General features: G+C 38.8%; 2 protein-coding genes, 1 non-coding gene and 1 pseudogene across 8 annotated transcripts; 2 read left to right on the forward strand and 2 right to left on the reverse strand.

Moving 5' to 3' along the window:
• Window positions 1–2,023: 2,023 nt before the first annotated feature.
• Ro60 (Ro60, Y RNA binding protein) lies at window positions 2,024–23,778 on the reverse strand. The gene is made up of 9 exons (XM_051147525.1): window positions 23,655–23,778; window positions 15,732–16,332; window positions 11,669–11,889; window positions 11,111–11,257; window positions 10,768–10,905; window positions 6,579–6,695; window positions 5,610–5,723; window positions 4,632–4,778; window positions 2,024–2,903 (listed from the first exon to the last, which is right to left on the reverse strand). Exons 2-9 carry the CDS (start codon window positions 16,309–16,311, stop codon window positions 2,751–2,753), a joined length of 1,617 nt encoding a protein of 538 aa, XP_051003482.1. The 5' UTR covers window positions 16,312–16,332; window positions 23,655–23,778; the 3' UTR covers window positions 2,024–2,750.
• A 291-nt stretch (window positions 23,779–24,069) lies between these two features.
• Uchl5 (ubiquitin C-terminal hydrolase L5) lies at window positions 24,070–59,935 on the forward strand. 6 transcript variants are annotated; one of them, XR_007830778.1, is made up of 12 exons: window positions 24,070–24,204; window positions 30,636–30,699; window positions 32,527–32,632; window positions 42,890–43,015; window positions 43,096–43,157; window positions 43,314–43,444; window positions 45,817–45,880; window positions 51,725–51,842; window positions 52,868–52,981; window positions 55,121–55,219; window positions 55,882–56,031; window positions 59,559–59,935. XR_007830778.1 is itself a non-coding variant. In XM_051147526.1 (11 exons), exons 1-11 carry the CDS (start codon window positions 24,129–24,131, stop codon window positions 59,601–59,603), a joined length of 1,005 nt encoding a protein of 334 aa, XP_051003483.1. In that variant the 5' UTR covers window positions 24,070–24,128; the 3' UTR covers window positions 59,604–59,935. The 6 variants fall into 6 exon arrangements, 4 of the variants coding, with proteins under 4 accessions (XP_051003483.1, XP_051003484.1, XP_051003486.1 ...); XR_007830779.1 differs by having other exon boundaries at window positions 51,725–51,827; XM_051147526.1 differs by lacking the exon at window positions 55,882–56,031.
• On the forward strand, window positions 25,649–25,786 carry LOC127191239 (small nucleolar RNA U109). The gene has a single exon (XR_007830857.1). It is a non-coding gene; the product is annotated as a small nucleolar RNA U109 (small nucleolar RNA).
• Window positions 59,936–78,777: 18,842 nt separating the features above from the next.
• Window positions 78,778–79,580, reverse strand: LOC127190992 (60S ribosomal protein L7a-like; annotated as a pseudogene).
• Window positions 79,581–144,179: the final 64,599 nt, after the last annotated feature.

Here is a 144,179-nt window from a genome sequence, read left to right on the forward strand (position 1 = left end):
AGTTTTGTTAAGATTGTTTTTTAAAAGCAGTATTTTCCATACTATTTACTTAAGAATAACCATAGTGTTGATTTGGAAAATAAAACTTTACCACTGAGTGTATCTTATGCTTAATGAGGCAAAGCATTTCTGTAGGGCTACATTACATAACAACATAGGCTATAGAGACATAATTGTGTTTGAGAATTATTCCAAACAACAACAAAAAAAATCAAACATGTTCACAAGTTCCTAAAGTAATCATGCATACCATCAATTCCTAATGTCTAAACTAGGGGATGTCTAAACTACCTCTTACTAAAGCAATGTGCTCCCATGTATGAAAAAGTGAAAGCTAGAATGGTGACTGGAGAGGCAGAGCCTTCCAGGCCACCCTCTCCAAAACCATCCAGCATTATGCTGGGCACAGTGGCACATACCTTTCTTTGTCTGCAATACTTGGGAGGCAGAGGCAGGGAGACCTCTGTAAGTTCAAGACTAGCTTCCTCTACATAGTGAGCCCTACGACAGTCACGACAATGTAGGAAGACCCTGTCTCAAAAATAATGTAAAATAAAACAAAACAATATCTGGACTGGTTGCTGGTTGTCAAACAAATAAAGCAATTTCTATGGATTCTTTCCAGTCTGAACTTTTCTGATTTGAGAACAAAATTACTTTCTATGGAGCCTTCTTTTGTTTATGTTTATTTATTTATTTATTTATTTTTTGAGGCAGGGTCTCACTAGGTAGCCCTGACTGGCTGGGAACTAGCTCTGTAGATCAGGCTAGCCTCTAACTTAGAGATCTGCCTGTGTCTGCCTCCCTAGTACTAGGAATAAAGGCTTGTGCCATCGCATTCAACTTCTGTCTTCAATCTTCATCTAACTAATTAGGCCTACCTAAAGACTGTCAAAGGGTCACCTCTAATCTTATTTTCCTGGTGGATTAAATATTAGCTCCTAGATATGTTCTGCTTGTCTAAAAGCACTAAGTAACATAGAAATAGGCTTTTATATAAAGCTTCACATAAATTTCATATTAAGCTAGATCATAGTAAAACTTAGATCCTGGGCTTAAAGAATTCAATAGCTCTCATATAATTATTAAGGGCTTTAACCTTAAATTCAATTTGAATACGAAACTTTAAAATATCAGAATTAGTTAAGATGTGAAATTCTATACATGACAGAGGTTAAAGCCAGATCAACATCAGAAGCAATGATGTTTAGAATGGAAGAGGATACTATCTTTGCTAATAATGTTGAAAATTTGTTACTGTTTTGAAAAAAAAAAAGGCTATGTATCAAACCTCATTAATATGTCAAATCTATCTGAAGGGATCATTTTCTTACTCTCAGAGCCTAAACTTATTAGGAAATAGAAGAAAATATGTACACAGATCCTCACACTAGCATAAAGCCCCTTTCCCTCCCAAATAAAAACTTCAAGTGTTTAGACACTTGTAAGGTTATGTAACCTACACTTACTAGTTTTAGAAGGGCTTTATATGCCCTCAGTAAACCTTTAATAATTAAAGGACTGCACAAAATTAAAGCTCTAGTATAAACTACCTTAAATACCATTACAAAATCAAGAGAAAAGCTACTAGTGTTTCAGTAGGCCATTTTCATGCTAAGCTTTCCAATGAAAACATGTAATTGCTCAAGAGAAGAATGTATGTTAGTATGGTGAAAAAAGTCTAATTTGTACAAAATATGTTTTTAAATTTCCTACATGGACTGATTGGTTGATATGGCTGCTCTAAAGCTGCCTTTGAACTTGAAGGAGCTAGCTTGCTTTATTATTTCTATACTCTATCAAAAAGAAATCAGACAAGGACTACAAAGTTAGTATGGGAAAACATAAAAAATAGTTAAAGAGATTTTAGGGGTACAGAAAAACTATGTCTTTATGTTTGAGATTTTAATTATTATACTATCAGGATTATGGATAGGGAATTTAAATATGTGAAATTCCTAGGAAAGCATAAGTACAGGAGACACTGTTGTTGCTCAAAGGAGTTATTAAGAACATATCCACTTAGGGCAGTAAATGTTAGGCTACAAAGCAAATTCTTCAGCCTACACAAACTCAACAAGTCCCTTAGCGATTTCCACCATGTTCCGGCCAAACAGTAACAAATTCTAACAAGTACAAATAAAACACCTAAAATGAAACAACTTTTTCATTGAATAAGAGAGCTGTTGTTCATATGACCTTAGAAAATTCTGAATTTGTAAAAGTCATTCATAATTTAGTTTTACCAAATGTCTTTTTTCTAAACTCCTTGGTATAAAAATTTACGTCATGAGGTTTATTTCCATCACAGTCACATGGTCTAGTGCACTTCAGAGTATGTGGAGATTATCAAAACTGTCTTTTTCCAATGAAAACATTGAAGAAACCAAGCACTTCTCAAACATATGACATGTGAGAGTACTTACACTTTTTAAAAATCTCACCTAAGTACAAATGTGTGATTCAGTGGAGCGGAACACGACTATTTTACAGTGTCTATTAAAAAGTTATCTACAGAGAAAGCTGCTACAGTATCCTGAAGACGTCTCAAGAGCTAGCTGAGTACATGCACTTTGGGCTCAACATGTTTGTCCTTCCTTCCTTCCCTCTTTTCTGTTCTTGGCAAAGTACATTTCCAATATGCAGACACTGATGACATTTCTCACTACTGCTTTTAGCTGTGAAGTAGCTGTGTCTTTCAATGAAATCCACAACAGTAGTGAACCTCTCAGATCTTTCCGGTACTTATGCTAAATGACATCCAGTGTGAAATTTCGAATCACATCCAGAGCTGCAGTATCAAAGCCGCACATATCCAACATGCCTCTATCGTCTGGATCTGCAATGGTAAAGCCATTTGATGTCATCCCACAAACAATCAATTTAGCAGGAATTTCCATTTTCTGTAGGGAAAATACAGGAAAAAGTAAACACATATAAAATTATATGCAAGAAAAACAAACAAAAAACCCTTCAAAATTAAGACTAGAACTCACAGCCATGGTTCATGCCACCAAATGCTGAGATTACAAATGTATACCACCAAGTCCAGCTTTCAGGTTTGACGTATGCAATGGATCATGCGCCCCAGGACTGTAACTCTGTCCCCCGTCTCTCCATGACTTTCTGCTTCACTTCTCATCTCTGTTTCTCTTTCTTCTTCCTATCCATCCTTTTTGCCATGAACCATACCAGGACAATGAGTATACTAGATAAGCTCTCTACCATTGAATTCATATCCCCAGTCTCTCTATATGTATTTAAGATCACAAAAGCTAAATATTAAAGAAGGAACAATCGATGAAAGCACATTTTTCCAGGTACTGTAATAAACCCAGTTTATTCATGTTTATGTTTTTGTTTTGATAAACTTTCCTTGAGACAGGATTTCCTGTAGACCAGGCTGGCCCGCCCCAAAGTTGGTATGTAGCTGCGCTTGACCTGAACTTCTTATCCTTCTGCTCCTATCTTCCAAATGCTGAAATTATAGCTATGTTCCACCATGCTTAGTTTTATGCAGTATTGGGGACTGAGTCCTTTTACCTCAGACTCTTTTGTTTAAAGATTTTATTTTTCGTGTGTGTGTATGTATGTGCGCGCACACTTTAGTGCAGGTGATTGCAGAGGCTAGATGCATCAGATTTCCTGGACCTGGAGTTATAGGCAGCTGTGAACCACCCAACATAGGTGATGGGAAATGAACTCTGGTCCTCAGTGTGTGCTCTTAGCCACTGAGCCGTCTCTCTAACCCCGACTCAATCAATATCTTGAATGCTTGGATTATATGATAAAGCTACCATGCCCAGTTCTAGTGGCTAATTTGTTTTTGAGACAGAGTATAACTGTTGTACCAACTCTAAAAGGTGTGTATCATTATCTACTAGGACATTTGCCAGTTCAGATCCACAATCAGCAGAGGAGTCTCAGGACTAACATGCACACTGCTTTTATTCCAAATTCTATTCCCTCCTGTATGGTGTTCAAAAATAAGCATTCATGAGAAACCTGAATCCTACCCAGAGTTTGATTCAGCAGACATCTGATGGGGTCTGCGATTTACATTTCTGACCTGAACACCAAATGACGCTAGGGTTGATAAGAAAATCATGGTGTGAGACTCACTGTTCTCCACAGCAAGGTCTGCTTATACTTCTAGTCACAGGAGCCATGTGTTAATTCTCAACAGCCTAGTGACCAGTCTCTACCATAATGGACAGAATAGTAACAGAACATTTCTGTCATCTGAGAAAAGCCAAGGGAGAAGGGAGAATGATCAGAACAGACATATCCATATAGTGTAGGATGAGACCGAAAAACTTGCTGTAACTTTATGTAGTTCTTTAGTTAAACTCACAAATGTTAATTCAAAATTTCAAGGAATGCAATGTATCATTAAACATTATAGATGAGGTCAAATATGAATTTGGTCATTATAAAAAACTACTGACAAAGGGCATTCTTATTAATATTTAGCACTGGAACTGGGTGATGGGTGTATGTGTAGTCCTTTTTATTTCAAGTACTGCTGAGCCCACCCGACACTGGGTTTCCAAAACAAACGAAGAGAAGGTCCTCAAAGCAAAGGGAATATTGTCTGGAGGGGAACAGTAGCTGAGAGGTTTGTGTCTTACCTTTCGGTACTCCCTCAGGGCAACAGCAGGATGCACTTGTCCAGCAAAGGTCTCATTATCAGTGAATACGATGAATACATCAGCAGCTGTACCTGTTTTCTGGGCCCAGATCATTGGAAGAGAGCAATCGGTGCTGCCTGCTGGGACCTATCTCAGAAGAAAGAGAATAGCAGTAAAATCAAATCACTTCCGTGTCCATCAGATATCTGAAATGAATACATAAAAACTCTCGTTCTTAGAGCTCCACTTTATATAAAGCCAATATCCAGGCCTCACCATGCCTGCGCACATGTTTTTCATTGTGCTTGCTATAAGAAGTGTTGGAAGGACCCTGCTGTTTGAGGTTGCAGTCCTTCCTGTCTGGATAGCCATTCTGAGCTCCGTGTTAGGTATAGGTCTCCATCTCCCCAGCAGGTTCTCTGGCTCTCTGCATGGCTCCATATGGAGAGTGTCTTTAGACATAGATGCCCTAACTACATTTGATATATGGCTCTTGACACAGCTCCCTGCTAGCTCTCCTTGCCCTGCCTGTGCCTGTAGGATAATTAGGTACAGTGTTCCTGCTCATGTTAGGAGCGTGCTGCCAAATGTAAAATAAGCATTCTTTTTTGTTTGTTTGTTTTTTTCGAGACAGGGTTTCTCTGTGTAGTCTTGACTGTCCTGGACTGGTTTCAGGCAAATTTGAACACTTTTCCTGGGAGGCCCGCACCCACTCCCCAAGGGCTACACAGCCTTTGTTCTCCTTGAGTAAGGTTGAACTAGCTCCTGAAGTGGTTCCTGGAGTGTTTGGTTTTCGTTTTGCCTACAGCCTTCCAGGCCCTGCATCTCGCCTTCTGCTCCTCTTGCCTGGTGGGCTGGTGGCCATCAGCCCCCAGGGAAGAGGAGACCCACAAGAAGTGAGAAACAATTCCTTCCTGCAGATACTAATGCATGCCACAAGCACAAACTATAGGACATGGTAATAAAGCAGTGACTCACTTTATTCATAGCTGTTAAAACCTGCTCTAAGGTCATGTCTGTAGTCACAGGAAATGGAACCATATCACATGCAAATGCAACCACTGAAGACTCTTTTTCTGTTCGTGTGACCACCTGTAAAACACAACAGTAACACTGAAATAATTAGTCTCTTAAAGGCTTATATAACTTTATCTCAGAAAGAAACACTATGGTGTTTATTACTCCTAAACTGTATTTTTGTGTTTCACAATAAAGAGTCGCAGCACTGTTCAAGGGCTGGTGAGATGGCACATCTGAATTCAGTCCCTGGAATGCACATGGTAGAAGGGCAGATGACTCCTGTAGTTAGCCTGTGAGGGCCCCCCTCCTCAGGGGCCAACGAAATCAATCAATAAAAACAGACTAACAAACAGCATGACTCAAAAACCTCTGAGAAACTGGTATCTATAGCACTCTCTAAGGCAAATAAGCAAACACACACTTATTTTACTAAATTAGGAATAAAGGCACAGAAGTGAAGAAGCACTTCCTTGCTATGTGGTGATGGGACCATGTGAGAACTGAACCTCCATCACTTGTTTCTTGAGCTTTTAACCATGCTTTTTTTTCTCACTGTCATGTTTTTGCAAATATTAGTAATATTTAATCTTGGTAAAAATGTGGCAGCTCATTTCTGTTCATTCCTTACACATGCTTTTTCAGGGTAACTAAGACTGCATTGTAAACTTGCTCTTACATATAAAAATATCACATACGTGAAATTACAAAATAGGTGAAATACTAATCCCCCACACCGAAACAGGGTTTCTCTGTGTAGACCAGGCTGGCCTCAAACTCAGAGATCCACCTGCCTCTGCCTCCTGAGTGCTGGGATTAAGTGTGCGCCACCACTGCTGGGATAAACTAATTCTTGATGATGTGTACCTTTACAGTTTTCTCTAAATACATTTTAGGGGGTGGAACATTGAATTGTCTGAGGGGTCTTACCATACACATTGCAGCAGCAACAGTACTAGCGTTGAGCACACTACCCAAAACTTTCTGGTTCATAGAGGCGCTGACGTCAACAGCGAGCAAGAACCGCTTCCCAGTTGGCTCAACTGTCTAGAAAGAAAGCAGAAAATGTAGTCATGAAAATGTCAGAGCGAGTGTAAGCAGATTAGACTGTGAGAGAAAAATGTTTCTTTATTGTTCATTTGAAAAAGTCCCAGAGGAAACACCTGTTTCTTGTTATTGGTTTTTATTTTATTATATGTAAGCTAAATGACTATATTTTATTTTATTTTATTTTTTTTTTATTTTTATTTTTTATTAATTTATTCTTGTTACATCTCAATGTTTATCCCATCCCTTGTATCCTCCCATTCCTCCCCCCCGCCCATTTTCCCATTATTCCCCTCCCCTATGACTGTTACTGAGGGGGATTACGTCCCCCTATATATTCTCATAGGGTATCAAGTCTCTTCTTGGCTACTTGCTGAATGACTATATTTTAAAATTCTAGCTCTTATTAACTGTTAAAATGAAGAGAACAATGTAATCCATTTAATTTTACTTAATGAAGTTACGGTACAAGTTTAAAAAAAATCTTTTCTCAATGAACTAAGATGGGAAGTAAGATTGTTTTTTACTGTGATGAAATAAATCACAAAATGAAAGAAATACTCTTTAGTCATTTTTTAAGAGTACAATTCACCAGCAGTTGAGTATACCCACTGTGCGTAAGCACTGCTTATTTCTACACTTTCACTGTCACACCAGAAACGTCATCCACCTAGGCAGCAACCTTGAGCAGTCTTGCCCCGTCCAGGCCGTGGTCTGGCACTGTAGTGTGTGCACTAGACAAAGTGCAGTCAGAGAACACATCTGGGGACCTTCTGGCTACTGGGCGCAATGCTGGCACAGACATGAATGTCCCAGAACAAGGTCAAGCACCTCCTGTTAATTCTCTGGGGCATATAGGAGGCTGAATTCTCCACGGGACCATGAATTTTTGCTCTCCCCGAGACAGGGTTTTCTCTATGAAGCTCTGGCTGTCCTGGAACTTGCTATGCAGACCAGGCTGGCCTTGATCTCAGAGATTCCTCCCTGCGTCTGTCTGCCTCCTGCTGGTGTGTTTTTTTTTCTTCCCTTTCATTTTGTTTGGATGCTTGTTTTGGAGACAGGGCATAAGGCGTTGTTACGGAGCCTGGTTGGCTGGACTCTGAGCTCATGGCGACCTGCCTGCTTTAGTCTCCCCCTCCCATGGCCAGCGTGGGGATTTACAGACACATGCATACACTGAACACTCCATGTTTAACATTTTGATCCTGATTTTCACAGGCTACAACATTTTACACTATTACAGATAATACACAAGGGTTTTAATTTTGCCACCTTCCCAATATATTTTTTTTTTTTGCTAACACGTATTCACTTAGGTACAAAGTGGCACCTCATTTTTGACTTTGATCTGGCTAATCATATTGAGTGTCTTTCATGTACTTTTATACAATTCTGAAAAACTATTCAAATACTTTGTCCATTTTTAAACTGGCTGTACTTGTACTACTGAGCTGCTTATGTTATGACTGTTTGTGTTATGTATGTTATGACTGTTTGTGTTATGTATATTACGCCCTTTTCAGATACATAATCTGCAAATATTTCCCCCACTATGTAAGCTTTTCTCACTTTCTTCTAATACTGTGACGCACATGTTTCAATTTTCATTTCTATTTTTCTTTCTTTCAAGACAGGGTTTCTCTGCGTCCCTCCAGCTGTCCTGGACTCCCTTTATAGATCAGGCTGGCCTTGAACTCATGGCTGGCTCTTTATTTCTATTTTTTTTTTTTTTTACCTTTAGCTCTTAACTTGAGGTCACTGATCTCTTTTGAATTTTTTTTTTTTGGTATATGCTGTACAATAGTGATGCACCTTGTCCCTTCTGCATGTGAATGTGCAGTTTTACAGCACGATTTGCTGAATACTGTCGTTTCTGAATTCACCCTTAAGCATCAGCTGTCATATGTGTCAGTTTGTATTCAGACTCTGTTTTATCCCTTCAGTCATTATGTCTTTCCTTGTAACAGCTTGGTGCTTTGGTTACTGTTGTGTTGGGGTTTTGAAATCTGGGCATGAATCCTGCAAATTTGCTCTTCAAGATTGTTCTCGTTATTTGGAGTCACTTGGAATTTTATGTGGATTTTTAATTTTCTGCAAAACATGCCACTGGGACTTTGAAATCTGTAGATTGCTTCAAATTGCTCTATCCTCTTCACACTGTCTCCTAATGTAGAAGCATGGATGTCTTTCCATTTGTCCTTATTTTGGAGATATTTTATAGTTTACAGTGTATAACTCTTGCACACCAGTATATTATTCCTGTCTTTCTTTTAATGATATTTTAATGTAAGTATTTCCTTTCCAATTTGCTTATCACTACTGTATGCAACAGATTTATTTATTTACTTTTTCTCCCCTAGTTTTTTAAGACAGAGTCTCAGGCAGCCGAGGATGGTCTTGAGCTTGTGTTATTGAAGGTGGATTTAGTCAGGTGGAGAGAAGGCTCAGCAGCTAAGAGCACTGGCTGCTCTTTCAAAGGTCCCAAGCTCAACTCCCAGCAACCACATGGTGGCTCAAACTTCTATAATGATATCTAGTGCTCTCTTCTGGTTTGCAGGCATACATGCAGGCAGAACACTATACATAATAAATAAATAAATATTTAAAAAGGACTGCAGAGATGGCTCAGCAGCTAAGAGCACTGTCTGCTCTTCTAGAGGTCCTGAGTTTAATTCCCAGCAACCACAAAGTGGCTCACAACCATCCTCTATACTGGGATCTGATGCCCTTTTCTGGCATGCAGGTGTATATGCAGATAGGGCACTCATATATGTAAATATTAAAAAAAAAAAAAACCAAACAGCTGGGCGGGGTGACACACACCTTTAATCCCAGCATTCGGGAGGCAGAAGCAGGTGGATCTTCATGAGTTCGAGGATAGTCTGGTCTACAAAGTGAGTCCAGGACTTGCCAAGGCTATGTAGTCAAGGCAACCCCCCCCCCCCCCCAAAGAAGAAGAAGAAGAAGAAGAAGAAGAAGAAGAAGAAGAAGAGGAGGAGGAAGAGGAGGAGGAGGAGGAGGAGGAGGAGGAGGAGGAGGAGGAGGAGGAAGAAGAAGAGGAGGAGGAGGGGGAGGAGGAGGTAGCTTTGCCTTTTCTTTGCTACTTCCAACCCAAGTAGGATTACATATCTGTACTGCCATGCTTGGCCTAACTAAAGATTGTGTGTGTGTCTGTGTGTTCTGTTGTTTTGTTAATGTACTGCTATTTAACCCACAGTTCTACTGAACTTATTTTAACTCTAACACAGTTTGTGTGTAAGTTCTTTAGGGTTTACTATATAGAATAATGAGCATGCTATGTGAGGCTTTTTTCTTAAATAATTAGCACAACTCTTTGTACTATGTGGCAGTGAAGTGGGAAAAGTAGCTACGCTTATTTTTGGTCTTAAGGAAAAAACTTTTGTTGTTTTATCCAATTATGATGATTCCTGTGATTTTTTGAAAAAAAAAATTATAAGCTTAGTCATGGTCAGGGGGTTTTAATATTAAGTAATTTCTTGATTTTTATTTTGTTTTTTAATGTCAAATTTTGCCAAATGCTTCCTCTGCATCAATGATACTGAGATTACACTTAAAGGTGCTCTAATGTTGAAATGGATAAATGTTACTTGGTAATTATGAATTAAAAGGGTGACCGACCTTTTTAATTTGTTACTCAACTTGAATATTAGATTTCTGTGGTAGATCCAGAAAGTTTTGAAATAAAAAATTTTAATTTATAGCCCTGATTTCCATTTTGAAAAACTGATTATCAAGCTCCCAGTTAACAACAAAACTAAAAAAGAGCACTATGTCAAAGGAATCCCCAGAAATGCCAATCTCCAAATTCAGTAACGTATCAATATGACTTTAAAATAATTAAAATGATCTGGGGATAGGGAGCTGCTACTCAGTGTAATGAGAATTACTCATAAACTTACAAAGTCAATTCTGTAGCCAGCTTCCTATCAATTATAGAAAAACAGTGGATACACACACACACACACACACAAACTATTAATATGACCACTAAAATGTGTTTTTATAAAATACATTAACCTCTGAGCCTTTTTTAAATAAACAAAACTATTACCTTAAATGTTTTATAAAAAGCAGCATCCAATGCTTGCAAAATTTCTTTATCAGGAGTCCATTTCAGTTTTCCTCTGAGCCCATGGCCTATTCGGTAGGTTTCTAATGCAATTAGAACATGAAATGGGTGTATACGAGCCTAGAAACGAGGGAGACAGAAGGTAGTGTCCAGCTTCAAATAACAATTATGAGTGTTCAGAATTTTATATCATTATAGGTAAAAACACAATAAAGAACAATTCTAAACTCAGATTTAAGAATTAAAATGCAACTCGTCATAAGAAGTCTTAGACTGCGTGAGTGCTAACTTCAGTTTGTTAGGTAACCAAGCCACGGGCACATACCTTTTTGAGCAGTTTTTCATTGCACAGTTTTTCACATACTAAAGATACTTCGGAATTTCCTGGTTCAAGCACTGAGTTAGCAGTCATCTTTCCCAGATTCCTCAGTAGTGCAGTGAGGGGCATTTCTTGTAACAAAGCCTTCCATACCTACAGGGGAAAAAAGATCAACAGAAGGGAAATAGCATAGCTAGAAATGCAAATAATTAAGGGCAAATGAATCAGTGTAACAGTTAAATCAACTGTATTAGGGATATATTCTGTAAAGTTTTTACTTAGGGTTTAAAGTACTTCCAGAGTGAAAATCATTGATCAAAAGCTTATCAAATAAGAAACTGAAGATTTTCAAGATAGCTTTGTGTGTGTGCGTGAGTGTGTGTATGTGTGCGTGTGTGTATGTTTGTGTATGTGCTCACAGACGCTGGTTGGTTCTGTTGCCTGTTTCTCAAGTGCTATAAACAAGAAGCCATCTCCCTGGCTGCTTCTCTTGTATGGTAAGATTTGGGACTGAACCCAGGGTCTGGGACCTGAGGTTTCTCTTTTTTAAAGAAACTTGCTTACCTCTTTAGATTTTAAGTGATTTGTCAGCAGATGTTCCCTAACTAAATGATATTCTTCAATCAGATGAATGACTTCCAGCTCATCTTTTGTACGCTTCACTTTCTCCACAGCCTCCAGATACTTTAATAGTTTTTCAGTCTCCACAGAAAGCGCTTTTTCTTTATACTGTTCACGAACTTCTTTCCAGCCCTTTGTAATGTATTTGGTCACGATAGCAAGCCCTTTAACAAGATAAGGAGTTGAAAAGGCAAGTAGGATTAGTGAAAATAGAACAGGTTTCCTGAGCATGCATTGTGATCAGCTTAACTAAATAGGGGCATAACATCCCTTACAGTGGGATGCCAAGTTCTGTCAGATGACAAACACATTCAGGCAAATGAAGTTAGTTTGTTTATTTAACACACCATTGCTGCCTAAATATGTGGTGGTAGAGAATCCATCTATAGTTTAAGATAATTGTATTACAGAGGCGCTTTTGAGATACTGAGACTAGAAACTTTGTAGACTGTGCTTATTTTAGATGCATAACCTCTCAGAATTTTCATATCCCAATGACTATCATACTGATTTGTCCAATGCTTCTGAAAAAAAAAAAAAATAAACTAATAAACGACAGTGATTAAGTGGAGAAAGGCTATTTTACTAGAAACCTAATATGCTAAAAAAATAACTTATGCATTCTTTTTTTAACAGTAAAAAGAAGTTTAGAGTGAGGAAATCTATATTGTTGCCTATACTTTGCTTATGGTATTATCTTTTGCTGAAAACACCTTTTGCCTTTGAAGAGATTGAACAAATTGCTTTTGTCAGACCTAGAAACAGTTAAAATGCCTTGAGATTATTTAAAAGAATGTATCCAACCTATCCTACTGTGTACTTAGTTTTAAGTTCAACCCCTTAAGAAAACAATGTAACCAATCTTCAGCCAAGATTACACAAAGGCATGCCTTGAAAAACCAAAAGAAACACAAAACAAAACAAAAATAACAATGTAACCAACCTTACTATGCTTTGTATTTCTTATGTTATCAGCCTAAACTAAATCTTAATCTCGAAGTATGCATTCCCCATGGCCCTGTCCCCAGACTAATGTATTTATGTCGGTATTGTAGTAATCACATAGGTTAAAAGCAACTTAATACAACAAATATGCAAAAAAAAAAAAAAAAAAAAAAAAAATGTTGGAAGCACCATATGGGAATAGGTTGGTAACATCCATGCTTGGCTTTGAGAGGTATTTTGGCCAGTGTGGGTGAGTAAAGTAACTTCTTCCCTTGAAAACTTTGTTAAAGATTTTTACAGAAAAGTACTCCTCATGCCTTTCCCAGACCATGTCTTCTGTGCTGTTCAACAAATACAGAGCAAAGCCCTTTGTCAGGACAGATAACAGGAATGGATGGGACACAAACTACAGAAGACAGACAACAGACAGGCCACAAACTACAAACTACAGACCAAAGGAAGACAGGTTGAGAAGCAGAGAATTCAAATTTGGGCTCACTTTTAGTCTAAACGACTTTAAGATTATTTTTCATTCCTTAATGCACATTTTCTGATAAACTGTCATCTTTTTACCTCTTAATCTCCAAATCTGTAGAGGGTGTAGAGATGAACAAGTTCAGATGTTCATTAAGAGAACAGCAGGTTAAATACAGAATCAAGCTTTGGAGATCTAAAACCCACTAAGACTGTGGTGTCCAGAGAGCATGGTTTAGTTCCCCCACCCCAAAGGACTTTCCAGATAAGTCCGCGGCCAGGTCTAGAGGCACAGGCCTCTGATTTCAGCTGCTTAGGGGCTGGGGCATGAAGATGGGGTTCAAGGCCAGCCTGGGCAATTTGGAATTGCCTTACTTCAGAATATAAAGTTGAAAGGCTGGAAGATATAGCTCAGTGATAGAGAATTTGCCTCCCATGTGTATACCTCAGGTTTAATCTTCGAAGCGCAAAATGAATGAATGATAAAAAAAAGAAAATGGTTGGGTATAGCCCAGTGCTTTATAGAATACTTGCTTAGCATGCATGAGGCCTTAGGGTCAACCCTACTACCACGGTCACCTATCCGAAGGCAGGTCAGAATGTAGTTTTTTGTTTTTATATGACGTCTTCTTATTTTTTTAATATACTGAAAACTTGATTATTTTTCCTTAAGATAATTAATTTATAGGCCAAATGAGACACATATTTAAGTAAAACTGAGCCAGCTTACGTGCTACTTTTGAACTCTATATAATCCAGTCAGAAGTTAATACTGACATGCAAGAATTTCTACAGTATTGTATCTCTTGCTTTCTTACAGATTTAAGCCAAAGCTATCTTAATAATCACATGCTTCATGTAAAAATATCCTCTGTGTTGTTTTACCAATAAAAATTAAAATTCCTTAATCCTACAGGTACCTAATAAATACCTGATTAAAAGAATTATAGTGTGACTTATTTTGTGTGTTATAAATGCACATTTTAGTTAACACATTAACATATTACTATTCAGTTGTTTAGAGTTGGTACAAACTACTTTTACCAAGAGAAGCCTAGGGATCATCTACGATGTTGCTGCTATCAACAAAACTTCAGTGTGAGCTTTGCCCTCAGCAACTTAGGTTGAAAATTTCATGCAGAAGTAAGTTTAGGGAACATCTATCTATAAAGCTCTCACTTTATAGGCCATGAAGAGAAAGCCCAGACAGTATTTAGAGACTAATCTGTTCATTATCACTACTTACCGGGGGTCTTTCTTTTCTTTTTAAAGATTTATTCATTTATTATGTACACAGCATTTTGACTGCATGCATGCTTGCAAGCCAGAAGAGGGCACCAGATCTCATTATACATGGTTGTGAGCCACCATGTGGCTGCTGGGAACTGAACTCAGGACCTTTGGAAGAACAGAGAGTGCTCTCAATCTCTAAGCCATCTCTCCAGGCCCAGGCGTCTTTCTATACTCAAGTACTCGTTCCAAACTATCATTCAGTGTCAAAATGCAGAGTAAAATACTGTTCATTGTATACTGGATCAGATTTAAAAGCGAAAAAGTGTATGTTTAAGAAAAAAAAAACATTAAAAAAATGATTTTAGGATAGAAATGGTTTTGTTAAACTTAGAAAATACTGAGGGAGTGGCTGTGGAGATGGCTCAGTGGCTAAGAGCACTTGATGCTCTTACAAAGGACCTGAGTTTGGGTCACAGTACCCATACCAGAACAAGCAGCTGCCGGACAGCTACTTTCATTCATAAAATGTCATGTTGACTAATTAATTCAGATATATTTAAAGCCAGCCGGAAACGAAATACTTGCTAAAGTAATCCAGTCACTAACGACCAAGAGTCATGACCCACTGACAAGTAAGTTGTTTATATTCTAAAATGTGACATTATCTAGAGGGCTCCCCAAGTGACTATCTCCTGTGAGTGCAGGATAGGCAAGGTTCAAGTTTTAGTAAGCACATACCTTCCTGAGAGCAAGAGGCAGACAGCAAAACTGTACTGCTCTAGACTGCTTATTTTTCCTATCTTGCTAGAAGCTGCCTATCATGAATCTTGAGGGCCATGCTGAACTAGACATTTGAGACATTAATGTATGAAAGTTCCTGTGGGAAGGGACTTGAGAAGTTAGTTGAAGATGTTATTACTAATCTTTTTTAAAAGGAAATTAAAACCTAAGCATTAATAACTCAAAGTATAAAAATCAGCATGTTCAAGCTTTGATTATCAGTGTTTGGATTATCTGTGTCAGGTGTTTAGTTTCAAGCTGGCTTTATCATCATCATCGTTTTGTTTTGCCTTTTGAGACAGGGTTTATCTGTGTAGGTCTGGCTGTCCTCAAACTTATTCTGTAGACCAGGCTGGTCTCGCACTCATAGAGATCTACCTGCCTCTGCCTCCCAAGTGCTGGGATTAAAGGCATGTACCACCACTGCCTGGCTCAGGTTGGCTTTAAATATGTCTCCATTAATTAAACAGCATTATGTTTTGTGAGTAAAAGTTAATTCTAGAAAATCAAGCAAAATTTTGCTATTTACTGATCACCTGTGTCTTACTACCTGTTAGGAAAATCTTATGCTTACCTTCACTGGAAGGCTTAAGATGTGACAGTCTTAAGAGATCTTTGTGAGACCAGCCATTTCTTTGTTTGTACTTTGTAACTGCCAGAGCTACAGCCATGCCACCTTTTTCATTATACCAGTCTGCAACGGCCTTCCGGAGGGCACGACCCCACATACCACATTTCATGCTTTCCTTCAGATCTTTCTTAAACTGGATGAACGTGAAAAGATGCGTCGGGATGCGACAAACTTCAGGGACAGCTTTAAATGCGGCTTGTTTTGTTTTCTTGTCCGAACACTGGGAACAAATGGCGAGTGCAAACAGCAAGGGCTCTTGTTTTGCAGTCCTGCCCTCCTGACTAAATGACTTGATTTCCTGTATCACTTCACATCCTCTGCCGTCCTCAACCAATCTAATCAGGGCTTCAGCATTTTCAAGGCCCAGCTTCTGTTCTTTAATATAGTAGGTGCCACCTTCCGAGCCGAAACACAGGAAGCGGTGTAGCCGATTCATGTCGGTGACCTGCCACACATGTCCACCCGCAGAGTTGGCTACCTGATTCTCACTCAGTGGCTGTAACTGGCTTACAGACTCTTCCATGTTCCTGGTCCTTTGGGAAACCTATCAGAACGGCAAAATGTTATTACAATTAAGTGGAGGCAATACAATTTTATAAAAGCAAACAATAAAAAAAAACCCTGCTTATTGAAATGTTATGAATCTGTTTAATTGAAAACTATCTTTTGAACTCAGTAAGTTTTTCTCAATAAAATGTTACATAAGTGTCCTTAAGAAAGATTACAAAAGGCAGAAATTATAAGCACATGATGCGCGCGCGCGTGCACACATACACACACGAGATTCTAATAGTGACTTAGACAAAGACTCTGCTTATGATTTTAAAGCTTTTATTATACATTCATTTATTTTTATAATATAGAGATGTCAATTCTTAAAAAGAACTAATAAGTGGTATAATAATTACAAATAACCAATTTTTAAGGTATAGTACATTACGTCCAATTAATCAAGTATGTCAGTGTGAGATCTGAGGTCCAGACAAGGACAAAAAGGGAACAACTATCACTAATACTAAGAAAGGTGAGCTCCCTAAAGAACTGGGAATTTCTGGTCATTATTTCAACATTTGCCCTCAAAAAGGATCACAGGAGAGAGGATTTCAGATAAATAATTGGTACTATCAAATGGTTGGAGGTCATAATGCAAGAAAACAATGATGGGAAATGACTATGGCTCAGAAAGTAGGAGTAACATTATATTATTCTTCCATGTCTGCCTTCCTCCCCCAAACTTCAAATGGTAGAGTCTAGAGATCTGAGCCCAAGCATTTACACAGATCTTTCTCCTTCTTTCCCTTCTGTTATTTGCCTCCAGCCTACCTATCTATGCATCACTGGGTCCCAGGACAGTAAGAATTGAGTTTTAGTTAAAATCTTTCGTCTACATCTAGAGCATCGTAGCTAATACATATTAAAGCAGAGCTAAACATCATCAAATATGATTTTCTGAATTATTTGCTTAAGAATTATGACAATAGATTTTCTCTTCTGTAATTCATTCCTTCAGAAAAGCCTCAATATGCATGATGAAAAATTTACTACAAACAATTCTTTATGATAAATTCTGCCAATAAAATAATAAATGTATTATGTAGGAAACACAATCAAGAAGAAAAGGTAACTGGGCAAAATATCTGAAGAGAACAGTATTTCTCTGCCAAGTTCTCCTGTGGTCGCACTGACGAGGCTGGCCTATTTACACACAATTCTCTTGCTTTGGCCTCCCATGTACAGAGACTACAGGTGTCAGTCACGAGACTCACTTCTATTACTTTAAATGTAAGCAACATATGGGAGGGCATTATCTCATTCTACCGTTGGCACAAGTCTCACCAGACTAGACTGGCCCAAAACCTAGTGATCACATTGTGATTACATGCGAGATGCTACAGGATCAAAGTGAAATTTTAAGGAACTAGACATATTCTCCAAAAGACTAACTTTTCCCTTTTCTTTCGGAAACAGGAAAGGCTAGTTTATCCAAGTCAACAAGGTTCAATTAAATTCTTATAAAAAGTAACTGATGCTAACCAGGCAGTTGCTTTCTATTATTTTCTCTTCACCTCCAAAGATTACTGCTTTGCTAGTGTGCAACAGGACTACACATACTATTTTATAGAATAAGGTACCCCTAAATTCTAGAATTATAAGTAAAATAGAATTAAGTAAAAGACAAGTAATATGCTTCAAGTCATTGCAATTTTATCTTTTGACACAAGAAGTGATGGCTTTTCCTTTTGCTAATTTTATCAAACACAATCCAAAAGTCCTCTTTATTTCTTCAGCGTAAGCTCCTTAGCTTTTCATATGCTTCTCTGACTATACTCTCCAGGGTACAACATACACAGTGGAGCAGACCAAGGCAACTCAGAAAGACATGGAAGGAAAAATTACAGTCACAGTAAAGGAAAAGAGTCCTCAACTCCTCTGAACCTGGCTTATGTCTCTCACTGAGAGTCAAGAACTTTTATGACTGACCAAAACATTTCAAGACTCCCTTCAAAGAGCTCTACTTTGCTTGCTGAGACCCACCATAAACAAGAGTACTAAACAGCGAATGGGCAACCCTTAAAGGTCAAGACATGTATCTTACACATTTATAACCTTTGATTTTAACGTAATGGGTACTGTAGCCGGGCGTGGTGGCGCATGCCTTTAATCCCAGCACTTGGGAGGCAGAGGCAGGCGGATCGCTGTGAGTTCGAGGCCAGCCTGGTCTACAAAGTGAGTCCAGGATGGCCAAGGCTACAGAGAAACCCTGTCTCGAAAAACCAAAAAAAAAAAACCCCAAAAAACAAAAAACAAAAAAAACTGAACAATGCGTTCCATCAACCACTCCACAGGTGTATTTACAAAAGTAGTATCTCTAAAAGAAATGAGCAAACCAGCTTGTTTTATGTCATTTTAAACTTCATTTACTTATTTATTTATAGATTTTTATTTACTTATTATATATACAGTATTTTGCTGCATGCCAGATGAGGGCACCAGATCTCATTATAGATGGTTGTGAGTCACCTTGTGGTTGTTGGGAATTGAACTCATGACTTTTCGAAGAACAGTCAGTGCTCTTAACCTCTGAGTCATCTCTCTGGCTATCTTACTTAATCTTTAAATCTAATTGTAAATTATTTCTTCCAAGTAATAAAAGTTTAAAAGCTACAACAATCATGCACACAGTTACTATTACAAACCCCCAAAAGAATTTTGTTAATGCCCACATTCTAACCTGTCTTCTGTGTGTGTGTGTACGTGCACTCTCATGCCTTACGTGTTGGGAAAAGAAAGAAAATTACTTAAAGAAGCTGTCTGTATAAAAGCTGATTGATTGAATAAGACCCTTCAATCCTGAACAATGTTGAAGGGTTTACCATTAGAGGCTTTAAGATACATTACAGAGCCAAGTCATAACAACAAAAAAAGGTACCAGCACAAAAACATACCTAAATATGAGTATGTGTAATTACAGCCATCTAATAGTTGACAAAGATGTCAAAATCATACTTTTGAGAAAAGACAGCGTCTTCAACAAATGGTGCTATGAAAACTAGATGTTCACATGCACAAGAATGAAATTAGTCCTGTATCATGTTGCACAACTAAACCAAAACAAATCAAAGATTTAAATGTGAAACCTGAAACACTGAAGCTGCCAGAAGAAAACATGGGCACTACGCTACAGCATATAAAGTATGAGAAAGGACTTTCTGAATAGGAGCCTCATTTGCCCAGATATTAAAGCCAACAGCTGACAATGGGAACTTAGAAAACCTCAGAGTTTCTGACCAGATAAAGAAATAATCAACTCGCTAGATGTGATGGCACACACCTTTAATCCCAGCACTCTGGAGGCAGAGGCAAGTGGATCTCTGTGAGTTCAAGGCCAGCCTGGTCTACAAAGGGAGTCTAGGACAGCCAGGGCTGTAACACAGAGAAACTCTGTATCAAAAACAAACAAACAAACACCAAACCAAAACAAACAACAACAAAAATCAACTGAGTGATAAGGAAGCCCACAGAATAGGAGAGAACCTTTGACAGCTATACATTTGACAGCTTTATATATAGTTAGAATATACAAATTAAAGAGATCCTCGCCGCCCCCACCCCCCCACAAAAGACCCATTCAAAAATGGGCTGGAAATCTAAACAGAGAGTTCTTAAAGAAAGAAGTAAAAATGGCTAGGAAGTATCTCAAAACCTATTCATGGTCACTAGCTATTAGGAAAATGCAAATCAAAACAATTTTGAGATTCCATTTTACCCTGGTTGAGAAGGGCAAAGATCAACAAAACAACCAACAACAAATGCTGGAGGGAATCTGGGAAAAAGAGAGTCCTCATTCACTGTCCTTGGGATTGAAAACTGACCCAGCCCCTCTTGAAACAAGTTTGGAGAATCTTCAAAACCTAAAAATAAATCTCCCATATGACCCAACTACCCAGCTTTACCATTCCATAACACATGCCCAAAGACCTCAACATCCTGCCCCACATACATTTATTTGCTCAGCCATGTTCACTGCCACTTAATTCACACTAGTTAGAAAAAGGAAACAACCTAAAAACATCCTTAAACTTATGGATAATGAAAATGTGGCTCATGTAGACTGTGGAATACTCTTTAATTATAAAGAAAAATAAAATCATGAAATCTGGAGGTAAATGGATAGTACTGGCAAAAATGATATTGAGCCAGGTAACTCAGACCCAGAAAGATAAATGTCAGCCTTTTTTCTTGTCTAAATCATGTAGCTCCAAATCCTCAGATATGAGTACACAATCCACAAAAAATGAAGTGGGGGATGGAAAAATAATGAGGGTGTTCAGACTCTGATTAGAAGCAGGGTGGGGGGTCAACACAGGAGAGGAAGGAAAGAGGGCAAAATAGGAGTATGGATCTATGAAAAGTCATAAAGAATCATATTCTTATCTATTTACTTAAAATTTCATAAAATACATGTAAGCCTGTGCATACATACATACATAGTTTAAATGAAATTTATCCACACGGGCTGACAATGCGTCCCCCAAGATCCAGGCATCATCTAACTAAAATCCCAACATTAGATATGAGAAGTTCCCTTTTGAGTTGTTGGTCAAGGTTATCTAAGAGATTCCCCCCAAATTATAGGCTATTGCTGTCACCCATACTTGCCACCAAGAGGTGGACGGTAAGTCCTTATTGCTGAAAACACATGACCAAGAGGGCCCAAACTGGATCTGACCTGAAAGCCCTCCTCCCTGAAGACTATGATACCAGAAGACACCATGCAAGCTTCTAAGAGAGGGACAACCAACAGTGCTACACAGCTTTGATGCCTATGAACTACAAGGTCCAGCATGGCTTCAGAATGGCTCATCTAGGAATTATCCTCTGCGGGGTAAGTCAGGGTCCTAGCTACACCTGAGTAGAGGTCCCTGGAGGGAACTCCTGTTAGGAGAAGGTCTGGTGCATTTTGATGCTAATTACTGCTTGCTGTCTGTATGACCCACCTTTTTGCATAATAAAAAGCCATCCCACCTGGGCTAGGCAAAGATAGGTGGGGCTTAGAGAGAGAGAAATTCTGGTAAGAGGAAAGACTACCACAAGGAGAAAGGAGAGAGACCTGGAGGGAAGATAGGAGGCCCCCATGGGTTAGATGGAAGAGATGCATCTTGCTGCCTTGGGTGGAGAATCCAGCCCAGATGAACATTAGCAAGTATTTGACATTATGGATGGGAGGTAGCTTGATAGAAGTTATTAGAAGCAGATGGCATGGGATTGAGGCAGGGATCCCATACCTGCCCCACCATGGGAGGTAGTTTAGAGGATTGATAATCTGCCCTGTCCCAGGTTAACTAAGGCTATTTTTAAAATATAACAAGTGTCTGTGTCTTGATTGATTGCTAGCGGGGCCTATAGATAATACATGCAATTTAAAAACAATAAACTCCTTCAGGCTATCGATGGGCATCTTGGAGTTATATCTTGTCCTGCTGGTGACTAGGTCACCTATAGTACTTTTTTACACACACACATCAGGACAAAAAATTTAAATACAGACAATCAAATGGTAGTTTATTTCAAGCTATTTATTCTCCTTTTTGTTACTAAGTGGCGAAATACAAATTACTTTAAAACTGGCAACATTATATGACATGATGATACAAATGGTTCCTAATAGTTTCAAGATCTCTTGGACTATACCAAGTGCTAAGTGTATCTTAGTAACACTAAAGAAGTGACTCATCCTGAGCCCCAGGATAGCTTTAAGGTATCCATCAACTAGCAGTAGCTTAGTTTCTTCTTTCTTCCACGGCCAGTGTCACTTTTGTCACTTTTCTCAAAAGCTTAAGCTCTAGTCCAGTGGTGAGAAGGCAGCTGGGCAGTGAGGCAAACCAAAGTTTGGTACTCTACTCCTGTGTGAAAATGTTGTAAATCTACATGAACAACAGTAAAGTTAATTCTTTCAGCTGTTCTGACCTCTTTAAGCACAGCAGTCTCAACTACGCTGGTCGAAGTTTTATTAAATCTCTACAAAGTAAAGCTTTAGGAAACATTAACTGTCAAAAATGTGACATCTTGAGAGTTTTACCCTTGATCTTAGCCATAATACCAAGCATGATGTGTTTGTTCTATGTGTTGTCCATTTTCTTCTTGGTTTAGAATGTAAAATAGGTAGGCAATAGTAAAATACCGGTATAATAACATTACTGCTTCAAATTCATCTGAACTACAATGTATATCTTTGCCATTATTAACATAACGATTCCCGTACTCTCCTTCAACCTACACATCTATTAAACCAATATCTCGTAATCATGTTATTTGAAAGTAACTTTCTTTTTATTCTGAGAAGTAAAGCAAATACGCAGTTTCTTTTAAAATGGAAGGCATGGCTAATTTAGTTATGAGGTTATACTACAATTCAAAAACTAGGGCCACTAGATCAAATGGGCACACCACACACAAAGGTAAGGAAAATAAGGGCGTCAAGTGCGATGCAACTAAAAGTGTTGAGGGACTGTGGCAAGATGTCACCATGGTAGTATGCTCTGAGCAGTACTTTTTCCCTTGGAAGACAAAAGCCTTCCTTGGAACATCCTTTTAAGAAATGATGAATAAGCCGGGCGTGGTGGCGCACGCACGCCTATATTCCCAGCACTCAGGAGCAGGAGGCAGGCAGTTTTCTGTGAGTTCAAGGCTAGTCTGGTCTACAAAGAGAGTTCCACGATAGCCAGGGCTATTACACAGAGAACCCCTGTCTCCAAAAACAAAACAAAACAACAAAAAAAGAAATGATGAATAAACACATTTTCTGTTCTAATTCATCAGAACCATTTCAAGTGTATTTAAAGTAAGGCACTATATTAAGGGGAGGGGGGCGCATTACACCAGAAGGCACTGCATCCCAATACATGAGTCTCATATCCCTTGGACTTTTAGGACAAATCTCTCTCCCTTCATTGTTTATTATTCCTCTAAGATAAATTGGCTTTCGGTTTTCTGAAGCTTCCTACAAAGCTCCTTCCCAGACCCTTATTTCAGAAAACGCCTCTAAGCCAAAGCCGTAGGAGGAAGAGGAGAAAGAGGGGCCTTGGCACGCCCGCCTGCCAGGAGCTTTGCAAGCAGCAGAGACCTCCTGGGTTTCCCCAAGACTCCACCCTCCGGAGCAACTGGGCCAGGCCTGAATTGTCCTGCTGCGAAATCGGTCCTGCCTCCTGGAGGGCGCCGGAGCAAAGGCGGCGACGGCTTTGCCCGGCCTCTGCCGCTGGGATGCCGGTGGAAGAGAGTGCGCACCGGCCAGACCCCGAGTGCCCAGGATTGCTCCAACTGCACACAACCCGGCTCCCGCCTTGCACCAGGCCCGTGGCGACCCACCTGTGCCTGGAAGCCGACGCTCAGGACCCGCAGCGTCCACCGAAGTCCTGCGCAGCACCTGGAAGAGGCGGCGGTCCGATAAGGGGAGAACAGCTCCAGGTCCAGGTCGGAGCGAGCCCCGCCCCTTCCCTGGCCCCGCCCCTCCCACGCTCCGCCCCAGCTCCGGGATGCCTAGGGTCCCGGATGTGCCGTCCTTCGGCGCTCCCAGGCCCCGCCCCTTCGTCGGCCCAGGCGGAGGGCGCTACGGATCCTGAGAGGCTGAAGAGCCGTTTCCACGTCTCCTGGGTGGCTAGAGCGTCCTTCCGTGCTCCGTCGCGCTGCAGGTGACGGCGCCCGGAGGCTGTCGGGAAGTAGGCGGGGTGACGTGGGGTTGACGCTCAGCGGCGGGTTTTGCTGAGGTCCGAGGCCAGTGGCAGCTGGTGCAGGGGGTTTCGCCGAGCGCGAGGTGGAGCGGGGAGGCGTGTGGCCGGGGCCATGACGAGCAATGCCGGGGAGTGGTGTCTCATGGAGAGCGACCCCGGGGTCTTCACCGAGCTCATTAAAGGATTCGGTGAGCACCAAGGGGACCGTCCTGGGCCGGGGGTTCCGGGAGGAGGCTCACACTTTGGGCCAGGTGGTCACCTGCCGCCGCCACCGGCGCCCGGCGTCGGAGAAGTGACTTCAGGGACTGGAGTCGGCGAGTGTGGAAAATAGGGCTTCGGCCGCATCCTCGGCCCGGGGCAGCAGCGTCTCTGCAGTGATCTTGGGAGCCACACCACGAGGGCAAGGATCCCCCCTCTCTGCCTTATGCACTGTTGTATTCTCCGGACATGGGACTCGGATACCTGAATGGACTCGAGCGTCTTCCTTCCCTGTCTCCCTCCCTCAAGATCTCCTACGCGCTTAATCTTGTCCTTTCCACTGTCCCTTTCCCCGCGGAGCCTCCCTGTCCCCGGTGTGGTCAGGTGCATCGCTCAGGCCGTCGGTCCTGCGGAGCAGCTGGTCTAGGGCGTGTGTTTCCAGGGTGGTGTCTAAGGCTCCAGCCGCCCGGGAACTCGAGATTCTAGTTTCTCAAAGCACAACTTTCATCTTTCATGTGTGGGCACCTCTTCCGGACCTCACAGATGCCGTCTACGCGGGCCTGCATACTACCGCCCTTGTTCTTTTACTCCCTCCTTTTTTTTTTTTTTTTTAAACTTCCGGTGAAGTTGAGTTTTTCTTGAGGTAGTGCTCAAGCCTAGAGCTTACCTCTGAATTCTCTCTGACTTCCTTTAGTGCTAGCCAACCAATTGGACATTTTATCCTTTCTCATGTTCCCAGCCTCTTTTGGGGAGGTTTTTTTTTTTTTTTTTTCCTTTTTCTTCTTTTACCTCCCCCTCCCATTTTAATTTTTCCTCATTGCTTTTTAACGGTTTTGTTACAGTTTGTACCCAAGCACAGCAAACGTCAGTATAGAACTTGTCTATTGTACATGGCTGAAGAGCATATGTTCAACTGTACTCGGGCATACAGTTATGGATTTGAAATTTTAATGTGAACTGGAGAACTGAGTCAAACTATAGTAATAATGTTGTTCTTAGTTTAGTAGTATACAGAAGTTGCCTTAAGCACATAGATCTTGGAGGAGCTGAGCAAAAGGAAGCATCATCTGTAGTGTGTTTACCTGAATGTAGCTGGTGGAGCAGCTACTAGATTAACTAAACATCAGGTATAATGAATGGGCAGGCAGAGTATAGGTTTTAGGTGAAAAGGTAAGTCATGCCAAATTATGTACCACATTGTGTAGATTGGGTTGCCGTGTAGTCACTGGAGACTTAACAATGAAAAGGAGTTGAATGAAGTTCAAAAATATTGAAATAAAATTAGTTTGGGATTAAGATTGACTGCGCTTACAGTGTTCAGAGTTATGATAGAATAAAACGAGAATCTTTTTGAAAATGGTAAGTGTGTGGGTGATTGGCGTGACATTAAGTCATGGGCTACAGAGAAACCGTATGTAATAGTTCAGTCTCAAGTTGCATGTGGAAATACCTCCTCCTCCTCATTCTCTTTGGAGCAGGAATAGATCCAGAACATGCTACATTAAAAGAGGAGTTCTCAGGGCTGTCAACCTTACAGTGGAGGTTGAGTGGTAGTATATTTCTCCTACATAAAAAGAGAGAGAGAGAGAGAGAGAGAGAGAGAGAGAGAGAGAGAGAGAGAGAAGCAGGAGTTGACTGAGTATAGGAAAAAAGAGACAAAAGTATTTTTAGTTTCTGGCTTGAGTGGTTAATAAACTACACGGAGAAGAATTGAGTTGATGGGCAAGAAAATCAATTTTGAACCCTACTGAGTTTGAAGTGTTCTCAGATTAAGTGATAAATTTTACCTTCACAGTCTTAGATGTCATTTAAAAAGTTGATTTTCAGAGATAGTGGTCCATAAGTTTATTTTTAAATTAATGCAGTCCAGGGCTGCCTGATTACCTGAGCTCCTTCCCCAGAACCCATGGTAAAAGGAGTGATCCCTCCTGAAAGCCCTCACTGTGGCCCATGTACTCTGCCACACACACACATACACAGTACAAAGACAGAAATTAATGTAGTTCATAAAAGCTGTCTTCAGTTTTACATACAGAAAACTTGGAATTTGAAAATTATTTAGGTAAAATGAGACATTAAAGTAGTAATATGAGCACATCTGTACATGTTAAAGGTAAAGCAGTAGTTGTTAATGATTTGGCTCCTAACGTAGAAGAATTTTGGAAAATCTTAAATGAAGGTAGTTTATGTCATCAGCTGCTTCAAAGGGAAAAAAAAAAATTACTTTATTCCAACTATTTTCATTTTTTACCCCTTGCCTAGTTTTTCTATGTACAATAGAGTTTGGAAGTTAATTCTTTTATAAGTGAAACCTCTGTTTTATGAATACTAGTTCAGATTCCGCCCCCACCCCCTCCGAGACAGGGTTTCTCTGTGTAGCCTTGACTGTCCTGGACTCACTTTGTAGACTAGGCTGGCCTCGAACTTACAAAGATCCTCTTGCCTCTGCCTCCCAAGTTCTGGGGCTACAGGTATGTGTCACTGTACCCGGCTATGTGTACATGCTTTTAATTCACTGTGAATTATGCTGTGAGAAGTCAAGCATAGCTCCTCATCTGTAACTACTGACCCATGGATCCAACATGGAGTTTTCTTGAGATTAGGACTCTTATGATCACATCTAAGATGTATTTTACTTTATTTTGAGGAAAGAGACAAGTTAATACTTGCCTACAAAAAAGTCTTGGGAAGTTCATAAGTAGCGTTCAAACAGTACTAATTCATTTAAAGGGTGCCATTTTCATTTAGGGCTCTCAGTTAAGTTCCCATTGTAAAGTCTTTATTTTATTTTATTTTATTTTTTAAGAGAGGTTGCCTACTTGCTCACATCACCAACAACATGGTGCATAGATACATGTGTATCATTATCTTTATATAATAGGATGGCTGAGAATGGAGTTGAGGAAAATTTATGGAGTGTTTTTTGTTGGGGGCTGCAGATGCTGGAGTCATCCCTACTGCATTTGGTAGACTTGGTGATGGCGTTAAGAGAGTAAAAATTGTTGTGACGCCATCTGTTGGAAGATAGCTTTTCTAACAGTCGTTAAAGGCACTATCAACATTTTGAGAGGAAACTACCAACATATTTTTTGTAGGGAAGGGGGCTCCAGGTATATTTTAAAGAAAGTATTGTTCTAAATGGTTTGGACAATCATCCTTGATAACTATACTCTTGTTTTGGAAAAAGTGAGTTTATTAAGTATATAGTAAATTAAAAGGACATATAGATGAACAAAACATGACAAACGGGGACTGGGGAGATGGCTCAGTGGGTAAGCGCATGTATGCTTCTAATGGCTTTGTAATTCCAGCTCCATGGGATCCTTTGGGGCCCAAGGACACCTGAATTCAATCACATGCACACACAGTTTAAAAACTAAAAAATTAAACACTTATAAAGCATCACCATAGGCTGGAGAGTTAACTGAGCAGTTAAGAGCACTGGTTGCTCATCCAGAGGAACTAATTCAATTCCTATCATCCACATGGTAACTCACAACTGTCTGTTATTTGTCCCAGGGGATCCAGTACTCTGTTTTGACTTCTATAAACATCAGGTCTGCATGTGGTGCACATACCCACAGGCAGGCAAAACACTCATATACTAAATAATTATATCTAAAGAAAAAAAAAACCCAAACAAAAAACATCAAATCAGATACTCAAAACATCCAGCAGAAATCCACTGGGGAAGTCTCTTTGAGGTAGTTGGCTGGAGTTTCCCAGAGATTTCTGGGTAGAACAGAATGCCACCTCCAGCGAGCCTTTCAGGTACAAGAACAAACCACAACATCCACAGCATTCAGCAGAAACTAACTGGAGAAGTTGAGGCCAATTCAGTAATGTTTTGCTATCTACCTGTAAATTACTGATTGCTTGTTTACTTTGACTTGCTATATATTTAATAAAGTCATTCATTCAAAACCAAAGGTATGACTACTGTAAATCATTCTTCAGACCATACAGGATTACTACTACTACTATTATCATCATCATCATAATCATTATCATTTATTATTGGTCAGGCATGGGAGGCTGATGCAGAAGAATCACAAGTTCAAGGTCAACTTCAGTTGATAGTGAAACTCTTAAAAGTGGAAGAAAGAAAAGGAAAATGTTTTTAAAATTAGTTTCAGAGTTTTATACTTGTATAAGAAAGAACATTAGGATCAATAAAATATGTTACTGCATAAATATTTCAAAAGTTGTCATTTTAATTTTACAGCCTTCTTGGAAAAGTGTTCTGGTTTGAATGACAGCTTATATGATCATATGGTATAGGATTTAGCTCAATTACTCATGAAAATGTTCTTATGAACATCAGTACTAATGAATGATCTGTCCAGCCCTGAACTTGTATGTACTATGTATCCTTCATATGTAATTTATGTATCCTTTACTGTCTTTGATTTGAATGTATTAGATCATTGGGCTTCTAAGTGTTACAATTGTTTTTTTAATGTCTGTCCTTGCCAGGGTCTGCTACTGTATATAGCACAAAAAGTATTTGATAAATAATAGTATTTCATTAACTTTGAAAACCCTTTCCTCATCTTGTGTGTGTGTGTGTGTGTGTGTGTGTGTGTGTGTATTTGTGTGTAGTATACAGTATGCATGTGTTTGTGGTGTTTAGAGGTTGATGGTATATATTTTCAGTTACTCTCCACTTTAGTTTCTGCAATAGGGTCTCATTGAACCTGGATCTAACCTGTTAGCTATGTCAGCTATCCAATAAGCTCCAGAAATCTACCTGTCTCTTGTAACCCCCCTCCCTCCCATGGAAGCTTTTCTCTAGTTTCTCCCCTGCCTCTCATGGAAGCTGTTTCTGGTTTTTATGTAGGAGCTGAGGGTCAAAATCCTCATGCTTGTGGCCAGGCACTTCTCAACTTTTTACTTAATATGTATTAGGAAAGTTTGCATTTAGTTTTTTGTGTTTTATTCATGTTCTCCCCCTTCTCTTTGTGTATTACAGGAAAACTTTTTTGTTGTTGTTTTCTTTTTCTTCTTTAGAAAAAATAGATACTAACTTTGATTTGTATTTATATGAGGAAAGCAAAGCTGAAATTTGCTTTCTCTTTTCTCAAGGATGAGCTTCAAGACAGCCAGATGTGGTAGCTCATACCTATAAATTCAGCACTTGGGAGACTGAAGCAAGAGACATGGGATGATACAAACTAGCATGTACACGTTGTTTCGTGCTAGGGATTGAATCTAAGTACTCTGCCAGTGAACTAAAAGAAAAGTTTCTACAGGAGGTCTGAAGGTTTCTTGAGTACTCACTTGAAAATAATCAAGAATGTTAGGTTTCAAGACAGCTGCAAGCAAATGTGGGCTTTAATTAGTGATGTAGTGATTTCTAGCAGACAACTTAATATCCTAAATATTCTTATGTTAAAGTCGTATTCTTAGGTATTTCAGAAATACTATCCAAAACTCTACACACAAGAGACGTTGGTGAACATCATCATTTTTATGTATTGTAATAATCCTAGCTACCATCTAGTAGCCTTCAGTGTAGGCAGCATATTAAATATGCCTTATTTATTCTCATTGGCATCTCCCAACAACTGTACGGAGATCAGGATGTGGTCATAGGTAGTAAATGGTTGAGCCATGACTCAAATTTAGCGTTGAAGAGGCCGAGTGCTTACTATGTCACTACTACAATACTTCTAGAGTGGGGTTTCGTAGCTGGAGCTGACACTAGTGGTTAGATGATCCTGGAAGCTCTGAACTCCTGTATTCAAATCCTTCTCCTCTTTTAGCTTTTCTAGTACCTGGAACAACAGATGTGTTGTCTTACCCAGCCAGATAATTTGTTTCCTGTGTAATGTAGGATTTGTCATTTCTTATCTCTTCTTACTAGATGCCAGTGGTAAGGCACCTGTATTCTCCACACCAGTGACCAAAAAAAAAAAAAAAAAAAAAAAAAAAAATGTCTATAGCTATTGCTGTATATTCCCAGGGGTACAAAATAACCATGATTGGAAAAAGTGGTTTAGAAGAGTGTGCTTGGGTTAGGGAAAGAGGCTAGCAGAAATATATACTCAGAATATATCAAAACTAAAGATTGAAAGTCGCTGCTAAGTGCTGTTCTTTAATATGAAAAGAAAAGGTATATAATGATTTAAAAAGAGTTAAGGATAGAGTAAGAAACAAAGCCAAGCATTGTTATACTTACAAGACAGATCACAGGGTTCTGATTTGACGCAAGAAACCCTTGAAACTTAATATTATGCTCTCACAATAAGTCACTGGAAACAATAAAGGCAGTAGTGGAACTTGGCTGAGAGTGTTGGCAGTTTTACCATTTTAATTTGTCATGTCTTGTCCTGGAATGTGCCTTTCTTTTACTTAATTATATTTTTTATTAAGGAGGAAATAATTTGATTTCTAAAGAAAAAAATTTTTTTTGTTTTAGGTTGCCGAGGAGCTCAAGTAGAAGAAATATGGAGCTTAGAGCCTGAGAGTTTTGAAAAGTTAAAGTAAGTGAAGTTTTACTTGTATTTATCTATCTTTCAGCACTTAGATGTGTCTATTCATTTTACTTGAATTATTGTAGGCTGAATACATTTAGGTTTTGCTTTGTTTTTCAATTCTGTGTTAAGTATTATCCTGAGTTTATAACTAAGAACCTGAGATTCATAAGTTATATGTAAGAGATTAAAAGCATTTTTATAGCTGTAAATTCATAGAATTAACTTACTGTTTAATAGAGTTAAATCCTAGAATGCATTTTATTGTTAGAATAATAAGTAATAGGCTATATAAGCATAGATACTGTTCATACACTACTGCATTGCTTCTTGGAAAGGCTAAAAGTTCAAGTTCCAAATGTTGATGCTAAAAACACTCTTTTACCATCTTCCTAATGAGAATCTCCTTCCAGAGCTGAAATAAGAGGTAAGATTGAGGCAGGAGGAACGATAACTTCTGGCAAGTTATGGATGTATAGATAGTTCTAGGCCAGGTCAGCAAGCACTACGTAGTGACATTCTGCCTTTACAAACAAGCAAAAAACATAACTGTAACTGCAAACGGAAGACCAGATGAGTTTTCATTTTGGGAGAGTTCTTAGAATCTTATAATGGGGATAAGAAATAGGCTTTTTAAGGGGGAAATGGCAGCCAGGACCAATGCTTCATTATTTGAAATCTCAGTGTTTAACAGGCTGAGGCAAAAGAGCAGTCATGACTTTGAGGCCAGCTTGGCTGTATAGTGAGTCTTACCTGGGCTACAGAGTGAGCTTTTGTCACAAAAAGCCTATAAAGTAAATAAAATAAAGGGCAGATGGGTACTTATAGCTACTGTACTGTTTTTAGTAGTAAGAAAAAGATGACTTTTTTTTCTCCCACTTTTATTTCCCCATAGAAAGAGCAGTGGTTAGAGACAAAATGAGAGACTAATTCTGATTGAAATCAGGAAAGGTAAAGGTGTGTCATTTGAACTGTATTTTAAAATACAAGATTTTTTTTTTTAAAGAAAGCTGTCAAAAGTAAGAAATCTTAAATAGTGGCTTAATGATTCCTATAATTCCATTAAGAATGAGTAACTTCATTATGTATGAAATGGCAGTAGCCATTCAAACTGTAGTTTGAAGATTATACATAAATTGAGTAATTATGCAAAAGTGACTGCCTAGAGTTATTAATGTGTATGCTGTCAGCTGCTTTTATATAAACACCCTACACACTGGAATTTGACGTAAGTGAATAGCTTCCAGTCTTACTTGGTACTTTATTTTTAATTTCTCTTGTTTTAAGACAGGGCCACTAGCTGGGCACTGTGGTGCATGCTTTAAGCCCAGCACTTGAGATTAAAGAGACAGGCAGATCTCGGAGTTTGAGGTCTCTGTAGAGAGTGAGTTCCAGGAGAGCCAAGGCTACACAGAGAAACTCTATCTATAAAATGAAAAAAAATACAGGGTCACATGTAGCCCACACTGACCTCAAATTCCTGTTCTTTTTGCCTCTGTCTCCCAAGTGCTAGGTTTGTAGGCCTATGCTACCACACTCACTTGGTTATTTTTCTAATTTTTAAAAAGTGAGTTGATAAAAGATAGAAATGAATTGTTTACAGATTTGAAAATAAGCTTTTTATATAATTCTGTTCCAACTGATCTAGCTTTTAGTTTTATTAACTTTTAAGCCAACATTCTAATGAATATAAATGGCTGTCTTAGTTATAAAATTTTTCTTAATGTAGTTAATTTGCATTCTCTGTGTTAAATGGCTGACTATGACTCAGTATATTGATGATATATATAAAAGAATCTGGTTTTGGTATTGCTAATTTAGTTTTTTATTTTGTAGGCCAGTTCATGGCTTAATTTTTCTTTTCAAGTGGCAGCCAGGAGAAGAACCTGCAGGCTCCGTGGTTCAGGACTCCAGGCTTGAAACAATATTTTTTGCCAAGCAGGTATGGTCTGTAGATTCTTGGGAAAATTGCAAGAGCCAAGGGACTCTAGTTTCTTATTTTTTATATTATTTTATATTTATCCAGTCTCTTATTAGGCCAATTATTTTTTAAATTTTATTTTATTATGTTTCTTTTTTTTAACATATGTTTATTTTATTACAATGAGTAAAATAAACTACATACAGCAGGAAGAACCATGAGACAATCGTGAGTTAAATAAATGTTACATTCATAGTGATTTGACAGCCTTGAAGTAAACATCTTTCCTATCTTGTTGGGTCTAAATTTCTGAATGAAAAATCAGTATCTATCATATCTCATCTCTATTAACTTAAATCATCTATCTTGATCTAAAAAGATCTTATCCCCTAACCAACTAAACTTAATTGTAAGACTAAACTATCTGGTCTTCGACCCTTCATCAGAGACTTGAGAAGGAGTAAAACTTAAATACCTGAGTGAACCGGTAGTGCAGGTTATCAGCTTCCAAAATGAAAACAGTGGCTCGGACAGTTTACTGCCTGTACACTCACCCAACACTCTTTATAACGTTGGAGCATCATCTTCGGCCTTCTGGCCCAATGTCTCTGCCAGACTTATTCGTGAGGCAGGAACTATTGAGGACTTACTTAGCCTGTCTTGGAAGAGTATGGCCATCTTTTGACTCTGCCTGCATCTAAGCTTGCCCATTTTTAGGCAGAATATTAGACCAAAATTTAATGAAAAAAATTTCACTGCTTTGTAAGTGATATTTTCGAGAGAAGCTGCTGTATTAAAGAAAAGAATTTAACTATTTGTGTGTAGTTTGCTACTTTCTTTCATTGTGGGGTTCCTTTAAAATTTATTGCTAGAAACAACTTTTGCTTATATGATTATCTACTAGTATTTAATGTATTAGACAATAAAACTGAGACATTTAAGAAGTGATTAGTTGATGAAACGTAAACATGATTGATATTGTATTTTTCAGACCATAAGATGGCACTTCCCCTCAAAAGTGTGGGGGAAATTAGGGTGTGCCTTATGGTCCGATTGCTATATTTACCGTTTTTCTTGTTTTACTGCTCTAAAAACTGGGTGTGTCTTATGGTTAGGTGCATCTTATAGTCCGAAAAATATGGTATATGTTAAAATAAGTAGCTTGTGGACAAATTTAGGGCCTCTAGCATGACAAGCAACCACTCTATAACAAAGTAAAGTTTAAACCTAAATAACATTTTAAATGAAAACAACTATTTACCATACTCAAAAAGTTAAAAAAAACAATTGTTTTAAATAATTTCAAATGTGTATAATACCTGGGTTAATGGAACCAACAAAAATTGTCTCTTATGTTTCTTCAGTTAGTCTCTCTTTGTTTTTGTTTGCTTTCGGTTGAAGTAAGTGAAGAAAATCTATACTTTAATATTATGTAATTAGAAGGAGAGGAATAAAAATAAATTTTAGGTAACTCTAATATCCTTTCACACTGTATGGAAGCTTCAGAAATGTTATTTTAAAAGTTATGCTGTACTAGGGATTGGTGATGCAGGCCTTAATCTCAAAACTCAAAGGCAGAGGCAGGTGGACTTTGTGAGTTGGAAATCAGACTAGTCAGTTAGTGAGTTCAGGCTTATCTAGGACTACACAGTAAGACTTTGTTTCAAAAGTAACAACAACAACAACAAAACAGTAGCTTCATTGTGAAATGTGCCTTGTGCTCTGTTAAATATTTTTGGATTATTTTACCCTTTGTCATTTTTCATTCTACATAATTGTATAGCAACATTAGTCGTTTGGAAAACTCACTGTCTATATACTTCATTCAAATGCTTATGAATTTGATTGAACTAAGGTTTATAGCAAGTCACAGTTGTTAAAATCATTTCTTATATTATTAGAAAAATTGTGTTGTGAAATTTATAAACTTAGGGTTTGTTCAGAGTTTTATAAAATTCCAATTTTTATGTGAAAGCTCAAATTGATGATAAACACCGGTCAGATTTCCTTAGAGCCAGAGGCTGATATTACTGTATTTTCCAGCAAATAACACACCTTTTTAACCCCGAAAAATCCAAGCCAAAGTTGAGGGTTGGCTTATATGCTAGGTACTTACCTGCAGCTTGCTTCGTATGCCCGGTGCATATAGTGGGGGGTGCCATGGTCGATTCCCTGCTCTGTGCAGGGAGTAGGAAGCAGGGAGGAGCAAGCTGCACACATCTTCCTGTACCTTGAGGAGGAGAACATGAGCATGGATTGGCTCTTCACCAGAACCCACCTACTTGAACCCGAGGGTTTTTGGGGTTGAGTGTGTAGCATGCCTTAAAGGGTCAGTGTAGGCTGGCACTGCTGTCTGGCAGCATTTAATAAAGTGCCTGGCTGTCTGTGCCCTGCCTGCAAATAGACACATGCCCGAGTCTGCTGCACAGGGTGTGCATTGGAAGAGGCGGAGTCTCATCCCGCGAGTATATGCCAAACTACATTTTAACTGGAAAAGTTAAGCCCAGTCATTTTATATGTTGGAAAATATTTGTCAGATATTCTTGATTGGAAGTCATGTTGGTCAGTCATTTTTTTCAGGTAACAATGAAGTTCCAGAAAAAAGGCATCGACTTAGCTGACAACACAAACTATCACAAAAATACTATTTCTCAAATAGCTAGCATTTCTTGGTATTATGCTCTGCACAAGTAATTTGCATATCATATTTCATTGTACAAAATAGTAAAGGTGTGCACTAAGATAAAAATGTAATAAAAACAGTTTTCACTGTTTTGTAAATGATACTTTTCAGTGAAGCTGCTTCAATTAAAATTTTTAACTATATAAGTTAAATGCTATTGTTTGGGTTTGTTTGTTTTTAAATACATCATTGCTTTTATGCTACTAGAAAGGAAAAAGCAAGGAAAGGCAAAAATTGTTTTAGTTAGAATTATGATAGAAATAATTGATCTTGGGAAGAATCTTTCCTTTTCCTAGTGATTGGCTTAAAACATCGCTTCTTTCTAATAGTACAGAAGTAGAATTATGAACATTAATATCTTTATAATCCCACACTGACTGCTACTAACCCCTTTTAATAGTGTGACTCATTTAATCAATAAGTAGACTGTATCTCTTACACAAACTGTAAGCATTTAAAAATACGATAATGAAAAAAAAATACGATAATGAAAATGAAAAAGTTCTAATATATCTCTTGCTTCAGAGATGGCTACTGTTAAATTCTTGTATTTTCCTTTATGTGTTTCTCTCTGTGTGTGCTTGTCTATGTTTGTTATTTCTTCCATTTTAGCCTGTACCTCTGAGAGTTGGGAATTTAGCTTTTATATATAGTACATGACATACAGTATGTATCTAGTAAATGGAGACTGAACTGTTTGTATATAAACTATCATGATTAAAGAACTTTGCCCCATTAAGACCACAACATTAAAATTGTGTGGTTCAGCCAAGCCTACCTATGCTTCTGTTGTTGCAGCAGTAGGTTTTATTGTTGGTGTGATTTTGGGGTGAGGAAGGATGGCTCACTGTCTATCATAGACTGGTCTGAAACTTGGCATGTGTCTCCGCCTCCCAAGTGTTAGGATTACAGATTTATGCCACCATACCTGGCCAGGAACTTTGCTGTTGGTAAGGTTAAAAAGAATACTTGAGGGGCTGGAGAAAGTGCTCAGAGGTTAAGAACACTGTTGCTCCTGAGTTCAGTTCCCAGCAACCACATGGTGGTTCACAACCATCTGTAGTAAGATCTGGTCCCCTATTCTGGCCTGCAGGCACACATCCATGCAGAATACTTACTGTACAAATAATAAATAAATAAATCTTAAAGAATAGTTGATATAAAAGAGATGATAATTTCTGTTGTTTTTTGACTATTTTCTTAATAATTCATTATATTTTTGAATGCTTTTTGAGATTAAAGAATATTATTTATATGAGTATTTTACTTGCATGTATGCCTATACACTACATGCATGCATTGCCTGCAGAGACCAGAAGAGGGCATTGGACCCCCTGGAACTGGAATTGTTGCTAACCACCATTCCAGAGCTTGGAATCAAACTCTTCTGTGGAAGAGCAGTTAGTGCTCTTAACTACTGAGCCATCTGTCCAGCCTTCTGGGCTACATTTCTATCTTACTGTAAATTGATGTTTTATTTGTTTTGTACCATTATATCATAGATGTCAAATTAATAATGGCATTTTATTATTCATTACAGGTCAATTTCACTTTATTTGTTTCATGTGATCCTGTTAGGAGAATTACTACATAAATACATCATTCTTGAAGAGTATCTAGACTTTGAGGCATGTTCTCAGAAATCTAAAAGTGCATTTGAACTGGAAGTGATCATACTTTGAGGGCTGAAACATTACATTGCAGTGATGCTTTTATAAAAAAGAAATCACTGTTGCCATGTTGCTGACAGCTAAGGCATGATCTGCTACCTTCTCTTCTAGTTGACTGCCTGTCTTTTGCCTTTCAGGAGAGAGTTGTTTGAGTAGTTAGAAAGACAAAAGGTGCTAATACTCACCAGCTGTGGCTTACTAGAGCTGGTATATAGATCAAAATCAATAAAGGAAAAGACTGTGTGAAGCAAAATCCAGAGAAGTTCTGCAGTGGAACTTCCGATTGTATTCTGCCAGTGGCGTCACTGACTTTTCACACAGTGCTTTCTGACAGTATACATGGTATTGTCTTCCTGGGAAATTCCAACTGATTTGTAGTGGTGATGGTTTTTAATAGATCTTATTGGTTATTCATGTAGATTACCTTAGTCTTACGCCCCACAGGACACAGCTAATAATGCCAAACCAAAGCCCCCACTCTAAGCCACATTGTTAGGGCATGAGTATGGCACAAAGATGCTAGGTAAGACATTTTTCTCAAGCATCACTTTTCAAGATACCCTAGGTAGGGACAGGCCAAGGAGTCAGATTGTAAGGATGAAGTTATTTGCTGAATAAATAAATAAAGGATTTGACTTTGTTGAGGTCTCAGCAGGCTGTTCCAAGTAAGCAGTATCTGTAGGTTAAGTAGGTGTTAACTAGACAAAAAGGCTGAGGGTCATTTCACGTTAACAACAGCTTCATGATAAAAAGAAGTGTGACTAGTAAAAAAATACTAAAAGAAGGCCAGTGTAGCCAACAATGGAGAGCAACAGGGAGAGGCCCTGCAATATGAAGTTCAATAGACACCATATGAGTCAGGTCAGGTTAGATCCAGGGTTAGAGAGCAGTGCTCTTACAGTAAGTATTCTCCTGTATGTCTCCAAACTGTCGGGGTTATGCATGCCTGTGCGAATGTCTACTGTTGCAGAGGTTTCTTCCTGGTCCGCAGTCGTTGGCAGAGCTTTAACCATTCTACTTTAGCTCCAGATACCAGATAGTAGGAAGTGGGCCGCACACTCTGCTGCCTTTTAAGGACATTTATAGAATTTGTCAGTGTCATATGCTTCCTTCTCTTTAAACAAAACTTGTAATTTGAGTTAGCAAGAGAAACTAGGAAGACTGCCTTTATTCTAGGTCACCGTAGACCAGGCCCAACATTGGGCATCCAACTCTTCGATAAGAAGAAAAGGTAGATACTGGAGAGGACCTGTCAGGTTCCAGCCTCCACCTGGACGAGGAAAGGGACAGAGCGCACAGTGTATTTTAGGCTGATTGAGACTTCCTTTACTTAATTGTTTTTGTTTTTTTTTTTTTTTTTTTTGTTTTTGTTTTTGTTTTTTAGCAACAATGATACATTTTTGAATTATACAGTGAAAAAAATAAGTTTCTCAGGGTTTTCAAATTCCTGCAAGTTATACTTTTGAGTTTTAGGGAAAATAAATCAAGATTCTTAGGAACTATGATTATTTTAAGCATACTTTAAACAATCTTAACACTCTATTTGAGAGACTTCTTTTGTTTAATTGCTTGAGAATTTTATACATGCATATGTGTTCTGACCAAATCCACCTCTCATTCCCTTTAATTCACTTCCTCCTGTTGTCTCCTTTCACAACCATCTTTCCGTCCCGGACTCATGTATTTTCTAAAGGACTGTATTCCTAAAAAATGCCGGTTTTTCTCAGCAGCTATCAGTTGATGGGTATATGTGGGACTTCTTGAACTTCTCCCCCATTCATGCTGGGATACTGCCTGACTTGATCTGAATAGGTCTTGAGTTTGCAGTTAAAGCCACTGAGCAGCAGCCCTGATTAAGATTCTTCTCTGTATCTGGGTGTGGTGGCGCACACCTTTAATCTCAGCAATTGTGAGGCAGAGGCAGCGGCTGATCTATGAGTGTTGGAGACCAGCCTGGTTTGCAAAGTTCCAAGACAGCCAAGGCTACATAGAGAAATCCTGTCTTGAAAAAACAAAAAACAAAACAAAAAAAACCAAAACCAAATAGTAAGTTATTAACACACTATTTTTCAAGAAGAGGGCATGATTAGATTTTCATTTAGGAAATCACCTTTGTTATGCTGAAAGAATGCATTTTTGACATGGTGTAGAATATAAGCATAGATTTTAATAAAATTCCATGTGAGAGTAAGCAAGACTGAAAGGAGAGGTGGATGTAGATTTGGATACATTTAATACTTATGAGATAAAGTGGCTAGCACCTTTAGTGTGTGATGAATAGATTGTGAAAATGGAGGAAGAAGACATAGATGATGCCTGTTTTTCTTAATGTGCTGAAGTTATATGGAATGGAGTTACGATCATTCTTGACTTATAACAAATTTATGATTGGCCCAGTCATGGTTTTCTTTTATTTATTTGGCTGTTTAATTGTTTATTTATAGAAATAGAGTAAATGCCAAATAATATGAGTAAACTTTTCCTGCCTTTTCCTTCTATTTTACTGTTGTCTAATGTAAGCTGTGTCTTCCCTCTCCATCCAGTATAACCATCATGTGGAATTCTATTTGCTACTCACCCCTTGTCTCTCTTTGTGTGTGTATGTATAGGTATGCATGCACATGTGTATGGAGGCCAGAAGCCAAAGGCCAATCACAGGTGTTCTCAGGCATCACCTACTTTTTTGAATAAAGATCTCTCCCCAACCCAGAACTCAGTAAATAGGTTAGGCTATCTGACCATGGAGCCTAGGTATCCACTTACCCACTTCTCTCTACTTCCTCTGCACTGAGATTCTGAGTATGTGCTGCTATGCCGGTGTGTGTGTGTGTGTGTGTGTGTGTGTGTGTGTGTGTGTGTGTGTGTGTATTAAATGTAGGTTCTGGGGATTGAAAAATCCTCTTTTTTGCATCTCCCCAGGCACATTTTAAAAATAATTTTACAAACTTTTAATAAGGGTAGGTGTATGCAAAATTATAACTAAAAAAAAAAAGTATCATGCTGTACGTAAATTTGAGACACTCTTCACTCAGTGTTAGGTTCTATGCATAAGTTGTCACTGTAATTCATTTATTTCATGTATTATATAATATCAGCTGCATGGACTTCCTGCATGGGTTTTCTGTACATTCCTGTCTTCTGTGTTATTATTTGTATAAGTTTCTTATATATTTGCACAAGTAGAATGATGGCTTAGTGTAATATATAAATGTGCAATTTAGGAAAAAATGTTAAAAACATTTCCTGAAGCAGTGGCTTTGACTGGCAGTCCTAGCAAAGTTAAGAATTGAAAGCTAGGAGCTGATAAGATAGCTCAGCAGGTAAAGGCACTTGCCACCAAACTTGACAGTCTAAGTTTAATTCCTGGAACCTCTGTGCTTGAAGAAAAAGCCCTGCTCTTTGTTTTTTCTTTTTTCTTGTTTTGTTTTTAGTGCCAGGCATAGTGGTCCAAGTCTATATTCCAGCACTTGGGAGGTAGAGGCAGGCAGATCTCTGAGTTCATGGCTAGCCTGGTCTACATAATGAGTTCCAAGATAGGCAGAGCTATGTAGTGAGACTCTGTCTTGAAAAAGCAAATCAAAACAACAAAAAAGATTCCCCCCCCCCAAATTTTGGTAGATTTGACCTGTACATTCATCCTGGTTTGGCATTTGTGAGAATATTGTAATTTTGTATTCTGTAAGTTTAATAAAGACTTCAGGTTATTCCTTTCAGAATTTCCCCTAGAATTTCTCAATTTTGACAGAATTTTAGTGTTATTTCATATGGCTATTAGAATTTCCTTATTTTATATTTTAATTATTTACTTAATTATAGTCTAGCATTAGTATTTCATAGTTTTGTTAGAATAATGAACTAGTTGATCGTGTTTTTATTTTCAGTCCTCTCCAGTCTTTAATTTCAACTTAATCTTTCTCAAGCACCCTTAATTATGCAGTTTCTCCGTGAAAAGTCTTTTAGGAGATCTTTAAGATCATTGATCTATAAGTTAGTAAATGACCCTTATGGCTACAGCCATACTCGTACAGCCAATTTACAGCCATTGTCACTTGTTCCTTTATGTAAGCTGTTTCCATAATTTCATTGTGTTTGCTTTAGTCAGTGTGTCCAGGGTTTCAAAGCTATATAAAAACTTCATATTTGGAAAGGACCTCTGATACGTCAGTTAGACTTGTTTCTTCTAGGGGACTGGAGAATACTGTATGAGTAATATAAATAAATCTTAGAAAAAATTATTTCAACTATATTAGTTTTTGTTGTTGTTTATGTTCTTTGTGGCTCCTCTCTCCCCCAGGTTTCTTCATGAGCAACATATTTATCGTAATACTGTTTGATTTTTGTATTTTTCAAGTACAGTCTCACCATGTTGAACACTAAAGCCTAAGAGATCCTACTTCCGCAGCCTTCTGACTTTACCTTTATTTTAAAATTGAATGTGTCTCCCACTTACCCTGTGTGTGTGTGTGTCTGTGTTTGTGTGTGTTCACACACACACTGAGCATCTCCCCATGTCTCTTTGAAGGCCTTGTTTTCTTCACATAAGCCAGAGTTTAATTCATTCATAATTTGGGGTTGGGGTGGGGGGGGATAGTTATTGTTTTGTTTGGGTTTTTTGTTTTTGTTTTTTGATACAGGGTCTCATTGTGGAGCCCTGGTTGTCCATGAACTTGCTATGTAAACCCAGCCTGCCTTGAACTCACAAAGATCCTCCTGATCTTTTTGAATGCTGTGATTAAAGCCAGGTACCACCATGTCAGGCTGATTACCTGCTTCTGTTTTAGTTTTTAAGACTTCTTTTTTTAAATTATGATTAAGTGTGTGTGTTTGTGTACATGAGTGCAGGTGCTCCTAGAGGCCAGAGGTGTTGGGTCCCTTGGAGGTGGAGTTATCTATAATTGTGAGCTGTCTGATGTGGATACTTGGAACCAAGTCCACGCCTTCCAGAAGAGCAGCAAGTGCTTGAAACTGCTGAGCCATCTCTTCAGCCGCGTTCTTTGTAACTCATTTTACTGATGTTACACTTATTGGGACGTTCTTCCCAGTTTTATGATCTTAACATATTAGGTGTTGTGAGCAGTGTAGGAGATAAGATTTTATAAAATATTTAACCCGCATACATATATAGTGGACATCAGCTTGATGTAATGTCCACTACACACATTTTAGAACCAGACTGTTTCTTGATTAGCTGTGTGCCCTTGGGAAGCCACTTAGTTCTTTGTGCCTTAGCTTTGATAAACAAAATAAGAATAATATTTTAATAGTTTGTTAAGAAGATTAAAATAATTGGTATGTTTAAAGTGCCCAGAAAGCCATCCGGTACATAAGGAAGTGTTGACTGTTTACTTTGGCTCATGTGTATATGTAAGGTCCATGTAATCTGCTGAACGTACAATATGACAACAACACTGTGGCTTATGACTGAGTAAAAATATATGGACAATATACAGTCCTATTGGGGATTCAAATGAGAGTGGAAATGAGCTCCAGAATTTCTCTCTAAAGGCCATCTAGTGGAGTTAAAACTCAGACTGTATACTGAAATATAGTTGAATTAGATAGGAGTAAGTTTGGGAAGAAGGAAGTTAAAGGAGGACACATTCTTTTGTTCTAGCCAGCTATTTTAGGTTACACTGGTTGGTCTTGTTGCCTTAACTATACTAGGTTTCAGTACTAATGGTTACTAAGTTTCTTTGACTCTTTAGACTCTTCCAGTCAATAATTTTATCAAGTTCTTGAAAGTAGACCAAATGGGTACTAAATGTTTATGCCAATGCTATATGAAATAGAATTTGAAGACTACTTCTGTTTAGGGTAATTTTCCAGGACAACCAAGGCTACGCAGAGAAACCCTGTCTTGAAAAACAAACAAACAAACAAACAAAATAAAACAAACTCATTACTCTTCCTTTTTATATTTTATAGGTAATTAATAATGCTTGTGCCACTCAGGCTATCGTAAGTGTATTACTGAACTGTACCCATCAAGATGTCCACTTAGGAGAGACATTATCAGAATTTAAAGAATTTTCCCAAAGTTTTGATGCGGCTGTGAGTAGTGTTCTTAATCTTAAAATGACATATTTGTGATTGTGCTTGTTATAATAGGCTACTTTTCTGAATTATTCTAGATGAAAGGGTTGGCATTGAGCAACTCAGATGTGATCCGACAAGTGCACAACAGTTTTGCCAGGTAAAGGTGTGTCTGTGTGTGTGTGTGTGTGTGTGTGTGTGTGTGTGTGTGTGTCTGTCTGTCTGTCTGTCTGTCTGTCAGTCAAGCAATTTTCTATCTCCTGTTTTTTTGGATTTGCTTTTTTTTTTGGCTCTCATTCTTTGTTCTCTACTGTAGACAACAGATGTTTGAATTTGATACAAAGACATCACCCAAAGAAGAAGATGCTTTTCACTTTGTCAGTTATGTTCCAGTTAATGGAAGACTGTATGAATTAGATGGATTAAGAGAAGGACCAATTGATTTAGGTAATTTGTTTTTTGTTCTGGTAGTTCACTTTGGATAAGGAAAAATAGATTTTATATTCTCCTTCCTATTAGGTATAGGTCTTCTTAAATTCTGAGAATGAAAGCTGCTTTGAGGTATTGTAATATGATGGTCTTGAGCACTTGATGAAAATGATATGACCGTATAGGAAGTCCTTACACTACAGATCACTTGATGAAAATGAGATGATCATATAGGAAGTCCTTACACTACAGATCACTTGATGAAAATGAGATGACCGTATAGGAAGTCCTTACACTACAGATCACTCGGAGCCTAGGAGCTTTTTCCTAAGGGACTGTGTTTTTTCAAAACATCTCACATAATATATTTTTAATTAAATTTAGTAAATTTATTTATTTTCATATATGGCCTTCTGTGTAAGTAAAGTGGCCTTGAATTTGTGATCCTCCTGTCTCTGTCTCAGCAGGAGATTACATCATGTAAACTTTTGCAATGGAAAACATAAGAAGGGAGGAAAAGATCATAGGGGAGTTGTTGTCAAGTACATGTGGCCAGAAAACAGAAGTGGGGAAAAACCAGATGTGGGTAGGAGGCTTCAGGTAGGACAGTGTAGGAAACCAGCAGATGGAAGCAAAGTTTAGTGTTGTGTATATGTGAAAATGCCACAATGGAAAAGCCATTTTTATGATAACCTAACAAGAATTTTTGTTGGGGGTGGGGTGAGGGGAGAAGGGACGGGAGAGAGAGAGCACACATGCACACATACAGGCCTACAATATGTGGTAGGCAAGGGCTGTTATCACTGAGCTACATTCCAGCTCTTGACAAAAGAACTATAATTCTTTTTTGTGGCTTCATTAAATTTCTTCTTTTGTTGTATTAGATTGCAATTCAGCAAACCAAATTTATTATTCAAATAAATCCAGCTTTATTTGAATCTAATATATGCTTTTGATAAAATTTTATACTTTTATACATAAAATTAGGCCTAGAAATTCATCTCAGTGGTAGCGCTTTCAACTACCATGTGTGATGACCTAGGCTCATTCCCCATCACTACAATAAATAAGTTGGTTTTGTTTAAAATTTTGTAATTTTTGATTATTTTTCACACTTACAACTAAGAATTCATCTAGTGAAGCTTTGTATATAAAAATATATATTATTTTGGCTGTTAAAATAATTTCATAGAGCCCGGTGGTGGCGGTACACACCTTTAATACCAGTACTTGGGAAGCAGAGGCAGGTGGATTTCTGTGAGTTCAAGGCTAGTCTCATCTACAGATGGAGTCATGAACAGCCAGGCATACACAAAAACCTTGTCTTGAAAAACCAAAAGGGGAAAAAAATAATAATTTTGTTGAAGCTGCTTTTCCTAGTTTGGTAATTTGGTTATTGTATACCCTCTGTTGACTTCTGTCTGATCATCCCGTTTGCTCATTAACATTGCTAGATAAGAAGGAAGTAGTAGGCAGTGTGGAATGGCCATGATGTTATGAGGTGAACTTCTGGGGAAAGAAGAGTAAGACACTCTGGCTAAATGGTCTTGCATTATGGGTGGCTTTCAATTTTGTTTTAATTTTTCCTAGCATATAGTAATGTAAAAAATAGTTTTTATCCATGATGACATTTCCATACATGCATATGATATATTTTAATCTTTTTTACTCTTTATGACTCCTTATCAATTTTTTATTTCACATTTTTGGAGAGTCAGACAATAGGGATTGAATCCTTATTTTAGCACTAATGTCTAAGTTTTATTCATAATTCTTTAATTTTGTCATATATAAAATATGATAACCTATAATATTGCTTAAAGAATTTGTGTGGTGAGATGGAGGGAGGCCAAGTGAGTGAGAGGAGAGAGAGAATGAAAGAATGAACAAACCCAGGGCTACATATGTGTTAGGCAAGCACTCTGTCGCCGAGTGTAATTATCTTTATCTCATGGTTATATGTTTAAGTGGGGTTTCTTCCTAATTCATTCCTTACTTCCTTAAATATTCTAGTGTCTACTATCCATGTCTGTTGCATGATTATATGGCATGTTAAACAGTACTATGACAGTACAAATGATAGTATTCTTCTGTTATCAGAAAATAAGAATTGAAGCTTAATTACACTTAAAAAGAATTAACCTCCCCCCCACCCCCCCCCAAAAAAAAGACTTGACAAGATACAGGGTGGCTCATAGGTACAATTTGAGATCTGGGAAGCCTGCATCAGGATTACATATTTCAGACAGAGCAGGTTATATACTGAGATATTTAAAACACACACATACACATGTATAATTCCTCAACTCAATATTGTTGATTAAAACTTTGAGAGAATGTTAATGATGGCCTTTCTATTTTTGTTTTAACTGTTTAACATTTCCTTCTAGGTGTATGCAATCAAGACGACTGGATTAGTGCAGTGAGGCCAGTAATAGAGAAACGGATTCAAAAGTAATGCTCCACTAATGTCATTTTTTAAGTTTTCTTTATTGAAAAAGAGTTTAATTCTTTAATGTTATTAAGTTAAACATCTGACCTATTCTTGATTGAATTAATGTATTCAGGAAATGTATTTCAGAAATTTTATTTAGTGATACAACAAGAAAACGCATTGATTTCTATTAAGTGAAGATTTTCGTTTTTTGTTTGTTTCTTTACTTTTATTTCTGTTTTTTGCTGATTTAGCAGTGTAGGGCATTAAACCTAGGGCTTTAGGTATGCTAGGCAAGTGAGCTACCACTGACTTACGGCACCAGCCTTAAAAGAACTGTTTGATACCGCTAAATAGTTTTGGTATTGAGGATTTTCAAAATAAAGTTAGTTTGAAATAATTATATATACACACAATCATTTGTAGAAAGTAATAGTTTATGTATACGGTTTACCTTGTAATCTCACAAAGCTACACTATAATATCACACCCAAGACCCAGCAAAATTCCAACTCAGCTTAGGATTCTTCATGTTGTCCTTTCTACCCATAGCCAGTTCCTTCCCCTGGCCCTCGCTGTCCTCTACTTACACCTTAATCCCTGGTCTTATGTTTTCACATTTTTAAATGGAATCATTAATTTTGTCATCTTTTTACATTAGGTCTCTTTATTCAACATAATACTTTAGAGGCTTTGTTGTTTTGTTGTGCTAGGAATGCAACTCATGACCTCATGCACACTAAGCGAGCACTCAGCCACTGAAGTATATTTCCAACAACAGTTCAGTTTTTATTAATAGCTAGAGTGTTCTGTAGTATTAAAATTGGATTTTTTTTTTAACCCATTCACTCATTGAAACAAAGTCTTTAATTCTGGTCAAGTTCCATTGCAATATTTCCCACTATTAATTGTGTGTGTGTGTGTGTGTGTGTGTGTGTGTGTGTGTGTTTTGTTTGTTTGTTTTGTTTTGTTTTTTTTCAAGTTTAAGAGTTCTTTGCAAGGCCCTAGATTCCATTCTCACCCGCTCTCCAAGAGGTTTATAGTTTACTATCTTTAATTTAACTCTGTGATCTATTTTGACATAATTTTGTGTATGGTGAGGTGTTTAGGTTTAAGGACTTTTTTTTTTTAACACATTTTTATTGAAAAATAAAATAATTCATATTACATTTCATTTTCTATCCCATCCCATGCATCCTCCCATTCCTCCCTCCCTCCCACTTTCACCCCAATCCCACTTCCCTATGACTGTGACTGAGGGGGACCTCCTCCCCCTGAATATGGTGCTAGGGTATCAAATCTCTTCTTGGTAGTCCGCTATCCTTCCTCCGAGTGCCATTGGGCCTCCCCAACAAAGGGACATGGCCAAATATGGGGCACCAGAGATCCTGTGAAAGTCAGTCCCCAGTCTCCACTTAACTGTGGAGAATGTTCTGTCCCTTGGCTAGATCTGGGTAGGGGTTTGATGATGACTGCACGTTTTGTCCTTGGTTGGTGCCTTAGATCAAGCAGAACCCCTGGGCTCAGATCCATCCATCATAATGTTCCTCTTGTAGGTTTCTAGGACCCTCTGGATACACCTACTTCCTTGTTCCCTATATTTTTCTCACCTAGAGTCTCAATAGGATGTTCTCACCTCTATCCCACTTTCCTGGTAGGTGCAGACTTTCATGGGACCTGCCCCTTGGGCTAGTGTCCAGTTATAAGTGAGTAATACCATTTGAGTCTCTCTGCTTCTGGGTTAGCTCACTCATTATGATCATTTCTAGTTCAATCCATTTGTCCACAAATTTTGGGAATTCCTTGTTTTTAATAGCTGAGTAGTATTCCATAGTGTAAATGTACCACAGTTTCTTTATCCATTCTTCTACTGAGGGACACTTAGGCTGTTTCTATGTTCTGGCGATTATGAATAAGGCTGCTCTGAACATGGTTGAGCAAATTTTCTTGTTGTGTGGTGGAGCATCTTCTGGGTATATTCCAAGGAGTGGAATAGCTGGGTCTTGAGGAAGCCCTATTCCCAGTTTTCTGAGATAGCACCAGATAGATTTCCAAAGTGGCTGTACTAGTTTGCATTCCCACCAGCAATGAAGGAGTGTTCCTCTCTCCCCACATCCTCGCCAGCATGTGTTGTCACTTGAATGTTTGATTTTAGCCATTCTGATGGGTGTAAGATGGAATCTCAGAGTTGTTTTGATTTGCATTTCTCTGATGACTAAAGACGTTGAGCATTTCTTTAAGTGTGTCTCAGCCATTTGATATTCCTCTGCTGAGAATTCTCTGTTTAATTCTGAGCCCCATTTCTCAATTGGGTTATTTGGTTTGGTGGCGTTTAATTTCTTGAATTCTTTATAAAGTTTGGATATTAGACCTTTGTCAGATGCAGGGTTGATGAAGATTATTTCCCAGTCTGTAGGCCGTCGCTTTGTTCTTTTGACAGTGTCTCCTGCCTTACAGAAGCTTCTCAGCCTCATGAGGTTCCATTTATTAATTGTTGACCTTAAGGCCTGGGCCATTGGTGTTCTGTTCAGGAAGTTGTCTCCTGTGCCAATGTGTTCCAGGCTCTTCCCCACTTTTTCTTCTAACTGATTTAGTGTTTTATATTGAGGTCTTTAATCCATTTGGACTTGAGTTTTGTGCATGGTGACAAGAATGGGTCCAATTGAATTTTTCTACATGTAGAAATCCAGTTAGACCAGCACCATTTGTTGAAGATGCTATCCTTTTTCCATTGAATAGATTTGGCTTCTTTGTCAAAAATCAGGTGACTATATGTGTGTGGATTCATATCTGGGTCTTCAATTCTATTCCATTGATCAACCAGCCTATTGCTGTGCCAGTACCATGCTGTTTTAATTACTATTGCTCTATAGTACAGCTTGAGATCAGGTATGGAGATTCCTCCTGAGGATCTTTTATTGTATAAGATTGTGTTTTAGCTATTCTGGGTTTTTTGTTTTTCCATATAAAGTTGAGAATTAACCTTTCAATGTCTTTAAAAAATTGTGTAGGTATTTTGATAGGGATTGCATTGAATCTGTAAATTGCTTTTGGTAAAATGGCCATTTTTACTATGTTGATTCTCCCGATCCAGGAACAAGGGAGATCCCTCCTTCTTCTCAAGTCACCTTCAATTTCTTTCTTTAGGGACTTAAAGTTTTTTTCAAACAAGTCTTTCACTTGTTCGGTTAGAGTTACTCCTAGGTATTTTAAATTGCTTGTGGCTAACGTGAAGGGTGTAGATTTCTTAATTTCTTCCTCTGTATGATTGTCATTTGTATATAGGAAGGCTACTGATTTTTTTGAGTTAATTTTGTAACCAGCCAGTTTGCTGAACGTGCTTATCAACTGAAGGAGTTCTCTGGTGGGATTTTGGGGGTCATTTATGTACACTATCATATCATCTGCAAATAGGGATAGTTTGACTTCTTCCTTTCCCATTTCGATCCCCTTGGTCTCCTTGTGTTGTCTTAGTGCTCTGGCTAGGACTTCAAGAACTATATTGAAGAGATATGGAGAAGGTTTAAGGACTTTTTTCTTTGCTTGTGTATATACTTTCTCCATTACCAGTTTGGGAAAGGCTGTCTGCCCTTCAATGAATTCCTTCTGTGCTATTAAAAGGTTGTGTGTCATTTGGCATGTTTGTGTGATTCTGTTAGGTTGTGTGTCATTTGGCATGTTTGTGTGATTCTGTTAGGTTGTGTGTCATTCGCCATGTTTGTGTGATTCTGTTAGATTCTGTGTCATTCGCCATGTTTGTGTGATTCTGTTAGGTTTTGTGTCATTTGGCATGTTTATGGGATTCTGTTAGGTTGTGTGTCATTCGCCATGTTTGTGTGATTCTGTTAGGTTGTGTGTCATTTGGCATGTTTGTGTGATTCTGTTAGGTTGTGTGTCATTCGGCATGTTTGTGTGATTCTGTTAGGTTGTGTGTCATTCGGCATGTTTGTGTGATTCTGTTAGGTTGTGTGTCATTTGGCATGTTTGTGTGATTCTGTTAGGTTGTGTGTCATTCGGCATGTTTGTGTGATTCTGTTAGGTTGTGTGTCATTCGGCATGTTTGTGGGATTCTGTTAGGTTGTGTGTCATTCGGCATGTTTGTGGGATTCTGTTAGGTTGTGTGTCATTTGGCATGTTTGTGTGATTCTGTTTCTGCAGTCAGTTTTCTTTCTTCATCTGTTTTGCCTCCTTCAGTTCTACACAGACATGCTTGAAGCCCGTGACTAGTGCCTCATGCTTCCATTTCTTTCTTCAAAATTTATTTTAGCTATTATAGTTATTTTGTTTCTCAAGTACATGTTAGCATATTTTCTGTCATGGTTACAAAAGTTTTTTTAATTGTTTTTTTTAAACAATTTCTGTTGAGCTTTTCAATCCATGACCATAGTATATTCATTTATTTCTTTCTTGATTTCTTTCATCAGCATTTTGTAGTTTTCAGCATATAGCTCCTGTATTTGTTTTTTCTGAATTACCTAAGAACTTCATATTTTTGAGTGGTATTATAAATAGTATTATGCTTTAAGTTTTGATTTCTATGTAGTCTTGCTAATTAACAGAATGAGAATTGACTTTTTTCTTCTTTGTTTTACATTTTATAACCTAAGTGAACACACATACTCTGTAATATTTTCTGCATACACAAACATATGATCTGTAAAAGAGGATACATTTTTAACTTATCCTTAAAATTTTAAATTTAAATTTCTTTAGTTAAAGCTTTAAATTTCTCTTTTAAGTTTTCTTAATTTTGCTTTTCGTCTTCTATTTTAGTTTAGTGCCTGCATATTATGATCAGTGTTTATCTTTAGGGATTGATACTCTTAATCAACATATAATGTATGATTTTGTAGTGTTTTTGCCATGAATGAAGTTTGTTTAGTAGTATAAGCCCCTTTTGTTTTATTTAGATTAGAAGAAATCTTTTCCAATCCTTTTTACAGTTTGCCTAATGACATATTTGAAATGAATTTTTTGTAGGCATTAAATATTTAACTGATGTTTTCTAATCTATCTTGTCAATCTTTTAATGTATTGAGATCATTTTATCCAATATAATTGATGAAGTTGCATACAAAATATATTATATGTTTAATATAATTAGTGTTGTTTAATTCTGGCCTTCAAAATTTTTCTTGTTGTTTTTCTGTTAATTCTTTCTGCTTTTCTATTTTCTGTTTCCAGAAATTATTTCAATATTGCCAGTTACTGGATTATTTTTTCTCTAGAATTTTCTTTGTCTGTAGCATTTTTCCTTTTTCTATATTCTTTGTATTGTTAGTGGTTTCTCATCAGTCTGTTGCTGTCAACATTTTTGCCAATTAAGAGTGTAATGTGAAAACCTTCCTTTCCTTCCCATACTTTGCCTGTATCAGTGCTAGACATAACTCCTCTATGCATAGTTTAGGAGAATATCAGCTGTTGGATTTCTTGCTTGAATCATGAAACAGCTTATAAAATTTAAAGAGAGAAATATATATACTTACTACATTATGACTTGGAAAAAATGTTTAGTGTCACCAGTAAAATATAACAAATGTAAACTCTTGGTTTAATTCTTTTCTCTGAGATCTTAAGTACTAATATCCTATTTCTTATAAGGAAGAGTGATGAAAACATATATTACTTTCTAGTATATTAAGTGAAATTCATAGTAATATAGACCACTTAAAAATACTTGCAATTGAAGAAATTTAGATAAACTTTTGCTACATTATACTCCTTCTAAGACAAAACCTTATTAAAATGTCAGCTTTTATTGTCTGCCTAGTGATAGTTTTATTTCCTTCATTATGTAGTAATAATAATGAATTATCTTAATACTAATGGTTTTATAATTTTTATTATATTGTAAACTTTTGTAGGTATAGTGAAGGAGAAATTCGATTTAATTTAATGGCCATTGTATCTGACAGAAAAATGATATATGAACAGAAGATAGCAGAGTTACAAAGACAACTTGCAGAGGTTTGTGGCCATATTGTATTTATATATTCGTGCACGCACATGCCCTTGGTTGTATGTATCTAGTGGGTGGGGCGCTGGCAGGAGGGGCTGTGTCTGGAAGCTGGAGGAGGATATCTAGTATCCTGTTCTATCACATTCTGCGTTATTCTTTTGAGTCTCTTGCTAAACTTGGAGCTAGGCAGCTGGCCAGCAGGTCCCAACAATTTTCCTGCCTTTGATCCATTATAGCACCAGTGTTATAGGACTGTGTGTATCTGCGGTATCTGAACACAGGCCATCCATCATGCTTCAGTTGGAAGCACTCTTGCCTTCTTTGCATTCCCTGTGGCCTTTAAGTATAAAATTTTCTCTGTGTAGCCCTGGCTGTCCTGGACTCACTTTGTAGACCAGGCTGACCTCAAACTCACAGAGATCCTCCTGCCTCTGCCACCCCGAGTGACGGGATTAAAGGCGTGCACCACTGAGCCCAGCTTTTCTCAGCTTCTTAATGTACATGAGGATTATAGTGTTCACCATAAAATATTGTCATAAGAATTGAATTTACGTAACACTTAAAGACTAACATAACAGGTGCTAGATGCTAGTAATGAGTTATTTTAGCTCTTTTCTCTTACTATATAATTAAGCAAGAGAGTATTTCTGTATATATTTTTAAATGTACATGTGCTCTTTACTAATCTTAATGAGTACCTTTTTACCATAGTAAATATGGTTGGAAAACAGAGCTAATGGTTGAGAAAGTCTTTTAAAAAGTCCTTTCATCCCATTTTAAAGACCGTTTAAGCAAATTTGTTTTGTAATTTAATAGACTGTAACAATATACTATATTATGATATTGGTAGTGGGTGAAAAAGTCATATATTGTAGAACATAGAAATATGGAAGGTATATTTAAGGCTTCAATTTTTTTTTCTTATTGGGCCAATACTCTTGCCAACATTAAGTTGAATTAGAAAATAATTATATCATATTAGTCATTTAAATGTTATCTTGACTTAAGCCACAGCCATTAGGGTACTGCTTCTTTTTTTCTCCCTAAGGAGGAACCTATGGATACAGATCAGAGTAGTACTATGTTAAGTGCTATTCAGTCAGAAGTTGCCAGAAACCAGATGCTTATTGAAGAAGAAGTACAAAAGTTAAAGAGATATAAGGTATGTTTCTAAAAATAGGCTACTTTAATAATTTAGTAAATTTTGAGATGAAGGTGTGTTGAATGAATGATTGATTGCTTTCCCTTACATCATTGATGAGCTTTCAGAATAATGTATTAATAGTCTGGTACTTGATGGAGTTTCACATTTAAATTGTATTATGAACAGATTTTTACCATATTAGATGTCTCAGTTTACTATACCTACTATTCTTCCTGAAGTCAAGGGCTTCCTACCTGTGACTGTGAGGGACAACCAGGACTTCTTGTCTGTAGGCTGTGACAGCTTTGTGCTGTGCAGTGTGATGTGCTTCAGGCTCTCCTTGTATATGGTGTCTGATCAAGACTTGCAGTCAGTTTTGCAAAAGTCCTGAGTTTCTATGGCAGAAAATTAATTAATTGTGGAGAGGTTTGTTGTTGTTTGTTTTTGTTTTGACAGGCTCAATGTAGCCTGGCTATGTAGCCATTCTGGCCTGTAACTCCCTATGTATAAAGGACACTAGTCTTGAACCAGTGGTAAATCTGCTGAGATTACAGATCCCTGCCACTGCAGACTAGCTGAAATTTGTATTTAAAAAGCACTAGGTGCTTGCCTATCTGCTTGTTGTAGGCCTTTTTCAGGTTAAGAAGTACACTTTTGTTTATAATGCAAGGTGAATTCATACTAATACTTGCTTACTATTAAAAAGGCTTTCCACCAAAAGCAGAAATTATATTTCTTATGAAAATTTTGGTTCTTCTGAACTTTACTTATTTGCTTCATGAATAGTAATAATAACACTTAAAAATACTTAAATTAATTTCTTAATTATTACTTAGTGTAAAAAGTAATGGATCTCAATATACCATTTGTGTATGTGTGTGTGTGATTACTGTAATAACAAGTGAAGTTTTTAAATAGTCTCTTTTATTGCTTAGTATATATTCCATTTTAAATGTACAGTGAAATCATTATGCCTTAAAACGACTTGAATTTTTCCTTAAAATTCTTAGGTTTTTAAGAATCCTTATATAATTTTTTTAGTTATAACAAACAGGCAGGCAACTTTGCTGTCCTGCTTCACTGACCATCTCTAGTAAGGTAGAGTGGGAGGAGGATTTAGATACTGCACACCTGTGGTGATGCACCTTAGGATGTCTGTCATATGGTCCTAGCAGTACAAGTTTCCTCTTTCATATGAAGCTTGAAGGTAAGGACTGTATTTTTGTTGTTTTGCTCACTTATGTCAGCACAATGTCACATTGGACTTAACAGCCAACAAATGACTATTAAAGATTAAATAAAATAAGTGGACCATAACTGAACCCATAGTATGATTTTTTTTTTTTCCAAGTGAGAGGTGAGCAGGCTTCTAGAGTACTTTAAAAGCAGAAAAAGAAATGGCCAAGTTTATGGGTACAGGAAAGTATGAGATGATAGCTTCCACCATTATTTTCCATATCACATAAACTAAAAAGGTATACAAACTCCCCATGACTTAATTGTAAGCACCTGTAACAAATCACGTTTCGTTTAAAAGAAATTATAAATTCTAATTCATATGAGGGAGTGATGAAGTGACTTACCATGATAGAGGCTTTAACTATGGGAAAGGAGCAACCAGTCGAATATCTACTAGATGGACTGTATAATAGCTCAGTGACCGTACAAAGCAAGAGGCACCTATTTGGGAGACTTTTCACTAGCTTTTCAATGAAGCACAAACTTTTCCCCTCTTAACCATCTACTCTCACTAGTTAAAAGAAAACAATCCCCAAGAAAATTTGTTAAACTTCAAAAGCTAAAGCTGGTATGTTTAGGCTTGGCTTTAGTAGTTATGAAGTTACAGTAGCAGAGGTGTTTATCTTGTACACCTTCCTAAGTTTGTTTTCACAGCTTATGTTTTTATAAATATCCTTGGAGTAGGCTCCTTTTTCTCCCCCTCAAAATCAGATTTTCTAGAATGGGCTTTAAAAAACCTGTTCACTAAGCTGAGGGAAAACAGCTTTCTTATGCCTAGAAATGCTTATTACTACATGTTTTGTTGGACTTTATTATCTAGAGAGATAATAAAATTATTTTTAATACTGTTTATGAGAATGGAAGATTTTAAGTTGGATGCAAGAAGATAATACAGTTGAAAATGTATTTTATTTTCAGATTGAAAATATCAGAAGGAAGCATAACTATCTGCCTTTCATTATGGAATTGTTAAAGACCTTAGCAGAACACCAGCAGTTAATTCCACTTGTAGAAAAGGTAAGTATTCATTGGTGACTACTGAGACTCAGATTAGATTCTCCCCTAGTATATTGCTTTAGGCATAAATGGAGATAAAGTTTCTTGAAGCTTATGTAGTTTTATTCTTTTCCTAGTGTTTTGCATTTGTAGTTTTATTCTTTTAAGTAGGGCCTTTTACATTCTAAGAGAAGTAGCATAGGCTGATGCTTTAAAGCAAAGTATTGCCCCACTACTTTAGCATTCCATAATTCTTAGTGTCTAGAACTCAGGTTGTTTTGCATTAAAAACACTATTCCTTTCTTTGAACAAAAATTTTTTTCAGTGTTAATAACTGAAGTAATAGATTTTTTTCCTTGGCTAATTTTCTAAAATTTTACATTGATATCATAGAGTTTAGAACTAGAAGGGACATTGATGGGGGATAAAAGAATAGTTTGGGTAGCAAATAGGTTTTCTTATTCCTAATCTAGAAATCTTCCCACTGAGGGATAACTAACATAAATAAATGGAAAATTCTGATTTCTAGGATTTAATTTTTCACTGTTAGGCACTTATAAAATATTTATGTAGTAAGTGAATTACAGTTAAATTGTTTGTAAGTTTCTCTTGTAAACCAGCATTTCTGAAAATGACCATCTCTGGATGCTCTTTAAATTACGTGTTACCTGGCCCCTCCCCAGATATTCTCATGTAGGGGAAGGAATCTTTAATAAGTTCCCCAAGTGATTCTAATGCAACTGATCTGTGTACCACATTTTGAGAAACACTTTGAGAAGACACTACTAGGCAAATAAAAATTTGGACCATTAATTTAAAGACAAGAATACATGGTAGGTATATTTTTCTTATTGATTTTAAAGTATACAAAGCAAAGATACATTTTGTCCCAGATATTTCATATTATAAATTTAAAATAATACTGAGTTTTGAATTCATAATATATTTGTGTTTACCTTATTACCTGAAACATAACAACCCACTTTTTAGCATTAAACACAAACTTAATGTAGATTGGTAACTTTTCTGTTTTCCACATAGGTTTTTCTGCTCATGCTCCCCAGGGTATTCTAAAATGAGAAACTGATCTTCAGTCTTTATTAACAGCGAGTCCTAAGAATTGACTGTTAACAGGTTATCTAGATATAGTATTCTTTGAAACACCATGAGCTATTTCTATTCTTAAAATACTAAATAGAGCTAGATGTGGTGGTGCATACCTGTAATCCTAGTACTTGGAGGTGGAGGCAAGTAGATTCACAGTTCAGTCTTCCTGACAAAATTTCTTATCGGGACCTATGGACAAATGATCATTTTATGTAATGCAAATTTTTCTTTATAGTTTCTATTCAAATATAGTGTTTCTATATAGATTAGGATATTTTTTGTGTGATATTTTAAAAAAAATTAATGACTGTTCCCCAGATGATGATGATGATTTTTAATTTTTTGAGAGCTTAGAGAACATCTTTGCATTAGAACCATAGTTACGTAGTTCACATTGTTTTGGACACAAGGTGGCAGTATGTGAACATGTAATATTAGTGTAACGCCAGTTCTGCTCGTCTTTTTGTTTGTGAAATTTTTAAGGAAGGAAGTTATCATACTGTCTAGTTTATTTCTCGGGAATACTTTGCAAGCAATGTGTATATTTATTCTTTCTGTATGAACAGTGCTAACTTCTAGGTTTTGAGGGTATTCAACTTTAACATTTGGTTGAAATGTTTTAAATTGTTCATCTCATTTGTCTAGCTGCAATTATATTCTAGACGTTTTGTTATGATACATAAGTTTTCTCAACAAGCTGTGGCATGGTTTGGGAAAGAGTGAAACAGTTACACTGTGCTGAGCAGTGAAGCCATGCTAAAAGTTCTGGACAAACAGCAGCTACTAAATAATTTTCTTAGAGCAAATGTATTTTTGATATCCTTTTTTGGAAAAAAAAAAACCCAAAACAAGTTTTAATACCACATTGAAACTCTCTGCTAATAAATGTGCATGTTAAAAACAAAGTAAATTACCTGAGAAAAAGGTAAAATAGATTAAGATCAGGTTTTAAAATTATATACAATAAAAAGCTACCATGGTATTTGTTAATCATAAAGAAAAATTATGTATAGAATCTAGAACTGGATTCAAATTTGGAATGTATGGAATTTAGTTTGTGGGTTTCCTACCTCTTCCCCCTCCCCCAGGGAAAAACAGCTATTAAGAGTGTGGAGATGGGTAGGAGGGACAAGACAAAAAGATGTGTCACTTTAGTGGTGATATGTGCAAAGACTATTTAAAGTTGGATTTTGGCTGAGACAGTTATCTATAGCCTATGGTGAAAGTAGTTGACAAAAGTCTTTTTGTTTTATTGAATAATAAGCAAAATAGAAGACTTTGATTTTCCTTTGGTCCTATGACTATAATGACATATACTAAGATTTCATAGTTTTGTTATGAGAGTTCCATTCATTGCATATAAATTGCTCAGGAGGTAATCTAAAAATAGTTGTAAAACTTATTGTACCATATAATAAATCTGTTCCCTGAAATATATTCTATTTGTGAGTCTTATATACTTACAATATTGTAAAAATTTTTATATATATATGCACGTATGCACACATATATGAATACGTAATTCTAAATCATCTATTCCAACTTTTTAAAAACTATTTCAACTTTTTAAACATCTAATACCTATTATGTAAAATCATGAATATAGCTGCTAGAAGGATCCAAATGATTTCACAGTATTGAATTTTGACTCAATTGCTAATAAGTAGCTAACCTTTAAAACTTTTTTTTCTGTCTCTTAAATAAAAAAATAGAACAGTGATCACAAAATTTGTTAATTTTAGTAAACTATATTCAGAGACCAATAGCAAAATAGTGAAAACTATTTTCCTCATTATGCCTAAAATTCAATTGTATAGGAATCTTTGCTGGGGGTGGTGGTACATGTCTGTAATCTTAGCGCTTATGAAGCCTAGGCAGGAAGATTGTGAGCCATAGAACCGCCTTGGGCCAGGAAATTGTGTCTCAAACATGAATAACCAAATGAAAAAAGAAATGAAATTCTGTGTAGCGTTGGGTATACATATTAAATTCAAAATTATATCTGCTGATTAAAAATGTTCTTATAGGCAGCTAATGTTGCTATTTTGTGCCATAGTTAGGCTTTAGATAATGCCTGTATTTTACGCATACATTTTTTAAAAATAATAATTTGCTCTTGATTTTCTGTGATTTTTCTTTTTCTTGTTCATTTTTCCCAAATCTGAGTGCTTTCCACAGGTTAGCAAAGCACTCACACCACTGAGCTGCATCCAGCTATTTTTATCCATTCTATCATGCTGAGCTTGAATTAGCCATTCTGCCTCTCAAGTAGGTGAGGTTATAGGCCTGTGCCACCATATCCATTAAGTCTGATGCATAGCTCTCAATTTTATCACACTGCTGCAAAATGGTTACCTAATACATCATAAAAGGTTGTAATTGTTCTAATTATACTATTTTTAATTGTTTAATACAGAATTCTAGATTATTGCTTCCTTTTCAAAGACCAGCAGCATTGGTGTCACCTAAGATTTGTTTTATTACCGAATCATCATGCTACATTTAAATAAGGACCCTAGTTGACATATATATTGAAAAGCACTGCTGGAGAACAAGTGTCTTTGACATCTGCTGAAAACTTCACTATGGTCAATTTTGATGTTTTTGAACTTTGGGTTCTTTACTAAAGAACAAATAGAACCATTGTGTTTAAGCTGTGTAATTATGAGGTCAAATGACATGTTGAAAAACATTTACATTGAATAAACTTACTGATACTTATTCTTTTAGTGATATTTTATTAATCTCACCAAAACTGTTAAATTCATTTATTCCAATATAATCAAAGTGTAAAGAATTTTTTAGACTTACTTTGAATAAGAAATGGACAAATATTATACTTTTGGAATTTGTATGGTAAGAGTTTGGCTTTATAGAATGAATATATTTTATTATTATAACTAGTACATTTCATTTTCTGTAAATCAAAAATGGTTATCTCTACCCAGAGAAGGATTCAACAAAAGTTGTTGCAAGTCTCAAGTATAAACTGCCATGCTGTCAGTATCTCAGAGCACACTCAGTGTTTGTTTCCTTGTTTGTTTATTCATTAATACCTTTCCCTTCTATGTTGCCAGGCTGGCCTCTTATATCACCATCCCCAGTAACTAGGACTACAGTCCTCCCACACAGCTCTGGTACTCTGAACTGTACACAGACCTTATGCCTCGTGAATATTATTGGATGCATTTTATTTTAGTATGATCTAAAACAATCTTTGAGGAGTTTGTAATATGCTATCTTTAATTTTTAGGCAAAAGAAAAACAGAATGCAAAGAAAGCTCAGGAAACTAAGTGAAGAGGATATTTGGACCTGTGTACACTGTGCTGCACTTATTTTCATGGAAACCATTAAATATAAGGAACTTTGAACAACATCCTAATTGACTCAGTGCACGTTTGGCATAGTACCAGTCTGTCTTGTCCTTTATGCATGGATTTTAAAAACTCTTTCCCTACCTGCATCATGTGCATGTAGTGCATATTAAATAAAAGTGGGATAAAAAGTGCTGGCCAAATTCCATCATTTAATTTTGGATCTGAGAGTTCTTGGTACTCTGGAAATGCAACTATAGTAATGAACCTGGAAATATACAAATAAGCTTTGTCTATAGTTGTTCTGATTAATGTTTTTTAGTATTCAATTTATAAATGTCAGATCTTACTTAAACTGGGCCATCAGTTTCTAATTGTTAATGGCAAAAAAAAGTCTTTGATATGTGTTTTGCAGATCTTAAAACTGAATTTTATCTCATATCAATTTGATTTTTAAGGCCAGTCATTTGGAAAGAATACAATAACAATTTTTAATGATTTACAATGCTATCTGTAAAGAAGACAATAAATATCCCAATTTTATTTTCTTCAATTGTTTGAGGTTATTTGTTTATATATTATAGGATTATTCTGGGAAGGTCTGAATATTTTTACTTCAAAAAGCTGGAAGTTAGAATACATTGTAAATCTTAGAGTTTAGAGTTACTCTCAGTTCTGTGCATTCATTGAAAATTAAGGGTTTGACAGTTTAAGTTATCTGATTCTTTTAAAGGATAGTAGTGGTAATAGAGGATTCTACTATGCACATTTGAATGTATGTATAATGTGCCCACTTTGGATCTTTTTCTTTCACAAGTTGTTTCTTTCTTTCTTTATTTTTTCTTTTTCTTTCCACATTAAGCTTGAAAGGAACATTTCTAAAACTTACTATCAAGAAACTATCCAAGTACATTTTAAAAATAGATACATGGCTTTTTATTTTTATATAAAATGATGTAATTTATTTTATTAGGTAAGTTGTATACCATTTTCTCACTTCAACTTTCATTCAGAATTACTTATTTAAGTTAGTATACAAAGTGTTAGTTTAAATTTTGCTATTTTCATACATAATTTGTTTTTGCCCCTTCTCCTTTTTGCTCATCCATGTATTTGACCCCCAACTTCCTTAAAAATCAGTTCTGTCTTGTGGTCTTCCTTCTAATCTCATGATCTATTCCTTTTTTTTTTTTTTTTCTTTCTACTCTTATTTTTAAAGACTAAGATCCAATAAGAGAGAAAACGTGTATCATGTGTCTTCTGAGTTATCCCACTTAATATTTTCTAGGTCCATCTATTTTTCTGCAGAGTCTATTCTCTTCTTCTTCTTCTTCTTCTTCTTCTTCTCCTTCTCCCTCTTCTTCTCCTTCTCCCTCTCCTTCTCCTTCTTCTTTTTTCTTCTTTCTTCTTTCTTCTTCTTGGGGTTTTCAAGACAGGGTTCTCTAGGTCGCCCACCTAGCGCTGTCCGTGAACTCGCTTTGTAGACCAGGCTGGCTTCAAATTCAGAGATTCTCCTACTTCTGCCTACAGAGGCTGGGATTACTGGTCAGTGCCACTGCACCAGGCTCAGTATCACACTTTAATTATCCATCCACCTGTTGATGCTCACTGACACTGATTCCATCTCCTTGCTATTATGGATAGAGCAGCAATAAACACAACTATGCCAGAATCTGGGACATAGAGTCCTTTGAATAGATGCACAGGAGTGATAGAGCTGAACCACAGGTAGTTCTATTTCTATTTTTATTATTTTTTTGAAGATTTTAAAATTTTATTTTATTAATTTATTCAGATTACATCTAAATTGTTATCCCCTTTTATCTTCCCGTTCCTCCCTCCCTCCCTTCGTCTTTCACCCTTTTTCCCTTCCCTAGGTCTGTGACAGAAGGGGACCTTTTTCCCCACCATAAGGTCACAGCCTATCAAGTCTCTTCCTGGTAGCCTGCTTATCCCTTATCTGAGTGCCAGCAGGCCTCCCCACCAAGGGGAAGTGGTCAAATATCGGCAACAGAGTTCATGTCAGAGCCAGTCCCTGCTCTCCTGCAACTGTGGAGAATGTCCTGGCTATTGGCTAGTTCTGAATATGGGTTCAATGTTTACTGCATATGTTGTTCTTGGTTGGTGCAGTAGGTTGAGCAGACCGCCCTGGGTTCAGATCCACCCATCATGTTTTTCTTGTGGGTTTCTAGGACTCTCTGGATCCTTCTATTTCCCTATTCTCTCATATTTCCCTCTATTATTTTATTTTTATTTTTGAGACAGGGTTTTTCTGTGTAGCCTTGGCTGTCCTGGAGCTTGCCTGCCTCTGCCTCCTAAGTGCTGGGATTAAAGTATACACCACCACTCCCTGGCTTAGTAGTGCTACCTTTGTTTTGTTTTGAGAAGCCCCCACACTGTTTTCCATAGTGGCTTTACTTGTTTATACTCCCAGTAGCAATAATCCACATTCAGATAGTGTCACCCATGTCCTTAGTTTGTTGTCCTTTGTTTTCTTGATAACATTGTCTTTGGGGTGAGATGTAATTTCAAAGTAGTTTTTATTTGCATTTCCCTGATGGCTAAGGATGTTGAGTACTTTTTAAAATGTCTATTGGTCATTTTCATTTCTTTAAAAACACTGGAGCCATGCGTGGTGGTGCAAGCCTTTAATCTCAGCACTCAGGGAGGCCAAGGTAGGCAGATCACTGCGAGTTCCAGGCCAGCCTGGTCTACAAAGGGGCTGAGTCTAGGGGCTGGAGAGATGGCTCAGGGGTTAAGAGCACTGTCTGCTCCTCCAAAGGCCCTGAGTTCAATTCCCAGCAACCACATAGTGGCTCACAACCATCTATAATAAAATCTGGTGCCCTCTTCTGGCCTGCAAGTGTACATTCAGGCAAAACATTGCATACATAATAAATAAATCTTCAAAGTGAGTCTAGGCCAGTCAAAGCTACACAGAGAAACCCTGTTTTGAAAAACCAACAAAACAAAAGAACCACTGTTTGGGTCATTGTCCCATTTATAAATTAGAGAGTTATTTGGAAGCCTCTGATAGTGATGTTGTTAGATGATTCAGAACTAACAGCAAATTTTAGAGCAAAATTGAAAAAAATATTTTCCAACAATTTCAGACAATGTAGTTTTTCAGGGTTCTTTTGTTTTTGTGTGCGAAGTAGACTTTGCTCTAGATGGAGTATTAATTATGGAGTTTTTTTCAAGCTGTGGTATAATTATGTAAATAGTTTCTTGAGGGTTGTCTTAGACTCATGTTGGTCTAACTCATTTGAGCTTAATTTTTAAAAATATTTTTATTCCTTGAAAAATTTCCACATGTATACAATGTTTTTTTAAAACATTTATTCACACTAATTAATTCCCTCCTAACTTGTTCTTTTTTCTTTCCTCCCTTCCTCTTTTTCGTCTCTTTATTCCTTCTCCCTCCCTCCCTTCCTCCCTCCTTCCCTTCCCCCTCCTCCCTCCCTTCCTCCCTCCCTCCCTCCTCCCCTCCCTCCTTCCCTCTCTGTCGGTTTTAAAGTAACCCCTAAAGGGTTGAGGCCATCTACTAGGTCAAGTGAACACACCAGTGTCACACCCCTGTAGAACATTGACTTCTCCCAGAAACCACAGACTGCCAATAGTCCTCAGCTAGGGGTGGGGCCTCCTGTGCCCCTCCCCATTCATGATGGAATGTTGACTGGCTTGATCTTACCAGGTAACCACAGGTGTTCTGTACAGAAGTACACTGTTACACAGCAGTCTTGTTTGACTTCCGGCTTTTACAGTGTTTTGTACCATAGCCCTTTGTGTTCTCTGAGCACTGGTGGAGGAGGTATAATGTAAATCCCATTTATGGCTAGCACTGAACTTTGTTTCCGTACTTTCATTGAGGCTTAAGTTTTATAAAGGTATACAAGGTTTACTATAGGAAGTAGCCACTAGTCAAATAGGTGATTAGAATGCAAGAAAGAACCTAAAGTAGGTTAATACTATCTGATTCCGTGATTTTTGACAAACATGGCAAAGCAATCAAGGAAGGACTTTTCAGTAGATGTGCAGAATAGCTGAATTTTCATATGAAAAAAATGAGCTGTGACCTCAATACATCTCCCAGAAATGAAATTGAGCTTAGTCATAGATGTACATGTAATAGTTTAAATGGGTTTTGTTTTGAAGAATCACACATGAATATTTTTTATGACTTAGGGATAGCCACAGGTTTCTCTTAACTCATGGAGCAATAACCATAAAAGACCCAACCAAAATTAGAGTATACTAAAAGTAAAATTATGTCATTAAGGGATGTAATTAAGAGGAACTAGTATCAAGAGACTTTTCAAATGTAGTTTTATAAAACTAATAGGCATATAATATTGATTTAATTCTACTAAAAGGTGGTGAGAATAGTAACAGTTTATGAAAAGAGTATCTGTCTCAAAATTGTGAAGGTGGTGCACTTCATGGCTATTTCTGCTTGTGAATAAAGAAGTCCTTGTTTGGTCCTGTCTGCTGTTGGTTTGAAACTAAGTAATGGAGCTCATGGACAGAGCAAATGTGGAGCTGAACAAGAACCCAGAGGTAGACACATGTTACTAAGAGGACACGGTGTTGGAAGGAGTCTTTTAAAGGCATGCAGTGAATTTTGCCTTCTCTAAAATCCTATTAACTTCTGGGTAAAGAAAGGCACTTGCGTTCTGTTTTACTCTAGTCATTTGTAAGGGATGTGCTTCTGCTCTTGTCAACACAGAAACTTTCCAACAGCTGCGGCCCTGCCTTGCCTCACCTCATGTTTAGTTCCTAAGATAGCTGCCCTTTGTCTAGCAGAGAGCAGCAGTGTGTCTGTGCCACTGGAGTAGATGGATGTTGGTTTCTAGGGTTATGAGGAACACTGCTTTTCTTTGAGGGGTGCAATACAAAATGAGTTATGGTGTTGCATTCAGCACCTTTAGTTTGTCTTAAGTGTAACATTCCAAAATACGTTTAGATTTTTTTTTTTTTTCTTTTCAGGGATTTTGTTCCTTTGTTTGAAATGGTGAGGAGGGGGATAAAAGTTTTGTTCTTAAAAAAGAAATATTAGAGAAAACAGCTAAGCAAAACTAAAATTTATTATATAAAGTTTACCAACAGAGATAACCACAGGCATTTGTGTTTGCTTTTGTTTTGTTTTTGGATGCAGGGTTTCTCTGTAATAGCCTTGCCTGTCCTTGATTCACTTTATAGACTATGCTGGCCTCAAACTCACAGAGATCCATGTGCCCCTGCCTCCCGAGTGATGGGATTAAAGCTGTGCACCACCACTGCCCAGCTACCACAAGAATGTTTAGTGTAAATATTCATGTTTAGTACACTCACTGAACTGTTTTATAGAATTATTTGATACATATTACTTTTAAAGTTAATAATATCCAATTTCTCATTTTTATATCTTTAATAACTTGTAGGACTCAAGCTATACTGGGCATTAGAGGGGAAGGAAGAATAATATTGAGAGTTTTGAAGCTACCATCCTTTTCTTGTAAAGCTATTAGGTTTGGAGGAGTGGGCTCAAGTATAAGTCTCCAGAATTGACTCTCAGCAAAGCGTAGTAGCCACACAGGGATATTTTCCTTCAACAACAATGAGAGTATCTACCATTGGAGTTCATGAAGCCAGGATATGCTGTTGCTGTATTCTAGGAACAGAGACAAGGAATTACTAATATACAACTGAGATGTCAAAACAAAAAGGAACCTCTCTATGTAAACACACCACCTGAAAATAGCAGAGTAACAGGACACACATTCTGTTTTACTTTTGCCTTGTAAGTCTTGCATGAATTTTCCTCCAAGGGCTTTTGGGAAATTTCTTTTTAGCTTTACTATCAGGAACAATGACTAGAGAAAATGGTGGAAGGGATGCTGAGTGCAAGTTCACTCAGTTTTGTGATATTAGCCTGTTCTACCTCAAGATAATTCTTTTTTCCCCCCCTTGAGACAGGGTTTTTCTGTGTAGCCTTACACTCTGTAGACCAGGCTGGCCAAGAAGTCACAGAGATCTGCCTGTCTCTGCCTCCCAGGTGCTGGGATTAAAGGCACGCCACCACCTCCTGGCGATCAAGATAACGCTTTTAAAAATAATTGCCTAATGTTTAGAGAAATAAAATAACAAAGAAAACAATCTGATTACATTGTCCACAGATGATAATCCCTGCTAGTGTGTTAAAATATGACATACCAAACAGTATACATTTAAATGTGTTTTCTTTTTATGAAATTGGTACAATTAGGTATTTATTGCATACTTTATTATTATTTTTTTTTAAAGACAGGGTTTCTCTGTTTAGCCTTGGCTGTCCTGGACTCACTTTGTAGACCAGGTTGGCCTCAAACTCGGAGATCCACATGCCTCTGCCTCCTGAGTGCTGGGATTAAAGGCATGCGCCACCACGCCCAGTTTATTGCATGCTTTTTTTTTTTTTTCATAAGCTTCATGTCAGGAAATATCCTTGCATTACCATGTTTTACTAAGGACTTATTATTATACTGTATAGGTGTACTCAAATGCAACCAAGCCCCATAACATAAAGCATAGAAATAAAATAGGCAAACTCGATAATTTTTAAGGGTATTTTAAAAAGTATTGTGAATTCCTAAGTCTGCCAAACATACATACTTCTTAATTTGTTCTTTTCCTCAGTACATGTTTAATGAACCTAAATCCCTTTACTGACAAAGCCAACAAATAACAGCTTCTAGCAGACTTAGTACTTTTGCTTTTTTTTTCCTTGATTATATTCTCAACAACTTTACTCAGCCTGTTTTTTACATTATCTTTATATTTTATATCTTTATAAATATCAGGATAGAGTGGTAAACAAGATAAAAATCCTTGTTATTGTGTTAAGATAGATAATAATAACTGAGATGGCACACGTGTTTCAAATAATTGAAAGAAGTCTATTTAAAGAAAAAAATGCAGTGCAGAAGAACACTGAGCTGAAGCTTTTATGTAGACATCCTTGAAGAATATGTATGTGGAGACACAAATGAAGAGAATTCTTTTGATTAATACTTTTATTTTATTACACATGTATAAAACAAACCACATACAGCAGGGAGAACCATGTGACAATCAAGAGAATAATGAGTTCTATACATGTAACATTCAGAATGAATTGGTCAGAGAATTTCTTCTCTTGGTGGAAATAGGTTGCATGTAGACAGAGCCATTTTATTAGAATTCAGATTACTAGTACACAATAATGTTTGATAGTTAAAAGGCACATAAAGGTTGATCTGGGGTGTCAGTATCAAAGTCAGTTAAATAAACCAGGCATGATGACACATGTCTGTAATCCCAGCATTCAGAGAGGCAGAGGCAGGTGGATTGCTGTAGACTAACGTGGTCTACAAAGTCAGTCCAGGAGAGCCAAGGCTACACAAGGAAACCTTGTCTTGGAAAAACAAAAACAAAAACAAAAAAAAATCAGAAAAGCATTAACAGTGGACTCTTCAGCCAGTGTGCCTTTTATAATGTATACTATAGGGTATACTATAGTTCTCAGGCAGCCCCTCCCATTTGTGAGATAGTCCTGTGGGTCCCAGGATGACCTTGAAATGACTTTGTAGCCAACGCTATCTTTGAACTCTTGATCTTACTGATTCTACCTCCCAAGTCTGGACCACCACGCCTGCCTCTGGCCCTTTGTTGTAACAATGATGTTAAAGTAGTGGGGGACATATAAGTAGTAGAGGAAAGTCTGATGCATGTGTGGTTTTAAAAATAATTTGAAGAATTGGGATGTAATATGAATACATTATAAAAAATAATTTGAACTCCCTCATTATTAGAGGCAAAAATGTAGCACTGCAAGAATGAAGTTATTAGAAAAAAAAAAAACTGACAGAATTACTTGAGAATAGAGAGAAAAACTTAAAAAGTCTGTACAGCAGCATATGCCATATAACCCTCAGAGCCAGAGCCATAGCATTGTGCCACATACAATAACATGAAAAATACTGATGTGAAATACAGAGAGCTCACCTCACATAAAAGGGAGAAGGAACCTGGAAAAATGGCAAGGATGCATGCAAACAATTTGCAGGGCAATTCAAATGGTTGTTAACACACATGGTAAATCCTACTAGCTATAGAGAAAACAGAAACGTTTAAAGGAATGTATTCCTACTTTCTCCTGCTTTCCCTCTCTCCCCACTTTCTTTTTCTCTCCCTCCTTCCCTTTCTTTTTCCTGTTTTCCTCTTATGACACTTGTGTATACCTCCTGCACATTCTCCAATCACCATTCAGATTAGAACGTTTTTTTGCTCTGTACCCCAAGCAGGTTCTATGTGAAGACTGCATTAGAAACAAAATGGTATATGGTGTAAGTACTCATATAAGAACTCTCTAGGTTTGTTCAGTGCTTTCCAGGGGGCATTGATAGCCTTGACAGAGTTACTAAGTAATGCGGAGTGTAAGTGGTAACCATGTGCACTCTGGGCTCCAGTGGCTCCCTGAAGGCTGGTAATTATGATAATGATTAGAAGTTAATAAGCTGTCCAGGATGGGCTTCCTAGGTAGTGTTGCCCTAATGAGGTTACCAGGGACTGAGATCTGACCTTTCAGGTTTTGATTTGAAAATGCTAAGGACTTTGGATAGTTAATCAAACTCAATTAAATTTCAAGACACTAATGCATATCTGAAAATATAATTTATTAGTTTATTTTTACAATGGTAACTGCCAGCAAATCCAAACATCCTCTCCCTGGGAGATAGGTAAATTTACCAAAGAAACCAGATTAAGAGAGGAAGGGGGGATGAGTATAGACTGGCACAAAAGAAATTATTTGTCTCATACAGACTCTGCCTGTGATAGCCCATTCCGTGCTTTGTCATACTGGACACTAACCAACCCCCCACTGCCCTGCTACACATCCCTTTGTTCAATGTGTTACTGCGTCCTTCACATACACATCCTAGAAGCAGGTGACAGTTTTTAAACTTCCATAATTGCTACTTTCATGACTGGCATTTTCCTGCTTTTCTTATGTTAACAGATTTCTCAAATGATGCAATTTAAATTAATACATATTTAAAAACTACTTTAATACGGTATTTTGGGTCATCAGGAGAGGCTTCTTAAGCTAATTAAAAAAAAAAACAACAACTATCTCTAGATCAGAATACTAGTTACTGTAACCAGTGCAGCTTCTATGTGTGTTAGCCTTTCTAGTCTAATGTTACCGGTATATCTTTACTGTTCTATATGCTTTTACAAGTTTGTAAAACACCAAAGGGATATCATCATATAAAGAAACCTTTTACAGGGGGTAGTCAGGATTTCTGAAGCCTGATGTCTCTTCCAAGTAAGAGCCAATTGATACTAGATAGCTAAAGGGGTACTGGAAAAGGAACACTAGTAAGGCCTAATACAGAATGAAAAGATGGTATTGATTGCTTAATCAATAGAGTATTGTTCGATACACTGGCAAGTTTAGGGGACACTACCTTATCTACTGTCTTTTCCTGGATTGCTGCTGTCACCTCAAAGCAACAGTGTCTCCATACCAGAATTGTCCTGATGTAGCTGTCTTGTATTGTTTGGCCTGATTTAGGTCTAATGAGGAGCAAGGCCATACTTTAGCCAACTGTACCTACCCTTGGGCCTGGCTTTCTGGTTTTGACATGGTCCAAGCCAGTAACACAGGTCCCCTCTTCTCAACAGCCATACCTGGATGCTAAATTAACCTGGGAGTGGGTGAACAATCTCCACCCAGTGTACTGTTTTTGCAGGGGAGATATGTATACAACATACTCTTGAGGGAATAATTACCCACCACTAAGATAAGTGAAAAGTTTATTTTCGTGAACTGTTGCTCAGATTTGAATGCCTTCTAAAAGCTCACTAGCATACTTTTTAACTTTGTCAGTTCTTTCCATGGGAGCTCTGGCTCAACATGAATCTTGCTATGTTTGTCTTCAAATTACCTAGGCAGACTCCTTTGTTTGCTTTGCCCTTTACCCAGTCCCTCTTATTTGCTGTACCAACTCAGCTTACATGCTAGACTAAGTCATTTCAATTGGCCAGAGCCTCTTCTACCTTATAAAGATCAACAAAAATGCACATTAGTCCTGAGGTTCCTGGTGAATCAATCTTCTGACTAATGCTCCTAATGAACACAGTCCTGTCCAGCATGGTGAAATGGGTATGAAATACCACCTCTTTCATGCCCAATTTCCACAGTATAATTCCTGTCCTTTCTCTGTTGTCTTTCATTCCCTAAGACTTAAAGGAATCTCTGGTAGTCATAACCAACAATTCTTAATGGCTCAAGTGAGCCATTCCATTAGAGACTGATTTCCTTCATGTTGCTTCAGATCTCGCAGTTTTCGTCTCAAAAAGATGATTAGTTTACATCACAGCTTTTCTCTGCTTCTTTGGCACACAGACTGAACCCATCAGCCCCATGCCCCACAGTCTCACAACTCAGGCTGTGAAGAGCTCTTTGATCCTTTGTTTAAAATGTTTCCCAATATTAGTAGTTGAAATACTGAGCATTCCCTGATTATCCATTTCTAGTACTTGGCCGTTGTTAAACTCTCCATCTGTATGCTGAATTAGTGATTTTCACTTCTCTGTATTAAAGATCAAGCCTTTTAAGGCTTTATTCTTTTCCTCTTTGCTCTTTGATTCTTTCCATGGGTTCCAAGTCTTGGGATCCCATAAGGCATCTTTAGTTTAGATATAACTTGGTTGGCCTTTTGTTGAAATTTCCGCCAAATGTAAGAAACAGGAATCCAATACCTTCATATCACCTTCCCCCTTTTCCACTTTTTCTGCAAAATCAGAGGCTAATGTAGAGGACACCATCTGCAGGACTCGTTCCTGTTATAATTCTTACATGGGCAAAGAGCTTACCTTCAGTTGTATGTCTTTTAGTTCATAGCAAAGATCATGCAACAACCACCACAGCTTTCTTACAATCATGTCACATGCATGATACTTTTAGGGTTGCAGTGCATTCTCTAGAAGGAGGAGTCCCTGTACTCAGGAAGCAGATCCAAGTCACCAACAAGGAATCCCATCCCATATTGTGATGAGGAAGATGCTCATCTTGGCATTTCCCCAGGGTCACTCCATTCTGAGATGCCTCTGACTCAGTTACATGCCTTATTACCCATTACAAGGAGCATACAACTGTCAGTAAGGCAAAGAAACAGCATCCCATCCCATAGATGGAAAGGTAGTTCATAGCTATCAATATTTCAACCTCAGCAGGATAAGTGGCAGGTGCACTTGATATCACCCATTACAGGGACTGTACTGGTGCCTAACTTGGGGCAGGCTCCCACAGCCCTGAGACTAAGAGTCTCATGCTCTTCCAAATGAGCTAGTTGAGTTAATGGTGCTCAACGTTGGAAGGATAACCCAACATGATTGGAGAAGAAAGCCCACCAACATTGAAGATAGCAAAGGACATCTGACAGAAACTTCACATAGGAGACATCAGACAGAAAGCTGCAGAGGAGAAATTCGCCTGGGATTGTTTCCAGAGGAAGCCTCAGTTCTTCCATTTTGGCTGGACACCAAGAGACTCAGGAGACTTCAGAGCACAGGAGATTCAAGCCCTGATCAAGGGACAACACAGGAGTCTCTGAGACAGCAAATCATCATTAAGTCACAGTAAGGCACCCCAAAAGACAAGATTAATTATACAGATAAACTTTTCCTACCTTAAAAGACGGCAATCTCCATTTTAGATCCCTTGAGACTAAAGTTAGGAATTGAGTGGATAGAAACGTTACTTGAAAAAGCCATTACAGTATTTATTACAATTGTGACCATTGGAGTAAACCCCTCTCTACTTTCAATTGTAATGTTTATAATTTCCTCAAAATAGGTTAAAAAAAATAGCTATACAACAAGAAACATTAGCTACGATAATACAAAGGCTTGAGAGACAAAAGACAGAGGAATTAAGAGAACAGGAAATGTTTAATTGTGAACCTCTGATACCTAATAAAATTGAGGATTGAGATAGACATCCCATTGATAATGGATTAGGAACTGAGGGGATAGAGATGTTACTTGAAAAAGCCATCACAGTACTGGTACCCAACATGGGGCAGGACCCCATGACCCTGAGATTAAGAGTCCCACCCTCTGCCTTTTCAACCTTCCCCACCCAAAGAAAACAAACAAAAAAACCCTCATAAACATCTTGCCATAGAAGCTGCTGTATGTCACTGTGTGTTGCACAGTATACCCTTTTGCTCAAACAATTTTACTTGCATATGTTCATGTCAATGAGTCATTGATTTGGTCCAAGGCCCCTGGCTCCTGCTACACTATCAATACTAGATCCTCACTGGGACTTCTCTTAGATACCCTGTTACTGCTCTGTGTCGTGGAGATCCTGCAGCTTTGGATCTTCAGGACGAGCCCCTTCACTAGCTCCAGCAGTTCACAGATGGTGTAGATGCTGGCGTGGGCCAACTCAAAGCCCTGGACCTGGGGCTGGTTGGTAGTTGAGCTCTCTGCAGTCCACGCCACCAGGACCAGCTCTACTGTGCTGCCCAGGTGAGGTGCAGACTGTTCTCCCATGTGCTGCAGACAGCAAGGAGTGGGGTAAGCTTTCCAGCTCTCATGCTGTAGGGGCTCTCACACTGCACAGGCAAGGGGCAGGGCCACCTCTCCCATGCTCATGCCCTAGGAGGTGGTTTACCCACAACATGCCAATAGGGCCAGTTCTATTGGCAGCTGGAAGATGGGGGAGGGAACTGTCTCCATTGTTAGAGCCAGTTGGGGCCAGGGCCAGCTCTGCACAACTCTTGGACATCAACATCGCCCCAGGTGGCTGCATAGACCAGGGACATCTGCTTGGCTTTGGTGGTAACATGGGCCTTGGATATGGATACAGACCACTACAGCTGTATGGCAATGGACCCAGACATAGCCCTAAGCATCAGGAGAAGCTGGGACACCACCATGGCCTTGGTGACATGGCAGGGTACTCACATCAAGTTGTTCCTCACCACCCTCATGCCTCCAATTCTGCCTCTTTATAGTTCTCTCTCCATAGTGCACAAACCTTCCGGATTCTATTTCCCTCCCATCTCTCTACCACATACTTGCTTATAGTAGTGACACCAGCATGGTGGTGTGCCTCTTGGTGTCTTCTGCCTGCTCATGCCACATGACGACAGATGAATTGTTTTCTTTTTTTGAGATAGGGTCTTGCTCTTTGTAGCTCATACAGGCCTAGGGCTCACTATGTAGCTCATTTTGAACTCCCAGTAATCTTCCTGCATCAGACTCTCAGTTGCTGGGCTTACAGTCATGAGTCATCATGCCAGGCTTTTACACATAACCTTAACAGCTTCCTTCAAAATGTTATTAAAAAAGGAAATCAGATCTTTTCTGGATATGTATTTAAATAAATGTAAACAATTATGAGGCCTATTGTTAGCATTAACATCAGCTCTTTGAATTAGTATTTTAATATCAATAGATGTTAGAATAAAAGATAAATGTCACAAGACCATCATTTTTACACTAGAAAAGAGATGAGGGTATGTGGAACAACTTCTATGTCGCGACCCTTCCGACCAGCGGAAAATAAGGACGCGACCCGAACGTTCTTCTCCAGGCAGTTTATTCAGGAACCTTTTCAGCAAGCTTCTTCTTTTCCTCCCTCCTTTTCCTTTCTCCCTTTCCTTCCTCCCCCCAGCACCCCAGCGTCCCTTTATATCCTCTGCCTCACCCAATCAGCAGCCCTTACGTTGGTAGCTCCAATTGGTTCCCGACAAGGCGGGATGCATACGTCAGAGCAAAGCACAGCCCACAACCCAAATAAGGACTTGTTTACCAGGAGCAGAATTGCTCAAGTCATTTTGCCTGGCCGGTTGCCAAGTGCCATCTTAGCGAGGGCGATAGCTTCAGCTTCCCACACTTCTAGTCATTAATTTATTTCATTCCAGAGGTCTTATTTTCTACTCTGAGTGAAGATGGTGTTTTCTAAACTGCTTCTGGAGACAGCATGTGAAACCTATAGAGTTGTAATATGCAGTAGTGTGTAACTTCTCCAGAGAGAGAGCGTCAGGATAAGTAGCTTCCCCATGCATTTGACAGACCCGGACTAGCTTAGCCTCACAAGCACAAATTTGTATCTGTAGTTTGATCAAATCAATTCCACTCAAAGCACCATTTATCACTATATTTTGTGGCCACACTGTAAACATTACTACCAAGTTTTTTTATTCCTCTTTTGAGTAGATGTTAACTGCTTATCTGATAATGCAGGGGAGAAAAGTGACAGGGACAGTTCCTGTGTTTCAATTTGGACTCAAGCTAGACAGTTAGTAAAATTGTGTCTTTGAAGTTTTATTAAAATTCGAGGCTAATGATAAGCTTCTCATCAACTTGAAAATTAAAGACATAAGATGGCCTTGAAAGGTACGTTGAAAATCCAGCATATAAAGACAGAACATAACCATAGAAAGTACTGTAGAGAATCATGTGGCTCCCAGGCAGCTTGGACAGGACTAGAGCACTTCTGTATGTGTTAACAGAGTGAGGCTGATGGTGGCATATTGAAAACAGTGAATTTTCTTCAGGAAGTCTATGTATTCCCCCTAAACCCTCCCACCCCCATCTATAAGGGACATTTGTGTAGACTGACATTGATGTGGCACCCATTTAAGGAGGTCAGTCATTCTTGGGTATATCTAGTGGCTGCCAGAGGCCAAAACCCAAGCTCTATTCAAGTTTTCCAGTTTGGAAATGTAGGCTTAGTTCAAACAAACAAATAAACAAACAAAAAATGCTGGAGTCCAAACTAAACCGTGTATACAATGAATTTGATCCACAGTTTCCACTGAGTAACCCTGGCTTACCTTAATCAAATATTTTCACACCTCGGGGCATATTTTTACGCATCTAGAAATTATTCTGTGAGATTTATGATGAAACCCTGATCGACCTCAAACTTGTGACCTTTGTGACTCAGCCTTACAAATGCTGGGAGTCCAGGCTGGTGGACCCACACCTGGCCTCTTCTGCCTTTAAAGGGCATTTGTGTTCATCGATGAATTACATATCATGTACTGATCCTTTTTTTCCCGTATTACTGCGTTTACCACTCTTTTGTAATAGCTCTTTCAATTTTAAGAAGTGCTGTGTTCTAAAGAAAGCTAAAAATCTTGTTTCTGATACGTGCCTCTATACTCTCTGTCCATCAGAAGAATGGTGATCAACCAGCAGCTTGATCATCAGAAGAATGAACTCTTCTATGGTCAGTATCAGCCTAATGGTAGAGATCTGGTTGTAGCTCTGGGCTAGTTTCCCTAGGCCAGTTCACATTTAATACATCGTAATTACCAGGGACTTAGTTTCTGACTGTGCAATGGTGCAAACAACAGATAAAATCTTTATGCTCATGCTGTTTGCTGTCTAATAAACTAGATGAACTTGGGAGACATGCAGTAGTCACAAATACATAATTAACAAACCGGCCCTGGGGAGATGGCTTAGTGAGTTAAATGCTTGCTGTATACAGTATACGCTTTAGGACCTCAGTTTGTATTTCCAGCACACACATAAAATGCTAGATATGTGGATCCCCAGAGTTCACTGCGCAGCCAGTTTAACCAGTCGATGGGCTTCAAGTTTAATGAAAATCCCTGTCCCAAAGACTGAAGTAGAGTGTGATAGAGGAAGAAGCCTGATGTTTGATACCACACACACGTGCTCATGTATACAAAAAGTTTAAATTAAGAAGTCAGGGTTGACATCGCATACAATCCTGTTTATAAACAAGGATGCTCTAAAATCACATGTGCTTGAATTGAATGAACAAGGATTTTTCTGTGTAAATGCTGGATTTGTGTGTGCATGAGCAGAAGCTTTAACCATACACAAGTGTAGGATATTTGCTCATTCTTCCTGGCTTGGCTGACTGTGAGGGCTCCTACATTTGTTTTCTTTGCTGGGAGACTGCTTGCCAGAGCCTACAGAGGACAGCACCACTGCAAAAACAAGAATTTGCATAAGAAAAGCAAAGCTTGAAGCCAGCCATCTACTCCTCAAATGTAATCTCTAACTTAAAAGCAAAAGAGTGTGTAGTCTTTGTCTAGACATGGTTCCATAGGAGTGCTGTTGGCTCTGTGCAGAGAAGTGGGCAGATAAACAACACTGTAAGGAAAGGCCTGGTGCCTCATGTCTCCTCACATCGATCCTGGGAGAATGAATTGTTTTTGCTAAGACATAAGAAAGATAATTTGAAAAGTTGGGGGAAGCTACCAGCATGTTGTTTTTTAGTTTAATTTTTGTTTTGTTTTGCTTTTTTGTTTGTTTAAAGTATCACCTGAAACAACTTTCTATTATTCAAACTGTTTGGAAGGTCTTACTGTAGTCTGAGGCACCTTATGTCTTCCTTAGTGATATCATTGAGAATATCAGAAAGTGTGTAATCCTCTTCAACAACCTGAAACAAAGATTCAGTGTATGGAAAAGCAGCTTTTCAACAATATCATAGAAATGCTTTGATTTAGAAATTTACCTTTTCTATTATATTTATATCTACTCCTTATAGTTGCAACCAGACTATAAGCTCTCTGTCAGTTCCTAGTCTGTCACGGGGTGCTGGATTCTCTGTACCACCTATAATGATTCCATTTTGTTTTACTGTACAGTAATGTATAACCATAAAAATGCTTCAAAAGTAACCAAGTGGATATAATGACATGTACAAACAGTATAAATGTGATGTGAAAAGGAAATGAAGTAAACTTGTTCGATTCAGAGAAAAAAAAAGTCATTAAGTCTACTAAAGGGAAAAGTTCAATGAAACCATAGAAAAGGGACATGATCTACCTAAGGAATAATCTGAGCTGAGATTTGAAAGATGGGTAGGTATTAAGTAGGCAAAATCACAGGTTTATGGGAAGAGAAGTATTCTAGACAAAGCTATGAGTGAACAAATATTTTAAAAACACTAAGTAGGCCAATCTGATAGGTGTGCAAAACAAATTCATGGGTTTAGGTGAGATGTAACTGTCCAGGTTATGCAGGTTTGTGTGTGTGTGTGTGTGTGTGTGTGTGTGTGTGTGTGTGTGTGTGTGTACACTCATGCACACACATGTGAGTATGAGTATATATGTGTATGAAAGAGTTACACCAAGAATTTTTAAAAAAATTATTTATGTGTGTATGCATCTGAATATATGCCAAACATATGCAGTCCCTATTGGAGACCAGAAGAGGGTACTAGATGCCCTGGAGTTGAAATTATAGGTGGTTGGGCTTTACCTGACATGGGTGCTGGAATCTAATTCCAGTCCTCTGGAAGAGTAGTAAGTACTCCTAACCAGTGAACCACCTACCTCTCAGAATTTTGTTTTTGTATTAAGATCCAAAGAAGTTTAAAAAGGTTAAGACTTTTTGATTTGTTTTGAATAAGATCATGTTCAGTATAATAGAGAAATGACAGAGAAGAATCTGTTTATAGTCAGAAAATGATTGCTGGTTTTCCATTTTCGGAAAAGGAGTTAATTTTCTACTTATACAAAAAGATCTCTGTATAGGGAAGCCAGTCTCAGAAATGATCCTTTTTCTGTAATATTACTTGAAGAAGTTATGCTTTATGAATTAAAACAGTTTAAATAGAATAATACCTAGTTTGTGTCAGTTTGCTTTGATCTAACAATGACACAATAAGGTTTGTATATAAGAATATAATACTCTTTTTAAAAATTATTTTTTGACAATTTTTTTTACATATAAATATGTTTAATTTTCTATTTTAGGTTATATTTGATAAAACATATAGACAAATATTGCTACAATTATTTTTTTTTCTTTATAATACTTTATTCACTGTCATGGACATGAGGACAAAACAAAGAGGATTTTCTTGACAAAGTTACAAAAGATCTCAGACTGATCACCACTGCCCTTAAATATTATGTATGGCTCAGGTATAATTTTACCTAAACATTACTTTTAAATCTGCCTTTTCTCCTAAAACAGTCTTTCCTTTCTACTTTTCACTTTGACTATGAGCTCTAATGATTATCACAGTGGAAAACTTTTCCCCACAGAGAATGTTGAAAGAAGGTGTCTAGCCAAAGCCTTGAGACAATGAGAGAGTCTTGGCTCTGACTATTGTGAACAGCCAAGCAGAAACTGCTTAAAAGGAGAGTTAGGATGTTGACATAACAGTATCTGGTTAGATATTGTTAGCTGTAGAAAAGTAAGACTTGTTCCTCTAGAATCTGCTTTGAAAGTAATAGAAAGTGGGCTTAGAATGTCATCTTTAACAGATATTTTACAATAGAGGACCCCTTAGCAGTTAGCCTAGGCTTGAATACACACCTGTTGGCTTGGAACTGGAAATAAGTCAAGTTTTTTCTGTGTTAAGGACATTTAGTTTCAAGCTATATTGCTATGACAATCAAGTAAACAACATGGCTAATTAAACTTTCTAGAGTATTGTTTAAGAAGTAATAATCAGGTCATGCTGACCATTGCTTGGAAATTGATTGATTTTTGCTGTATGCTTTATTATAGGTTAATACAGAACTGTTAGTATTTCTTTGTTGGATTGTTTTCTTGCTCTGTTGATTTTTAAAGGCTCTATTGATTATAAAAGATGAGAAACTCATGATGTAATCTGTAATTAAAAAAACAAATTTCATTTTAAATAAAGTACTGGGGTTGGCCCAAGGAGATAGGAAAAAGAAGAAGAAAAATAAAATTCTCCTGGGCTGGAAGACTTTTCAGTTTGTACCATATTTATGTTGGGGCTAATATTTTTTTTTTGTCCTCCATTCCTCGTCCTCTCCTCAACAACTAATTCTTCTGATTAGTTGTTCAACCAATAGTTGGTTTTTCTCAACCAGATGTTCACTGCCTGTTCAATTCTCTCTACCTCAGAACCACCAAGACTTTCTTTTCTTCTCTCTTCCTGAAGCTGGTCTGTGGGAACTCATCTTTTAGTAATTTAACTATTTAGTTATTCTCCCTTAATAATATAATTTTGATCAGTTTTATTTTTATATTTTCTAATTTGTTGATCTTGTAATTTGAAACCTTAAATATTTGAAATTTATTAGATTTAGTATGTATTAGTAATATAATTACTATATATATTAAATTTTGTAATTATATTTATGTACTGAAAACTTAGCAGTGAACATTTAACCCAGTTTAGTGGCAATTTCTTTAGCCTTTGCCTTTTCCAGCTTGGCATTGGGAGCCATAGATTTAGGACCCAGGACGTTGCCTCTCCAGTGGTGACAGATCTCATCATATCTGTCATTGTAATTGGTCCTAATAGCTTCCACCAGCTTAGCCAGAGCACCCTTGTCTTCTGAGTTAACCTGTGTGAAGGCAACAGAGGTGCGAGTTCTCCAGTGGACCAGCCACCCCAGCCTGGCCTTTCCCTTGATGATGTAGTAGGGGACCCCCATCTTTCGACACAGGGCAGGTAGGAAGACCACCAGCTCTTTGGGGTCTACATCATGGGCAATCACCACCAGTTGAGCCTTCTTGTTCTCCACCAAGGTGGTAACTGTATTGACTCCTGCTCAAAGGACAAGTGGTCTCTTAGTTGGGGCGTCCCCTTTCCCAGCAGCTTTCTTCTCAGCACGTGGCAGTAGCCTTACCTTCTTCTGCGTTTTCTCTGGTCTGTACTTGTGGGCAAGCTTAAGCAACTGCGTAGCTGTTTGCCATTCTAGGGCCTGAGTGATCTGGTTAATGACAGGGGGTACTTTGAGCCGCTTATAGAGGATGGCCCTTTGCCGCTGCAGCCTGATCTAGTGGGGCCATTTAACGAAGCGAATGAGATCTCTTTGGGGTTAGATATCCTGCCCGATGCCAAAGTTCTTGAGCCTCTTCTCAAACAAAGGATTGACCACCTTTTTGGCCTCCTGTTTCTTTACCACGGCAGGGCCAGGGCCACCTTCCTCCCTTTGGCCTTCTTTCCCTTGGACATCTTGCTGGGTTGGAGGAGAAAGAACTACAATGTATGTATTTAAAATTTAGTATTTCGTATTAAGGAGGGCTGTGGCCCCATTTTATACATTTATGTAGTGTGTCCATTGTTTTTAACTTTAAAATTTTTTGTTTTTTTGACCAAATGTTATTTAATATTTGCCATTCAATTTTGATTGTCTTGTCATTGGGCATCGATATTTTATATGCATTTATTTTACTAAGTCATTATAAGAAAAAAAACTTTGAACTTGACCCTTATCCTGTTTGAGTCTTGGGTTTGTTTAGAATTTCTTTGTTATGTACCTGGAATGTTGTGGGTTGATTGTTGATCTGAATGCTAAGAATGCAGGACAGAAAGTTAGAAGAAACTGGTTGCTATGTCAACCCTGGGATGGTCTACCTCTGAAAGTCTTATTACATGAAAAAATGGACCCCTAATCTGTTTTTGCTGTTGTCATTAGTGACAGCTGTGTGTATTCTGTAATGGTGTATGCCATAACCGATTCCAACATGCTGCCAATTAATAAGCCTTATGACAGTCTAAGGTCTATCATTGTAATTTTTTTTTTTTTTTTTGAGACAAGGCCTCATTATGAAGCCCGTCTGTCCTGGAACTCACTCTGTAAACCAGGGTGGCCTTGAACTCACTGAGATCTGCCTTCCTCTATCTCCGAAGTGCTGTCATCAGAGGTGGACACTACCATGCCCAGCTATATCAAATTCTTGAGAACTTATAAAGACAAAAAGGTTTATTTTACACCAAGGTTTTATAAATCTAAGCAATTGATTCTTTGGACCCTTAGGGACCACAGTGAGGAAGCGTATCAGAGTGGACTGTCTGGTAGAACCAAGCTTCTCAGTGCATGATGAGGGAACAAAGAGAAATAGCAAAGGTTTGAACCCCTCTGTATACCCTTGGAGAATATGATCCCAATTATGTAGAAGTCAGACCCTACCTATCAATAATGCCACTATGTGGACAAGAACACATAGACATTTAGAGGATATTTAACATCTAATCATAGAAATTTTTTTTATAATGAAGAAGTATGTGTCCGTGTATATGTGTGTGTGCAGTTGCATGCACATGAGTACTCTTTAATGTGCTTCTGTAGGCCAGAGAGGATAGGCCTCCCAGGAGCTGGAGTTATGGTTGGTTGTTGAGAACTATCATGTGGATGCTTGGAACCAAACTAAGGTCCTCTCTAAGAAAAGTATTTGCTCTTAACTGCTGAGATCTCTCTCAATTCTATGATTAAAGTAATTCGATTAAACTTAAGAAACAACCAAAAATCTTTGGCTGAAATAGCCATTCTTTGTTTTTTGTTTTTATTTTTGTTTTCTCGTATTCTCCAAAAGGAACAAATTTCTCACATTCCTAGGTTTGGTCTACAGGTGTGGTTGAATCAGAAAGATGGGAGAACCTTGGCAGTCAGGGATCAGGTTCTGGGGAGACTCTACCCCATGTTTATGTTCTCCCAACCCTCATTTCAGTATTCGGTCTGCTTCCTTGGTTTTCCAGGATGGAAACCCTGTAATTTTCAAGGTGTGCTACACTAGGATACTGCATTTCCATTAACGGTGACATCATTGCAGGGCTTTACCTTTCCAAGTATACTCTGTCTGTAAATAATGATTTCCCACTACTTTGTCAAATTGTGTTTTGGATTGCTTGATTACAACAAGATGGAGTAATAAAGAAACAGCTGGCTAATGAGTTGGGAAGGAAGCAGAGGGAAGCAAATGCTGAAATTAGTGGTTGACCTCATGGGGTCCAGATCCATCCCAATGTGGTACATTAGGACTTTGATACTTCTGGGGATGCTAAGCCTAGGTATCAGACTAATGCAGTTGGAGAAAATTAGTATTTCTCCCTCACCCTTTTTTGGAAATTATCCCTGTTTTGGGAGGTGATCGGGGTTATCAAGAATTAAGGCTGGTTTTTGCTTAGACATATGATTAGAATAAAATTCTCCAACTTTACAGAGAAACCAAAAACACCTGTCAAGAGGCTAATAGCCTCTACTGTGGCTCCTCAAAACTGCTTTTAAGAATGTTTGCATAAAGTCATACAGGGGAATTGCAAATGGGTAATATAACTACTTATATACTTCCATATCCTTTCCCCATTTTTTTCCTCCTCTGCTGGCTCCTCCCCACCTAGGTGACTGGTCCATTGGTGTCTCTATCTGTGTCAGCTTGGTGATGTTCTTCTGGTATAGTTGAAAGATGACTGAATAGTTTTCTGACTCACGAATCTCAGCTTACCTGTTCTTCCCACAGCATCCTTAGGACCACTTTGCTATCCTGTCACATTCTACCCACACACAGGGTGAGACACTTTGTGAATCATAGTAACCTATTTCCCTTTGAGCCTGGAAGCACACTTCTTACCAGTGAATACACTCACTGCTCCTAACTGTGTCCAGGAAGAATACAGGTTCCTTCGCAAGGCAAGCAGGCAAATGATGAATGAAGTGCTTTGTTTCATTTGTCTTCTGTTTTCCTAAGCTTCAGTTCACACTTCCATACAAAATGATCACTTGCATTCAGCTCTCTCCCACACACAGAATAAGCAGAGCAAAATGTTTCCTTCTGTTAGGGTAAGATAAGAGGAAATTCTTCATCTTTCAAGAAAGATAGTGTTGTTTCTTCTCAAATGATGTCCTGATATCTTTGTTAAATTCCTCTGTTCTCATAGGTTTAACTCACTCATCTCTAGATGATTCCCAAGGCCTAGTTTCTCTCCTAAGTTCCTGTCTAACAACCTACTGAACTTCTCCACCTAGATCTTCTTCTGTAATCTTAAGTGTGTCACATCCCAAAATATGCTCACATCTTCCCTCCTGACGTACTTGCTCCCTTACTGGTAGCTACTCACCTCAAATTAAGTGTAGTCATCTTTGAGTAGTCCTTTACCTTCTCCTCCTACACTCTGTGGATGTCTCGAAGAGTGAGTTCACCTTCCAAATGACTCATCTTCTCACCTTCTTTGCATTTCCATGGCCACCACCCTAAACTGGTAGAGCCATATTAACACTGAAGGGTTCCCATCACCCCTTTGTGATAATCAAATCAAATCTGTACTGAATGCATTTGCTGAAGGTGGTTTTTTAAAAAAATGTTCTCTGTGCTTCTGTTTTGCTGTTTCTTAAGTTCATCATAAGTGGAAACAGTTTACCCGTACTCAAACTAATAAAAGTTTTTGATTTTTAATTCTGTCCCTGGACTTGCTTCCTGTGGCTTGTTTTCATTCTATTTGACTAGCTTCCCCAGTCATAGCACCTTTCTTCTTAGACATTTGACATACTCTCTCTAACACACCAGATAAGGCACATGCTGCGCTCCTGGCAACAGCATCTCTACCATTTGGATACAGCTCACCTTTTGAGCTCTTCACCCCTTTTTCTCTTGCCTCACAGTCTGTTTGAGTAGACTAGCTCTCAGAGGAGCTCTTCATTATCCTTTCTCTAAGCTTGTCTTGTGCTGGAGGCCTCTGAGGAGAACCCCATACCCCGAATTCTTCTCTCTGCATTCCCTCAAATCTTTTTCTAAATGCTCATTACACCTCAGTAGCCATTTTAAATATTTTTTTCTTTATCTGTTTCCTGCCGCCGTATAAACAAGCAAAGGAAGAAAATTGAAGGAGCTACAGTTTTCCTCAATCTTATACAGTTCTTTGTTTCCCTTATGGCAGTTGGTATATTTTGTATTCTATCAAGAGATACATATGACTTCTTTCAAAGGCACAGGCCAGACTCCTAATTCATTTCACTCTGCTGTGCCCAGAGCTACACAATGCATTCTCAGATGCAGTGCTATTTATACAAAGGCAGTCCCCAGACTTTTCCTACATAGTCAGTCTGTCTTCTTGAAGTCTATTTCCATCTCTGCTGGAGAGAAAAAGGAATGGATTTTTTTTTTAAGTGGTGGTATTTCAGTAGCAAGCCAGTTACTGTTAAGCAATGTCTCCTGGTAATTATCAACACTGTAATATGTTCTTTCACAGTAGTCTGTGCTTATCTGTGAATAGTTTGGGACTTTTAAAGATTATATGATTTTCTTTTTTTTTTTTTTACCATTTAAAATGTTTTTTAAATCTCTAAGTTTGAGAAATAATGATTCGTTTTCTGGATAAGCTTTTTGAAGTTGTACCAGTTTCCCAAAGTCATGCAAATGAGTGTTCAAGAGACACTATTCTTCTGTCTTAAAGAGCTTTTTTTGATTTTATATTTTGTCAAGATATTGAATAACTTCCAACGGCTACTGCAGGAAATAAAATACTGAATGCTTCATTTTTGAGTCGTCAGAATAGACTACTTTTATACTCTGGGGAACACACACACACACACACACACACACACACACACACACACACACACACACACATCTTGAATGATTGTGGGAGCTTGTTAGCTTACCTGTGTTTGGCATCATTAGAGGTACAACCTGAGCTAGACTTTTTGTTTTATGAAGGGGAAGGAAATATTTCATTAGAAGAATCGCACCAAGAAAATATATTTTAGATGCACCATGTAAATTGTTTTTTACTTAATTTTTTTACTTTTAAAAGTATATGAAGCTAGAATTACAATTCTCACTTTACACAGAAAGAAATATAATTAAACCTGGTTAAGTGAATTTGCTGAGTCACATAGCTACCAAGTGAGAAAATCAGATACTTACCCAGGCCAGTCTAGCTTTAACACCATTTTTATTTCTTGTATAAATATATTTGGAGCCTTTATAAAGATGTCAAGTTTGTTGTGGCGTGTTCAACAGAGAAGACTGCTCAGACATGGGTTTAAGCCAATCGCAAGTTTTTATTAGCTAGCTGGCAACTACACTTGGTGTTCAGGATCCCAGTGTATTCCTGAGCCTTTCTCAGGGTGAGCTTTATGCACAAAACCTATGTCCTGGCTTGACATACTTCAGTTAAGATCAGTTAGCTAGAAGCAGAACTACAAAAACCAAAAGGCAAAGTTAGTACATTTAGAGACTTTTCCTAACTGTGGATTAGGCCTTTTTTTTTTTTTTTTAAAGTTTTGACAGGTGTTGCCGTCTACTGAGTTTTACACCTTGAATGGAACTTTCACGTGGAGTCAGTTATGCGAAGGTCTTGGGCCTACTAAGTTCTTGGGCCTTGTTACAGGGAAGCAGCCATGGAACGGCTAAAATCTTCTAGTCATAGAATGCTACTGTCAGTTCACTTAAAATTTAGTATTTGTCTGTTTAAAACTGGGGAATTATCAAAAGCATTTTCCCAGTTTCTAAAGACCATTATATCATTTTAGTTATTTCAAAAATTCAAAAAAAACTAAGGAAATTTTCAAGGATTAGCAGTGTTAACTTTGAAGAAAGAAAACTGAATTCTTTACTAAGAAACATGAACGACAAAACCAGGATTGATTTTGCTTCAGAAGAGGCACTTTTGATTCCATTAGCTTGCTTACAAAGCTCAGGTCATTTGTTGCTGTTGTAGTTTCCACATGCAAATTGATTACACTTGTAATAGCTTGCTTTGCCTTACTTCAATTAATATCTAGAAAACTCTTAAGGAAGCCTTACTTGGTGCTACAATTTATAAAAAAATGGAAACACTAAAAGTTTAATCTATTTCTTCTCTCTTATGTAATGAAAGGGTTCCTTTTCTTAAGTGATCAGAATAAATAGGCTTGATCAAACAAGATCATTATTATTGTTTGCTAGAGGTAAGTTTATCAAGAAATAGGAAGTGGATGTTTTGATGCCACAGGAAACACAGTTTGCTTGCTCTTGGTGCTAACGGTCTCCTCATCAATGTCCAAGAAATTTCTGGACGGGAAGATGTGGTAGAATCTGCAGATGATGCCTGAGACATTTCTTGTTTTCCTTTCTCTGATCACCTTCTTTCTTCATACAACTCTCTTTTAGAAGTGCTGGTAATCCTACACAGGGACAGACATAGCCCAGACGGCACTGGGAAGCTGCAGCATGCTCCCTGCTAATGAGTGGCCTCTCTCACACAGTGGCATAACTTTTTTTTTAACCAGTGGCCTATATGCTTTTGAGTTCATTTTGGCAACAAAGATTGTCAAACATGGTTGCAATTTGTTTTCTAATCCATTTCATGGCTCATTCTTTTTCACTTGTCATTATTGTGCTTCTTTTCTCAAGGATTGGGAAGCAGTCTCTGGCTTTGCCTATGGTCTTTTAATATTGTAAAGATTTTACTAATAGTAATTTTGTAAAAGCAGAGGTAAGTTAATAAAAACAATGATTTATGACACAGTGTATATGTGAGCTTGGAATGTCTTAACTTTGAGTCAAGAACAGTCAATGTCCTTATCTAAGCATCATAATCAGAGCCGCTGACTCACTGGGTTGCTGTTGTAGGGATGAAATGGAGTGTGTCATGTAAAGCAATTAGCATAGTGCTAGAAATAGTGAGTGCTTGATGAAAGGCAGCTATCATTATGATTGCCTTAGTACGTTCTGATTCAGTAGGTCAGGTTTGGAGACCTGTGAGAAACCCTGTCTTGCAAAGCCATCCATTTCTGCCCTAAACACTCTCCACTACCCTTCAATAGTAGTAGAGTTTAAAAATTCATGGACACAATCATGATAATAGATATCCTCATACCCAATGTTTAAGCAGTGTGTACTGTCAAAGCTGTCCTGGCTTTACCAACATTGTGTTTTCTAGTTCAGTGGAACATAATGCAGTTGAAAGTGGGTTTTCGTAACATATTTGTTTTTAGTCTAGTGACCATCATTGGTATCCCCATTTGATGACAATTACATATGAACTTATGAGAATCTCTGGTGTCAGAGCAGAAGCTAGGGCTTTATGTCATGCCCAGAGAGTTCTGTGGAGCATGGTAGTCTCTCAAGGAAAAAATAGAGGGGAAAAGTTGAGGAAATAAATTTGGGAAATACAGGAAACATTGAGCTTTTATCTTTCTCTTAGGCTTCACAAAGTATAACTAATTGTTAAAGCTCTAGGAAGTCCCAAGGAACCATGATTTTTTAAATTTTAATAAATCTAGATGGTAGCTCCTGAGGTTTTTCCAATTTCATTTGACCATAAACCTATTATTACCATCTGTTAGCATTCCTGAACCTTATGCCCTGATATACCAAGAAATACTGTCAAGTTCTAGGGAAACCAAGACTTTCTATTTGTCAGTGTGTTCTAAATGTAATACAAGAGTTTGTACATAGCAATTTAAAAAAGAAACATTATTTATTTAAAAAACTTAAAATGTAGAATCCCAGTATTAGAGACAGAGGCAGGTTGGACCTCTGAGTTTGAGGCCAGCCTGATTTATAGAGTGAGGTCCTGGATATCCTGGGCTACACAGAAAAACTCTGTCTTGAAAAACAAACAATCAAACAAACAAACGCCCAGACACACACACACACACACACACACACACACACACACACACACACACACACAAAATTCAAATATATAGAAGAGAACAGAGATGATATCAATAGTATCTATGACCCTACTGTCTGTCATCTTTTCTAACCAAGATAAAAGTTATATGGAGATAAAATGTGTCTGTGAAGCCATTGCTGTATCCCATGCTTTCTAAAGCATTTTGGAATTCTGTATTTACCAACATATGTGGGTATGAGGTTCTACAAACATGTGCTATATATTTATTGTGCATCTATTTAATTCCCACGTTAGCTCATTGAGTGCTTGTAATATCCCTTTTATTATTCTCTTGTTTTTACAAATAAGACAATAGAGGATTACAAACGATTAAGTGACCTAACCAAGTTAATAGTATCAAAGTGACACATACATGGTGTGGTCAGCAAGTATTTGTTCCAGTATGTCATTTCTCTACCAGATGGATCTAATAGCATTGGTTTTGTTTTAAGTCTTAGCCATGGAAATCAATGTTAAGTCATTTTTGCTCATCTTTCCATTCATTTCCAGTCAGAGGAGGAAGTTACTATTATAAATGTCAATAATGGCTAGGCTAAATGTAGCAAAAGATGGAGAATAACTACTTAAAAAGGAAAAACAGAAGGCCAACCAGATGGTTCAGTCAATAAAGGTGTTTGGCACAAAACCTGAGCCATCGGAGTTTAATCCCTGAAGCCTACAATAAGGTGGGATAAAAGAACCATCTTCTCTGGAGATCTTCTTCAGGGCTGATGGAGAAGGCACAGAAAGACGGTAGGAGTCAGAAGGGAGAATATGGCCCACATAGGTTCACAGAGACTGAAGTGGGAAGCAGGGTCTGCATGCTTCTGCACAGGTCCTCTGCATAGATGCTATGGCTGTTAGCTCAGTGTTTTTGTGGGACGCCTAACAATGGGAGCAGGTGTATTTCTGATTCTTTTGTCTGCTCTTGGGACTCTTTTCCTCCGGATGAGTTGTCTTGTCTAGCTTTGTCTTACTGCCTTTTTTTTTTTTTAAAACGGTGTTTGATTATTTTCTCTTGGAGGTCTGCTGTTTTCTGAAGAGAGCCAGAGGAGTAGTGAATCCTAGGAGGAGGAGAAGTCAGGGGAAGCTGGGAGGAGTGGACAGAGAGGGAACTGCTGTTAGGATGTAATACATGATAGAATCTATTTTCAATAATAATAATAATAATAATAATAATAATAATAATAATAATAATAATAATAATACCAAATTTAAAGAGGGCAGAGAACCAACACATGCTATGGCATATATCCTAACCCTCAATAATAATAAATTAAATATTTAAAAAGGAAAATAATATTCATATGCAGATGAATGTTGTTGTTTAGCCACACCAATAAAGAAATGATATTCTGTCATTCTCAGCAACAAGAATAAAGCTAGACAACATTGTGTTAAGTCAGGTACAGACAGACAAATGCCCCATATTATAGCTTACATGCAGAAGCTAAGGACATGATCTTATGAAACAGTAATTATCAAGGCCTGAAAGACACCAGAAAGAAAGAGAAGGAAAAAAAAGTGGGTAATGAGGACAGGGTGAAGTTGGCTAGGAGGAATACCTTCTGTATGTTCTAGAGCATAGTAGGATAACTGTGCTTTACAACAATTGATTATCCCCAAATAACTAGTATACAGGATTTTGAACATTTCTAACACATCAAAATATAGAATGTCTGACGTAGTATATATGCCAATTTATGCATATATTCATGTGCCACACCATACCTTGTAAGTATTACTTTTCTATTGCCATGACAAAATACTAAGACCAAAGCAACTTATAAAATAAAGGATTTAACTGGGAGGCTCATGGCCTCAGAAGGTTAGAGTCCATGCCCATTATGGCAGGGAGCATGCAACAGCTGGGCAGGCATAGGGCTGGAGCAGTAGCAGAGAAGCTCACACATAATCCATAAGCACTAGGCAGAAAAGGGAGAACAAACTAGGAATGGCATATGCGTTTGAAAGTCCACTCCCAGTGACACACCTCCTGCAATAATCCTAATCCTTACCAAACAGTTCCACAACCACAATAATAAAGTGTCCATTGAAATGAAAATGCTTTATAAAAGGGAAAGCAACTCTGGAGGTGTGTGGGTGTGGGGGGACCCCTGGAGAAGGGACAGGTGTGACAATTTCACAGAACCAACGATGTCCTCTCTATCTTGTCTTGACACACTTGGCTTAACTCCTAAGGTTACCTCAGTGGGAGTTCATCCTTACGTTGGAGCTGGTAACAGCCACATTTCAGGAAAAGGGTGAAGGTTCGAAAGAGGTCCCCTTTCCCTTTAAAGATGCTTCCTAGGAACTGTCACACATTGAACATAAATGTGAAATTGTTGAGGATGCTAGCTAGTATGCTTCAAATACAAGGAGGTAGGAGTTTGTTTCATGACTTAACCCCAGGATCCAGGCTGGCAATGGGGTCTTGCCTCTCTCTCACTCTGAGGCTGTGGTTGTGACCTGTTGCTGTCTGCATTCAACAAATAAGAAAAGTAGAATGAAGAACTGAGCAGCCTTCTTTAGGAAGCTGGTCTGTATCAAGTCACTCTCAGTCCTAGTACCATGGAAATCCCTAAGGAATCAAAGTGCTCTCATTAAGAAAAAAGGGTTCTTATCACGTGATTAAGCTGCTAGATTAGTGACGTTCTCCTTACTAGTAGCCCCAGTGAAGTTTAGGTTCTTCAAATTGTGAATTACTGTTAATCAGTTCTTAATATTTAGACTAAATAATTCATATGATATAGCAAGACCTGTGACTTTTATGACGTGGAGAGCCTGTCATTAGTACCTGGAAAGCACACTGATTTCTGTGTTACAGTTTTGACAGACACTAAAGCTATGTGTATTCATATTGACCTTTTCACTGCCATATCAGTTGTTCTTATCTCCCTTCATTTACTGGTGAGTTAGTCAGCATTAGTTCTGGCCTCCTCTGGAAACATTCTGTTCTCTTGGCTTTTGAAGCATTAACTCACTCTTGGCTTCCACGTGCTCTGAGACTGCCCCTTCTCAGCACGTGCTTCTCTTCTGTATGCTGCATTCTCTGAGCATCTATCTGGAGAGCCCATCTGCATTCAGTGTACTCCCCTGTGCAGCATGGATTCCCTGTCCCCCTGTCCCCCGACTCTCCTTGGTGAGGACAAGCACTGTGTTTCAAAATTCTGACTCAGTGCAGTATGCTGTATTAGTTTCCTTGGGGATGTGCTATTAAATAAGAACCTCTGAAGTTAGATTTGCTTGGAATTTTCAGGGTATTGACATGTTTATCTTTCTGAGATACCCTCCTATTTTTAGTGATGCATTTATTTTTATTTTTGTGTAGTCATTATGACATTTTTTTTTTAGTTATTGTTGGAATAAAATGTTTAAATCAATACTTATTTTCAGTCATGTTTCCTTATGTTTTTAGATGTTCCATACAAATAACACATAACAGGGCTTAAGTCTAGGCACTTAATATTAGGTTTTTAACCCTGTTTATTTGGATCATTTACATTTAATGTAATTATTGATGTGCTTTACTTACAGTCTACTACTTTATGGAGTTTTAAGAAATTTGTCCTGTTTACTATTTCTATCTTATTTTTAATATTTTTAATTTATTTTTTATATTTATTTACTTGCTTACACCACTTCCAGTTGAAAATATCTATACAAAAACATCAGTGTGATTGGATATGGTAGTGTATGTCTGTAATTCCAGCACTTGGGCTGCGAAGGCAGGAGGATCTGGAATTCAATATCTTCCGAGACTGCATAGTAAATTTGAGGCCATCTTGTGTTGTTCTCTCTCAAAACAAAACAAAACAAAACAACAACAACAAAAAACAAATGAGTCTATATATTATTTGTGTAAAGGAGGTAAGCCTCACAAACTTTAACATTTGGTCGTTATATAAAAATGAATTCTTGCCTTTTGATGCTCTTTTACTTCAAGTTAAATGAACTTATCATGTGGTATGCTTGCTGAATATATTAGTGAATGGCCATCAGCTTGCCATGTGCCCTGGAAGCACTGGGCTAAATTTTAACAATGTGCTCCTCTACCATCTTTCTCACCCTCCCCAGGGATCCTGAGTCTCAGGACAGCATTCTCAATAAAGGATAAAAATCGTATGTTTTCTCTTACGAATACACTTAACATGAAAGAAGAAGGGCATTGTGGAAGGATTAGACTAAGCAGGAGTGAGGAACGGGGACAAGAGAGTGCAACAAAGGTGACTATAACAAAGTACAATGACTTGCATGTGGGGAGATGGCTCAGTAGGTGACACTATAACACTATGTGTGTATAATCCTAAGGCTAGAAAGTGGAAGCAAGCAGATGGTGGGGTACCACTATCCAGCTTGTCTAGCCAATCAGTGGGCTCCAGATTCATGAGAGTACTTGTCTCAAAAAATAAAGTGGTAAATAATAGAGGAAGAAAATATGTATATATATATAATATATCTATATATTTGTATGTGTATTTTCACTATTATATCTGTATTTTCACTGTTCAAATGGGTACAAATATACGTATATGTACGTATATTTTTCTATTATCATACATATAAACATGGCATCACAAATCTGGTTCCAGTTTCTCCTGTCTTGTGAAGAAGATGTCTATACTTTGGTTTTAGTTTGGTTTTGTTCTCTTAGTTATATAGGAAGTTCTTTGATGATATTACTTAGAAACAGACTGAATTTGTAGTGTGTGTAACCTGTAAACTTAAGGCTTACTTGTATTTTCACTCATTCTCTGATTGGATTCTGACGGTTTAGAAATTGCTATCATCAGAGTTCAATTATTATTGGCAACTATTTAGATGCCAATTAGCTAGTTTGAAAGAGATGTATATGTTTGTGTTAACTATATATTTTCTTAAAATCATTTTCAAATTATTTAATGGATATCTTTTACTCAGTCTCCCTATGAGGTTAAGGCCCTTTGGGACAAGGATTTAAATTTTTTGTCTTGAGAGCAATAAAGTAAAACTCAGCTGTTCAAGTGTTGATTCCTGCCTGCTGTCAGCGTGGGAGTGGACAATTGCCTGAACTGTTTAGGTCTCAGACTCTTTGCTTGTAAAGTAAAGGTATTAATTAGAAGATCTCCAGATTCATTGACTTTGATGTTTCCAACCATCTTCTATTAAAATTTTTATTTCTTTTAGTATATTTTACTAATTTAGTATCCAAGTAACAGAAATAAGGTTTGGTGTGGGACATATAAGAATATAATCTGAGGAGAGCACAGATGTGCAAAGACCAAAAGGACTTCTAGAGGTCAGCTAGGCTAGTCCTTTATCCTGTATCCAAGAGAAGATTCAAAGACATCAAGAAACTCCATCAAAACCACAGAGAGAGAGAGGAAGAGGGGCAGAGGGAGGGAGAAGGAAAATGATGGTAATGGTCGTGGTGAGAGTATTGGCAACCTTCAATGACAGTCCCAGATACTGTATATTTCCTTTTTTACATTAAAACTAATGGGTTCTCATTATTAACAAGAAGCTCAGCACTTAGCAGTATGGTATGGTGATACTTTCCATGCTCTGTCCTGTCTCCCTCAGCAGCACTGTAAATCTATCAGTCTACTCTTACCATTTATGTTCCAGCAATATGAAACACTTATCTTTCTACATGTAATACAACACTGATCTATGCCTATTCATGCTTATTTTCTTTTTTTATTGGTGTCGTATGTTACTATTACTTTTCCATTTTTATTTTGGGTGTCTTTCATAGTCTCCCATTTTTCCTGTGTGTATGTGCATGTTCTCCAGGGTTCTAGCCTGGACTTTAGTGGACTCACTTTTTATGGCTCACCTATCCAATCCCAATGGGTTGATGCTGTCTAGAGATGCAGCTTGAGCTCAGATTTCTTTCCTAGAGTAAGGGCTACAGAAAACGATTGCTTACTATATATCTCTGATATTACATAGATAGGCTACCCAGTCTCACAGTGTCATGTTCTCATATTGGCTCAATACTCATTCCTAGTTTTTCCCCCATAGTGCTAAAGGATGGACTTATTTCATGCGATATGTATGAATGTTTTGCCTGCATGTATATATGTGTAGTACATGTGTACTAATACCTATTGAAGTCAGAACAGGATTTTGGAGCCTCTGGAACTGAATGGTTATGAGCCACTATGTGGATGCTGAGAATTGAAGGGGATGCTGCAAGAGCAAACAGTGCTTTTACCTGCTGAGCCATCTTTGTCCCCCAAAGCTCAATTCTTTCTTTCTTTCTTTCTTTCTTTCTTTCTTTCTTTCTTTCTTTCTTTCTTTCTTACTTTCTCTCTTTCTTTCTTTCTTTCTTGATTCCCATGTTGTATGTATTTTTGAGGCACTTTTCTCCACTTGAATTTTATGTCGTGTAGATTTTGTTCTCTATTTCTTGTGCCTCCACTTTTCTTTTTAAAATGTATTTATTTATTCACTTTATATTCGTTTTAAAAATCTTTAATGTTTTTTATTTCACTTCTCATAACTAATATGAAACCGTTTCCTGTGATTAGACCATATGTCATTTATATTTCTTTTTTAAATTTTATTTTATTGATTTATTCATATTACATCTCAATGGTTATCCCATCCCTTGTATCCTCCCATTCTTCCCTCCCTCCCGCTTTCCCCCTACTCCCCTCCCCTATGACTGTGACTGAGGGGGACCTCCTCCCCCTGTATGTGCTCATACGGTATCAAGTCTCTTCTTGGTAGCCTGCTATCCTTCCTCTGAGTGCCACCAGGCCTCCCCATCAAGGGGACATGGTCAAATGTGGGGCACCAGAGTTCGTGTAAAAATCAGTCTCCACTCTCCACTCAACTGTGGAGAATGTCTTGTCCATTGGGTAGATCTGGGTAGGGTTTCAAAATTTACCCTACATCTGACAAAGGTCTAATATCCAAAATATATAAAGAACTCAATAAATTAAACACCACCAAACCAAATAACCCAATTGAGAAATGGGGCACGGAACTAAACAGAATTCTCAACAGAGGAATATTGAATGGCTGAAAAACACTTAAAGAAATGCTCAACGTCCTTAGTCATCAGGGAAATGCAAATCAAAACAACTTTGAGATTCCATCTTACACCCATCAGAATGGCTAAGATCAAAAATTCAAGCGACACCACATGCTGGCGAAGATGTAGAGAAAGAGGAACACTCATTCATTGCTGGTGGGAATGCAAACTTGTACAAGCACTTTGGAAATCTATCTGGTGCTATCTCAGAAAACTTGGAATAAGGCTTCCTTAAGACCCAGCTATTCCACTCCTTGAAATATACCCAGAAGATGCTCCAGCACACAACAAGGACATATGCTCAACCATGTTCATAATAGCCAGAACATGGAAACAGCCTAAGTGTCCCTCAGTAGAAGAATGGATAAAGAAACTGTAGTACATTTACATTATGGAATACTACTCAGCTATTAAAAGCAAGGAATTCCCGAAATTTGTGGACAAATGGATTGAACTAGAAATGATCATAATGAGTGTGTTAACCCAGAAGCAGAAAGACTCAAATGAGATACACTCACTTATATCTGGACACTAGTCCAAGGGATATGTCCCATGAAAGTCTTCACTTACCAGGAAAGTGGGACAGAGGGGAGGACATCCTATTGGGACTCTAGGTGAGAGAAGCATGGGAGAATAGGGAAATAGAAGGATCCAGAGGCTCCTAGAAACCTACAAGAAGAACATTATGATGGGCGGATCTGGGCTCAGGGGTCCTGCTCAAACTATGGCACCAGCCAAGAACAATATGTGCAGTAAACTTCACTTTACATTTCTATTGTAGCCCCCTCCCTCCTCTCCTCTTGGTTCCACCCTCTTCCCCCTTTCCTCCCACCCCTTCTCCTCCCTCAATCAGCCTTAGCACGTCAAGTAGCATCAGGACTAAGTGCATCCTTTTCCACTGAGGCCCAACAAGGCAGCCTAGCTAAGGGAAAGTGATCCAAAAGCAGACAACAGTGACTAAAGCTCAATTCATAAGAGGCCGAGACATCTTCTGTGTTATGTCACCTGTACGCTATTGATCCAGGAAAACTGGTGATCTTATTTAGGGCAAATGTAAAGGCCCAAGAACAGAAGGAGCCAATGTAATTCTTAGTCCATGTAATGTCTGTTACAAGTCTATTGTGATAGCAAGAACTGGGTTCAGATTACAGAATTTTTTTGTTTGTTTGTTTTTTGTTTTTGTTGTTGTTGTTTGGTTTGGTTTTAATACATTCAGAATCAATTCATCTAATCTTTATTCTGGCTCCTTCAATATTATCTTATATAGGGCATTCAATTGAATTTTTATTTGATTAAGGTGAATGGCTACATAACAGAATATCATACTAACGAAAAATTGGAATTGACTCACTGAGAACTCACTGAACACCTATAGCATAGAGTCAAGAAACAGTCTAATCCATTATTCTTGAAAGTGAAAATTCATATTTCTCTTATATAACACTTAGGTATTTTGTCAACTCAATGCCAACATTTTTGCTATACAGTGATTATAGCAGTAATTTGGATCATCTTCTCAAAATAGTGGTAACAAAAAGAAGAACTAAACAGAGAACTTTCAACAGAGGAATATCAAATGGCTGTGCTCAGCGCTTAGAAACTCAGAAGTGCCAGTTTTGGGATAGCATCTCTTAAGGGACAGAGTTCTAGCAGGAGGTATTATAGTAAGCCACACCGCAGATGCCATCTGTAGTGATTTGAAACCATAGCAACAAGTCAGAGCTACTGCCTGTGTTTATATTGAGCTGAGACCTCATGCATGAGAACTGTTCACACCACCAAAAATGGTTAGGAGTTATCACTGGCCCAAAATAGATTCAGGTGCTCTTTTCATGTCTCAGTGCATTTATGGATGCTTAGTTATTTCAACAGCTATACAATCAACTTTATAACTTGACAGTGTTGAGAAAGGGACTTTAGTTTTCTTTGTGGTAACTGAGCCTGGAGAGTGAGGTGAAAAGAAATAATGTTGTGAAGCTGATCTGCAGGATGGTGGTTAACGTCTTAGCTATAAAACCAAATCCTCCATGAACAAGCACAGGAAATCACCCAGGCCTGTTTGTTTGACTGTGGATGATACACACAATTCAGAGAGCTTAACAGTGAGATGAAAAACAGCCATCTTTGACACATTAGATAGGACACATGACAGAATCTTCTGGGCTATTAGGAACCTGACCACTAAGGAACTGGAGCTGTTTCTTCCTGCTGAGAACCAGTCTTGAAATAAAAAGTTTGAGCGGATAACAGCATAGAGAAATATTTGGCAGTATTTAATTGACCTGTATAAAATAATTTCCTAAATAAAATGAAGTTAAACATGATGTGTTTTGAAAGTGTGGGAATTTTGTTTTCCTTGCTAAAATAGAATAGAAACACTTTAGAATAGTACTTAAACTTTGGATTTCTGAAGATGGCTCATATGTGGAAATTAGAAGTTAGATAAAGTCAAATGCTTTCATTCCTTTATGGATAGTCACAGGTTGGCAGCTTAAGGCTCAAGTTGAGTTCTCAGATATCTATCATCTATCTATCTATCTATCTATCTATCTATCTATCTATCTATCTATCATCTATCTATCATCTATTGTCGGGTCTCGGCCCACTGGAAAAATCAAATTAGGGTTCATCTGAAAGAGGGAGTAGGGATTGAAAGTAGGATACAGAGACACGAGAAATAACGAATCAAGTCAGGAAATTTCTGATCAAGATTCACTTTATTGCCGACTAGCAGGAACATATATAGGGCAAGGTCAATGGGATCTATTCTAATCTCACTCACCCTAGCCCCGGGCAAGAATACAATAGCCTAAATTGCTCCCTGTAGAACTTCCTAGTTCTCTGAGTAGTTCCCTGTAAGAACTTCCTAGGTCCTCTGGGTGGTTCCAAATTGGGACTTCCCTACTTCTTTCAAAGGTAAATAGTCCAAGGATAGCCTAGAACACAAAATCTTGTGAGGCAAAAATCAGCAACTCGAAGGTCACAGCATACAGCCTAAGCACAGGATTTCTGACATGGCAGAATTTGGCATGGCTTCTTCCCACAATCTATAATCTGTCATCTATCTATCTATCTATCTATCTATCTATCTATCTATCTATCTATCTATGCTCATTTATAGTTTCTGTAAAACTGTGTTGAAACCAAATGTCTTTCATTCTGTAACTGATCTTTCTTACCAAACTTACTCTCTGACTTCTTTAGTTTGGTGTTCCTAATGTATTCAACCATATTTTCTGTATCATTCCAACTGATGTCATTTTCTCTATCTCAGATCACTGTTATCCCCAATTTTACAAATGGCTACTGTTTTTTCTAGATCATTGAAACTGGTTCTTCTTCCAGGCATGGTTGTGCATACCTGAGAATCCCAACAGTGGACAAGCAGAGTCAGAGAGATCTCTCTGACTTTCAGGATAGCCAGAGCTACGTAATGAGACCCTGTCTCATAAAACAGAAAAAAGTCCAGTTACAGTTATTACAATTATACATGCTCTTTTTTTTTTTCTTTTTAACATGGCTACCACAAGAATAGGTATAATTGTCTCAGTTGGGGTCACTAGTGCTGTGATGAAACACCATGACAAAACTAAGTTGGGGAAAAAAGGGTTTATTTGGCTTACATTTCCACATCATTGTTCATCATCAAACTAAACCCATCACAGGAACTCAGAGCAGGAACTTAGAGGCAGGAGCTGAGGCAGAGGCCACGGAGGGGTGCTGCTTACTAGTTTTCTCTTCATGGTTTGTTCAGCCTGCTTTCTTATAGAACACAGGACTACCAGCCCAAGGATGGCACCACCCACAGTGGTCTAGACTCTCCCTCACCAATTTCTAGTTAAAGAAAATGCCTATAGCCTTGCCTACAGCCTTATCTTAAGGAGGCATTCTCTTAATTGAATTCCGTCCTCTCTGATGTCTTTAGCATATGTCAAGTTGACATAAGACTCCTGAGCATACTAGTGAAAACACAGAATGCTGACAAAACTCAAAATGATTTAATTTCTAGTTACTCCTTACTGCTCTAGAATTGACATGCTATCTAGAATCTGAATGTACATTAATACACAGTTTCCCCTCTGTATCTGCCAGGGCCCTATGAGGAAAAAAAAAAAAAAAAAGAAGTCAGAGCAAGAAAGGTTTCATGGCAGTGGCTTGCCTACAACCCCAGTACTTTGCAAATGGAGGCAACAGGACTCTGAGTTCTGGGCTAGCATGGTCTGCATAGTGAGAACCTGACTCCTTCCTTCTACTAAGAAAAAGGAAGTTTAAGTGAGGAATGGTGGGATTTTAGCATATTGAAGTTGGAGGCAGGAGGATCAGGAGTTCAAGGTGATTTTTAGCTATATGGTGAATTTGAAGCTAGCCTTGGATACAGGAGACACTGCCTAAAAACTACAATAAACTATTTACATGATTTCAATATAAACAGAGAGTATCAAATGTAGAACCCACAACCAAGTGCTCTGACCCAAGACTTTTCTTGTTCTTTTCACCAAATCATAGCAAGAAGTTGACAAACCGAAGGCTTATGGGTAAGTAATATTGATAAGAGGGAAGCAATAATGGGCCGAAGAGGTTGCACGCCTTTAATCCCAGCACTCAGGAAGAAGAGGCAGGTGGATTGCTGTGAGTTCGAGGCCAACCTGGTCTACAAAGTGAGTCCAGGATGGCCAAGGCTACACAGAGAAACCCTGTCTCGAAAAAACAAAAACAAAAACAAAAACAAAAAAAAAAAAAAGAAACTGCTCTTGCAGAAGACCCGAGTTTGAATCCCAGCACCTTTATCAGGTTGCTCACCATCACCTGTAACTCCACCTCTATGTGATCTGACTTCTCCTCAGGCATCAGGGCTCATGTGCACATACCCACACAGGTACATAGCACTAAAAATAATAAATCTTTGAGGTGAGAGGAGAACATGTGCAGTAAGATTGCTCCACACATAGGCAAGAAAGCAGAATCTGCACGTGGCTATGACAATCCCTAGCTGAGGAAGCTTAAGTGAATCACTGCATTTCCGTGCACTTCCTTTTCAAGGAATTACACCAGAGACACGGTGCGTGTTCTCTCGTCGATTCTAGTACCCTCTGATTCTGTAACCAAGAATTGCTTATGCAGATTGGATACAAATCATGCCTAATATAAGTTGCAAAGCTTCCTCAGGGACTCATGAAGAGATGTGACTGTGTGTGATCCTTGGTTCTATTTTAGATTCCTTATTCATTCCACGTGAGCACCTGGGAACGTGTCAGCAGGCGACAGATGGCTTGAACATCGACTTAAATTAGTTTTATAATCAAAGCCATGAGTTTGTCAATTGCAGAATAATTTTACTCTGGAACTACAAAAGTCATTTGCTGATGAGCTGACCTTGTTGTGGCAATTCTCTGGGAACTCATTTAAAATGGCATACAAATATCATGCAAAAGACTTTGGGAAGTGTATTTGTTACGCCCTTGAATGGCAGGCTTCCACAATTAACTGTCCTATTACTGACTTCGCCTTACTATTCTGGTGAGGCATGCGATATTTGCTGCCTCAACAGATTTCAGTATATAAATTTAGCAGTATACAGTCTATTTTTTTTTTCCCCTGAGCAACGCGTCAGCAGTTTGTGAAAGTTGCCATCAGAGAAAAACCATGTCCTTTGGTTGAAGTTTCAAGTTGAAAATTCAGCTTCACACTGGCAAATGATAAGTCAAAGAAAATGTAACACACCAGGACTCAAATCTCAGGATGGAAAAAAAAAAGTGGTTTAGGTCAGGAAGCAGGAAGTGGCCTTTGCAAAAAGATTGACAGTGGTGCTTTGTGAATAGGCTTAAGGAAGGACTGAGTAGAAAATAGCAGTGGTTGAGGGAACATACAGAAAATAACAATAGAGGGATGGGAAATGGTAGGGGAAAGTATACTTGAGCATGGAATATAGTGGTTCTTGCCTTCATTCTTAGAAGAAAGATGCTGAAACCAGAGTCTTCAGAGGAATGGTGTGAGTCCTCAGGTGCTGATGGAAACCTCTACCTCTTTGTAAGCCCTAGAAACTCAACCCACACAAGTTAAATAAGATAGAATTTATTGGCGTATAAATTTGGGGGAGTCCAAAAGGCAGACTGGGCCTTTGACTGGTACTAGGCTGTCTCAAACACTCGGGTGAGTTCCCTTTTCAGCTGTGCTTCTTGCTAGCATTGGCTTCAGTCTGTTTGGAAGCTCCAGGGACAGAGTAGAGAGATTCTTTCTAACCAGCTTTGTGGTTTTTACCTCTGTCCTCCCTGGTGAATGCAAAGAAATCCTGGGGAAAAGTTAGAACAGTGCTATTTGGGTCACTAACCCACCAATCCCCACGGCAAGGAGATGGTATGCCCTAATTGGCCAACCCCAATCTCTGTTTATGGCTGGCATCAGAGTAGTTATGACTGGCCACCCATCAGGTCCACCAGCTAAAGGGGCATTGAGCTTTCTAAAGCAGGAAGGGTTGGGCAGATAAAACCATAGGTCTACTTGAATCTTTTCGTAAAGATTTAAAAAGTGTCTTCACATCTAACATTGAACCTAAAGTTGAGGAACTAAAAACTGAAACTTGAGTCAGGATAAAAGCTATACTTTGATAAACTTGGATAAAACCTTGCATTGATTTCACGTTTCCTCTGTGAACTCCTTATTAAACTATGCATTGCTAAATACAAAATTACAAATATAAAGTGACTGCTAATTAATAAAAAATTAGATAATCATGAGTTAGACAACTTTCTCATAAGGGGCATAATCATTCTCAGTTAATACTTTCTGTTTCCACATGTAAGTAAAGCTAACACAACCCCTAAGATATGATTAATCTCTCTGAGAAAGATGAAGACTCAGAAAGGGAGGAAGGCAGAATGCGTAAGAAGGAAAAACTGGTCTGCCATGTTATTGTTGCTGAGATCTCAGCCCATCCTTCAGGAGCTTCACAGGGGTTGGGGAGGACATAAATATGTGCCCTCAACTGCAGGTAACTCCTGAGGAGAGACTCAGCTCACCTCCTTGGTAAACAAAACTGCTAGAAACAGGGCATGGGGGAGAGAGCAGATGAGGGTCTGCAAGGGCACACAGTGGCATTTGTTATGACCGATGCTTGAAAGACTTTTTAAGGCTCTGCACAAATGTCAGATCTAGTTTCATTATGGTTTTCAGTCATGAACAGTCTCTTTGGCCAGAGAACCTTTAAAATGTTTTCATTGTCAGAGCAAATAAGAGAACAAAGTAGTTGGATCAAGCATATTAGTCTTGCTTAGAGGAGGCAGCTATGCAAGCCAGCACAGAGTATGCTAATTCCAGAGAGGATGGACACAGCCTTACTGTCATTCCCAGTGTCAACAAGCAAAGACTTATTTGTGCAGGGTTTTGAAGAAAGATTTAAGTATCTCAGTCCAGAGAAAATCTGAGAACCATTTTGGGAAAAACAGAAGACACTGTGCCCAGAGTTCATCCCTTGTCCAAATCACTTGGTATCAACAAACCTTTCATGAGCAGGACCTAGGATGGATGTCATATTATTTAAAACTACTACTCCTCAAATGCTATATTTTGCTTCTTCCTGAAAATATTTTCTTGCTGGTATGTTAGGATAAAAGGAAGATGTGCAACCGTTCTTAGCTTCTCTTTCCAGCAATGGGCCTCTCACTCCTATTCTTCTCTTCTTTCTTTGTCATCCACTCCACTGTCAACCAAAATATGCCTGTTACTAAGCCCTAATTCTGGTCCCTTGCAAGATAATATCGCTGTTCCTATGACTATCAGATATTGGCAAAGGTGGATGCACCATTGGCGAGCTTTGTCCTCTGTATTAATTACACAAAATGCTGAAGTTAGTATTAGAATTTAACTGATTGGTTGTAGTCACATGTGGAATTTACAACATAGCAGCAGAAGAAAACTACTCCTAAGTGTGATTTTTTTTTTCTGCAGAATTCATAGGAAAGTCATGATTCATAGGAAAAGACATGATTCATAGGAAAAGACATGATGTATGCCAGAGGTCAGTTAGTTTGTGGTTGCCACCTACCATTTTCCCTTGTTCCAAACCTAGGCCTTTTAATGACAGCATTGTTTCTATGATTTCCCATGGTTCCTTGTGTACTTCTTTTTATAGTAATATCTACTCATGGATGCTGGAATTCATTCATCTTTTCTCAGAAGTATCTTTCACCAAATCTCTCTCTCTCTCTCTCTCTCTCTCTCTCTCTCTCTCTCTCTCTCTCTCTCTCCCTCCCCATCCCCTCCTTTTCTTTCCTTCTCCTTCTCTCTGTGTATATATGTATTGTACTGTATATGTACATGTGGGAAGTTGGAAGTGCCCATAGTGGAACATGCAGTGGCCAGAGGAAGATGTCCAGTGTGTTCTTCTTTTGATCTATACAATGTTGTTGTTGTTGTTGTTATTATTATTATTACTGGATAAAAGGTCTCTCATTGAACCAGAGGCTCGCTATTTTGCCAGGCTGACTGGATAGTGATTCCCCAGGATCTACCTATCTCCACCAAGAAAAGCTGGGGTAATGGGTAGATATGGCCATGGCCAGCTTTTTACATGGGTGCTGGGGATTTGAACTCAGGTCCTCTTCTCATAGCAAGTGCTTTTACTCACTGAGCCATCTCCCTAGCCCAAATTAACTTCTTCAGAATGACATTTGGTAGGACCAAGGCAGAAGAATCTTTGGGAGATGTTGATGTCCTAAGTCCTTAAAGGGTGTCAGTGTGGCTGTGCTGAGAGGCCTTGGTACTTCAGGACCTTGCCGACCAGACCAGACAATGAAGATTGGTTCCGTTTAAGACTTCCCACTTAATGTGAGCCATAGACTTCTCTTTATTCTTTTAATCACTTAATAAGTAATTACTTAATTTAGTATCTTTTTCCAGCCCCTCATGAAAAACAAAGAAAACCTCAAATGCACATTTTAAGTACAAATAAACTCTCAAAAAAAAAAAAAAAAAAAAAGAAATGTTTTCTCACTGTCTCATAATTCACCTTCAAATTCTCTTGCAAATAACATGCCCAGCCCAGGGATCCCACTCAAACTATGGCACCAGCCAAGGACAATACAGGCTGTAAACTTCAAACCCCTACCCGGATCTAGCCAATGGACAGGACATTCTCCACAGTTGAGTGCAGAGTTGGGTATGACTTTCACACGTACTCTGGTGCCTCATATTTGACCAAGTCCCCTGGATGGGGAGGCCTGGTGGCACTCAGAGGAAGCATAGCCCAAGAAGAGACTTGATACCCTATGAGCATATACAGGGGGAGGAAGTCCCCCTCAGTCACAGTCATAGGGGAGGGGAGTAAGGTGAAAAATGGGAGGGAGAGGAATGGGAGGATACAAGGGAGGGGATAACCATTGAGATGTGATATGAGTCAATTAATAAAATAAAATTAAAACCTAAAAAAGAAAAATAGCCATCCTGTGGGGGGGGGGGCGGGGCAGGAATAACATGCCCAGATTATCCTATTTAGTATTGTTCTCCTCCTCACGTTGAACTGTGCAGATTTGGATGTCTTTGAAATATGAAGCTGAAATAAAGGAAATCCTGGGTATTTCCTACCAGCTGGAGTGTCGTCTTCTTCTTCTTCTTCTTCTTCTTCTTCTTCTTCTTCTTCTTCTTCTTCTTCTTCTTCTTCTTCTTTTTCTTTTCTCCTCCTCCTCCTTCATCTTCTTCTTTTTGAGACTTGGTTTTTCTGTGTAACAACCCTGGCTGTCCTGGAATTTGCTCTGTAGACCAGGCTGGCCTCAAACTCACAGAGATCTGCCTGCCTCTGCTTCCCAAGTTCTGGGATTAAAGGCATGCACCACTGCTGCCCGGCTATTGAGTTATTTTCAACAACTTTTTCTGTTCCCCTAACAGTCCCCTGTGGTGATATAAACATATGCCTAAACCAAATGGATCTTATTCATAGTCTTACCAGGTAGGCAATCCTTTTATACAATCATATCCAATTGGTTTACTGTTTGTTTGTTTGTTTGTTTTTTTTAAATAAAGAAGCAGCCTAGATGGCTTATGTAATACACAGGACTCATTTAAAATCAGCCTTAGAGCTTTATTGAATTGTTTACTTTATTATTAAGTGTCTTCCTGTTTCTGTACGTATCTATAGTGAAGCACAGTAGATGCTATGGGGGAGGATGGTGCCGAACAAGAATGTGAAAAGAGGGAACTGGGTTGGGGGTGGATGCACAGGGGAGACTTTTAGAAAATAAGATTCTGGCACAGAGACAAAGTAGGCTTGTTGTATAACTAAAGTAGTGGTATTGGATAAAAAGTAATCAAATGAAGACACATTGTACAGAATAAAATAGATTTTTAAGTGTTGGCATTGTATTGTATATAAGTGGAGAGCTGTGACCCCAGAGAATGCATAAACACTTGGCTTAGACAACCAGCATTCATCCAAGGTAGTAATATAGGAAAATTAGGGCTGGGGAAAATACTGACGTGGTGAAGGGTTTAGCATCCACAAGGCCTTGGGTTCAATTCCCACCATTAAAAAAAAAAAACCAAAACAAAACAGAAATAAGGGAAGGCTTTAATTTCAGAGTATTTAGGCCTTGTTAGCTAAAAGTCCTCGGTAAGTAATTGGGTGCAGGGGTTCTGAGCAAAAGGGAGGTCTTTGGACTGGAAGTACGGGTTTTGAAGATTTATTTATTTATTATCATGTATACAGTGCTCTGCTTGCATGTACTCCTGCAAGCCAGAAGAGGGCGCCATATCACATTACAGATGGTTATGAGCCACCATGTGGTTGCTGGGAATTGAACTCAGGACCTTTGGAAGAGCAGGCGGCGCTCTTAACCACTGAGCCATCTCTCCAGCCCGGAAGTACGGGTTTTGAATTATGTGACTAAAAAATGACTTGTAAATACTGATTCGAATGGGAACAGAAGAAACCCATCAGGAATATGAAGAATATTCACAGTTAAGGGATAAACAGAGGAACTCATGGGCAATAACCACAGGAGACTAATGAAGAAAGGGAACCTGGATATTATGGTCTGTGGAAGACAGGAGAGCTATATGAGCCTGGTCCTTCACATGCTGGTCAGACTCCAAGGGAGTCTCATGGGAGATGGGTTTAATAGCTAAGGCATCATGTGATGAGAATAGGCCCTGTGCTTGAAAAGGAAAAAAAAAAAAAAAAAAAAAAAAAAAAAAAAGCAAGCAAAGATTAGAGGGAAGAAGAAAATAAAATAGTGGCGGGCACTCATCCCAAAGCTTCTCGAATGATGACTGAATAAGCCACTGATCCCCTCCCCCCCTTTTTTAAAAGACCATTAATGTTTGGTTTTACCTGATGCTTCTGATCACCTAGTCTCTAGGTCTCAGTTACTCAAACAGAGTCAGTTGTGGGTTCCTACGCGTGGAGTGGGCTTAAGTCAAATCAGATTGGTTAGGCACTTCCACAAGTCCCGTGCCACCATTGCCCTGGCATACCTTGTAGGCGGGACAGGTCAAAGATTTTGTGTCTGGGTTGGTGCTTACATTTCCTTTAGGTAGCTTGCAGAGTGCCTTCTGGAGCCCAAAGAGACTGGAAAGTAGAGGTAAAGGCTTCCTGTAAGCACTAGCTCGACTTCCCCATGTTCAGAGCTGTGTGGGTGCTGTTCTCGGCAGTGGGGTCCCCATAGTCAGTTTGCAGAAAGCAATCTTTTGCCTTAGCAACAATGTGGGTCAGAAGGGGATTTTCATGTGACCCCTTCGGCCAACAAGTCAATTGAATGCAACCCATTCCTGCTACTGACGCCTCATTTGATGACAGTTAAGGCTCTATATCCCCTAATAATGGGGGATGCCGAGTCTTTCGCTCTCCTCTCTCTTCCCCTTGCCCCTTCCCTATTCCTCAGAAAAGGGGCACCTCTATACCCTCCGACCCAAGCTCATCAAGTCACATCAGGCCTGAGCTCATCCTCTTCCCCTGTGGCCTGGCAAGGTCTCTCCAGGGGGAAGTGATCAAAAAGCAGGCAACAGAGTTCATGTCAGGGGCAGCTCCTGCTCCTCTTACTACATTTTGTCTGGCGTTAGGGAGGAGCCCCAGGTGGTGGGCTGGGGGCTGAATCTCCTGTCGTAGCCTACAGCTCTGCTGTGCGGATGGTGTCCCTATAGGCATTAGGGTGTGGGTTTTCTAACCTGTGTGATCCAGTGAGGTGCTGCAGGTCTCCTCAGGACAGCTAGTAGAGCCATAAACTGTAGGCTGGATCTGCACGTCTCTGGAACCAGGAGGCATCCTTAGGATGGCAGGGGCAGCCGGGAAGTCTGAGGTGGTAGCGGGTCTGGCAGCCAGGATCCTTTCTCTCTCCTCTGGTGGAATGCTTAACAGAAGCTGGTGTTTTGGAGTCTGCAGTGCAGCCCCGCAGACACAGGTACTCAGACTTGGCTGGATGCCGACATCTCCAAACAGGGACCCTGTGTGTTCCTATTGCCCAGCCATTTGTGCCAAATAGTGAACTGAAGGCTAGAACCCTGTCCCTGGTATCCAGGAGTTGTCCTGGAAGTCTGAATGTTGGAGCCGTGTGTTTCTGGAACTCGAGAGTCCACGTTTGAGTAGGTAAAATGTACTCCGTGTCGTGAGCCTAGGACTGTGTGTGACTATTGGCCTGCGTCTGCGGGGGGAGGCGGCTGGGTGCTGGGCTGTGTGCCCTTAGTTCCTGGGATTCCTCTGCTTGTCCGGGAAACAGAAAAGTTCGTACTTTGGAGTCTGCAGCCAAGACACTTGCTTGGTCCATGGTATCTGATCTTCTGCTGCTCAGATACTGTAAGAAATAGGTGCTGCCATCTTGGAAAAGCCAGCCTGTGCCTTCTTTTTTTTGGGGAGGGATGGGGGTTTGAGATCATTGAGATATTAATACCAATGATCTTGTGTTGTTGTTGTTGGTGTGTGTGTGTGTGTGTGAGAGAGAGAGAGAGAGAGAGAGAGAGAGAGAGAGAGAGAGAGAGAGAGAGAGAGAGAGAGAGAAAGAGAAAGAGAGAGAGAAAGAGAAAGAGAGAGAGAAAGAGAGAGAGAGAATATGAATGTGTGTGCTTCCCTTCTTGATTTTACTGTATGAGATTATTTAGTCTCTGTGTTTTCATGGGTATAGTTAACCTCCTTAGGTTGGTGAGTTCTTCCTAACATCTTCTGTTGGGCTGGATATATTGATAGATATTGTTTAAATCAGCTTTATCATGGAATATCTTATTTTTCCATCTATGGTTATGGAAAAATTTGCAGGGTATAATAGTTTAAGTTGGTATCTGTGGTCTCTGTCGAGGTGTAATTCTGATAGGTCTGCCTTTATAATATGTTGTTTGTTCTTTTTCCCTTGCAGCTTTTAATATTCTTTCTTTGTTCTATATGTTTAATGTTTTGATTATTATGTGCCTAGGATATTTTCTTTCTCCAGTCCAAAAATGTTCTCTATTCCAGTCTATTTGGTGTTCTGTATGTTTGATACACATCTTGTACTCTAGGTTAGGGGTTTTGTTTTTGTTTTTGTTTTTCTAATTTTTTTGAAAATGTTTTCTGTGCCTTTTACCTGGGTTTATTCTCCTTTATTCCTATTATACTTAGATTTAGTCTTCTTAGAGTGTCCAAGAATTCCTGCATGTTTTGTGCTAGGGTATTTTAGAGTCAATATTATCTTTGGCTGTTGTATCCATTTCTTCTATCATATCTTCAATACTGAGATTCTGTTTTTCATCTCTTGTATTCTGTTTGTGAAGCTTGCCTCTGTACTTCTTGTTTGAATTCCTAAATTTTCGTTTCCAGAATCCCCTCAGTTTAGGTTTTTTTTATTTTATTACCATTTTCATGTCTTGAACAGTTTGTTCATTTTCTTCCTGTGTGTGTGTGTGTGTGTGTGTGTGTGTGTGTGTGTGTGTGTATGTGTGTGTTCTCTTGGATTTCCTTAAGAAATGTATTCATTCCCTCTTTAAGGACTTCTATTATCTTCATATAGTTGGCTTTAAGGTCTTTTTCTTGTGTTTCAGTTATGTTAAAGTATTCAGGGCCTGCTGTCATAGGATAGCTGGGCTCTAGTAAACATATTGTTCTGGCGTTATTGATTATGCTCCTATGCTGTCATCTAGTCATGTGGGTTTGTGATGGTTATAGGTCTAGGTGCTAATTTCTGGATTTGTCTTTGTTGGGTGAGTGTCTTGTTTCTTGGTTTCTGTTTCCTCCCTGGATTTTCAGAGATTGTGTGTTGCCTGTTTTCCTGGCCTGCTTAGCTGGTGTGTTTAAAGGAGGCTGCTCTTGGAGGCTGGGCTACTGGGATGAGTTGGGGAAGGGATATTGGAGAAGAAGGTCTTTGTGATGTATTGGGGATGGGGTCAGAGAGGAAAGGGAGACCACGGCAGGTTTTCTGCTATAGACCTGGGAATGAGGCTGGGGAGCTTGGAATTGGAGGAGCAAAGAAAGTTGTGGATCTGCCTTCAGCCAGCTCTCGGTTTCTGTTTTTGTCTGTGTTTGACATAAGGTCTCACTATGAAGTTTTGGCTGACTTAGAATTCATTATGTAGACCAGGCTAACTTCAAACTTAAAGTGATCTCTTGCTCCTGGCTTCTGAGTGGGGATTATCCATGTGTGCTACCACCCCTAATGTACGTTTTTTACTCATGTCTCTAACTAAATATGTGTTATCAAATACTAGAAGCAGATGGGTTTAATTTTATTGTGGAATAACACAAACAGAAAGTGAAATATAAAAAAGGATATTCCATGTATATAGCAATAAGTTGACATGAACCCTAACTTTATGATGTTTAATTTGAGATATCCTGCCAAAACACAATTGATTGACAGATAAAGATTAAAACTAATGGGATACCTTGTTCTATAAATTGAGGTGGAGGATTATGGAGGAGCAAAGATCACTTTCTTTATTGCTCTGTGGAGGAAGGAGCAGCAGGAACACAGGTGGGGGTGTGAGCCCTGGGTGGCCTATGGAGATACTAAGGGAAGGCTCTGTAACCACCCTCACAGAGTCCACAGTCAAGGCCAGAATTAACCACCCAAAACAAACAGGAGCAAGTGTCTGTGGAACTAGGAAAGCACAAGGAAGAGGATGAAGCAAAAGAATAATAGACTTTAAATTGAGATTTTCTGCACTGCCCTTGCAATGCCTTTGTATACACAAGCCGGACCATGAACTCACTCCCTTTTCACTAAAGCTGTCAACATGAGCTACCGAGGGAAGCTTTTTCACGTTGCAAATAATTGAGAAATACTCTCAATCCATGAGCAAGGAAGATCATTCCATCTTCTCATGTCATCTTCAATCTCTTTCTTCAGAGTTTTGAAATTTTTTTCAAACAAGTCCTTCACTTGCTTGGTTAGAGTAACTCCTAAATATTTTACATTGCTTGTGGCTAACATGAAGGGTGTAGTTTTCCTAATTTCTTCCTCTGCATGATTGTCATTTGTATATAGGAAGGCTACTGACTTTTTTGAGTTAATTTTGTATCCAGTCAATTTGCTGAAGGAGAGGTCCTGCTCAAACTATGGTACCAGCCAAGGACAATACATGCAGTAAACTTCGAACCCCTACCCAGATCTAGCCAATGGACAGGACATTCTTCACAGTTGAGTGGAGAGGGGGGTGCGACTTTCACACGAACTCTGGTGCCCCATATTTGACCATGTCCCCTGGAGGGGGAGGCCTGGTGGCACTCAGAGTGAGGATAGCAGGCTACCAAGAAGAGACTTGATATCCTATGAGCATATACAGGGGGAAGAGGTCCCCCTCAGTCACAGTCATAGGGGAGAGGAGTAGGAGGAAAGAGGGAGAGAGGAAGGAATGGGAGGATACAAGGGGTGGCATAACAATTTAGATGTAATATGAATAAATTAATAAAATATATTTAAAAAACAAAAATAATTGAGAAATAAATATTTAAAAAATTTGTTTTTTAACTAAAAAGCTTGTTTATTCAGTAAAAATGATACATTTTAGAATTATAACACACAATGGGGTGGTGGCAGGGAAGCAGGGAGCAAGTTTCTCAGTGTTTTCAAATTATTGGCTTGTTATCTTTTTGAGATTCAGGGACAATCATTCGATATTCCTAGGAATTCTCAGAACTTTCAAAAGTACAATTATTTTAAACATACTTTTAACAATAAATGTATCCTTGATAAAACTTCCCCTTGTACTAAGCTGTGCTAAAGTCACATACCTCCTAAAGGAAGGAACTTTGAATACACACCTGGCTTTTCAATCTTCTAATGCTCCACCTAAAATACAAAAGCACAAACCAGAAGTTTATCATGAAAATTGAAAAGAAGGATATATTCAGGCCTTCTTAAAGTAAGAAGACAATAAAAGCAATTTATTGCAACCTTGCAGGAAATTATGCTTTATTTGTCTTCAGGCTAGCTGTCTTCTTCATGTCTGTGCCTCCTACACCTCAGGAATTTCCTCTTTTCCTGTGCTTTCCCTTTGTGTAGTTTCCTTTCTCTGGCTATTTTGAGTAAGTGGTGAAAGTAGACAATTGCTCCGGGTTTAAGATTTCCTGGCTGAGAAATTAAAACAAATCAGGGCTCGCTAATGTAAGATTACAAATTTCCTTTTTGTTTTATTAATGAAAGACATAAAAACATTAAAATTGTGAATATAGTTAGATACAAAGTCCATCTGTTGTACTTATTTCTCATAGCTCTCTTAGGCTGGTGAGAAGATTATTTCTGGTTGATGCCAGCCTGGGGAGTCACTTTGATGTCCCTCTGAACTAGTCAGTCCAGAGAGTCTAGCTTCAAGTTATAAACACAGTTTTCTATACCCTTTGTTCTATAACTGAAAAAATCTAAAGGAAATTGAGGCTGTGTTTAGGGTGAGGCCTGCTTCTATTTTTATTATTTCTCTCCCACCCATGGTTGTAGCCTTTTCCCCTCTAGACTGTGTGGCACCCCACTTGATGACCACGTAATGTTGGCTCCCTTTGTGTTTTAACATACACATTTTTTTTGTCTTTCTGCCTGGCCTCATGAATATGTGTAGAAGCTTCTTTGGAAGCACTCCTATGATGCTGCATGCTAATGTTTTATTTATATATTCTAGCTAGAAGACCATGGCATGCTTCTGTGGATGTAATGTATGTTGCTGCAGAGGTGGAATATGTCAATGGAATAAGGTCATCTAAGTTTCAAAATTATCATCTTTTAATAAGGCTAACACTACAGCTGAGATTCTTCTTGCATGGGCTAATGTTAGCAGAAGAAAGTAATGCTGACATCTAGCCCACCTCACACACACCGCTTCTCTCTTCACCACATTGGTGTGAGGTGTTTTTTTTTTTTCTTAATTTTCTTTTAGCTCTAGTCCTCTTTTATACACTCTCTGCTACCTTAAGACTAGCCTTAGCAGAGAAAATGGCCTAGCCACCTGGTTTTAAAAAATATATAATATATTCTCTCCCCAGTGTATTTACTTGCTTACATGAATAATAAAGTAATAACCTAAACACACACACACACACACAAACACACACTTCCATGCAGTGAAAAGTAAACAGTTATTAGACACAGGTATTTTTCTTTATGGAGAATCTCTTCTGCCAATAAATATGTTTTTATTTCAACATTTTTAATAGCTGCCTAGAAAGACTGGGCAGCTATATCTCTGATTTGTGTTTTTCTTTCCTGTACAGTGTCTGTAATAAGCATTTGTGGAAGAGAGGATGAAGCATCTCTTCTAAGTGCTTTGACCTGAGGCTGATTTGAGACTCTAATGAGTCTAGCAGTTGAGGCCTTTGCCTTCCCCGGGCAAAACAGGAAGGGAAAAGAAAGGGGGAGTGGTAGCAATGGGGTGACTCACTTTGTTTTTGTCTTTCATTCCTTCTTATCATAAAGTAAAAAAAAAAAAAAAAAAAAAAAAAACAGTGGCTGGATAAAAAAGACAAGAAGATGTGGTTTTAGAAAATATCATCATCATTTCCTAACTGAAAGGACACTGTAGCAACATGTAATTATGAAAGCTGCTTAGGGTGTCCAGATTACATCCCCATGACGCAGGGCACAGCAGTTACCACAACACAAACATTGCCTTCACTGGGATTTTAAGATTTCTGACATCATGTTATGAAACAAAGTAATTGAGAAAATAATAAATTGATTTGGGGGAATTCTTTAAATACAGAGATGAAGCATTCAGTGGCTGATGAGAGACATGCATCTGGGGAAGATGTAGCCTTAAGAGTGCCCAAGTGTGGTTACTGTGGCTATGAGCCACACCTGTCAACACCAGAGTAAAATCAGGGACTGCTACCTCCATCCTTCTCGAAAGCCGACCCTTGAACTCCTTCCGCCCCCAGCCTTTCTCCTGATGCACCTGGCTGCCGAAATGATTTATGTAGGAGATGAAGCTCTTATGGCTTCTCTGCCAAGTCACTGTCTAGCACAGTAGACCTGCCTTGACATGGAGGAGCTAACAACTACTGTTTGCTGCAGGCTTTGTGGCTAGCCATTGTTCTGAGCAGAAAGAATGGGTCTTTATTATTTTACCTTATCCCCAAGAAGGTTTAGGAAATCACTATGGTACTTAGCCCTGAGTGGCATAGTCAAAAGCCAGTATCACCTTTCCATGTTGGCAAAGCCCTGACTTTGGACGCTCACTTCTCCTGCTGAGATTCAAGAGTAAACGCCTGATGGGCTTTGATGATCCTTTCTTCCCTTGTTGGAACTGGATTGATGGTGAGTTTCTGACAAGAGAAGATCGAGACCGAAGCAGTGTAACACCTCTTTATATATAGGATACTGTGGGTACCCAATGTGATGGCAAGATTCAGGCTACTTTGAGATGTGAAAAGATTTAACTCAAAGTGTTAAGAATGGCAGAATATGGGGAAACGGAAAACTGAGTTTCACTGCAGAGTTTGCTAAGCCACTAAAGGGGCACGTCTGAGATGTTTCTGCCTTTGTGTTGCCTTATTTGCTGAGCCTGATTTAGAAGTCAGAACACCCATATTGCTAACAGTGAGCTTCTTTCTGTTGATTGTACCAAATCAAGTTTCAAGGGACAGTTAGAGCCTCTACTCTATCAATTTTTACTAACACTCTCCCATCTAATGAACATAATCTTATATTGTACCTATTTGTAGTGGAAATATATACATCCCCTCAATCTATTTGAAATCTCATCACCTGAAGTAGCCTTCCAACAGTTTACCAGTCAAAATAATTTCCTGCAATTTATACACTAATGTTCTTGCTCTGGATAGGGTATTTTGCTTTTGTCCTTCTTGGCTTTACGCTGTATGCATTGTCAACAGTCTCCTCAGAAATGTTTAAAGCTTCTCTGAGGCAGAAATGAAATCACTTTGCCATGATTTTCATATAATTATCCCTCCCTTAGCCCCTGGCACCTTGCCTTGTAGCAGGTGCTCCACACAATTGGCCATGTGTAAAATTAAAGGTTTGGATTAAATGACATTGAATGCCTCTCAGATTCTAAGGTATAGTAATGAGGTCTAAACTGAAGGGAACCATGCTTCCTAGGGACATGTAAACGTTTGACAGTTGAATTGGAAAGAAAGGAAAATTGTAAGTGTGGGAAGTGGTGAAATACAAGAACCATGAACTTACAAAAAAAAAAAAAAAAAAAAAAAGGACTAGTGCCTTAAAAACTATATTTCTATTATTGGAAGCTTTACTCATGATATTTGCTTTTTGATGACTATCCAGGAGAGTTCATTGCAAATGTAGAGTCCAGCTGTTTGGGAGGAATGTGTTGAAAATAAAATCTCATACTAGATGGCCAATCATAAATCTTTCATGGGTCTGCGGATTTTGGGATTTATGGTCGTTTTCTATCCTTGTTTTAAATGCTGAGTGTCTCTGAAATTTTGACCTTGGAGAAAGATTTGTTTTGCTTGAGGGAAACACTCCAGATAGCTATTTTTGCACTCATATGACATTTAGACTTGGAAATACTGTATTTCCATGATACTTATCCCCGGAGAAGCTTGCATACAGATAAAACAGTCCATCAGGCCAACCTTTTAATCATCTGTTGACGTGATTTTTCAGGGGGATTCCCCAGTTGTGAGCTTTTTCTTACTGTAGAGTAATTGATGGGTAAATAAATGAACACAAAATGAGGGATGAGATGAAAGTTGGGGAATTTATACTTTACCTTTGATTATTTACCTCCTATTTTTATTTCTATGGCTTATAAACATAGGAAAAACACACAAAACTAGATGCTGTTTTGCTTTAACTTGATGGATCAAATCTCTGCTTGTTTTTCCACTACTGTGTCAATTAGGTCTGTTTGGCTCCCTAGACAGCTAGACACACAGTGGCTCCTTAGAAGGTTCCATGGGAGTGATGGCTGATGAACTGGGAGTGGGTGTGACTGCAGCATGTGACTGCAGCAAAACAGGAAAGCTTTTTTTTTTTTTTAAGTCTCTGTGCCTTTGCTGATATTAATACTTCAATCTGGGAACATCGGAGTTTCTCTATCCAACTCCTACCTTCCCTCTGGCCCCAAATTTAAAGACTCTAAACGTTCTTTAAAGGTCCCCTTTCCCTGAAACCTTTCCTGATTCCATCTCTACTGCTCATCTGGCAGAGTTCACTGTCCTGCCCTGAATGGCCCAGTTATAAAAGATAGCTATACAAAATATACAAAGACTCTATCATGAATACATATTTTTAAATCATAATTGTATTTTTGTTTTCTTTAAGGCCAAAACTAGTGTTTTTGAAAAAAAAATAATCTCAAACCTTCAGAATTCAACAGTTTATTTCATTGTACAGATTCAATATATCCTAGCTGTTTGTGTTAATTACGTATATTGGTGGTGATCGGGGAGTGAAGTGGAGAGTTTAGAGATGGAGTCAGGGTAAAGGCCTTCTGAGCCATTCCTGGAGGATGAGTGCACTAGCGGTTACCACCCGGTAACTACTTCATCAAAAGCCATCATTGCACCAGGGCGTGGAGCACTGTGATGACGACCGTCCTTCCCTGGTCTGCTTCAGAATCCTGCTATTAGTATTCTCCTGCGCTTATCTTCTCTGCCCCCAACTTAATACCATGTAATCTCATAGAAGAAAAGAACAATGTGTAATACCCGGAAAAAGGCTGCAGATTTGTTTCTAAATGTATTTACTATTCACAGTCTTCTAGGTACAAAGCTATCCTTCACAAGGACTGTCTGGCCTTTGAAATACCCAAGGGAAAAATTCAGAAAGCAATTTTCTAGTATTCCATGCTTCCTCCCCCTCCCCCTGTCATATTTATTGGTAACAAAGATTCAGCAGGGCATCTCTTCTTTACTCTGGTAGGAATTTGAGAAAACAGGTAAGGGTGTGGCCTTTAGAGGTACCTGGATCAGTCTTGGCCTCTCTTCTCTTCACTTGGACTGGTGGATCCAATCTACATTTATGGACGTCAATTTCTTTATCAAAGATGACTGAGTTGATAAACATGGGAGTGAATCTGAAAAACAAGTGTTTAGACAATGACAGGGCCTCCCATACATTTCTTTTACATAGTCACTAGTCACCTCCAACAAAGCCAATGATGTTTTCACAAGTACATTATTTGTATACAGAGAGCAAGTCTGTACATCAACCTCTTCTCTGCACTGAGGAGGCTTGCTTGTGATAGCCTACCAAAATACTGGATAAAGAAGACGGCCTGATAAGACAGAACCAAGGCTGCCACTGTCCCAGTCTTCATTTTAGCTTTGCTCACATTCAGTGGGTAGTGGTACATTTAAGTTTAATTTGTATAACAGAGTGGGGGGAAAAGGTTAGCATTAAAGCCAATCCTCGCTACTTACTACTTGATGTTGAGCTAACTGATGAAAATTTCCGTGACAGGTGGTGTAGTGGCCACCCTGCCACCCTTACACCATGATGTCCTTGTCTTACTCTAGAGTGAGTGACAAAAGCTTTGTGTTGTAAAGTTGACTATATTAAGGACCCTGAGAAGGATGGTAATCTGAATAATTCAGGTGGATTCAATGCCATTACTGAAGTCATTATAAGACACAGGAAGAATAAGAGTCAGGAGATGGGATGTTGGACCCAGGCCATGGAATGGTACACTTTGAATGGAGGAATGGGTCAGAAGCCGGGAAATGCAGTTACATCAAGATGGTAAAATATGGTATCAAGCCTCCTGTTGATAGCCTGTTATTTTTCCTCTGAGTGCCACTGGGCCTCCCTATCAAGGGGACGTGGTCAAATATGGGACACCAAGGTTTGTTTGATATCAGCAAGAGACTTGGTACCCTATGATCATATAGAAGGGGAGGAAGTCCCCCTCAGTCACAGACATAGGGGAAGGGAATAGGGTGAAAGAGGGAGGGAGGAATGGGAGGAAACAAAGAATAGGATAATAATTTAGATATAATATGAATAAATTAATAAAAAAGTTTTAAAAAGATGGTAAAATAAGCAGTAGTCTCTGAAGAATCCAGCAGAGACCTAACTTTGCTAATAAATGTTTTAAGCTACTAGGTTTAAGGGTATTACTAATATCATCAACTGAAAACTATCACATCAGAAGCTTTAGTTCTTAGTGTCTAAAATAATACCATAATACTATACAATGACCTTCTATGATGCCAGGTAATATTTTTAGCATGGCAGTTATAGTACTTAAAAAATGTCATTGCCATTTTAGAGCTTATAATGACAAAACAAAACAAGTAAAAAGTTATTTTATAGCTTTGTAGCATAGAATCCTGTGACAAAGTAAAGCAGGTAAAGAGACCAGAGAATATGATGAGAAGATGCAGAGTGGATGGGAATGTCCAGCTGCAGTGTTTGAGAAAATACTTGTACGAGGAGCAGCTGGCAGAAGATTACTGGGAGCTCCTTCCACAGACAGGGCACACATCATAAAGAACATGCCAAGAAGTACCAGTGTGCCTGGAGTGCAGATGAGGGAGCTTGATCACCAAAACTCTATTGTCAGGAATTTGGATTTTATTTAAAACGTATCAAGAGGCTTTGAAAAGTGACAAGCAGAGAAACAACTCAACTAGATTTTTATTTAAGGAATAAAACTAACCACAGTATCACTTTACACCTGTACCCTTGAAATATACTACATACTGGGCTGGAGAGATGGCTCAGTGGTTAAGAGCGCCACCTGCTCTTCCAGAGGTCCTGAGTTCAATTCCCAGCAACCACATGGTGGCTCACAACCATCTAATGTAATCTGATACCCTCCTGCAGATAAAGCACTCATATGCAATAAATAAAATAAATAAATCTTAAAAAAAAAAAGAAAGAAATATACTACATAGGTAGATCTTAAGTGATTCACCAAAATAACAACAGCCATATGAGGTTCTGGATACATTAGCTAGCTTGACTGTGGTCACCATTTCACATGTATCACATTTAATATATGTAAATATATATCAAAACACCATATCACAATGTAAACATATATCAAAATACATACATATTGTCTTGGGGTTCTATTGCTGTGACGAGACACCATGACCATGGCAATTTATAAAAGAAAACACGTAATTGGGCCTGGTTTACAGTTCAGAGGTTCAGTCCATTATCATCATGGAGGGAAGCTTGGTGGCATGCAGGCAGACATGGTGTTGGAGAAGAAGCTGAGAGTTCTACATCTAGATCCACAGGCAGCAGAAAGAGAGAATGAGTTTCTAGGCCTGGCTTGAGTTTCTGAAACCTGAAAGCCCACACCCTAGTGACACACTTCCTCCAACTAGGCCATACCCACTCTAACAAGGTGACAACTCCTAATAGTGTCATTTCCTATGAGCCTATGGGGTCCATTTTCATTCATATGAACACACACACACAAACACACACACACACACACACACACACACACACACACACATGACAATTTAGATTTGGGATCAGTGTTGAGGTTATATCTGAGGCAGTTTTCAGATTATGCTGGTATTAAAGCCACAGGGTAGAAGAAGCTTGCCCATGCATAGTACCAAATACACACACACACACACACACACACACACACACACACACACACACATACACATACACCCTTGCCTGGTAGAGAGTCAGGCCAAGAAGGAGAAGCCAAGAAGTAGAAAGGAGAAAGCAGAAAGCCTCAGAGGTGGGAGGCTGAAGTAAAGATTACACATGCTTCAGGAATGAGGCTGAGGTCATCTCTGTCAAACAACTCAGTTTGCTGTCAGGTTATAAACAATAGGTAGAATCAAAGATCAAGGCTCATTAGAAACCTCAGGATGACTGTTGTACTTCTTATTATTGACAAATTAATTCAAATTTTAATTGCTCAGAAACAATATTTTGGTGTAGACTGGTATTACAAAAGTCCACTTGGTTAGCTTTTTCTTATTTCTAAAATTTTCCTGTATCTGCATGTCTCTTAAAACCATGGCTCTGTAGACTGTGAAGGCCAACTAAAGAACAGAAAACACACTAAGTGGACTATTTTCCAGTGCACAGAACAGCCGGAGAAAGACAAAAGCCAGGGCTTAATGAACAATGATGCATTAAAAAAAATACTGTTTACTGAAGTGGCCTGTCAGCTCTGTACCCTTCCGCTACAATGAAGTGACAATAAATTCCTATGCTGGCACACAAACAGCTGGGCAGTGTAATGTCGGAAACTTCATTATGCATTTATTCACTAAAGATTTGAGCAAATGATTTCTAACCTTTTCGGTGTCACAACAGCCTTTGTCTCATTGATTTGATATTTTATTTTTGGGCATCTCAAACACTCTGCTCTTTCTTGCAAGGGCTATAATGGCCGAGTTTGATTATTTGTACTAAATACAATTTTCTTCTGAGCATTCTCACATTTCTTAAGGTTCCGGATCTTAGATGCGCTATTGTAAGACCACACAAGGGAATAGCTGAGCCAAAAGGAAAAACAAGTGCACAATGGTGCTGGTAATTCATTTCAACTTGAGAGCATCTCTGAGGAATTGGTGTCATTTTAAAGTTACTTTGAAGCCTGGTCTTTTGATGAAAGCTTCTGGAACATGAGGCTTAGACTGTCTTGCTTTATGGCAGAGCTATGTTTACAGGGCTGTCTCTATTAAGCGTCTCTCTTCTGAATTCAGAGTCTACAATAGAGTGCTGGTTCTTCTTCTTCCACCATCACCCACTTCCTCTTTTTCCACTGGTGTCTGCATTCCAGCAGGTTTCCTTGAAAACATTCTCTTTTCTGCTTCAGGCTCTTTGGAAACACATTTCTCTGCTGGGCTTAGACAGAGTGCTTGTCAGGTACACAGCATCAAATGAATAGCTGGACTTTCCCAAGACTGTCTGAGCTGAGATACGGCCCTTCAGAGAGGACAGCACACCTAAAGACATTCTGCCTGGTGCTCTGGAATGAGACCTGCTTCTCTCTCTGGGTGTCCAAAGGATACGTCGGTGCAGACACCACCACAGCCTTGCGATGATGGCTCCTGTTCATGCCAGGAAGAACTGCCACAGGATCATGGTTAAACAGTTCTTCCTCCACTAAACACAGAGCACCGTTTTCCTAGAAGCCCCTTCTGATATGGACTCTAACACATTTAAATATTGATAAATAAGCATATTGACCCATTTATCCAGTGCCTCCCCTTCCTCATGCTCCACCTCCTTTCTTATCTAGTCTCTTTCTGCAGTCTTCAGTTGTGATCAGGCTCTGTCCAACATTCGCTCCTTTGTCTTTCTCCCTCCATATTTGTTTTTCTAGGTGGTAAGAGCAAATCTTCGTAGATTTAATGGCTTAAAATAAACCTATGTATTATTGTATAGTTGGCTAGGGTAAAGAATTCAAGCATTTCTTAGCTAAATCTCTTTGGTTTTACAACACTGCATTAATTAGAACCATAGAGTTGGTAGCAGAATGTACTGTTGGCATCTATAGGCTTATATTAACTTATTTCTAGAAGGCCAGCCAGAGGGCTTAACCTTTTCCTGTAGGCTTGGATGATGGAGTCAAGTCTACCTGCAATTACCTCCTTCAGATTAGGAGCATACACATCACAATACATAACATAGTTATGAGGGTTATCCCATCATAGCCTGCCACTTTCAAGTATGCCAGAGGACAGAGAGTCCTGGAGGGAGTAAATAGCTTTGTTTTATCCTTCCCTCCGAAACTTCAGAAACACCAGTTATATTTGACCCTTTTATAAAGGAAAGCACTTAATTGGGGTTTGCTTATAGGTTCAGAGGTTTAGTCCATTATCAGCATAGTGGGAAGCATGGTGACATACGGGCAGATGTGGTGCTAGAGAGGTACCTGAGAGTTATGTATTTGGATCCACAGGCAGCAGGCAAGGAGAATGAGTCACTGGGCCTGGCTTCAAATTCTGAAACCTCAGTGCCCACCCCAATGACACATTTGTCCCAATAAGGCCATACCTCCTAATCCTTTCAAATAATGCCACTCTCTGTGAGCCTAGGGGTTACTGTTATTCAAACTACAATAGTCTGTGAACATCCTGGTGGGAAGCAGGTAGGTCTGGCACTGGAGCAGTAGCTGAGAGCTTTACATCCTTATCCAGAGGCAGGAGAGGGGGAGAGAGAGAGAGAGAGAGAGAGAGAGAGAGAGAGAGAGAGAGAGAGAGAGAAAGAAGAAGGAGGAGGAGGAGGAAGGAGAGAGGCTACGCCTAGTTTGGGCTTTTAAAAACCTCAGAGTATACCCCTAGTGACACACCTTCTCCAACAAGGCTATACCCACTCTAACATGGTCAATCTTCCTAATCTTTCCTAAACATTGGGGACAAACATTCAAACGTTTGAGCCTATAGGGGACATTCTCACTACACTCAAACCACCACAGTCATGCCAATATATTACCCATTAAGAAATGAATTGAATTAAAAACATATGAAACTGACATTATAAAAATGAACTAGTTGAGAGTAGAAGACTTTAATATAGAACATAGTTGCTCTGGCAAGAGATCACATCCAAAGACCTTCTAGGTCTATATGATCTATCTGGAATATAGACATGTCCTTAATCCTAGCACTTAAGAGACAGAAGCAAGCAGATCTTTGAGCTCTGTTCAGGGAGTTAGGTTGAGTCAGTGAGTTGGGAGGCAGTGCAGTGGAGTTGAGTTTGTGGCAGTTCAGTTCATGGGATTCAGAGGCAGTTTTTACTGGGAGAGTTTTACAGAGAGAGGTTGAGGAGACAAGAAACTAGACATAGGTGAAAGACAGAATGAGCAAGAGAATGAGAAGGAGCCAGAAAATTTGAACAGATTTCTAGAGTTATTTTGAGGCCAAGGAGAACAATTCAGTGAGAAACTGAGAGAAGTCAGATTGAATCAATCAGCTTGGAGAGGAATTTGAGCCAGAACAGCTGAGTTGAACCAGCCAGCCAGAATTTAGAAAAAAATAGAACAGGTAAGCTTATTCTGTTAACAAATCAACCACAACATATTTAATATTAGGAAAGAAGTTTATTATGAAAGACAGAGGGGAAAGAAAGGAGGGGTGTCCCAGGAAGGAGAGAAACTGAGTCAGAGAGGAAGATCCAGAGAGAAGGAGAGGGAGAGAGAGAGGAAGAGGAAGAGGGAGAGGGGGAGGGATTGGGAGATAAAGATAAAGGCAGGTAGGGAGAGAGAGGGAGGAGGGAGGGAGGGAGGGAGGGAAGGGGGAGGGAGAGAGGGAGGAGGAGAGAGAGAGAGAGAGAAAGAGAGAGAGAAAGAGAGAGAGAGAGAGAGAGAGAGAGAGAGAGAGAGAGAGAGAGAGAGAGAGAGAGATATGAGGTGGCAGGTTGGTCCATTTATATCAGTGAGCAGCTGAAGCACATCTGGTACACTCCTGCTGGCGGCAGGTGATGATGTCAGGGGTTGCAAAGCAACCTAGAGGGAGGCTAGACTGGCTGCTATATGCTACAATATTTTCAGAAGCTGAATGCATACTAGGCCTAGATTAGATTGTACAGAGGCTAGAAGCTTCCAAGACGAGGCCTTGGTTAGCAGATGGTAAGCCTCTCAGAAGACAATCAAATCAGGCTAATAAAAGTTACTTTAACATTGACAAAAGTTACTGGTATTAAACTGTAGCTACTGTGAGTATCTGGGCTGCCACCATCTTAGTTGGAGACCTGGGTGGGTCTTGACACATCAGATTGTGTATCTTCAGGTTTCTCTGCTCTCTGAACAATTCACTAGTAAAGCAATCCCAATGGGAAGCACTGTTCACTGACATCTTTTTGCTTGAGGGATAAGCAAAACAAGGCCGAGTTATATGAAATCTAATGTGGTTAAAAAATTGAAATGTTTCTCAAATTCCCATGACACTGCAGCAATAGAAATAGAAGAGAGAGAGAAAGAAACTTAAAAAGAAGGTAAGATATTACATAATTTTGTTAAATATGTTTGAAAGACATCTTTAAGTATATACTTACATAATTTCTAGGCACTATTATTATTAGAAGTTTGTCTCTTTCATATACAATACTGCTATTGTTCCCCTACAGTAATTTTGTCAACTCACACAAATGGATAAATTTAAATTGTATAGCATTGTCTTCTATTATGATGGTGACGATGGTATTTAAAAGTGAAAGCTCGTGTGTGTGTGTGTGTGTGTGTGTGTGTGTGTGTGTGTGTCCAAATACTGTAAAGGATTCCTTTTAAAAATTTAATAACTGTAAAAACGAGTCATTGAAATTTCTTCCTTATCTGCTCTAAGAATCCTGACTTCCTTGCCAACCTGAATCTAACTAACCCTTCAATGACATTTCTCTCTATTTTATTTTTTACTTGGTATTATATACAGTGGCATTGCCTTGTTAATATGCACAGAACGCTAGAACATCAGGTTCCTATCCACAAACTAGTTGCAGGGAATTAAAGTTGTGGTTTTGTTCATCTGTGAGGATGGTAACCAGTGTCCTCACCCAGATCTGGTAATACACAGGGCACTGGACTCTCGCGGGACTCTTTTTTGGGCAAGTTATATGAAACTGGAAGAAAGGAGAGCATGATAGTGTCTTTAGGCATTATTAGGATGAAAATAGGGATGAAAGTTCAGACTTGTGGTAAATACCCAGTGTTAGAATTTGGAACAAATTTTGTAAGGTGCAGGATTTCAGCCCAGGGGTTGCATGCATTTGCAGAAAAAATGGCTTTCCCTGGGGATAGAATGTGAAGGGACAGGGCGCGTGATATTTCTGGAGGCATTGCAGTACACTCTGGGCAGGAATGACTCTGAGCCGGATGATTGGGGAAGATGACATTTCACATCCCTTCTGTTTCTATTTATATCCCAGGACAGAGGCTCTTGACCTTTTCTGAGTCTTGGATTCTTTTGAGAATCTAATAAAAAGGTATCACTTTTCTTTCCCCCAAACAAGTGAACACATGATGCCATTTCTTCCTGTAAATGATATTAAACACACAGATGAAGAGAGCAGGCCTGGAGAAGAACCTAGTCTCCAAGGATCCACATTTGAAAGCTGTGGTGTCAGGTTGCTTTTTGTTTGCAGAGGGTTTGAATAATTAAAGCATCATCAGCAAACCAAAGGGGCTTTTGCATTTTGCTACAAAAATGCCATTTCCCTCTGAACTCATTTAAATACAGCATACACTTCTTACTTTATTTTGAGGTGCTCTCTGTAGCCAATGAATCAAAAATAAGAATAGGACAAATATTTATTAATTTGAAGAGCTTTTGAAAGTTATGGTTTTAAACTACCCTAATTTAAGTGTTTTTTATAGAGTAGTTGATGTTGAATTACCCATCTGTCTTGTTACTTGGTTCTTCTGGGACTACAGTGCTGTGGCAGACTATTTATTTATAATCACTTTGTGAGGGACCAAGTTGAGCTTCGGCGAATTCAACTGGCTGGCCACAGAACACAGAGAGAAGCATGTATTTGATGCAGATTCTGACAAAACTTCATTTAATTCCTTATTCTGATTTGTGACTTCAAGGACCTTAGTATCTCCATAACTCAGTTTACTCTTTTGAAAAGAAACTTGGTGGTCATGTCAACATTCAGGGGCCATTACCAACCTTTGATGTTTCTGTCCTTCTTACATATCTGCCCGGAGTTCCCATGATTTTGTCCTGAGACAGCCTGAGTTAAGTCCTTAGCACAAAAGCTAGCTCAAAGAAAGTAATCAATGATTTAGAAGATTGTAATAAAACTAAGGCAGAACCCAAGACTTAGATTGTGTTTAATAAAATGTCTTCTGGGAATGATGATTTTAACAAAAGGAATGATTTAATTTCAATAACATTTAATTTTTGCATTAATTCAGAGCTTGCATATTGTTATTTTGTCATTTAACTGCTTGTTTTGGTTACATAAAGCCATGCAACAAAATGTCACAAACAGCAGTGGCACAGTACAACCCCCCTTCTGTTCCTGGTTTCTGTGGGCTGTGATTTCAGTGCCACACAGAGGAGAGAAGGTTCATCTCTACTCCATTGTGTCATGCTGAGGTCTTAAAGCCCAAGGGCCAGAATCTCAGAGACTCAAACCTAGGCTCTGGGGCTTCTTGGGTGTCTGTCTTTAGCTTTGTGTGACCTCTGTATATGGTCTTTCTCATACGGCAGCTCCAAAGGAGCCAGACTTCTCTCTCACATATCAGCAAGGAGTCTTATGTCCTGGGAGAGTGTCAGCTGGGGCTGTGTCCCCTTCCTAACCTAGCCTCAGCAGGTGCACAGCACTGCCTTATAGTCACGAGGCTGCATCAGGGAGTAGTTAATTTGATTCCCTTTTCTGGAAAGAGTTTAAGATCATTGTGTTCTCTAATCCTAATAATTTCTTAGAATTGATATTGTGGCTAAGTTAGCAGTAAATACTGGGAGTATGGATGGGAAATAGCTGTGCAAAGAGAAAATTACTTCATCTGTCCTCAGAAAGGTCACAGTCAAGTTGGGACGATAATACTTCTGTACAAAAAGATAAGCAAGTGTACATTTTACGCAAAAAGTCTCAAATGACAAATTGTGCTTCCAGAAATTCCACCAACGTGTTGTCACCGATGGTGTCTACATTTCCATTTTCTCATCAGAACACTTGGAGGTGGAGTAGAGTCTGTGTGGAGACTGGGAGGCCAATTTCTGCATCCTGGGTGCTGCCTTAAGCAGCAAATCTGGTGTAACAAGGACCCCAAAAGGATGACTGGCTTTAACTAACTAATTTCTTAAAGCTGACCAACATACATACAAAGTGCTCTGCTAAGTGCTATAGGAAATACAGAGGTAATTTATTATGTGCTTAATGAGCTAGTATATCTACATTTGTAGTGACAGTTATTGCATGCAGTATGTGCATTCCTCTATGTGGCATTCTTTGACATATACAGGCAAAATAAAACAGATATAAATAGATATGTGTGGATACTGTGAATATGTAATTTATAAACAGTCACAACTCTAAAGATTCATTAAACAGTGTGTGTCCAGTAGTTGTGTACACTGACTGATGTCCTTTGAGGTGATGGTCATGCACTGTCTTCAAGGTGGCTGGCAGCGGGTTACTTATTTTCACTAAATAGCCATGTTTAGAGAATAACGGGTTTGAACTGTATCCTTGTCAAGGACCCTTCAGACTCTTAAAAAGCTTTGTGTTATCTATTTTTGAATTTAGCTTTGCTTTATAAACATGAGTCCAAATACTCATGTTCAGATGTTTTCCTTTCTTTTTTTCTAACTTTTATTGAAAGTCTGTGGTTCAAATTCTTGAACTTGGTAAGAATATCTTTTAGATTAAAAAAAAAAAAAGCCTTTGAATACTCTATAAAGCAAAACGCAAGAAGCCTTTTTATAGTAACCCTGTGATGAACTCAGAATTTTTCATATTAAAAATGGTATCATACATGTATTTAGAAAACAATAGGTCCTTGCCTTCTGTGTTCCTAATCATTTTAAAAGTGTTTCACTTGCTAGAATTTGATTTTTATCTGTCTCCTGGGCTTTTCTGTTCTTGCCCTTTTAAGGGCCTTCACTGGCCTGTCTCAGAACTTCTGGGCCCCAGCCCAAACTGCTTTGATGGGTAAACAGTATATTCCCATATAAGTGGGATGAGACAGAATCTTAGCAGGCAGCAGTGCTGGTAAAACCGTCTATTAGGGACAGGCAATCTGCACTTCAAGAAAATTAGTGAGTCATAGTCTGTTTAGTAGGCTGCTGTTCCTTATGCCTGGGCAGGAGGACTCTGTCTAAGTTTTTGAGAAGAACAAATGCAATTTAAAGGTATCACCTTATTTAGTCCCCAGTCTCCTATCATAAGCAACGTAAGACACATAAATGGCCTGGGATCAGAATCCTAGGAAGAGTGCAGAAGCAGAGAGAGGACGTTGAATTTTTCTCTCTGCTGTGGCCTCAGCTGTGTGCTCACAGCACCAGCAGTGGCTAGCCAACTGCACCGGGATGTGGCAATGTGTCTTGACACGGTGGTTGCAGTATCCTGGGGAGTCTGTGGCATGTGGGAAGGGGGAACTTGGGAGCTCCCAGGCCCAAGGGCGCCAGGTACCTGGAATTGTTATGTAGCTGGAGAACCTATGAGAGTCAGAACTCACTTCCTGACTATCCCCGAGTCCAGCGATCATACCGGGAAATGCTGATAAACTCCGACAGATGATGAGAGATTATGGAGGAAGGAAATAGAGGTATACATTTGAGGGTGTGTTTTCATTACATTTTATACTGGCTTCTCCACAAACTGGGTAGTTGGTAGTCTTGCTCACTATGTTTCAGTCATCTTACTTACCACCTAACCTTTCCAGCCTTATATTGAGGCCAGAGTACTCTGCGTGTTCCTGTGGGCTCCTGCAGTGTCAGCAGTGTAGAAAGATTGCTTTGGTGGCATGGTAGGACAGCCTCATGTCAGCAACATGAGGTTTCTCTTTGCTCTCTGTTGTTTATTATAATTGTTCTGGCTCCACAGAAGTAGGGTGGGCAGGATGAACCCCCTCCCAGGCCTGCTGCTGAAGAGCGTAACCTCGCAGAACTCGCCTAGGTGGTGTAGTCCTTGCCAGGGCCTGGCAACCACTTTGGCTGCCCTTTAGTTGGTAGTTTCACACAGTTCTCTTCTAAAGTAGGCAGGACCTGTGGGCTGACCAAGCCTCCACTGTGGACTCAATTTTGGCAGCTTCCACATCATGTCCTCTAGGGGAGGGTTTGGCTTCATTCTCCAGTGATAATTCTCTACTGTGCTCTGTCTAGTTGAATTGCGGCAGACTGACCATTCTGATAACGCGAAGGACATCCAGCCAGAGGCAGGGTAATATTACCACCATCTCCTAGATATCAGAAACTTCAACATGGTACGAAGAGCTCATAAGTAGTGATTAAATAGTTTGCTGCTCTTGTGGAGAACTGGGCTTTGGCTCCTAGAATTCAATGGTGGGCAGCTCAAAACCACCTGTGACTCCAGCTCTAGGCCTGACACCATCTCGCCTCCATAAGCACCTGCCCACATGTGGCAGGCACACATATACACAGACACACACACACACACAGACACAGACACACACACACACACACACACACACACACGCACATACACACTTAAATAAAAAACAAATCTATAAAGTGCTGTCTAAACAACAACAATGACACTTTCAAGAGCAAATCTCTTCTCGAACGAAGCTCAGGTTTTGAGGGAGAGATTCATCACAAAAGCTGTTAATGGAAGAAGACCCCTCCTTACTAACACCCCGTTTCTCCTGCCACATTACAAATACCCATGTGTTTTGGGTATTGTGACCTTTAAGTCTCTTGTAGATAAAAGGTATAAAGCCACATAGCCCCATACTGCATTCAGGGGAAAAGTAGGGGCTTATCTATAAGTGTGGAGTCCTCTCTGAGCTTAAATGTTATATTTCTGCTTTCATGATAATATTAGCTCCTTGGCGATGCCAGCAATAATTTCGTAATCTCTCAAAGGCAAGGACATATCTTAACTAGAAGTATCTAACAAAATTCTGATAACAAAGACAAAAGAGACAGGGGTTAGAAAGAAGGGACACACACAAAGGTACCACAGACAAGGCCTTGTAACATGAGGGTGGTGTTCAAAGATGCTCTCAGCCACCAGGAGGTATATAAGTTGGGGGGAGAGAAGGTTCTGAGGCAACAGAAATGTGAGTTGATCTAAGGGGTAGAAGACAGAGAGTACAGCAAGCCTTAAATGGTGGAAACAATTCAGAGAAACTGTGTGAAGAAAAAAAATTTTTCATAGGGAGATTAGTTAAATAAGTAGAGTCCAGATTATCTGTTCTGTTAGAGAAACATGCCAGACAGAGACGCTTTGCACAGAAACATCCAATGTTTCTCCTTTAGGAACCCTCATCCCATCCCTACTAGGTTTGTCATGTTCCGGGAACCATTCCTTCTCAATAGGAACACAGTGACCAGAGCCGTTGATGAACTGGCAGTGTGCCAGACTCTGTGGCATTCCACGGCCTGGGTTCTTCAATCACTCAGAATAGAAGGGCTAAATTACCTTCACCATCACCTGACAGCTCATCAACCTTTCAGTTATACACAGAACCAAAGACAAACATAAATTTGCAGATACTGTGCAATTCAAATAAAATTATTTTCCTAAACCAAATCGCTATCTTTTGATGATTCTCTCTAGAAGCAGAGCCTGTGCCAAGGGCTGAGGTGCTTGGAATCTGTTGAGAAGGAAGTCATTGAGATGGAGAAGTGTAGAGAGCGATGGAGCTGGGGAAGGATGTGGTCTCATGCCATTGAGGTCTATCCCTGACCTCACCCAGGCGAGGAGGGCGAGGCAATGGGGCTGGACACTGGGCATAAAACTGCAATGCAATGTTTCCCTCATTGACACTAGGAGGTTGCAGTTTTTGAAGTCAGTGAGAGATATGTGTTATAGACTCTGGTGAGAAGAAAGGGGTGACAAAGCTCATAGGCTGCACTCCAGTCAAGAGAATGCTTGGAGAAAAGGAGCTGATACAAGCCTGTGGCAGCCAATAGTCCTAGCAGCCAACAGTGAGGCATAGACTCAGTTCAATGGGTCTAGGCAAGCACACTGTAGAGTCTATTATAGATCAGTATATGAACATATTTATTGTTGTGCAGTTCAGTGCTATTCCCCATCTTTAGTCAACTACTTGTGCTCAGATCAAGCATCACACACACACACACACACACACACACACACACACACACACACACACATACACACACACACACATACACACACACACCAGAAAACATGGCTAGGGCTCATTACAAGATTGTCTCATGATTGTTACATATAGAGAGCAAAGCATTGTCATTTCTTTTCCTTGCTATAGGTTGGCGGCTTTCTTAAATGGAGCAGGGTGTCATCACACCATACTTAAGGTCCAGGAATTGAGCCACAGCGAGAGTAGGCTTACTATATTTTCATTATCAATCAAAGTAACATCAACTTCAAACTTGTAGAATCTATGAGTTACAGTATTTTGCAAGTTGATTCATATAGAATTACTTTATGTTAAATAGTATCAAATGAACATACTTCTTCGTTAAGTAGAAAAACAAACCAGTGACAAATCTATTTTAGATCCTGGATTTTAACTGTATATCAACTATGAAGGTTTTACTATTAAGTGTAAAAATAAGTGTAAAATATTTTTTAGCTTCCTATGAATTATGATAAGGATAATATGGGGCTAAGGTGAGTAAGCAAGAAAGATAAGAATGACTAATTCCAGATTGCAAGATCTCTCCTGAAAACTTCAGAATAACATTAAAAGTAAAGAAAAATACTTTGCTCAAAACTGATCCCCAAATTTCTTTTGTGTGTTGGGCGGTGTGTGGATATATGTGAGAGTAGTTCCAGGTACTTGCTTGCACACATGGAGGCCAGGTAAGAACGTTGTGTGTCCTGCTCTATCACTGGGAGTCTTATTACCTGGAGACAAGGTCTTTTGATGAAGCAGCCAGCAGGCCCAAGTCCCAGCTACCCTCCTGTCTCCCTTGCAGCAGTTCTAGGGTTATAGGTGTGTGGAGGTTGGAGGGGCCAACGTGCTTATGCAGCAAAACTTTTATCCACTGAGTCACCTCTCTAGTCCCTGACTCCACAGTTTTATATTATTTAGTTTTACAACTTTATATACATGGGCATGCAAAATAGGGTACAAGCAGTTTTGTAACCCTTAAAAAAAAAAAAAAACTAGTAATGAGCATTTTAATGTGTTATAAGCTTCCCCTTCAAAAAACCCATAAAACAATCCTTGGGATGGATAACCTTTCGTTTTTTGAATGTGGCACAGTACATTTAGCTACTCTATAAAATACTTAATTTACTCCCAATGCAGCGACATTCTGATTTTAATTTTGTTCAGGAACAAAGTATTCCAAATAAATGCTGTACATTTAGAGTGCTTAGCTGCAAAACTGTCTTTGTCATTGGGTGGAATTTTGACTTTTGTCCTGAGTGCATTTTCCTAAGTGGTTGTTTCTTAACAGCATGATTCATGTGAGATAGGGATCTATGCTATTTAAAAATACAATCTTATTTTCACATTTATTAACAAATATGTATGTCTGCAACATAATTTTCCACTCCAAGACTTCTAAAGTTAAGGAAATTGGCATAATCTTATTTCCACAGAAAAATTAAAGCAATGCCACAATAAAGGCATTATACTAAGCAGTGAGTGACTCCAAGAAAATGACTTTTAATTTAAAAAAAAAAACACACACACACACAGAAAATGACAGTTAATCACCAGCCTTGTTTGTAAGTCATTTGTTACTAAGAAAGCTTGAAATAGACTTATGAGCTGCCCATCAGTACAAAGCCCACTATTGTTCCAGCTCGCTGAGGTTCTGAGTCAGGTGTGCTGGGGTCTCATGTTTCAGCCAGTGAGTGTATCTCCCGAGTTCTTACTCATGAAAGGAGGAGAGTCTTATGGGTCCATGTGTCTTAATGATAGAAATTCTAAGAAAAAGACCTAAAGATTCACATGCAGATAGATTCAGGCCCATGAGTATTGTATTTTATTTTTTGAGGTCTTGAGAACTAAGACAAAGCACTTCCCCCACCCCCACCATATACACACCACACAAATGCGCACACTGAACACACACACAGACTCATGTGCACATCCCCACCCCTACACAATATACACCACACACACACACACACACACACACACCAAAACCCCCCACAAAAACACAACACACACACACAAATATATACACACAATATATATACCTCACAGAACACGGAAACATACACCATATGCACACACAAGCAATATATACACCATACAGATGCACACACTCATGTGCACATTCACATACCCCACACAAACACAAAACACACACAAACACCCCACACAAACACACAACACATGTAAATACATATATACATATAATATAACCCCACAGAAATATACACCACACACACAAACAATATACACACCACAAATGTACACACATGTAACACACACATTCATGTACACATTCACACACCTCCTGCAAACACACAACACATACAATACATATCACATACACCACACAAAAACACACAATGTGCACATATATACAAACGCAATATACACCCACAGAAACACACACCACACACATCATACACAAACAGACAACACACATATACATGCACACACACAATATGCAAAGCACACACATATGCACACACACATAACACACATATGCCCACATACACATCCAACACAAACACACAGCACACATATACACACAATATACATACTACACAATAAACACACACACAAAATACACAACACACACATGTCCACATATATACTCACCTACAAATACAAAACGCGCACATACACACACAGCACACACACACATGCACATATACATATGCTTGGAGTTAATACAAAGCAAAATATTTGAACCCTTATCAAAAGCCTGTTTTAAAATTCATCCATATCACCATGTGTTGGATTTTGCCTTTGTGTATGTTGGGTTTTGGCATAAAGTGAGGGATTAAATTAGAACAAAGAGAGAGTCATGAGCTGTCAGTACTGCGAAGTGCTTTGTTGACTTAAGCCAAACCCTTCATTCTCTAAACAGGAATCTGGGTCTCAAGAGGTTAAGTGACTAGTCTGCAATGGACTAAACAGCCAGGGACAGAGCTGAAGTTTATGTCAGATCATTTAATATCCTAACCCTGTGTTTTCCATTCAGCTACTAATTTCCACAGAGATCAGCTGTGAAGTTTATAAATTCATGATAATACAAATGAAACTCTGTAATGTGAACACTGCAAATACTATCAGTTTTTTTAAAGGTTGCCCCAAGTTGGCAGCTAGCTCACTAGGATTTGAATGCTGCTTTAAAAAACAAAAGGCTGTTTTAGTTTTTATCCTTTGAGAATAAATTCAAACCATGATCTATCTTTCCCAAATCTACATCTGCCTGCTCTCAGACTCACTGTTTTGGATAACAGTATTGCTAAAAATAGTAACCCAGAAAAAGAGATGTGACAAAAAGTAACACTGGGGTAAGTAAACTATGGCCAGGCAACCCCCGCTGTTTATTAGATTCAGATCTTAAAATAGGAGCAGGGATAATCTTGTGGACACAGCCTTATTTTGAAATAAAATATATTATTTCAAACAGCAGTTGACCTTGGGGATGATGTTAATTCAAACTTGTAACCAGTTACTTTGTAGATGGCACAGTCTAACAGCAGATAAACTCGCAAGGGACACCCTGGTTGGGCTCATTTGATGGGAAGCTAATGGTTTCCATAGCGTCATGGTCTGCAGGCAGTGGGAGCATCTTCGTCAGATGTAGCAAGATGGGAGGTGGGGAGAAGATCCTCTGATTCCATTCATTATTTCTGACGTAGATGTTGGGAGGATTATGTGGTAAAAGCAGGTAGAATCAACATCACCAGCAGAGCAGTGTGTGTTTGTGTGTGTGTGGCAGGGGAGGTTGGGGAGACTTGGAAAACAGCAGCAAGCTGGGAACTACTGCTTGATAGTTTTCATTATAGACAAAGGCATCTTCCCTTCCCCACTCCCTGATTCTTTTCTTCCTCTCTTGCTTTTATGAATGTCGTGTGAAAAAACTCAGGCAGGTACATGTGAGTCTGTGTGTGTGTGTGTGTGTGTGTGTGTGTGTGTGTGTGTGTGTGTGTCTGTGTGCTATATGCTCGAATATAGAAGCCAGAGGTTGATGTTAGGTGTCTCCTCAATCACTTGCCACCCCTTGTTTTGAGACAGGGTCTCTCAGTGATCTTGGACCTCAGAATCTGTTTAGGCTTGCTGGCCCATGAGCTCCAGGCATCTGCCTTCTGCCCCAAGTACCCAGCAGTAGGGTTGTAGGCACTCATCAGCGGGCATGGCTTTTTTTAAAAAAACTTTTTATTATTAATTTATTCTTGTTACATCTCAATGGTTATCCCATCCCTTGTATCCTCCCATTCTTCCCTCCCTCCCATTTTCCCCTTATTCCCCTCCCCTATGACTGTTCCTGAGGGGGATTACCTCCCCCTGCATATGCTCATAGGGTATCAAGTCCTTCCTCTGAGTGCCACCAGGTCTCCCCCTCCAGGGGACATGGTCAAATGTGAGGCACCAGAGTACGTGAGAAAGTCATATCCCACTCTCCACTAAACTGTGGAGAATGTTCTAACCATTGGCTAGATCTGGGTAGGGGTTTAAAGTTTACCACCTGTATTGTCCTTGGCTGGTGCCTTAGTTTGAGCGGGACTCCTGGCACACAACAAGAAAATTTGCTCAACCATGTTCATAGCAGCCTTATTCATAATAGCCAGATCATGGAAACAGCCTAAGTGTCCCTCAGTAGAAGAATGGATAAAGAAACTGTGGTACATATACACTATGGAATACTACTCAGCTATTAAAAACAAGGAACTCCCGAAATTTGTGGATAAATGGATTGAGCTAGACATTATCATAATGAGTGAGTTAACCCAGAAGCAGAAAGACTTAAATGGTATATACTCACTTATATCTGCATACTAGCCCAAGGGGCATGGCTTTTTACATGGGTGCTAGAGGTCCGAGTGGAGGTCCTCACGGTCGTCCAGCAGCACTTTACTGACTGGGCCATCTCTGCAGGTGGATATGGGCTTTATTAACTGAAGCTCCTCGACACGCCTATCTATGGATGAGAGACAATTACATTTCTCTTACACTAATTACGTTGAGTATGAATATTTCCCCTACCCACTCGAGGGCATGAAATGTTAGCTATATACATGCACCATTCTTTTAGTTACCAAACATTCCTAAAGGAGATGAACTGTACTCGGGTTCCTACAAAGTACAGTGTGAGGGCCAAGGATCAGTATGCAGAATGCCGTCTAAGTCTTTTCAGCTTAGCCGGCCATGTAATCTGTTGTAAGTGCTCACCTCTGTTGTCAGGAGAAGTTTCTACAGGCAGAAAGTAAACTGAGTATGCTATGCTTTGGTAACATTTACTTACCAAAAGAGGGAGAAAGACAAGTCCAGAATTTGTATGCAGCATTCTTTTCCAAGTTACTCAGGTAACTCAGGTTCGTAGTTATCTTTGATTCCTTTCTCCTTACTTTTTAAATTTTTTATATTTCATCAGTAACCAGTGTCACTGATGCCTTCTTATCATCATGAGTCCTCCTTGTGAAGGACTCCTTGGGACAAACAGCCTCCCTCCCATTTTTTTTTTTTTTTTTTTTTTGGAGATAGGGTTTCTCTGAGTAGCCTTGGCTGTCCTAGAGCTTGCTCTGTATACCAGGCTGGCCTTGACTCACAAAAGATCCACCTGCCTCTGCCTCCTGAGTGCTGTGATTAAAGGTGTGTGCCACCATTGCCAAGCTTGGGACCAACCTTTTAAAAACAGTTTCAACCCATCTATCCACAGCTTCTCACAATGCCTGCTCCCTTGACAGTACAGGTTAGAGCCGGAAGTGGACTTGGTTTATGTGTTGGCAAATGGCAAACCTATTGACTCCTATAGCAGGGTATAAACTCCTCAGGATAAGGAATTCTGTCCCTCCTCTTCTTCCATCCTCCTCTTTCTTTTCTTCAGCAAACTTGGAGTTTATTAAGAAAATATTGTAAGATGTATTTACCCATGAGCACGGGGAGAGAAAGAAAGGCGTGTAAGAGGAGGACATTAGTATAAGTCCTGAGTGGGTGTGTCAGGCCTCTCGAGAGTCCAGTCTCTTGTCTTGAGATCCTAACCAACACCCTCACTCCCTTATCTCCCAGTACATCCATAACTTGGATTTTAGAGTCAAGGCACAGTAGGGAAAATTTGACACACTTAAGACAAATAAAGAAGGAGTTACTACTTAAACAGTCAGTTTTAGGGAGTGCAGGCAGGTGAGAAGAAAAAATGAACAACACAGTATTGTCCCAAAGCCCAATGCAAATATGGGTTGGGTTGTCACAAGAACCTAACATCGGGATTAGAAGCAGGTGGCATCACACCTTCCATTGCTGTCATTGTTTCTGAACCCAGGCCCTCAAGCTTGCAAGAAAAGCACTTTACCAGCTGAGTACTTGTTCCATTCCAGGCTTCTTTTTTTTCTACTACACAGTCTATTTCTGTCTCTTTATCCTTTTGCCAACACTGTAATTGGGCAGTGGATTCTCTCCTGGTAAGATAAACTAAACTTTCATTCTTCTAAGATCCTAAAATAAACAAACAAATCAATCTCAGCCTCTTAATGTGAGTGTCTGTTTCCTGGGGTCACTTTTGGGATATTAATAGATGCAGCAGGAGGCACGTGGCAACTCAAATGTAATTCAAGAAGCAGCTAATAAATAGACTATCATAAAGGGTGGAAGAGCCAACCTATCGCTTCTGAATTTCCCAGACCACTCAATAGAGCATCTCCTAGGTATATAGGAATTATTCCTAGGTATGTATCAAGGAAAGATTCATTCTTATTATTGGGAATTCATGAAAACCGTGATTCCAGCACTATTTACTGCACGGAGAGACAGAGTCATCCTCGAGTGACCCAGGAGGGCAAGATCTGAGGCATGTGCCCTTACCTGACTCTTCTTTCTCCCTGATGCTGTTTCTGGTATGTAGGGATTACAAGTGTGAGTTGCAACACTTGACTATCATAAGAGCTCTCTAAGGGTAGAGAACACCTGAAGCAAAGTTAGAGGATATCCCAAAGGACCAATGAAATGTCTCTAGGGATTTGATACTTTCCATACACAAGTCAACTGATTTTTCTTCTTCCTCCTCCTCTTTCTCCTCTTCCTCATCCCCTCCTCCTCCTCTTCTTTTCCTCCTTCTCTTTTCTCCTCCTTCTTCCCCTTTCTTCTCTCTTTTCTTTCCTACTCTCCCCCTATTTTAAAAACAGAGTGTCCCTGTGAGGCCCAGGATGGCAATTCCCCTGCTGCTTACACTCATGGGCCAACTGTTAGTCCTGACAGCATCTCTCTCTCTCTCTCCAATCTGCACGATCTCTTTACTCTTTATAAAGTTACCTTGCTTCTTCTGTGAATTTATGTGAGACTTTATTTTAAATTCTTTGGAGAAGAGGCCAAGGGCCCAAGAACCTCCAGGCCAGATCCTGACTACCATGAATACCCATCCGCAGCATGTACAGTGACAAATTAAATCAAAATGATTCTTAAAACCAAACCAAATTCCATCTTTGATGACTTCCCTATTATGGACAAAATAAAATTTGAAGTAGTTTAACCAATATTTAAATACTCCTATAATCTCTTCCTCATCACATCCATCCCACTTTGACTTTTGTGTATTTTTGCCATCGATGTTGTGTTGAATTTGTTTTCCTTGCTAACTCATACCGTGAACAATTCCACCTTATCTGTTTTTATAATTAAAATTAAAATTCTGTCTTTTGATAAAAGGCGCATTCAATTATAGTTCCTTTTGAGAACTACTTATTCAGTTCATTATCTCATTTACTATTTGGATGCTTTAGTTTTTGCAGAAATACAAAGGGCAGAAAAGAAGGAAAAATATGAAAAAGTCTTTAGGACATCCTTAGCCATCAAGGAAATGTAAATTAGAATTGCCTTGATAGTCCATCTGACCTCAGTCAGAATGGTTATCATTAAGAAGACAAATGACAACAAATGCTGGTGAGGAGTGGGGAAAGGAAGTCTGAACTCGCTCCTGATGGCAATGTAAACTTTATGTAGCCGCTATAGAAGTCAGGAAGGAGGTCTCTCGCAAAAACTGAATATGGAACTGAGACGTGACAGAGCTAAACTACTCTTGGGTCATATAAACAAGGAACTTTTAAATGAACGTATTACACATTGCACACCCATGTTTATTGCTATACTATTCACAATAGCTAGGAAATGGAGCCAGCCTGGATGTCTCTCAATGAATAAACAAAATGTGGAACACATACGCAATGACATTTTTTTTTTTGGGCAATAAAAATAAAATCATGATGTTTTCAGGAAAAAAGGTACAACTGGAAATCACTGTTAAATGGAATAAGCCAGACTGATAAAGATAAGTACAGAACAAGATTTAAAATTATATATATATGTATATACATATGTGTTTGTGTACATGTGTATTTATATATGTGTGTTTGTAGTCAGGGCAGTGGATAAGATCTTTGGGAATGTAGAAAACCAAGAGAGTAATGGAATCTATATAAGAGGAAAGCAAAAAGAGAAATAACTGGGGAAAGTAAGGGAGCCAGTTGGAGGAAGGGAAGGGGCATGGAGAAGGAGAACAAATAAGGACAAAGCATAATGGTGCATATTTACGGAGATACCATGATGGAACCCATTACTTTGTATGCTAACCCCAAAGCTTTAATCAAAGTATTGTTTTAAAAATCACCATAATTTAAAAAAAGTCAGAGCTCCTTCTTCCCGTATCTCATTGTACTTATGTACTGTATTTTCCTTTATTGCACTCCACTATATTCTTGAGCCATAGTAGGCACTTTGGTGATACCATTTAATTCTAATGGGAATATAGCAGTGTAACTATTTTTATTCTGTATTATGAGTAACAAGAACTGGCTGTAACCACCTTATTCCACTGATGAATCGAAGCTTAGCTAGTGGTTCAGGCCCAGGGCAGGAAGCTCCCTGATGAAACATTTACAAAGCACAGAATTGTCCTCTGAAGGATGCCTGCCCAGGTACTCACCGTAGACCTAATCAAGTCTTTACATCTGACAAACAGCTGTCAGGGAATATGGCGAACAGAGAATCTTGATGAACTATGATGCAACAAAGAAATGAGAGGACCAAAATATAAAACGGAACTTTCATTTAAGACAACGGTTCTTTGAGTTCAGCCTAATATTACTTCTCCTGAAGAAAAAAGAGAGTATTCTACATGAATACACACACACACACACACACACACACACACACACACACACACACACACACGATATAATCACCAAACACAATGTGTATTCTTTGCTGGGATCTCTATTTGTCCGTAGACATAAGGCATATGGCATTTATCATAGCTCAAGCTGTAGAGATGTCCCTGCCTGATCAATATCCTCTTGGTTCATACGGCTCTCATGCTAGATGTCTGTGTTAAAGGTTCTTTGCTATTGGTGACTAAGGGTTTTGAGTAGCAGTGGTTCTGCCTGGGGACTTCTTTTGGCCCATCCAAGTCCATAGGGGGCTGGCGCAGTGGCCTTGAGTGTGCTCCTCAGTCAATAAAGGAAAGAGCAGAGGATATCTCTTTTGATTAAACTGCACTGAGAAGTGTTGCCCACCATTTCACAGAGGTTTCAGTGGGATTGATTCCTGTTGGCCCACAGAAGTAAATTTCTGATTAGCATGCCTCTGTGGATTTTCTTCCCTCTCTGTCTTCCTTTCTTATTCCTGTGTTTTTTTCCTGAGCTCACTTACTAAACAAGCCATCTTTTTCTCAGTGCATCCTCTTCTCAGGCTCCAAGTAAAAATTGTCATGCAGCTACTTTCTGCAAGCAGGCAGGATGTGACTATTGTAATAATGAAGCAGAGCTGCTGCAGTGACCTACAGAAGCCAAGTCACCCCAAGAAAAAAAGGAAACATCATAGCTGTTGGCTAGGTCTTATGGTCATAGCCATGAGCTGTTGACACCTCCCTGAGGAAGAAGATGGGGAGGGCATGAGACCCTCCCCTGGGATTTTAGTCACCACTCTGCATAGGCACACAGTTTTGGGGTGTCCTAGAGTATGTAGGAAATGGAAGGTAGATAGAGAGCTAGAAATCTTCAGTGATGCAAAAGTCTGTCAGGCAGACATGCTGGAGGTGGGACTTCCAGCGGGTGTAACTCCTCTAAGTAACCTCAAAAGCCTTATTGGGCTACCAACCTGGATTTGTGCAGAACCCTTTCTTTAATCAGCTGGTGCTCTCTCTATTTGAGTAGAATTAAAAAAAAAATATCTCCCTAGGAAAAGTCATACAACAGAACTCTTCTTAAACCTGCTCTGCCCACCAGATGTTACATTGTTTACCCATTCTGTGATGGACTTGGTAAGAGGATTTGTGACACATTCATAGGAAGGGAATAGGTTTTGAAGTTACATAAACCCAAGGCTCTCCCTGGCTCCTTCATATCATGATTGCCTGACTTGATTAAACCAATATTCTCATTCGTGAAAAGGTGCCATTTGTCTATTTATACTTTCAGCTTACAAATGTGCACAGACTCGGGTGATGCTTTGTTTTATGCTGCTTTTGGTACTTGACTTATTTATGATCACCCATGAGTGTTCCCAAGTCCAGGTAATGATTCTGAAGTAACTCAGCGATAGAAGGTAGTGATAAGTTGGATAAAGTTTTGTATAATCATTCTATGCAGAATAGACAAACAGACTTTGTCTTTCTTCAATGTCAGAATTCTCTGAGTAATAGCAAATCCACAAGCTGTGTCCATTTTGGTGGCTACAATTTACTAAAGAATCAAGATTTCTCTTAATAGCTGGCTCTTGGTAATCACAGATTTGTTTTATTCAATCTTTAATTATGAATCATTTATCTATCTGTCTTACAGAATGGCTACAAAGGGGCTAAGAAAACCACAGAGTTCAAAGAGGTCTTAATGATGACAGAATCAGTGGGGGCATACACAGTGAGGTCCCAAGTGGTAGACAAATAGAGGATGATGAATGAAGGATGGACGGCAGGGTGGCAGTTTGAGATGGATATACCAGTCTGAGCCAAGAAGTATGCTCAGATGAGGCTCTATAGACAGCCAGACATTCTCCTTCAATTTCTACACACACACACACACACACACACACACACACACACACACACATGTATACACACACACACACACAGAGTCAGGTGATAGAAAGTTGGAGGGACCAATACCATTATATTTTTCTTTTTAAAGAGACTTATTTTTCTATTATTTTTAGTTATATTTGTGTGTGCATGTATGTGTGTGTGTGTGTGTGTGTGTGAGAGTGTAGGAGTATATGCATGTGAATATAGGTGCCAGAGATATCAGATCCCGTGGAGCTGGAGTAATAGACGCTTCTGAGGCATCTGATATGGGTGCTGGGAACCAAACTCAGGTCCTCTGTAATTTCAGTAGACACTCTTAAATGTTGAGGCATCTCTCAGGCCCTTGACTTGCTTTGTAAAACAATGAATCTGGTTTTAAAGGGCATCTGATATCAGCCTCATGTTTTCTTGTACAGAAGACTGCAGTAGGGGTACACTGATTAGAAACAGAGACGTAATGGGCTGTTTGTTTGTTTGTTTTTAAAGGAAAAAGACTCCCATGGATGTGAGTGAGCTAGTAGTGAGCAGAGAGGGAAAGCACAAAAGCATTGGGCCATGAGGTACTTAGTTTTTCACAGGATATTTAAAGACCATCACCACTCCTGTTTGAATGACATGGGTTTTTCTTCAGCATGTGCTGTTCTTTACATAAAGCCTAGAAGAGGAGGGCTTTCGGTTTTTCTCTACCAACTAGCTTCTTTCAAATGTTAGTCTTGATGTTTCAGTCTGCAGTCCCTACTCTCCCTTCCATGCTTCATGCCTATTGCTGTTACACTTGTTCAATATTTGTTTAGGAAGCAATATTGTTGAGTTATATGGGTGAAGCTTTCTTGTCATTTCTAGGAGACAAAATTCTGTAGCATATTTCCTTGTCCTCTGGTTCATACCATCCTGCCAGCTCTTCCTGATGGCCCCTCAGCTTTAGGTGTAGGGGTTGTATTGTAATTGTGTCATTTGTGACAACTGAGTGCAGTTGAGTTCATTTGAGTTTGTGCAGTTCCATTCAGTTCATGGAGTTAGTGCATTCAGTGCAGTCTGGCATTCAGAGGCAGTTTCTCCAAGCAGAGCAGTTCAGTGAGAAGCTGAGAGAAGCTAGTATTAATCAGTCTGATTCGAGAGGAGTTTTGAGCCAGAACTACTCAGTTAGTTAAACCAGCCAGCCAAAGTTCAGAAAGAACCTTGTAAGGTGGGCTTATTCAGCAGGAAGTCTTGGAGGCTGACAATATTCTAGGCCCGGTGAATAGGCAGAGGCTGGAAGCTAAAGCCTTCAAGGTTTGGGCTTGCAAAAGATTAGATTGTACCAAGGGTAGAAACCCAAGTGGGATAACTTCATTTAAACTGAATATGTCTATGCGTATGTTTATACCTATGTATACACATAGACTTATATGTAATTTTAGGAATTCTTTTCTTTATCGAAATCAAGAATTTCTGTGCTGAATGTGGTGATATTTGTCCTTAATTTCAGCACTTGAGAGGTAAGAGTAGGAAGACCTGTGAGTTTGAAGACACCCTGGTCTATGTAGGGAGCTCCAGACCAGCTAGGACTATTTAGTAATACATATCTGTAGGAAAGAAAGGGTATTATACCACCCACCGAATGTTTTTAAATGAGAAATTTACATAGAAGTCAGTGACATGTTTACCTTTTTTCACAAATCAATTTTGAGATAAAAATAAGTATTTTAGGTTTGCTGGTTTCTTTTTTCTCCACACTCTTGAAGTTTCCTTTCCACTAAGGGGCCCAATGAAATCTCATTATACCAGCCAAGCATACTGCATGGTTCCCTTAATGCTCTCCTACTGTGGATCTTTTCTGTGCACCTTCAACTAGCTCATTAACATCAAAATGTGAATAACTGATAAGGCTTCATTCTGTCTGCTTTGAAAATTTACACTGTAGAGCAATTTAGTGCTGTGTATTGAGGTGTCTCTGGGTTTTTAATCAGGGTTGTGTTGCTTAGTATTGTTGTTGTGAAGAAGTCACTTTTCCTCTTTAACATCTTTTTGAATTATTTATTTTATTTTTGAGAGTATAATATAATTACATTTCATCCTTCCCTTTCCTCCCACCACACTTTCCCACTTATCATTCCTTGCTCTCCTTTAAATTTATGGACTCTTTTTACACTAATTGTTGTTACATATGTGTATGGGTTAACATAAATCTATCTTTCTAAGTACATAAAACAACCTTCTCAGTCTATACAATGTTATTTATATGTGTGTTTTCAGGGACCACCATTTGGCATTGGATAACCATTGGGAAGTTCTTGGGGAAGATGGTTTCTCCTAAGCTCAATATTCTTTAGTTACCTATAGCTCTTTGTGTCGGGTTGAAACCTCATGGTCTTTCCCCTGTCCACATCGGCATGTCTGATGTTTTCCTTGTCCAGCTCATGTATAGGCAGTAATGTTGGTGAGGTTTTATGAGTACAGCTTTTGACATTGCTGGGAGACACAATCTCCCAGCAAATACCTTGATCCTCTCGCTCTTACAGTCTTTCTGCCTCCCTCTTCCACAATGATATAGAACCTTGGGTGTAAGAGTTGTATTATAGATGCATCAGGTGGGACTTGGCTCCACAACTGGGCATGTTGATTGGTTGTAGATTTCTGACTGGTCTCTGTCTGTTTCAAAGAGAAGTGAGGACTACACTTGTCTGTGGTTCTAAGGACAGATATTTAGTATGTAGTTACAGATTCTGTTGGTTTAGTAGAGTGTCAGTTGTAGGTTTTCCTCCAAGATCTATAACTTCACTAGCCCTGGGAAATTGGTTGGGTTTCCAGTGCCAGGTAGGGCTTCCCTCTTGTAGAACAGGTCTTAACTTCAAATAGAGAGCTGTTGGTCACCACCAAGGTATGCATACTACTACTGTACCCAGGCTGGGTGTTGTGTTCACAGGCATCATAGCTGGGCAGTACCTTTGGCTGCTTTCCTCCTTTGCAAGATGTCATGGAATCTTCTGGTATCTTTGTGGAGGTGAAGAAAGGTAGATGAGCAAGAGAAATAGTTAGAGGAGACTAAATTTTTACCTCATGTTTTACATTGTTTATATTTCTTGTAAGCATGAATTATGTTTTATAATATTAAAAGCAATTATATTCATAAAATAGTTACGACATAGCACTGAGTAACTTGAATTAGGCTTAACGTATCTTATGTGTAGCTTAAGATTCCTAACCTAAGATTTGCAATATTGAGCAGTTTTAACCGAAGAGTTGGATAGTTTTAAGTATTAATATCTTGTTTAATGGAAAAGTTAAGGAAAAAGAGAGAAAGCACTACAGGAAACTGATGTAATATGTAATAGTCTTTTAACACACACACACACGCACACACACACACACATACACTTTTTATAGATGTTAGGTACAGGAAATTCTTGTCAGAATAGGTTCATACACTTCTAGCCTTCACTGTGAGCAAAGCTTTGATGTCACTGTGGTCTCTTAAAAGAGCTTCATTTTTCTCAGAAGACTATGGAAGAAAAAGATTGCCTTTCCTCAAGGCCAGTAGCTGTTGCATAATATTTTTCCTCTAACCAATGTGGAATACAGTGGGAAAGAATTTCATAATTTTCTTTCAGTTGTCTGTATGTGGAAATGCATCGCAATTAGTGGAATGTGATCTATTAACAGGCAAATCACTTCAATAAATATACTTAGATTCACGTTTTTTTGTGACTATAGCTCCCAGATTTAATATTAGTACTAAAATATAGAAGCTGGTTATCCTATATTATATGTTCAATTAAGGAACTCATTAGTAATAATTATTGATTTGGATACATGTGCAAACCTACGTGATGTATCAGCGGTAAAGTCCTGGGAAACATGACCTCTGGATATTGCTAAACTTGTACAAAACTTCTAAATAAAACATTCCTATCTCTGTTATGTTTGCCAAAATAATGAATCACAGTGGACTGCTGTCGGTACTAGCAGCTGGTGACGTGTGTTCCCGTTGCTTTTCCTAACGTTAGAACACGTGGCTGCAGTCGTTAGCACACAAACCAAACTC

This window comes from Acomys russatus, chromosome 6, assembly GCF_903995435.1.
Source record: "Acomys russatus chromosome 6, mAcoRus1.1, whole genome shotgun sequence".
Lineage (NCBI taxonomy): Eukaryota > Metazoa > Chordata > Mammalia > Rodentia > Muridae > Acomys > Acomys russatus.

Excerpts from the sequence above, each read along its gene's own strand:
- Ro60 (XM_051147525.1), bottom strand. The coding sequence starts at position 16,311 with ATGGAAGAGTCTGTAAGCCAGTTACAGCCACTGAGTGAGAATCAGGTA. Across the intron at positions 11,890-15,731 it reads TCTTAAGCCTTCCAGTGAAG|GGCTTGCTATCGTGACCAAA; the intron begins GTAAGCATAAGA and ends ATCTTGTTAAAG. Across the intron at positions 11,258-11,668 it reads ATCACTTAAAATCTAAAGAG|GTATGGAAGGCTTTGTTACA; the intron begins GTAAGCAAGTTT and ends TTTCCCCTGTAG.
- Uchl5 (XM_051147526.1), top strand. The coding sequence starts at position 24,129 with ATGACGAGCAATGCCGGGGAGTGGTGTCTCATGGAGAGCGACCCCGGG. Across the intron at positions 32,633-42,889 it reads CAATATTTTTTGCCAAGCAG|GTAATTAATAATGCTTGTGC; the intron begins GTATGGTCTGTA and ends TATATTTTATAG. Across the intron at positions 45,881-51,724 it reads ATAGAGAAACGGATTCAAAA|GTATAGTGAAGGAGAAATTC; the intron begins GTAATGCTCCAC and ends AAACTTTTGTAG.